At 47.6% G+C, this 141,295-nt stretch overlaps 7 protein-coding genes across 15 annotated transcripts; 3 read left to right on the top strand and 4 right to left on the bottom strand.

Moving 5' to 3' along the window:
- Positions 1-1,085: 1,085 nt before the first annotated feature.
- LOC121436417 (early nodulin-75-like) lies at positions 1,086-2,036 on the bottom strand. The gene has a single exon (XM_041636277.1). It carries the CDS (start codon positions 2,034-2,036, stop codon positions 1,086-1,088), a length of 951 nt encoding a protein of 316 aa, XP_041492211.1.
- Positions 2,037-20,822: 18,786 nt separating this feature from the next.
- On the bottom strand, positions 20,823-27,354 carry LOC121436604 (uncharacterized protein C5orf52 homolog). The gene is made up of 3 exons (XM_041636635.1): positions 27,107-27,354; positions 22,998-23,106; positions 20,823-21,494 (listed from the first exon to the last, which is right to left on the bottom strand). The coding sequence occupies exons 1-3, from the start codon at positions 27,352-27,354 to the stop codon at positions 21,336-21,338; spliced, it is 516 nt and encodes a 171-aa protein (XP_041492569.1). The 3' UTR covers positions 20,823-21,335.
- Positions 27,355-27,695: 341 nt separating this feature from the next.
- LOC121436388 (dual specificity protein phosphatase 18) lies at positions 27,696-32,807 on the top strand. The gene is made up of 2 exons (XM_041636220.1): positions 27,696-27,847; positions 29,643-32,807. The coding sequence occupies exon 2, from the start codon at positions 29,717-29,719 to the stop codon at positions 30,281-30,283; it is 567 nt and encodes a 188-aa protein (XP_041492154.1). The 5' UTR covers positions 27,696-27,847; positions 29,643-29,716; the 3' UTR covers positions 30,284-32,807.
- Positions 32,808-41,069: 8,262 nt separating this feature from the next.
- On the bottom strand, positions 41,070-48,237 carry LOC121436602 (solute carrier family 35 member E4). Its single transcript, XM_041636633.1, has 2 exons — positions 47,011-48,237; positions 41,070-42,011 (listed from the first exon to the last, which is right to left on the bottom strand). The coding sequence occupies exons 1-2, from the start codon at positions 47,627-47,629 to the stop codon at positions 41,578-41,580; spliced, it is 1,053 nt and encodes a 350-aa protein (XP_041492567.1). The 5' UTR covers positions 47,630-48,237; the 3' UTR covers positions 41,070-41,577.
- A 3,331-nt stretch (positions 48,238-51,568) lies between these two features.
- On the bottom strand, positions 51,569-65,991 carry LOC121436476 (transcobalamin-2-like). Its single transcript, XM_041636418.1, has 10 exons — positions 65,906-65,991; positions 65,393-65,570; positions 62,126-62,318; positions 60,237-60,406; positions 59,217-59,378; positions 57,402-57,574; positions 57,093-57,279; positions 55,690-55,861; positions 53,207-53,322; positions 51,569-52,027 (listed from the first exon to the last, which is right to left on the bottom strand). The coding sequence occupies exons 2-10, from the start codon at positions 65,454-65,456 to the stop codon at positions 51,966-51,968; spliced, it is 1,299 nt and encodes a 432-aa protein (XP_041492352.1). The 5' UTR covers positions 65,457-65,570; positions 65,906-65,991; the 3' UTR covers positions 51,569-51,965.
- A 12,180-nt stretch (positions 65,992-78,171) lies between these two features.
- On the top strand, positions 78,172-96,103 carry LOC121436573 (pescadillo homolog). Its single transcript, XM_041636586.1, has 15 exons — positions 78,172-78,273; positions 83,079-83,158; positions 84,056-84,209; positions 85,224-85,333; positions 87,912-88,083; positions 88,161-88,250; positions 90,694-90,810; positions 90,893-90,967; positions 91,175-91,261; positions 91,405-91,535; positions 91,884-92,009; positions 92,127-92,311; positions 92,648-92,811; positions 92,899-93,060; positions 94,078-96,103. Exons 1-15 carry the CDS (start codon positions 78,250-78,252, stop codon positions 94,159-94,161), a joined length of 1,761 nt encoding a protein of 586 aa, XP_041492520.1. The 5' UTR covers positions 78,172-78,249; the 3' UTR covers positions 94,162-96,103.
- Positions 96,104-101,496: 5,393 nt separating this feature from the next.
- On the top strand, positions 101,497-122,118 carry LOC121436520 (galactosylceramide sulfotransferase). Of its 9 annotated transcripts, none has more exons than XM_041636501.1 (4): positions 101,497-101,726; positions 111,442-111,530; positions 119,932-120,071; positions 120,768-122,118. In XM_041636501.1, the coding sequence occupies exons 3-4, from the start codon at positions 119,941-119,943 to the stop codon at positions 121,906-121,908; spliced, it is 1,272 nt and encodes a 423-aa protein (XP_041492435.1). In that variant the 5' UTR covers positions 101,497-101,726; positions 111,442-111,530; positions 119,932-119,940; the 3' UTR covers positions 121,909-122,118. The 9 variants fall into 9 exon arrangements, with proteins under 9 accessions (XP_041492435.1, XP_041492439.1, XP_041492438.1 ...); XM_041636505.1 differs by having other exon boundaries at positions 119,929-120,071; XM_041636502.1 differs by lacking the exon at positions 101,497-101,726 and adding an exon at positions 111,269-111,299.
- Positions 122,119-141,295: the final 19,177 nt, after the last annotated feature.

Here is a 141,295-nt window from a genome sequence, read left to right as displayed (position 1 = left end):
TGCTAGAAAGGCAGCAGGTCCCAGCCTGCATTCTAGCCTGACTCTGTGGGCTCTACCCTCACAGCGCTGCTGACTTCCAGAGTCAACAGCTGGACCAGGCTCTCAATGGTGAAACTGTGTAACACTTTCTTGTCGACTAAGGGCTGGGCTGGGGCTGGGGCTGGAGCTCCATTGGTGTAACTCATGCCTCGCATGCATGAAGCTTCATGTTTGATCCCCAGCCCCACATAAACTGGGTGTTGGACACACACTTGTGATCCTGTCACTCCATAGGCAGAGGTGGAGGAAGAAAGATCAAAAGTTAAAAAAAATTGGCTACTTGAGTTCAAGGCCGTCCGGGGGTCACATGAGACCTTGTCTCAAAAATAAAGGAAGAGCCATGAGATGGCTCAGTCGCTAAAGGGACTTGCTGCCAAGTCTGATAGATGACCTGAATTCGCTTCTGCGGACCCACATAGTGAAAGGAGAGGACCAGCTCCCAGAACATATCCTCTCCTCCAAACTCACACCATTTCACAAACACATTGAATAATAAAAATGTAAAAAAAAGAAAAATAATAAGAGGGGAGGAAGGCTGCCTAGGCTGCATCAGTCTCCTTTTCTTACTAGAAGACCCAGGGAATTAAGTGATTTGGCCTCCGCCTCCAGCACAGCCTAGCTTTGACTATAATGTAAACATCTGCTGCCCCCTGGTGGTCATTACAGGCTCTGTCCCAACCTGGAGCGTGGGCTCTTGGACATATCTGGGTCTGAAGTATTGTAGCTTATGACCTCTCTTTTCAAGACGCTTTGCACCATTTACTGTGTGGAGTCCTCCCTACAGTTCTGAGAGATCAAGGGAGCAGATGATCCAATTCCCACTTTACAAGTGAGTGGCAGCATCAGAATGCTCCAGCCCACCCTTATCTGAGCTTGGCAATCAACCCCCAACTGCCAGCCTCAGTTACCTTTCTGTTCAATAGGAGTGCACAAGACAACAGAATGGGCTCTTCCATGTGCCCAGATTCCAGAGTTAAGATCTCACTAGCCTGATATAAGAGTGTATCAGGACAGAGACACTCCCATGATGCATTTCCCAATGCAGATCAGAAAAGAAGTGTCACAGCAAACATGAAAACTAGTCCCTCCACCTCTGTGCTCTGTGTTGAAGGATCACATGCATGGGTGGATAGGTGTGTGAGTGCATAGACAGACTGGAAAGTGGCTAGCTGGATGAATAGGGTGGGTATGGGTGGACGGATAGGCAGATGCGTGGACAGGTGGGTGGACGGATAGGCGGATGCGTGGACAGGTGGGTGGATGGTGTAGGAGGATGCGTGGACAGGTGGGTGGATGGTGTAGGAGGATGCGTGGACAGGTGGGTGGATGGTGTAGGAGGATGCGTGGACAGGTGGGTGGATGGTGTAGGAGGATGTGTGGACAGGTGGGTGGATGGTGTAGGAGGATGCGTGGACAGGTGGGTGGATGGTGTAGGAGGATGTGTGGACAGGTGGGTGGATGGTGTAGGCGGATGTGTGGACAGGTGGGTGGATGGTGTAGGAGGATGCGTGGATAGGTGGGTGGATGGTGTAGGAGGATGCGTGGACAGGTGGGTGGATGGTGTAGGAGGATGCGTGGACAGGTGGGTGGATGGTGTAGGAGGATGCGTGGACAGGTGGGTGGATGGTGTAGGAGGATGTGTGGACAGGTGGGTGGACGGATAGGCGGATGCGTGGACAGGTGGGTGGACGGATAGGCGGATGCGTGGACAGGTGGGTGGACGGATAGGCGGATGCGTGGACAGGTGGGTGGATGGTGTAGGAGGATGCATGGATAGGTGGGTGGACGGATAGGCGGATGCGTGGACAGGTGGGTGGACGGATAGGCGGATGCGTGGACAGGTGGGTGGACGGATAGGCGGATGCGTGGACAGGTGGGTGGATGGTGTAGGAGGATGCATGGATAGGTGGGTGGACGGATAGGCGGATGCGTGGACAGGTGGGTGGACGGATAGGCGGATGCGTGGACAGGTGGGTGGATGGTGTAGGAGGATGCATGGATAGGTGGGTGGACGGATAGGCGGATGCGTGGACAGGTGGGTGGATGGTGTAGGAGGTTCTTCTGTTTATGTATTGCTTTCACTGGTTGAATAAAGAAACTGCTTTGGCCTTTTGATAGGCAGAATTTAGGTAGGCACAGAGAAGACAGAACTGAATGCTGGGAAGAAGGGCAGAGTGGAAGACGCCATGGATCTCCTGCTTGAGACGGATGTTGGTTAGAATCTTGCCGGTAAGCCACAGTCACATGGTGATACACAAATTAATAGAAATGGGTTAAATTAAGATGTAAGAATTAGGGGGCTGGAGAGATGGCTCAGTGGTTAAAAGCATTGCCTGCTCTTCCAAAGGTCCTGAGTTCAATTCCTGGCAACCACATGGTGGCTCACAACCATCTGTAATGAGATCTGGTGCACTCTTCTGGCCTGCAGGCATACACACGGACAGAATATTGTATACATAATAAATAAATATTAAAAAAAGATGTAAGAATTAGCCAATAAGAAACTAGAACTATCACAGCTCAAAGGCCCAGAAAATATTTTGAACAAAATTATGGAAGAAAACTTTCCCAACTTAAAGAAAGATATTTCTTTGAATATTCAAGAAGCATACAGAACACCAAACAGACTGGATCAAAGGAAAACATCCCCTCGCCATATAATAATCAAAACACAAAATATACAGGTTAAAGAAAGAATACTAAGAGCTGCAAAGGAAAAAGGCCAAGTAACTTATAAAGGTAAACCGATCAGACTTACACCTGATTTCTCTATGGAAACAATGAAAGCCAGAAGGTCCTGGATAGAAGTACTGCAGAAGCTAAGAGACCATGGATGCAAGCCCAGACTACTATACCCAGCCAAGCTTTCGTTCACTATAAATGGAGAAACCAAGACATTCCAGGATAAGAACAAATTTAAACAATACGTAGCCACGAATCCAGCCCTACAGAAAGTAATAGAAGGAAAACCGCAACCCAAGGAATCCAACATTGCCAACACTGCCTACAATAACTCAGGCATCTAGCGACCCTTCACTAGCACAACTCAAAGAAGGGAGACACACAAATTCTACTTCCAAAAACAGTAAGAATATCTGGCATGAACAACCACTGGTCATTAATATCACTTAATATTAATGGTCTCAATTCACCTATAAAAAGGCACAGGCTAAGAGATTGGATACAAAAACAGGATCCAACATTCTGCTGTTTGCAAGAAACACATCTCAACCACAAAGACAGGCATCTACTCAGAGTAAAGGGTTGGGAAAAGGTCTTTCAAGCAAATGGTCCTAAGAAAAAAGCAGGTGTGGCCATATTAATTTCTAACAAAACTGACTTCAAACTAAAATCAATCAGAAGAGATCGAGATGGACACTTTATACTCATAACAGGAACAATTTGTCAGGATGATGTCTCAATCCTGAATATTTACACCCCTAATATAAAAGCACCCATGTATGTAAAAGAAATATTACTAAAACTCAAGGCAGATATCAAACCACACACACTAGTAGTAGGAGACTTCAATACACCTCTCTCAGCAATGGACAGGTCAATCAGACAGAAACCTAATAGAGAAGTAAGAGAACTACTGGAGGTAATGAAGCAAACGGACTTAACAGACATCTATAGAACATTCTACCCAAATAGGAAAGAATATACCTTCTTCTCTGCAGCCCATGGAACCTTCTCGAAAATTGACCACATACTCGGAAACAAAGGAAACCTCCACAGATACAAAAAAATATCAGTGTCCACCTGCGTCTTATCAGATCACCACGGATTAAAGTTAGAATTCAACAACAATCCTACCTCCAGAAAGTCGACAAACTCATGGAAACTGAACAGTCAACTACTGAACCACACCTGGGTTAAGGAAGAAATCAAGAAAGAAATTAAAGTCTTCCTGGAATTCAATGAAAATAGAGAAACAACATACTCAAACTTATGGGACACTATGAAAGCAGTGCTAAGAGGAAAGTTCATAGCACTAAGTTGCCCACTTAAAGAAAACAGAGAAAGCATACATCGGAGACTTAACAGCACACCTGAAAGCTTTAGAAAAAAAAGAAGCAGACACGCCCAGGAGGAGCAGAAGACTGGAAATAATCAAACTGAGGGCTGAAATCAACAAAATAGAAACGCAGAAAACAGTCCAAAGAATCAATGAAACAAAAAGTTGGTTCTTGGGGAAAATCAACAAGATCGACAAACCCCTATCCAAACTAATTAAACGACAGAGAGAGAACACGCAAATAAATAAGATCAGAAATGAAAAGGGGGACATAACCACAGATACAGAGGAAATTCAGAGACTCATTAGATCTTACTACAAAAGCCTGTATGCCGCAAAACTAGAAAATGCAAAAGAAATGGACATGTTTTTAGATAAGTGCCACATACCAAAGCTAAACCAAAACCAGGTGAACGATCTAAATAGACCTGTTAGTCGCGAAGAACTAGAAACCGTTATCAAAAATCTACCTTCCAAAAAAAGCCCAGGACCAGATGGTTTCAATGCAGAATTCTACCAGAACTTCCAAGAAGAGCTAATACCTATACTCCTTAATGTATTTCACAATATAGAAACAGAAGAGTCATTGCATAATTCCTTTTATGAAGCTACAGTTACCCTGATACCAAAACCACACAAAGACCCAACCAAGAAAGAAAATTACAGGCCTATCTCACTCATGAATATCGACGCAAAAATTCTCAATAAAATACTGGCAAACCGAATCCAAGAACACATTAGAAAAATTATCCATTATGATCAAGTAGGCTTCATTCCTGAGATGCAGGGCTGGTTCAACATACGCAAATCTATCAATGTAATCCAGCATATAAATCAACTGAAAGAAAAAAACCATATGATCATTTCATTAGATGCTGAAAAAGCATTTGACAAAATTCAACACCCCTTTATGATAAAAGTCTTGGAGAGATTAGGGATACAAGGGTCATACCTAAATATAATAAAAGCTATTTACAGCAAGCCGTCAGCTAACATTAAATTAAATGGAGAAAAACTCAAAGCCATCCCACTAAAATCAGGAACACGACAAGGATGTCCACTCTCTCCATACCTCTTCAATATTGTGCTTGAAGTTCTAGCAATAGCAATAAGACAACATAAAGGGATCAAGGGGATTCATATCGGAAAAGAAGAAGTTAAGCTCTCGTTATTTGCAGATGATATAATAGTATACATAAGCGACCCCAAAAACTCTACCAAAGAACTCTTACAGCTGATAAACACCTTTAGTAATGTGGCAGGATACAAGATCAACTCCAAAAAATCAGTGGCCTTCCTATACACTAAGGATAAAGAAACAGAGAGGGAAATTAGAGAAGCATCACCTTTCACGATAGCCACAAATAGCATAAAATATCTTGGGGTAACTCTGACCAAGGATGTGAAAGATCTATTTGACAAGAACTTTAAGTCTTTGAAGAAAGAAATTGAAGAGGACACCAGAAAATGGAAAGATCTTCCTTGCTCCTGGATTGGGAGGATCAACACAGTAAAAATGGCAATTCTACCAAAAGCAATCTATAGATTCAATGCAATCCCCATCAAAATCCCATCAAAATTCTTCACAGATCTGGAGAAGACAATAATCAACTTTATATGGAAAAACAAAAAACCCAGGATAGCCAAAACAATCTTATACAACAAAGGAGCGTCTGGAGGCATTACCATCCCTGACTTCAAACTCTACTACAGAGCTACAGTATTGAAAACAGCTTGGTATTGGCATAAAAACAGAGAAGTCGACCAATGGAATCGAATAGAAGACCCTGACATTAACCCACAAACCTATGAACACCTGATTTTCGATAAAGGAGCTAAAAGTATACAATGGAAAAAAGAGAGCATCTTCAACAAATTGTGCTGGCAAAACTGGATGTCAACCTGTAGAAGAATGAAAATAGATCCATATCTATCACCATGCACAAAACTCAAGTCCAAATGGATTAAAGACCTCAATATCAGTCTGAACACACTGAACCTGATAGAAGAGAAAGTGGGAAGTACTCTACAACACATGGGCACAGGAGACCACTTCTTACATAGAACCCCAGCAGCACAGACATTAAGGACCTCACTGAATAAATGGGACCTCCTGAGACTGAGAAGCTTCTGTAAAGCAAAGGACACTGTCGCTAAGACACAAAGGCAACCCACTAACTGGGAGAAGATCTTCACCAACCACGCAACTGACAAAGGTCTGATCTCCAAAATATATAAAGAACTCAAGAAACTAGACCGTAAAAGGCTAACCAACCCAATTATAAAATGGGGCATTGGGCTGAACAGAGAATTCTCAACAGAAGAACTTCAAATGGCCAAAAGACACTTAAGGTCATGCTCAACTTCCTTAGCGATCAGGGAAATGCAAATCAAGACAACTTTAAGATACCATCTTACACCTGTCAGAATGGCGAAAATCAAAAACACCAATGATAGCCTTTGTTGGAGAGGTTGTGGAGAAAGGGGTACACTCATCCATTGCTGGTGGGAATGCAAACTTGTGCAACCACTATGGAAAGCAGTATGGCGGTTTCTCAGGAAATTCGGGATCAACTTACCCCTGGACCCCGCAATACCACTCTTGGGAATATACCCAAGAGAGGCCTTATCATACAACAAAAGTGTATGCTCTACTATGTTCATAGCAGCATTGTTTGTGATAGCCAGAACCTGGAAACAACCTAGATGCCCTTCAATGGAAGAATGGATGAAGAAAGTATGGAATATATACATATTAGAGTATTACTCAGCAGTAAGAAACAAGGACTTCTTGAATTTTGCATACAAATGGATGGAAATAGAAAACACTATCCTGAGTGAGGTAAGCCAGACACAAAAAGAGGAACATGGGATGTACTCACTCATATTTGGTTTCTAGCCATAAACCAAGGACATTGAGCCTATAATTAGTGATCCTAGAGAAGCTAAATAAGGAGAACCCAAAGAAAAACATATAGGCATCCTCCTGAATATTAACCTTCAGCAAGCGATGAAAGGAGACAGAGACAGAGACCCACATTGGAGCACAGGACTGAATTCTCAAGGTCCAAATCAGGAGCAGAAGGAGAGAGAGCACGAGCAAGGAACTCAGGTCCGTGAGGGGTGCACCCACACACTGAGACAATGGGGATGTTCTACTGGGAACTCACCAAGACCAGCTGGCCTGGGTCTGGAAAAGCCTGGGATAAAACCGGACTCTCTGAACATAGCGGACAATGAGGACTACTGAGAACTCAAGAACAATGGCAATGGGTTTCTGATCCTACTGCACGTACTGGCTTTGTGGGAGCCTAGGCAGTTTGGATGCTCAACTTACTAGACCTGGATGCAGGTGGGGGTTTCCTTGGACTTCCCACAGGACAGGGAACCCTGATTGCTTTTCGGGCTGAGGGGGGGGGACTTAATTGGGGGAGGGGGAGGCAAATGGGAGGCGGTGGCTGGGAAGAGACAGAAATCTTTAATAAATAAATAAATTTAAAAAAAAAAGAAACTAGAACTAATGGGCCAAACAGTGATTTAACGAATACAGTTTCTGTGTGGTTATTTCGGGTGTAAGCTGGCCAGGCAGCCAGGATGGAACAAAGGGCCCCTCATCTCCATGCAACAAGTGGATGCTTAGAGGACACATGCATAGGTGTGTGGATGCTTAGAGGATGCATGCATAGGTGGGTGGATGCATGGATAGGTGGGTGGATGGATAGTTAGATAGTAGGATGGATCGATGGGTGGAGGGATGGGTGGGTGGGTGGATGGATGGGATGAATAGGTGAGGAGACAGGTGAATTAGGTTGGTTGGTAGATGTATGGACCAGTGGACATATGAACATGAGGGTGGGTAGATGAAAGAGGCAGAAACCTAAGAACTTGAGATCACTGTTAGTAACTGGAAGCAGCCTCACTTCCTGTTGCACAGACCATGCTCTGATTCCAGCCACCTTGCCCCATTTCCAGGCTGCTCTGGATCCACCGAGCTGGAGTTCTGGTCTTTGGCCCTAACTGGCAGCTGTGAGGAGCAGTGATGTGACGGAAGGGGGGGCGCCCTGCCTTTGCTGTTGTCTACCACTGTGCTGCAGCCAGGGGACTTGGGTACACAAACAGGAGCTGCAACTGGGCTTTCTTCAGAGAGCAGCCTCAGCCATGGCTGAGGGCAAACTCTGCTCGAAAGGAAGTTCAGGACCCGAGGGTGTGGGCTGGCGTGTGACAGGCATGCCCTGTGCCGGTAAGCTCCTTTAGCTCTGTCTCGGTTTTCCCCCCTGTAAATGGGCGACACAAGGCAAGTGTATGAGGAATGGAGGATGTAAATATAAAACAGACTGCTTGTCAAGGGGCTCAGGAAATGGAAGGCCCCTTCCTTTTGTCCTTGATCATGGAGGAATTCTAGAGAGGGCAGGAACGTGGCCACTGCACAGATGACAAGTTGTTGGGTTGGTTGTTTTAACTGGGAACTTGTCCCAAGACCTTTGAGGTAATGAAGTACCTCTGAGGGTAGTGGGGGAAGGAGTGAGTGGATTTCTGGTAGGGGTCTTAGGCATGAGGATATTTCGCAGAGCACCCAATGCTGATGCTCAGAACACCTTTAACCGTTCCAGGACAGTAATCAGTAAGCCCATGCCCTTGACTTTGAACAAATACCTCCGTCACCCACCTCTCCCTTGCCTAACCTAACTTCTCTTAATAGCCAGTCCATACCAGAATGATTGACAAGGTCTTCAGCCACCTGCTAGAAAAGACACGTGGGTCTAGCTCGGGTCTGCTGACAATGGAGAAATCACAGAGACTAGATTAAGGATGAGCTGTGCTCGGATTCAACTCTCTGCCCTCCACCCCACCTGCAATGGCAAACCAGGGAACCACGGACTATGGTTGGTAGGTGAGCTTCCGCTCAAGACAAGTGTAGGTTTGCCTCTGATAGCTACTAAATGTGTGCCTTTGAGTGGGATTCATAGTCTCCGAGCTTCAGCTCTCGCCCACAAAGGGGGCTATAAAATCACTGTTGAAGTATTCAGGGAGGTCACGCTTGAGACAAGTGGAGCCTGGCACGTGGATATTCAGTGCTGTGTTTAGGCTACAGTGCTGGGGATGGAATCCAGGACCTTGTACATGCTTGTCAGGTGCTCTACCATGAAGCTACATCCCAGTCCAAGACATGTTGGTTTTTAGGTAATACGTCACTTGATTTGCATTCCATGTGTACACATATGCATATGTGTATCCACTGGGCTGCAGAATCTTGAGCCCTTTCTGTTTTCCCACATGTTCTTCCTGTACAATACCTCTCCAATTCTTCTGCCATCTCTTTCCTCTGATGCTTCTTCCTCCCAATACCTGCAGCCTCTCCTGAATATAACACTTCTTTTGTCCCACATAATGCAGTAACCTATGTTTGTTATTAAAAATGAAAAGATATTCAGATGTAACCTGTTAAACGCCTCAGTGGTCGACATGCAGGTTCTTTATCCTCACTCCATTTCTGGAGTCTCTCAGTCTTGAGGGCTCTTGTTGGTGTGTCACCAGGAGGAGGTGTCAAGGCTTCCAAAGACTGTGCCCTTCCCAGTGTCCGTCTTCTCATCTGTTTGACCTTGAAAATATATTATGTTTTCTATAATGACTATAATTTTGATTATAATTATTAACTACTAACTTGCATTTCTTTATATCCTAATTAGTTGATAATAATAACATTCAAGAACTAGAAATTTGTATTACATTGTTAAATGAGCTATATAGGTACAATACCTTGAACAAGATTAGAAACGTATGTTCAGTATGCTCTAACAAAAATAATCTTAAACTTGTATCAATATACAAAAATGCATTTCAAAGTAAAATATTTAAAACTAGTAGTTGCTTTTTTGGTTTAAAAATAGATTCAATAATCTACCTTTTTATCCTATTTCTATATTCCCCATTTTTCTTTTCAGAGTAGACTAATATAATACATCATATAATACATGTTATATTTTATAATACTTAGGCAATATTTACATAAAGAGTAGTAGCTTTATATTTTATCTTATCTATATCCCTCTTTTTTCTTTTCAAAACAAGAACCCTGAATCTAAACTCCTTTGTTCAGCTCTTTTCCTGAGCATTACCAATAACAACTTGTAACCAACCCCTCTAAACAATGACAAATATACATAACCCAATGAAAGACTAAGAACCACCCACCCCACCTCTTGGGAATGTGGGCATCATGTTCTTAAATTACTTCTTGCTGTCTGGGGGCGAAGTTATTTTAGGGGATCCTGAAAAGAAAAATTCGGGGTAATTGCCAAGTCCTGGGAGAGAGAGCTGTATCATTGGTTGTCCATCTCGGCATGATGGGAACGTGCAGGGCTAGAGCAGTCTGTGAGGTTGGGTCATCTCAGTTGCCACCTTGGAATTGTCCTGAGCAGTTTGTAGTCCAAAGCCAAAATGGTGTTTTGCAGTTTGGAGGTGCTATCCAGAGTCCTAGTGCAGTCATTGTTGTGGAACCCCATCTTCCTTTCGGAGACTTCAAAGACCACTGTTAGGCACCGTCACTGCAGAAAACGTAAACGTTTTAAATGTCGTATGTAGCAGATCTCAAAGAGGTTAAAGGATCAATATTTGTTATGTACATTCAGAGAATAAAAATTTAATTCCTAGTTACCTGATAGAGACTCAAACCTGAAATCATGTACAGGAAACTAGATGAAGCCTTTTTCTAGAATAAATTAGTACTCTACATGATCATTAATATCATTACAAAAAGTTGTAAATATGCATTAATCTTATACCTTAAGAAAAGCTGTTAAAGAGTCAATATAAAAATCAAAGGATTATGAGATTAGTAGCACTATAATAGTCCCTAAATATTTTCTTTTCTTCTGTCCCTATTAGGTAGCTCTTCTGACATGAGACAGAGATTTTGGATTTAACTTTAACAAGCATCTTGGGTTTAGAGAAAAGAGAGCCACACTCTAATTCCAAACCCAATTTTTCATTTTTATTAAACTGGGACTACAAAAAGAACAGTTGCATTATATGTCTGTAAAGAACAGCAGAAACAGGCATTTAGCAATATTTATAAAATTTTAACCTTTGGAAATGTGATATACTTATATCACATTTACTCTTTTTCTTGGGATATTTTCTCTAGGTGATTTGACCTTTTTCTTCAGACGTCTCATTTGTCCAGTGATCTTCAGATTCCTTAGCTGGATGACTTTTTCTCAAAAAAAGACAGAAACAAAACCCTTCCCCAATCCTAATTTTGGGGAGGATCTCTTTCAACAAGTTACATCTGATCAAAGGAAAGGCATTTATTAGTTTTATAGGTTATTTTAAATGGTCATGCTGTTTGATGAATTATAATCACTTCTAATTAGGAGGTGTCTCTTGTTCAAATCAAATCTTTATCAATTTTGATGGTATCCATAGCTTTTCTTCTCCTGTGGAAACAAAAGCAAAACGCCTTCCCCAGTGTAACACATATCCATTCTGAGATCAGCAAATCTTTATGTATATAGTTTGATTTAATTCAGTAGTTTTTTCTATTATCCAAAGTTTCACCACAGCTGTAGTTCATTTCTCATTAGCATTTAGAAAATTTAAAGTTATTAAAGCATTATGCAACCATTTCTTGGGGTCTTTATTACCCCTTTCTGTTTATTGAGCACGTCTTTTACAGTTTGATTTGATCTTTCTATGACTGCTTGCCCTATAGTATTGTGTGGTATATCTGTAATATGCTTTATATTGTAATAAGCAAAAAACATTTCATTTTACTAGAGACATGTGCTGGAGCATTGTCAGTCTTAATTTGTGCAGGTATACCCGTGATGGACATAACTTCTAGCAAATGTGTGATTACCGGATCAATCTTTTCTGAACTCAAAGCAGTCACCCAAAGTAGTCCTGAATAGGTATCAGTTGTGTGATATACATATTTTAATTTTCCATTTCTACAAAATGGAGTACATCCATCTGCCAGATTTCATTCAGTTGAGTATCCTTTGGGTTACTTCCTGCAGGTAGTAGAGTTTGGTTGTATAAAGAACAAGTAGGACATTTCTTTATAATTTCCTTGGTTTATTGACAAGTGATACAAAAATCTGTTTTCAAATCTTTGCTGCTGATATGATGTTTTTAAGAAATTCTGAGGCCTCCAGCACATCTCCAATCAATAGTTGATCAATTTCCTCATTCCCTTGTGCTAGAGGGCCTGGCAGGCTCATATGGGATCAGATGTGATATATATGTATATGTATATGTATATGTATATGTATATGTATATATATATGAGATGATTCCTATTCCTGATTATTTCTTGTAACTGAATAAATAATAAAGTCAATTCTGTATCATCTGGAATAAATTCAGCCATTTCAATATATAAAACAAATCTTTCTGCATATTGCAAATCAGTGAGTATGTTGAGAGGTTCTGTAAAATCCATTAATACCATGAAAATAGCATATAATTCTGACTTTTGGACAGAACCATAAGGGCTTTTAGTCAATCTACTTAAATTTTCTGATTTGTACCCTGCTTTTCCTGATTTGTTTGCATCAGTATAGAGTATAGAGGCTCCAGATATTGGTGTTCCCATACAATGTGAGGAAGGATCCAGTCAGTTCTCTTTATAAATTGAATTCTCTTGCTTTTGGAATGGTTGTTAATCTCTCCCAAAAAAATTACTGCACGCTCTTTGCCAAGATTCACTTTCTGCCCATAATTTGTCAATTTCATCATTAGTAAAAGGCACTACAATTTCTGATGGGTCTATTCCTGTTAATTGACAAAGTCTCAATTTCCCTTTTAGAATCAACTCAGAGACCTTTTCCACATAAGTTTCTAATTTTTACTCTGTTTGTGGTAAAAGATAGATTCTGTGATAATATCTTTCCTCTGAATTAATATTCCTGTAGAAGAATGTTTAGAGGGTAAAATAATGAAAATGCAATCAGGCTCTGCATCCAAATGATCCACATGTGCATCCTGTAATCTCTTTCCCACCAAAGTCAGTTCTCCCTCAGCTTCAGCTGGTAATTCTCCTGGACTATTTAAGTCCTTGTTACTGTCTAAGGTTTTGAAAAAAATTACTTAGTTCATCATTGTTTACCCCAACAGTAGGCTGTAGATAGGAAATGTTTCCTACCAATTTTTTAAAGTCATTAAGAGTCTGCAATCGATCTCTCCTAATTTGCACCTTTAAGGGTCTAATTTTTCTGTAGACCTATTTTAAATCCTAAATAATTAATAGAATCTCCTCTTTGTATTATTTCAGGAGCAATTTGTAATCCCCAATAAGGCAAAAAATTTCTTTACCTCTTCCAATATTCTAAAGTATCTACATTTGAATCAGCTAGTAAGATGTCATCCATGTAATGGTAAATGATAGATTGCAGAAAATGCTTACATATCATTTCCAATGACTTACACACAAAATATTGACACAGGGTAGGGCTATTTAAGATTCCCTATGGGGTATCTCTCTCAAGATAATGTTTCTTTCTGTAGCTTTGGAGCCTGCCCTGGAACTCGCTTTGTAGACAAGACTGGCCTCGAACTCACAGAGATCTGCCTGCTTCTGCCTCCTGAGTACTGGGATTAAAGGCGTGCGCCACCACTGCCCAGCTTGGTTTTTGTTTTTATTTTTTTTGTTTTGTTTTATTTTATTGTTATTGTTTTTCCACTGATATCTCTTAACAGAATGAGAATTGTTATAAGTAGGCACCATTAAAGCAAGTTTTCTTCTTTTTCTTGTAGAGGTACAGTGAAGAAACAATGTTTTAAATTAACAACTATAAGAGGCCATCCTTTAGACAATAGAGAAGGCAAAGGAATTCCAGACTGTAGTGAGCCCATTGGCTGAGACACCTTATTAACAGTTCTTATATCTGTTACCATTCTCCATTTTCCTGTTTTCTTTTTTTTATTTTTTTTTAAATTTTCTATTTATTATGTATGCAATATTCTGTCTGTATGCCTGAAGGCCAGAAGAGGGCGCCAGACCTCTTTACAGATGGTTGTGAGCCACCATGTGGTTGCCGGGAATTGAACTCAGGACCTTTGGAAGAGCAGGCAATGCTCTTAACCACTGAGCCATCTCTCCGGCCCTCCTGTTTTCTTTTTAATAACAAATACAAGAGAATTCCAAGGGCTGGTTGATTAATATGTTAAGTATTTAGTTGCTTCTGTATGCGCTGTTCTAAAGCCTGCAGTTTCTCTGTTGTTAAAGGCCATTGCTCAACCCATACAGGTTTGTCCATCAACCATTTTAAAGGTGGGGCTTTTGGTGACTTTAAAAGATCAGCAGCTGTTGTGCCCTGTTCTTGTAGAACCTGGACAGTCAATGACTGATCTTTATAATACCTTCTAATATTTTTCCCTCTAATATTTTCCCCAGAAAAATACATTAATTTCTGGCTTGTTTCTAAGATTGGAGGAATGTTGACCTGAGTTTTCCATTGCTGTAACAAATCACATCCCCATAAATTCATTACTATGTTAGACACATATGGCTTTAATTTTCCTCTTGGTCCTTCTAGCCCTAAACATTCAACCCATCTTGCTCTCTATTTTTCATGAGAGGAGGATGTCATGGGGTAGGAACACAGCCACGCAGCTAGCCATGGAGTAAGAAGGAAAAAGTAAAAGCCCAGAGGCAGAAGATAGACAGCATTATTTAAGAAAATCTGGCTAGAAATAAGCCCAGTTAAAGCCAGGCATTCATAAATAAAAATAAGTCTCCATGCATTTATTTGGGAGCTGAGTGGTGGACCCCTCAAAGAGCAAAATAAAATAAAATTTAAAATAGAAGAAAAAACCAGCAACAGCAGTGGTTCATGCCTTTAATCCCACTACTGAAATATGGTAAAAGAGCCGAAATTAAAAACACAGGGAGCTCACGCAAAAAGAGACTGCATTTAAATGGCTTCTCTCTGAGTCCTTAACCTGGAGACTTCTAGGTACATGAAGACTTCTTCTTGTCTTAATGTTTTTGCTGATGCTGACCCTGTATTGGACAAATACCCAATGTCTTCCAGAGCGATCTTCACTTTAGTAGCCTCTCTTCCTTTTGGACCAGACATCCTTTTCTGGCCACACACAGTTTTGCCTTCTGTGGACCGGGCAGGTTTTCCCACCCTCCTGGGACTCCAAATTCATACTCCCGGGAAGGTTAATGTTGTAGCTAGAGGGTGTTTCTCAGGTGGGTGGGACTTTAGGAAGAAAACACCCCTTGAGATCTAAACAGGTACATCTGTCTTTGTCGTTTCTAAACCTGGAACATGAATCCCCTTGCTGGATGGATGTGCCTGTGGATATCAAGTGTGGAGTTAGCTTTAGAAATAGGGGCAAGACAGCCCTGTGGGTGAAGGCACTTGCTGCCAAGTTCGTCAACATGGGTACAATCCAGAACCTACAGGTACAAGGAGAGAACCACTCCTGCAAGTTGTCCTCTGACATCTGCACACATGCTGTGACCTACATGCACCCACATACATACACTCACACAAACGAAGGAGGAAATGAAAACAGGAGTGGGAGGAACAAATGAACAAAGGATGGCTAGGAAGTAACCTATCACGTCCAGCACAGCAAAGCAGCAAACAGCCCAGGCCAATAAAGAAGAAAAGAGAGGGAGACTGAAGTGAGGGCTCAGCCTGTGAAAGTTTGACACACAAACATGAAGACATGAGTTTGATGCTCAAAACCCATGTTTACAAAAATGGAAAGGTAGGAGATACACAGAGGAGATGGAAACAGATAGCTGGGACCTGCTAGCTGGTAAGCCAAACCAAACCAGAAGGCACCAGGCAATGAGAGACCCAGCTCTAAAGACAAAGAAGCTGGCTGCTGAGGCATAACCAACCAGAAGCTGTCATCTGGTCTCCACATGCATGCCCAACATACATGTACACCCACCCGTAAGCATGCACATATACATGCACACACCAAAAAATAAAGAAATCCAGCCAACATTTGCAAGCCTTTCTCAATAATATATCTTAAATATATAAATATAAATGGCTTCAGCTCTTCAATTAAAAGGACTGAGACTAGTTTGACTGGATTAAATAAAACAGATCTCATGTATCTATTGTCCCCAATAAATATATCTCACAAGCAATGACATCCAATTGAGCATCAACAAAGGGTGGAAATCAACTTACCAAGCAAATGGAGCCTCCCACAGAAACACACATAGCTACTTTCAGGTCTTTTTTCACATTTATTTATCGTGTGTGTGTGTGTGTGTGTGTGTATGTGTGTGTGTGTGCAACACCATGGTACATATTTGGAAGTCAGAAGACAGCTTGTGGGAGTCACTCCACCATGCAGGGCTCAGATATCAAACTCAGGTCATCAAGTTTGGCAGCAAGCACCCTTACCCACTAACCCATTTTGCTGGCCCCAGAAGAGATAAAGGCAAATTTATACCAAAAAAAAGGAGTAATCATTATCATTCAAAATGATACAATTATTAAGCTAGGTACTAAGGTATGGTAGCATACACGGTTTCACAGAAGGGGACAGGGGCAATGGTAATCACATCACAATCGTGAGGATGCACAGAATATGTAAGATTTGGGGCTCTGAATTTTATAAAACAAACACCAAAGGGCAGAAAGGGTCATATAGGTACTGATACAATAACAACGGGTGGTTTCAATACAACACTCTCTTCTTTAGATAGGTCTTTCCAACCAAAATTAACAAAGAAACTTCAGAATAAACTATACTATAGATCAAATGGGCTTAACAGATTCCTATTAGATAGTCTATCTGAAAGATACGGGCTATGCATTCTTCTCAGCAGCCTATGGAGCCTTCTTTAAAATAGATCACATTCTAGGTTACAAAGCAAGCCTAATGAATATAAAATTATCAAAATAATTTATTTCATATTATCAAATCATATGGGAATAAAACTAGATATCAATAGCAACAGAGATCACATGAATACATGTCGACTAAGCTTACATACTTGAACGAACAGTGGTTCACTAAAGAAATCAGTGAGAAAGTATTAGTATTAAAATATTAGTAACCTCAAATGAAAATGAAAGCTTGGCTTATTAGAACCTTTGGAGACAGTTAAGGCAGTTCTAAGGGGACAGCTTATAGCTAAATTAATTAAAAATCAGAGAGATGACAAATAAATAACCTAACGAGGCAGCTGTACTACTAGAAAACGAGAACACAAGCCCTAAAGCGGGGGAGGACACAGATGGAGACTGAAGGAACACGGCACAGACAACTGTGGTGGCCGTCATAGATAGCAGTTCCCTTCTCATTGAAGCCATCTTTTCCATGAGAGAGCGGAAGGCTCATGAGACTCAGGAGGGAACAAACGTTAAGTGCTCTGGAAAGCTGAACCTTAAGAAGATTCATGAGAGCCCCAGCCCAAGGTTACAGAGACAGTAAACTGTGCCGGGCTGGGTGAGATGGTGACTCCAACCCACACAGCTGCCGGGAAGAGACTCTCGGAGCTGTCCAACTGCTCTCCAGGGTTGCAGCATCCATCGGTCACCACCCACATGGCGTCTGCTTGTGTAATAAAAGCTACTTCTGAGTCCCTGCTCCCATAAGTAACCCCTCAATCATACTTCTGTGAGACTAATAAACAGACTCATCATCATACAACACATTTGTCTGTTCATCAAGTTGGATTCTGGTGTGGCCAAAACTTTTGTCTGTCATGGGTTCCCTATCTGGGGTGGGTAGAGAAATGTAAGTTGTGCCTCCTCAGGCAGGTGCACACAACAGTGGCTCACACCTGCAATCCCAGCAAGAGGAGTGTGATTCCAGGGACAGCAAGTACGCCTCAGTGGGTAAGGTGCCACCACACCTGACAAATTCGAGTTCAGTCCCCAGAACCTACACGGTAGAAGGACAGAACCAACTCCTGAAAGTTGTCCTCTGACCTCCACGTGTGCACTGGCACACACACTCATGAGTAAGTACAATTTTAAAGATTTTAAAAAGTGATATTGACAAACCTCTAGCTAACCTAATGGAAGAGAAAGCTTAAGTGAATAGAATTGAGATATAGAAGTGGATGTTAAAACAGCCTTCAGTGAAATTCAGAGGGTCGTTAGGGACTATTTTGAAAACTTAGACTTTAGAATCTGGGAAAGGTATTATGAGAGATGGCTCAGGGGTAAAGGCACCTGCCATACAGGCCTGACAACTGAACTCCATTTCTAGGACCCATGTAAAGGGGATAGGAAAGAAGCAAATCCACAGCATTGTTCTCTATCCCCTGTATCTCTCCCTACACACACACACACACACACACACACACACACACACGAACACAAATGAGATGGCTAATCTTGATTGTCAACATGAATATCTTTGGAACCAAATAAAATCTAAGCAGCTGGGCACACCTGTGAGGGATGTTTTGTGATTGGATCATGTGTGGTGGGAAGACCCACCCTACATCTGGGCCACACCTTCTACTGGCAGCTGGCAGAAAAGGACACCTAAGAAGGAAGCTTTTGCTGCTGGCCTGCTTGCCCTCACTCTCGATGGCGAGCTCATCTACCCTGTTGCTAAGGCACTTCTCCACTGGGCTAGAACCTACTACTGGGATTCTAGTGTAGACTGAAGGCCAGTGGCCCTCTAGGAATCCTCTGGATGGAGCACATGTACCGAACAGCTACTGACTTCTTGGCTTTTCTGTTGGAAAGCACCCATGTTAGGCTACTTAGCCCACAACCTGTGAACCACCTAATAAATCCTAATAAATTCCCCCTTAATATATACCCATATTCATTCCATCAGTTCTGTCTCTCTAGAGAATCTTGACTAAAACAGTAAGATCATTTTAAACACGAAGTCTAGGGCTGTAGACAGCACAGCAGCTAGGGGCGTGCACCGCTCTGGCAGCAGACCTGGACTCAGTTCCCAGCATCCATGCCAGGAGTCTAATAACCCCTTGTAACTCTAGTTCCAGGGATCTAACGCCTTCTTCTGGCTTTCTCAGGCATTGGGCGCCCACATGGTACACACATGCACGTCTATATGCAAGCAAATACTCATACACATAAATTTTCAACAGTAATCAGGGAAATGGCACTTTTAAACTACTTTGTGATCCCAACTCACTCAAGTCAGAAAGACTATGATTAAGACACCAACAACAACAATAAATGCTGGCAAGGGCACACTGCCAGTCATATGGAAACTGTTGCCACCACTACGGAAATCACAGGTTCCTCAAAAAATATTAAAACTAGCATGCTGCCCACCCTTGAGAACTCAGGAGACAATAAGTCAGCATAACACATAGGCATCTACACATACATGTTTATTAATGCAGTATTCACAATTGCCAGGAAATGAAATTAGGCTAGATGTCCATCAACAGATGCATGGATTTTAAAAATACATAAATAAAAATAAACTTTATTCAGCTGTAAATAAAAGTGATGTATTTGCAGAAAAATGAATGTAATTAGATGTCATCTATAAAGCAGAGTAAGTGCCACGGATACAGCATGCTTTCTCTTAGGAATGTAGGAAGAGTGTGAGGATGGACTGAGTGTGTTAGCACACACCCATAGTCCCAGCACCCAGGAGACAGAGGCAGAAGGATCAGGAGTTCAAGACCATCATCAGCTACATATTGAGCTCAAGGTCAGAAAGGTATACATTAGACCCTCTCTCAAAAACCCATCATCATCATCATCATCATATGGACCAAAATAGCTTGACTGTTAAGAGCACTAGCTGTTCTTGCAGAGGAGCTGAGTTTGATTCCCAGCACCCACACGGCGATCCCAACCCTCTGAAAGTCCAGTGTCTGGGGATCCAATGCTGCCTCTGGCCTCGGCAGGCACCAGGTATACATAAGGTACACAGATAGAGATGTAGGCAAAACATAAAATAAAAAGTTACAACTGGTCAAAATGCAGACATCAACTGACCCCTAGTAATACAATTACAATACAACTCTACCCTCAAGACGCTGCAGACATCATAGAAGGGGCAACCAAAGCCAGAAGACCAGGACATCTGATTCAAAAGTCTTTCCTTAAAAAAAAGAGAGACATGAAAGCAGTGGGGATGGCTAGGGTCAAGAGACATTGTATGAAATTTTCTAGGATAAAATAAAAGCAAATACCTATTCCCTTTCCTAGATCTGTGATTAGAAACGTCAGTGTCATAGCCTGACCAGGAAGAAAAGTGTGTGAACAAGTCAGAGCCAGTCAAACACTTGGCACAGACACAGGTGTGGGTTCTGGGTACAAGAGTGGCCTATCATCAGGGCTGGTTGGAGAAGCATCCAAAACAGACCTGTATCAAATCTGAGAGGGGTCTTACTTCCAGCTCTCAAGGTAAACAATCTAATCCAGGGCCAAGGACCAAGACCTGTACTACACTGCAGGCAGAATGAAGCCCCCATAGGAACCCAAGGTCAATGAGAAAAGCAAGCATGGGACTTGAGCAGGCTCTGGGAAGGGACAGACAGGAAGCAGGATGTCTGAGATGTCTGAGGGTGCCTTGCAGAAGCACCAGGAGAGCTGGGAGCCTATGGGTATCGCCATTGTTACAGCAGTTGGAAAGGATGAGCTCCGGGCCAGCCGCTTGCCCTCTGCCAGCTCCTTGAGGCAGGTTATCTTTTCACTGCCTGCCTGATTCTTTCAGAGGAGGAAACAGGGGCCCAGAGAGGTCCCAAGGTCATACAAGCTGGTAGGTGGCAGAAACAACACCACTTGGTGCCTCACCCTGACCTCCTTACCACTGGAATGTCGCACAGTGGCATTGCTCAGTCCTTTCCCTCTAAGATGTCAACAGCCGCAGCGCAGCTGGCAGATGTGTCACCGGGGATGTGTGCACCGGGACTGGGGAGAGCATGTTCCCTGCGAATATGCAAGCCCTGAGCTGTCTCCAGACCAAAATGAGGAAGAAAAGAAGGAAGGGTAGACATGAAGGAGATGGAGGGAGTGGGGCCGGTGGAGGGAAAGAAGAAGTAGGAAAAAGAGAAAGCAAATGTGGGTGCAAAAGTTTCCCTGTTTGCACAAACCAGGAGTACTGGCCTGACTCCGCCTCTTCCACCAAGCATTGGTGGCTGCAGGTCTTTCCCTGGGAGGGAGGGGATGGTGGAGCAAAGCAGACTGGAACCAAGGACTTGCGCTCTCGTCCTATCCGCTGCTAACCCTTTATTGCTCTACAGTGGTGGAGGCCAGCAAGTTCCGGCCCCTCAGCTCTCACCAGGGTGGTTTTGTGTTCTGGGGCAGATCGTTCTGCCACTGCTACGTGACTGGCTTGCCATCTAAGTGGAGCCTCCCCGCTGCCTATTCAAGTACTGCTGGGTGCTCAGAGACTCCCGCCTCCAGCGCAGCATCTTCCTCAGCTGGTCTGTCATGAACTTCTTTTTCAGGTGGTCGTACAAATGGCTCATTTTTCTCTTGGTCTTGTCCGAAGCTTTCATCTTAGGGAAAACAGAGATGAGTTTAGGATATGAACAAGTCACTTGGTAGCAAAAGGCAAGGCTGCTGACCTGGAAGGACAAGGGGCCTAAGGGGCCTGTGAGACCTGTGAGACCCAGTGCATATTCATCCCATGAAACAGTGTGGACCACACAGGGCCTCACAGTTTCTCTATTTTAAAGTGGACATTGAGCTTGATAGAGTACCGTGGCGCCCTCTGACGGTCTGTAGCTGCGGTGTCTGCTTTACAAATGGGTATTCATAGGGGCAGGAACGCAGCCTAGTGTATGTGAAGTCCTGAGTCTAATTCCCAAGAATAAATAATAAATAAGTGAAAAGTGTAAGGGAATAATGAAATGGAGGTTTCAGTAGAAAGGAGGTCCATCTTGTTTCTTTCTTCTTCCACAAATCCTCCCACCCTGTCCTTACTAATCACTGTGACATATCTACATATCTATCTAAAACATGCCAGCTTCCCTATGACAGCCCTTCTGTCACAGGGATTCTAACTTCATCCACTCCTTAACTCCTCTCCTGTCTCAACAAGACTGCAAGGCTGGGAGGACACATCCTCTCTTACCCATTCAGCCGTGCATTTCAATGAACTGCTGCAGAGGGGTATGTGGGGAGCCGACGCAGGGGATCCCCCTAACTACAACACAATCAGGACGTGAGACGCATGCCTGGTGCAGGGGATCCCCGTAACCACAGTGTAATCAGGATGGGAGACACTTGCACAAGAATTTCTAAGTCAGGTAGAAGGGGATACACCCTTAAAGGAGGGGCAGGTGTCAAAAGGCAGATAGCGAGAGCCGCCAAGGAAGCCGGGAAGCATGGGTCGTCCTGTCCCAGCCTTCCTTGCTTATGTGGACTCAAGTTCCCTATTCTGCTTAAAGTAGTTCAAATTTACTTTACACAACCTGTAACTAAAAGAGTTTCAAATCTTATTTTAAAAATGAAGAAAGTGTGGCTCACCCAAGATCATATACAACCAGCCTATCTCTGACTGCAGCCTATTTCTACTAGACCATAGCACAGGAAGTTTAACACAGGGCCCTACTCAGTCCTTGTCCTTCTGTGGGTTTATTGCTGTTGTTGCTGGCCTCAGCTCTCTTCTGGAGATGAGATAACTTTAAAAACAAAAAAACTAGCCAGATAGTGTTGATGCCGATTCAAGCAGGAAAGCCCGAGGTTCTGCACGGGATATAATATGTTCTGAGGGAACAAAGCAAGACACCACTCAAGAGGCGAGAGCTTTCTCTCTTGTCAGATCATGAGAGCAGGTGTGACACCTTGGGGGTGACACTAACCCCAAGTATCATTTTCTCCCCCATAAAGATGGGGCCTACCTTAGAATACGTTCATGACCTCCTATTAGCTCTAGGAGCTGAGAGTCCCTCTTCCACCCTGGGCTCCACAGGCAGCTATCTTAGCAAGGAAGGAGTTATGAGAGAAGAATAGTCAGGCTGCTAACAGGCTCCAACCCAGAAATCGGGGTACTCTACCTCCATCTCGTAGATGCGCTGTGCATTGAGGTTGTCCCGAATAATCACCCGAGACAGATGGCTCTTGGGTAAAAGCTTCTTCACATTGGCATCGCTGGAATTCAATATGCTAGAGAGGGCGGGGAGAGGGAACTGGTTAGAGACAGCTGGCCAAGGGGAGAGGGAACCAGTTAGAGACAGCTGGTCAAGGGGAGAGGGAACCGGTTAGAGACAGCTAGTCAAGGGGAGAGGGAACCGGTTAGAGACAGCTGGCCAAGGCCTGTTTGACAGCTGCTCTTTGAGTTTATTTTGTTTTATTTTTGAGACAAGCTCTTGCTACGTAGCTCTGGCTGTTCTGGAAGTCGCTCTGTAGTCAAACTGGCCTGGAACTCACAGAGATCCACCTGTCTCTGCTTCCTACATGCTGGAACTAAAGGCGTGTACCACAGCACCTGGCTCCTCCGTGGCTTTCAAGATAAGTGGTTTTCTCACTTCCAGAGGAGCAAGTAAACCACTCTAAGTTTTGCCTGTAGATGAGGTCTGCTAAGAGGCTGCTTCCTGAACAGGGAGAAAGAGCATCCTGGGAGGACACAGAAAGGCCCAGAGCAGGCCTCAAGAGAGGTCAGCAGAGAATCAGAAGAGTCCTCAAGAATTGCAGTTGTAGTTGTCGTTACTGACACTCTGTGCTGGTGCTTGGCCGGAACCCAGAGCTGCACACACTAATCAAGTGCTCACCCCCTGAGATCGCCCACTGTTCTGGAGTGGTTATCTTATGAGAAACTGCAGGGTAAGAGCAAAGGTGGAGGAGGTCTTAGATGAATGTAAGTTGGAAGGTAGAGGCAAAAGATGAATCTGAGAGAGGCTGAGATGGGGAGTTCTTCCTTCATAGCCTGGATCTGAGGGGGTCTGGGAAATGGGCAGAGAACAGAACAGGATGAAGAAGGTGGGGAGGAAAGCTGGTTGTGCTGGTGGATGCCTGTGGTCTCAGCACTCGGGAAGCTGAAAGGAGGAAGATGGAGAGCTCAAGGCCAGCCTGGGCTACACAGGCAACTCTCTTTAAAAGAGAAGAAAAGAAGGAGGGAGCGATAAGGAGGAGTGTGGGTGGACACAGGGTTCATTAATAAAGGAAGTCTAATGAATGAGTTTGGGGAGGGAGGAGGTGTGGGGTGCTTTAGGACTTCTGGAGACTCTATTCGGTATGTTCCACCTTTTGACACCACAAGACAACAATGTCACTGACAGAGTTCACACTCAGAAATCACATAATTGAGTTACCAAAAAAAGATTCCCCCATCTACTCCTAATCTCCCAATGCTCTAATTTGCTACATTGTGTTGTGCTGGACATTGGCATTCACAGGAATCCTGAGCCCCTAGGCATCAATGGGCCGGAGACACCCACAGGGTGAGAAGTATGGAGCAATATGAGAATGAGGAGCTGGGGACCAGGCTCAGTTGGTGGAATGTGTGTTTAGCAAGCACACAGTTCTGGGTGGTCTCTGGCACCAATAAAAACTCACCTATTTGGGAGGCAGAAGAAGGAGATCAAGGGCATTCTTAGTTACATTGTGGTTTAAGTTAACCTTGGCTACATATCTTAACAATAAACAACATCAAAGGATGTTGCTAGCCAGTAGGTTTTCATTTTCTGATAATTTAGTTACACTATGAAGCTTTTAAAATGGTTTTTCCATTTTAAAAAAATTGTTCAGACCAGGCGATTGTGGTGCATACCTTTAATCCCAGCACTGGGAAGGCAGAAGCAGATGGATCTTTGTGAGTTTGAGGACAGCCTGGTCTTCAGAGCAAGTTCCAGGACAGGCTCCAAAGCTACAGAGAAACCCTGTCTCAAAACAACAACAAAAAAATTGTTTATACATTCTAAGTCATCAGATAAAATACATGTACTCAAGTATAACTATTTTGGTGTGATAACTAGTTAAGAGGAAAAAAGGAGATTGCTAAACAGTGATGTTTTGTGCTGTTTGTTTTTAAAACTATAACACACATACACATATATGTATTATCTTAGCCTATTAGTTGCTGTGATAAAACACTAACCAAAATCAACCTGACGGGAGAGTGTTTGTTCCAGCTTACAGGTTACAGTTGCTCATCAAGAGAAGCTGAGGCAGGACTCAGTGCAGGAGCTAAAGCAGGAAGGCCACCACTGCCTTGCTTTCCATTACTCTATACAACCCAGCCACCCGCCCAGGGGAGGCACCACCTACAGTGGCTGCATTATCCCACATCAATCACTAGGAACCCGCCCCACAGACAGGCCCACCAGTCAATCAGCTGCAGGAGATTCCCCAGCTGGGGTTCTTTTATCCCAGGTGACTCTAGCTTGTTTCAAGGTGACAGCAGCTAACCAGCACAGGACCTTACATGTACACATCAAAATGTTAACAGTGATCGCATCTGCTCATTCGTTTTGCTGGTTTGTCTTCAGTTTGTTGTTGATGATGTTCTAATCAGTATACATTACTTTTGTAATGATTGACAAACCATTTTAAAGGAAACCAGGGAAATGACCGATATGCTGGAGAAGTGTTCCCTGAATACAGATTCCCTAACAAACAAGAACAAGAAAGGAAGAACTCCATGCACACTTTCACGAATTGACTGAACAGAAACAGCTGGCTGGATGGCTGATACACACAGGGACAGAAGGAGCAACAAACAAGAAAGCTCATGTTACCTTCATAAATTCTTTTCATTAGCACACCAGAACAACATCATCAGAAAGTATACTTCTTTTATCATTAGGACCAAAACAAAAAGATATATATTTTTATTTATTTATTATGTATACAATATTCTGTGTGTATGCCTGAAGGCCAGAAGAGGGCGCCAGACCTCTTTACAGATGGTTGTGAGCCACCATGTGGTTGCTGGGAATTGAACTCAGGACCTTTGGAAGAGCAGGCAATGCTCTTAACCACTGAGCCATCTCTCCAGCCCCAAAAGATATATTTTTTGAGACAAAGTCTCATATATCCCAAGCTGGCCTAGAACGCCCTCTTAAACTGAGGATGATCTTGAATTTCCAACCCGAGTGCTGGGATAACAAGCATGGGCAACCATGTTCAGTTTAAGAAGGGCAGGGGGACAATAACCTTTCAAGGGATTATAAAATGTTTTCTAATTTACTTTTTATCGGTAGGTAACAACTGTCTTCTGAGTGTGCTTACCTTTACAAATATTACAAAGAAATCAACATCCCGGGGCTGGAGAGATGGCTCAGAGGTTAAGAGCATAGGCTGACTGCTCTTCCAGGGGACCCAAGTTCAATTCCCAGCAACCACATGGTGGCTCACAACCATCTGTAATGAGATAGGGTGCCCTCTTCTGGCGTACAGGCATACATGCAGACCGAACACTATACATAATAAATAAATTTAAAAAAAAAATCCCAAGCTTCCTATTTCCATTTTTCTGGCTTCTATGAAAGTCAATCCAACATACCCAGGTGCTGACGGGAAAACAGGTTTAAAGGTCAGGAATTCGCACACAAGACTAAAAACCCTGTTTTCGAGGGAAAGAGCCTCAATACTTAGATCCTCTCTACTCAGTGACACATCAAATTTATCAACAGTAGACATGAAAAAGGAGAAAGGTTGGAAGTACTCTTTCAAGCAATAAATAATGGTCATTTTGAACCAAATTGTTTTTCCATAATAAATCCTCTGTAGGAACTTGGGTGAGGGAAGGGTTGAGAAAGCGGGGCAGAATTAAGGCTTGTGGGGATTGGGGCCAAACAACGGGAAACTGAAGGCTTTTCCAGAATCACTGGAGAATAGGAAGGCTTGAAAGCGGGTGGTCAAGTAATTGTGGGCCTGAGACCTGAGCTTCACCGGGTGTCACCTCAAAGTGCGCTCGGACCGCACGATGTCAAGCCTACAGTAAGCTAGGGCCAGGATTCATTCGGAGGGCTGAAAATGGGACTACGACTTCACGGCCGAGTCCAGGTTTATGAGGGTCCTACAGATTAATCCGGGTCTGAAGTCTGAGGAACTCGGATGGGCGGGGGGGGGGGGGGCGGACACGACTGGGGCGGTGTGGATCTGAAAGCTCGGATTCCCTCAGAGGTCCCGGGTCTGACGACCGCTCGGCACACCAGAACCACACCTGAATAACAACTTCGGAATTGCCGGCCGCGGCCGCAGGAAGTAGATCTGTGGTTGGGCGCGGGGGCCGAGATCCGGCTGGCTGTCAAGTCTCTCGCGCCGGAAGTCCGTGCCAGAGGCAGTGGTCTCCTTGGCAACAGAGTCGAAATTCGAGCCCAGATCCCATTTGACTGAAGGCCTTTTGGGCTGTGTGGAGGAACCTAACAGGCCGGCGAAGGACTCGGGAAGGTTAGCTACACCAAAAACCATGCTGGAAGGGCGCGCGGACGCCGAGCGACTATCTCTGCTGAAGTCTAAGGCGGAGCTCTGCGCGTTGCCCTGGAGACAAGCAAGGGGCGGAGCCTATAGGCTGCAGCCCTCCAAATCTTTGTGACTCTCGGTAGGGTGTTGCCTAGGAGACGCGTGAGGGGGCGGGGCCTGAAGGCGGCCGCCCTGAGGTCGGTCCTTCCGGCTGTCTGAGACGCGCTGCCAGGCGCGTTTCCGTGGAGACGGGCCGGTATGCTGTGCTGCAGCCTTCCCGGCTTCTCCGAGAGGTCTGATGATTGCGCGAGTGCTACGACGCTACGTCCGGGTGCAGAGCAGGCCGCTGCTTCCCTCTAGGCCCAGAACTGCCCTTTGTTGCGCGAGGAGAAGCCGTTGCTACCGAGATCCAGGATCATGACGGACCCTCTCGGAGACCATCGCCCGCGGCTCTGCCCTGCGGTCGCTTCCTGAAAGACTCCCGCGGCCCTGCGGCTGAGAGGTAAGATGATCGGAGCCCTGTCTCCACGTAGAGAGCCATTCTAAGCCAATTCCCTAGGAAGCGTCCTAGACTTGAAGTGGCACCTCCTGCCCATCAACTTGTGGACTCTGGTCCAGTTTATAACCCAGAATTTAACCAAAGCCCCACCTATATTTGCCAGCTTTCTCCCGAAAGAACTTGCTGTCTGACGATGAACAAAACTATTTTTCCTCGAGTCTCACTTTCCACGAGTGACAAATTAACTAGATGTCAAAGGCCTCATTGGCCATAAAGTGCGAAAGCAGCCGCGACCAAGTTTCTCTCTCCTTCCTCCTCAATCCAAACTGTTCATTTTTGTGGGGAATGATACTGGGCCTGTTCTTTTGTTGTGGGTTGTTTTGTTTTTAAAGAATTTCAGTAGTCCAGGCTGGTCTAGAACTCCCCCGTCTTTTGCCTCAGTTTCCCCGTCTGCTCTCTGCCCCCCTGTCTGTGATGGCTTCAGACCATCTTTACAACTCTATAGCCCCTGGCCTTTACATGTCATTCCCACAAGGATCTGCATTTTAACCTCTCTACACGCCCTTGGATTGTCTCGTTTCATCACCTCTTTATAAGGTAGACATCTTGCCCCGTTGATCAACATTTTAAAAATCTTATTTGGCTCTATTTTCTAAAGTTGTACAACACTTTATTCTGTACAACAGAATGTTCCAGTGAGCCAAGCAAAGGAGGTTTGTGAGTTTGTGGATAGAAAAGGACTTGAGGACAGAAACAAAAACACTGGTCACTTCAAAGTTACACTCCTTGGAAGGCCGGAACAGGGAGACAGACCTGTAGGAACATGACTGACTGGCCTGATGTTACTTTGAATGACCCTTTGTTGTGGGAGGATTTAGATAGACGTCCCTTATGCTAGCGGAAACTGGCCTGCTTGGGAAATTTGCTTGTTCTCTCTGTAATCCCATTTTCCCAAAGGTTAATTTTAAGTAAACAGCTCTGTTTCTTTGCCAAAGGAAAAAAAACTAAAGAAACCCTGTAGCTTGTTTCCCTGGCTCTTTATTCAGTGTAGGGGGCAGGAAACAGCGCCCTTGTGTCCAGAGCCCCCCACCTTCCTCTTCTGCCTCCTGAGCGCTGTGTTCCAGGTGAGCACCCCCGGGCTTCACTTTCACTTGGTCTCAGTTGACTTAGGGTCATTAATGTTGGAAGGTGCAAAGTCGGGCGGTAGTGGTGCACGCCTTTAATCCCAGCACTCAGGAGGCAGAGCAGGCGGATCTCTGTGAGTTCAAGGCCAGCCTGGTCTACAAGAGCTAGTTCCAGGACAGGCTCCAAAAGCTACAGAGAAACCTTGTTTCGAAAAAACAAACAAAAATGTTGAAGGCACAGCTGAGCAAAATACATGACGAGTTTCTCATTAGCTTTGTGTCCAGTTGTGTGGGTACTCTCTAGGGACCAAGACCCTGCTGAGTACCACCTGTTCTCCGGAAGCTCTTTAGGACCTGACCTGAACCCATCCCAGTAAACCCAAGTTGCTCCTTCCTTTGTCCCATGGTCTCTCGGACCATGGCTGACCCCCTTCCACTCACTAGCTGAAGTCCCTTTAAAGTCTATCCCGTGCTCCTCTCGTGGTTGATTGTTCTTGTTTCCATTGTTTTCTGTGTGAAAAGACCCCCCCCCCCCAACAATCCAGTAACTTTAGTGTAACTAACGAGTTCCCTGACCGCTGCTCAGAGAAGGCCTTGGCTAGCCTTGGAGACCCAGCCGTCCACTTCTCAGAACTCTTCTCAGTTCTTACCCTTCTCCACCCTCCTTTCCACAGTGTTCAGTGGACACAGCTTGGCAGAAAGATGGACATGTAACCCAGCACCGGCTGTTGGCCTGTCTGTCACCTTGATGACTTCTCCTTTGGGTGCCTTCGCAGTCCAGTTCCCTCAGCCTTCAATCAGTGGCCTCTCACAGATCACCAAGAGCCTGTTCATCAGCAATGGTGTGGCTGCCAACAACAAGCTCCTGCTGTCCAGCAATCAGATCACCACGGTCATCAACGTCTCAGTAGAGGTAGCCAACACCTTCTACGAGGATATCCAGTACGTGCAGGTGCCTGTGATCGATGCGCCCATTGCGCGTCTCTGCGATTTCTTCGACCCCATCGCTGACCATATCCATTCCGTGGAGATGAAGCAGGGCCGCACCCTGCTGCACTGTGCTGCTGGTGTGAGCCGCTCCGCTGCCCTGTGCCTCGCCTACCTCATGAAATACCACGCCATGACCCTTCTAGATGCCCACGCGTGGACCAAATCATGCCGGCCCATCATTCGACCCAACAGTGGCTTTTGGGAGCAGCTCATCCGTTATGAGTTCCAGCTGTTCGGCAAGAATACAATGCATATGATTAACTCCCCAATGGGACTGATCCCAGACATCTACGAGAAGGAGATCCGTTTTATGATTCCACTGTAAGCCAACCCAACCAGCTCCTATATCAGGGTCAGCAGTACAGATCTGTCATTAATAGTATACCAAGGTCTAAACTTGAACACTCTACTTGTGTTGCTGCAGGAGCACACCAGATGGTGCTTTTCATAAGGGCAAGAATAGAGCATTGCCATAACTTTTCACCTCCTAATCCACAGGTTTGGGGGGTACATGCCTTAGATGGCTGAAGCAGAAATATTGCAAGGTGAGTTTGAGGCCAGCCAGGGCAACATAGTGAGACCCTGTCTCAAAAAACAAACAAACAACTCAACAATTACTGCCCTGTAGTATGTGTCTTTAGATATTAAATTCTTTGGTTAGAGCATGGTGAGGGTAACTCTTCTGTGAGTGGTAGGTCATAGCTACTGTCTGGAGGATGGGGGAGGCAAGTGGTGGCCATGCCAAAGAGACCAGTGCACAGTGCATATGGCAGCCTTGGGATCCTGCAGCTCTCCCCTAGATGACCAACCTAGAGATGACTCTGCCAAAATCCCACCTCGTTCATTCCTTAAGCATCCTGGTGCTCTCCAGTGTCTCACAGTAAGTGCCAACCTAATAGACATGGGGCCTCCCCTCCACCTTCACCACAGTGGCCCAACTCTGGTCTTCCAGGCCAGACTTGCACAGGGCGTGGATCACAGCGCTGCTCCGATCAGCAGCACTCATCCAGAAGGCCGTCCTGTCTACACACAGCCCTTTGTTTATGTGTCTCAGAAGCCTCTGTGAGAGAGAAGAAATAGCTTAATCTTTGCTAAGCCTCATCTGAGAAGTTTGCCAGAGCTCCCACTGTGCAGCCTACGATGCACGCCCAGCTTTCTCCAAAAGGCCTTATGCAGAATTGCAGACCGTGAGATCCAGTGTCCCAGGCTGCCTGACTGTTCAGGAGTTATGGGGACAGAGGTCAGGACAAGGGAGTTGACTCCAGGAGGCCCTGAAATTCAGGGTTGCTCAGAATTCCTTAGTGTCAGGACCCAACTCAAGAAGGTTGTGTTTGGTTTAAGAGGTGATCCCAGCGGGGCAGTGGTGGTGCAAGCCTTTAATCCTAGCACTCAGGAAAGCAAGTGGATCTCTGTGAGTTTGAGGCCAGCCTGGTTTACAAGAACTAGTTCCAGGACAGCTAGGACTGTTACACAGAGAAACCCTGTCTCAAAAAAAAAAAAATCTAAATAATAATAATTAAAAAAAAAAAAGGAGTCCCATGTAGCCCAGGCCATGTAGCCTTGAGCTCCTTATCTCTTGCTTGTACTTAAGGAATGCTGGGACCATTGGTGTGTGCCACCATGCCCTGCAAAGACCAGTGCTCCACTTAACTTTTGTGGTATAACACCAAAAGCAGCTTCGGGGAGGAAAGGGTTTCTTTGACTTACAGGTCCACACAGTCCATCATGAAGAGACGTCAGGACAGGAACTCAAGGCAGGAACTGAAGCAGAAGCAAGGAGGAATGCTGTTTATTGGCTTGCTCCTTCCCCATGGCTTGCTCAGCCCAGTTTGTTATACAGTGCAGGACCACCTGCCCGGGCTGGCACAGCCGAGAGCAGGCTACACCCTCTCCCGAATTATTCTTGCATTATTAGTCCAGAAGCCCCACAGACATGCTCACCTAGTGGAGGGACCCTTTCCTAGGTGACTCTAGTTTATGTCACGTTGGCAAACACTGACCAGTTGGTCTGATCTAGAGCTTTCAGATCATTTATGAGCAGACAACAGCACGGCTGCCCTGTTGGGTGGCTTGATGCGGTGCTGTGCATCTCGAGTGCTGTAGAAACTGCAGGCCTTCCCCCTGTATGAGTCTCGGGAGGCGCAGAACCGGCAGGGTGAAAAGAAAAGAATTTAACTTAGCATATGGGACGCTCAGCAGTGGAAGTAGTTCCACAGCGTCTGTCTCTCATGGGAGAGGCCACAGTCCATGAGTCTGGGACATCAGCAGTCCCAGCCTGGCCCCAAAACCTGGGGTGCTCCCAGAGAGCCTGGAAATGCTGGTTCTGATGTCAGCGGCATGTGGGAAGGCCGAGAGCAGGGTGAATGATCTTCCTGCCACCATGCCCTTTTTATCTGAGCTGCTTCTAGAAGTGCTGCCCACTCTTGGGTGGGTCTTTCCACATCCATTATAGGCAACCAAGCAATGCTCCAGGTGTGGCTCCCTATAGGTGATTTTGATTTATGGCGAACTGACATTTAAACCAACCACCATACTCCCCAACCTACCTGTGCCCTGTTTTCAGAAAGGGACTGCCCAGGAGTTTGGTATGAGGTGGTCGAAGTGGGAGGAGGCAAGCCACTGCTCTAGGACTAATCTCACCCTTCAGCAGAAGCAAACCCCCCACCAAACACACACACAGCAGGCAGGTGTGGCCAAGCCCCCGCCCTGCAACTCTCCTGGCAGAAACACAGATAGAAATTTTCTTTTAAAAGAACTTTATTTAAATCTTTTAGTCATAGGGGGCTGGAGAGATGGCTCAGTGGTTAAGAGCATTGCCTGCTCTTCCAGAGGTCCTGAGTTCAATTCCCAGCAACCACATGGTGGCTCACAACAATCTGTAATGAGGTCTGGTGCCCTCTTCTGGCCAGCAGACATACACAGAGACAGAATATTGTATGCATAATAAATAAATAGATAGATAGATAGATAGATAGATAGATAGATAAATAAATATTTTTAAAAAATCTTTTAGTCATAAAAAAAAACCAACTATCTAGGGGTGGAAAGATGGCTCAGTGGTTCTGAGCATTTACTGCTCTTGCAGAAGACTTGGGTTGGATTCCCAGCACCCACCTCGTGGCTCACAACTCTCTGTGGATTCAGTTCCAAGGAATTCGATGCCTTTTTCTGGCCTCCTAGGGCACTAGGCATGCATGTATTGCACATACATACATGTAGGGAAAACACTCATGCACAGAAAATAAATCTTTTTTAAGTTCAAATTAGCATGTCAATTTAACTTTTGAATTCACAATTTTCTGGGTCACCTCATTCCCAAATGGGACTCAACCCACGGCCTTGTGTGTGTTAGGCAAATGTCCTACCACCAAGCTAATCCCCAGCCCAGTTCTTTGAGGCTTGTTTGTTTTGAGTCAGAGTCTGGAACTCTTGTCTGGCCTATAACTCAATATGTAGTCGAGGCTAGCCTCAAATTCACAGAGATCAGGCTGCTTCTCAGCGTCTGCCTCCTGAGTGTGCTTACCACCACCACCACCCCCTGCTGGATTTTAACAGGTGCATAGAATGACGTCATCACCACAAATCAGGAGCCTGTCACGGGTCCCTTTTGTGGCCAGACCCCAACCCAAACCTTCCCCACACGCTGACAAGCACACGTGTGTTCCTACAGGTTTGCCTCTCCGGGCAGCCTGGCGCTCGCCCCTCACGCAGCCCCTTGTCTTTGTTCTATGGCATTTTTACGGCTATGTCACTCTTTACCCACTGAAGTGTATTTACTTGTCGGGTGTAAGGGTTATAGGTGAAACTGCCATACACATTGCACACAGGTTGTTAATTTCTCTAGGGTGTGTACTACAGAATTCTGGTCACATGATGATGGCCTCACCAGAACTGTATTAAAACTAATCATATTTACTTCTTATTACCCTCATCCCTTCCCACTTTTTCTGAACCCCTTTCTCTTCCCAGTAAGTTCCCTTAAATGTTCATAACTTTTCTGTGACTATATAAGGAAGTATCCATATTTTAAAATATTAAAAATTAAATTTTCTTGGTTTTCCAAGGTATGATTTTTCCATGTAGTCCTGGCTGTCCTTGAACTCACAGAGACCTGCAGCTTTGCCTCCCAAGTGCTGGGATTAAAGGTATGTGCCACCACTGTTCAGCTGTAAGTGAGGAGTTTTGTTATGGTGTATTGATAGATGTCATTACACTACTCCCTCCCTCTCCTTGTCCATATTTTTTATTTTTAAATAATATATTTTTGGAAAATATACACGTATAGGTATATTTTGATTGTCTCCATCCCCCAGGGCCTTCTCCAAGTCATCCTAGTGCCCTTCTTCTGCCTCCCTCCCAATATCATGTCCTCCTTTTGTTGCTGTTGTTGTTATTAATAACCCTGAAACCAGGTGGTGCTGCCCATATGCTCGTGGGTGTGGGATCATACCTAGGGTGTGGGCAACTTAGCCGTGGCCATGCTGCCAATGGAGAGAGGCCCTGTCTCCCTCGGCAGGCAGCCATCAACTGCCGGTAGCTCCTCCACAAGGTGAGGCTTGACTTGTGCCGGTAACAATGGGTGCTAGGAGTGGACATTACAGCGGCCACACGATATCCAGCAGCCGGCCTGTCTCCTCATCCTCTAGCTCCTACATTCATGAGAGGGAACAGGAGACTGGTTGGTGCTTCCTGCAGAAGAGAATATTCTAGCACAGTAACATTTGTTGTAAAGGGTGACAGCTAGGAGTTGCCCTTTAATTTATAGACACATTTTGTGTTAAAATAAGTGAACCTTGCTTAAGGCCTAAACCTATATGACCTTTAAGTGTGACCTTACTCCTTTCCTAGATATTTTTGAGATTCCCAAAAACAAGACTAACCCCCCCCCCTTTTTTTTACAGTAGAAATGTCTTAACTTCCCCAGCAACCCTGTGATCTAGAGTTTTACCTTAGTGGTGCCCCTGTCCAGTGCATAGAAACTAGCCATGAGCACCTTAGGCTCAAGTCTAAAGCCACCAGAAACATACAGACGGCTGCTGTGAAGACACTGAGCTGGGGCTGAGACACCCAGACACACGCTTTCGGAGATGCTGGCTTTCCTCCCCTGCTCCTCTTTTTCTAAATCTTTGTGCTTAAAATGTTTGTTTTTTTTAAATAAACTAACTCTGCTTCAGACTGGCTCTTCCTGAAATTCTTTTCTACTTGGAAGCCTAGAATCCAGCTCTACTTGAATGGAGATCCCTAAAACTAAGGGGACTCAAAAGGCTGCCACTGGGAGACACTGCCGCCCCTGACCCTTGAAAAAAGCAACAGTGGAGATTATATTCAGGGAGCCTAGACATATTCCTACAGGTGCTGGCCCATTCCTGGACATGCTCAGTTGGACTTCACAACTGAAGAGGAAAGAGTAGACACACTGGGACATGCTGAGCTGAGCTTGGGTCAGGGGCGTATGTGTACAGAAGATGGAAGGCCGGAATGCTCAGCATGCTCAGCCTGCCCAAGGAATCAGCTTTTCAGAAAGAGAACTTTGGGAGTGTGTTATACAGGATTCGGCCTGGAAAGGGACCTGCCTCAACTAGTGGTTGATTAGCAGAGGCAAAGAAGGTTTTGAGGGGTTCATGGAATGATGGCTGGGATGAGCAGTGTCCTTGTCCTCAGGCTCAGCTGCTGGGCTTTTCTCTGGACACAGCCTGGGTAGAGGAACCTCTGGGTGGTCCTGTTTAATCCCCGCCTCCTAGGTTGGTTGGTAAAACCTGTGTGGCTAGGAAAGAGACCTGCAGGTGTCTCCCTTAGACTTTCTCTTGGTGTTTTGAGACAGGATCTCAGTATGTAGCCCAGGCTGACCTGGAATTTACTTACTGGGTAGCCTAGGTTAGCCTCAGAAGCCTCCCAAGTGCTGTGATTGTAGGTATAAGACATCATGTTTCTAGGAAAGGGCCACACTTGATTGTATAAAGTAGAGGAAGTGGGGTTTTTTTTGGTTGTTGTTGTTTTTTTTTTTTGTTTTTGTTTTTTGTTTTTTTTTTTTTTGGTTTTTCGAGACAGGGTTTCTCTGTGGCTTTGGAGCCTGTCCTGGAACTAGCTCTGTAGACCAGGCTGGTCTCGAACTCACAGAGATCCGCCTGCCTCTGCCTCCTGAGTGCTAGGATTAAAGGCGTGCGCCACCATCGCCTGGCTAGAGGAAGTGTTTAACTGAGCAGAAGAATGTGGAGTTACAGAAAATGGCAGACAAAAACAGAAAGGTGTACTTGAAGACAAGACCTTGAAATAGGTAATTAAAACCAAAAGAAGCTGCTCATTTCAAAATTTGTGTGTTGGGGACTGGAGGAGTAGGGGTGTGTGTGTGTGTGTGTGTGTGTGTGTAAGGGAGGGGGCATGAGGCCAGCTCTCCACACAGCCCAGGACTAGCAATCCTCTCTACCCTCCAGAGTGCTGCCTGCCAGGCAGAGGGACAGACACTTCAGGTTACTTCAGGTTACCTTTTGGTAAAGATTAAAGGATTAAAAAACGCCCAGGCGACCTCATTGTCATGCCAGTTCCAGCTGCCTATTTGGGAACCCGGGCTATCCTTTCTTCTTCCCTTCATTTCTACTAAGTAGTAATTTAGTCTCAGTTTGCTGGGTGGAACTTGCGCAGGTTTTAGTTTTTAATCTGGCACATTAAGACCTAGTGCAAAAGCTAATTCAAAATAGTGAACTTCCAGAGTTTGTTTTTTGTTTTGTTTTTTCTCAAGACAGAGTTTCTCTGTGTAACCCTGGATGTCCTGGAACTCGCTCTGTGGACGGGGCTGGCCTCGAAATCAGAGATCACCTGCCTCTGCCTCCCGAGTGCTGGGATTAAAGGTGTGTGCCACCACACAAACTTCCAACAATTTTTAAACAACGTACTACTCTACTCTTTCCCCATTGTCATATGGCCCTGGGCCTTCTGGCTCAGCTCCTCCAGTGAACTGGCAAGATGGCTCATCAGGAAAGGAGGCTCGCGGTACCTCCTGGGAAAGGACACACACAAGAAGAGTCCTTGCTTCCTTTTGTTCCTACTGTTGATGTGATTTCCCAGCCTGGTCTCAAAATCACTATATAGCTAAAGATGACTGAATTTCTGAACCTCCTGCCTCCACCTCCTGAGTGCTTGGAATACAGACATGAGCCACCGCAGTACTGGCGGGATAAACCTAGTACTTTGTATGTGTATTCTACCAATGGAGCCATAGCCTCAATCCCCAGCCCTCTTGTAGAACTAGAAGGAAAATCTTGCCTAACAGGCACACAACCCTTGGGTTCCGTCCCTAGCACTGAAAAAAGGAGTCCTTGTTTGCCCTGACTTTCTCGAATGACAACCCAAGGGTACCAGGGCAGGATGGGAGGGGAAGCCTGGTAGCTAAAGCTGAAACAAGGCTTTGCCTGAAGTCCACAATGGCAGGATGCCCAGCACAGCTCCAACTTCCTGGCTTCCCCCAAGACCTGGCAGGAAGCCTGGGGGCCTGGGCTACACCCTGTTCTGTCCAGTAGGAGCAGGCCTGCCCTGAGGTTGTCAGTGTGCAGGTGGCCGCAGAGGAAGTGGAGAGACCAACTCCCTAGCATCTGTGACAGTGACTCAGGACACTTGGGCTAAGCACTTCCCAGGCAGCTCCCCAGAACCGCAGGGTTAGGTTTCACTGCCCCATTTATAGCACAGAGGCAGGGGAGCTGAAGGCCCTGGCTCCAAGTCACAGCATGTAAGAGCCAGGACTCAAACCCAGTTCCGACTCCAGAGCTCCGTTTGTCACTAGTGCAACAGCACACCACTGTCCCCACTTCCACTTTCCAGGATTCCTGGTACTGATCTTCATGAAGGGTAGTCTCAGTTGTCACCCTGGGGCCTCTGGGCTTGCCTGTGGTGCATTCATTATATCTTGACTAAGCTAACTGAGGTGGGAAGCTCTGCCCACTGAGAGTAGCACCATTCCCTGAGCTGGGTCCTGGGCTGTCTGAAAAAGGAGAAACTGCCCTGAACACGGCTCCATCGCTCTCTGATTCTTGACTGTGGATGTGAGGTGACCAAGTGCTTCAGTCTCCTGTGGGGGACTTGCCTGACCCAAGGGACTGTAACCTCAACCTCTGAACCAAAGCAACCCTTTCTTCCTTCAGTGTTGCTTTGGTCAGGGTGTTAGCAACAGAAAAAGTGACTAATGTCACTGTCAACTACAGTCTGAAAATATCAAATGGTAAATTCCAGACAGAAACAAATCCCTGCGCTTCTAAGGGTGCACCATTGCAATGCCACGCCTGTCCTGCTTCTGCCCACCCCGGCCATTGGTCTTCATTATGGTTATCAGATGTGGGGTCACCATGGTTGTGCTTACTAATAAGCACAAGGATAGCAGAGTGACGTCTGCATTTCGGATATGGCGAAAAGAAGCCGTAAAGCGCTTGCTTTACGTGGAAAGGTGAAAGCTGCTGCCCTACTAAGAAAGGCATCGAGCAGTCATTGCTAAGATCAAGACTCGGAAGCTCGAGTCTGTGACACTGTGACAAAAGAAAGTTATCAGTGCTGGCTTGGTGCTGTGCTTCAGACCGCAGAAGCTCAGGCCAAGTGTGTGGTAAGGGCTCAGTTAAGATAGAAATCACAAGAAACACACGCCTAAAAGAACAGGGCAGTATAGGGCTGTTTCCGCTTCACTGGATGTCTTGCAAGGAAGCTGGTCCTTACATCTGCTCCCTCCTGCCACACCCTTACTCCTCCCCCACCATGCTGGAGGCACTGGTCCTGAAGGCAGGTCTGGTGAGGAAGACAAGAAAGGCTGACCTAGCTCTCAGGTGGAGTGTGACCGTGGGATCAGGGCCCCTTCTGGAATGATCACATTCAGTTGGGGCTTCGGACTTGCTCTGGTGGAGGGAGGCAGGAAGGCAGCGGAGAGGGAGAGAAGAGCTCCCCCTCACACCCACCCGAAAGGCAACATTTGTTATCCTGAAGCCTCAGAGAGGTGAGGCACTTGCCCAGGACAACAGAGTCCCAGAAGGACAGTGCCCTTGCAATGGGATTCCTGCTGCTGTGATCATCACTAGAGGTGACTGTGGGGTCCGGCAAGACTAGCCAGATTCCCTGCTGTGAGTAGTGAGACCGTGGCTTTCTGCTGCTGGTCTTTCTGCTTCTGCTGGAAACTGATTGGAGGGTCTTGGGGACATCAATTCTGTTACTGGTGATAAGCCAGCACCTAAGCCCAGCACAGATCCATCTAACCCCTGTCCTGTCCCCACACCACCAGGCTTTGACGTGTGTGTGTGTGTGTGTGTGTGTGTGTGTGTGTGTGTGTGTGTAGGGTCGGGGAATGACTCCCCAGGCAGCAGACATCTCCTGAGGCCAAAGAGCCTCGGTGAGGCTGGGCAGGGACACTCCTAGCATGGTGTGGAGCACCTCCAATAAGGAAGACAAGAGTCACCAAGGAGGCTTTCCCCAGCCAAAGCATCTCTTCTCTCCTGCTCAGCCCAGCCTGAGAGTAGAATCCAGAGATGGGCAAGCTGCTAAGGGTGGGACAGACCAAACGAGTGGCATCTCTGAGTCATAGAGAGGTGGGTGGCAGTGACTCAGCAAGGTCCTCTATAAGGCCAGCCTGGGTGGAGGCTGAGGCTAGGAAACCCTGTCTGTCTGTGTTCCTTGCCATTCACCACCTGTCTCTCTCCCACCCAGCCTCAGGCCACCCTCCACATACCCTGGCACAGGAGTCCTTTATGAACAAATACGTAGTCCTCTCTGGATCTCAGCCCCCTGCCCCCCGCACCTGCTCTAACTCTGTCCTCACTCAGAAGGACCCTATTTCCAGGTGGATCTGCAACAGTGGTGGGGAGCAAGGTGTGAGTGACCCTGAGATGGTCACCCCTCCTTCCTCACCACTGGGCTCCCCATTCAAATCCTCCCCACAGGGACCATCACAACCCTGAGCATCATTTACTGGTGCTCAGAAAGGGGAGGGGAGGGGCTAGAGATGTAGCTCAATTGGTAGGATGCTGTTTGCCTGGCATGCTTGAAGCCCCAGTACTGCATAAGCCCAAGGGTTGTGATGAACACACCTGTAACCCCAGTACTGCATAAGCCCAAGGGTTGTGATGAACACGCCTGTAACCCCAGCCCTGTGGAGGAGAGGCAGGAGGATCAGGAGTCCGGAGTCACCCTCAGTAGTACATGGTGGCTTTCCAGCCAGACTAGGCTACATGAAACCCTATCTCAAAACAACAACAAAAAGAAGGGAGGAAGGGAGAAAGGAAGAAAGGAAAAAAACCAACAAAAAAGAAAGAAAGAAGAAAGAAGAAAGAAAAAGAAAGGAAGAAAAAAGAACAATGCAGTCTAAACAGAGAGAGCAGTTAGGCTGACAGAGCAGGGGGTCTGGTCCCAGGCCTTTGTGCCCCAGGCTAGGTTCTTATTCATTGTAATAGGTATAGGGACTTAGCTGTCTATCACCAAAGACTGAGAGATGAATAGACAAAGTTGGGGCCAACCAACAGGGGCACTCTGGCCTAGGTTCACGGCATGAAAGGCCTACTTCCTAGGCCCTAGGCTAGCCTGGGTGCTTCCTTGGTGCCTGCTCCTCCATGAAGCTGTCCTTATGACTGATCCTGTGTACCCACAACCCTAGACTCACCCCCTCATGAACAACCCCTCTCACCAGGCCTCCTTGAAGGGAGAGTAGCATGCAGGGGTCTTTCTCTTATAGGTGAGGATGTGTCCAGGAGAAGGGCGGAGGGTGGAGGGCATATAGGAAAAGGGACCAGATAGGATAGCACAAGCGAAGGTTCTGGTGGGTGAGCTGGCATTGTACTCAGCGAGATAGGCGCCTGGTAAGGACACGGAATAAGGGGAAAGCCCTGACTTTGTCCTCAGAGCAGAGTGAACTCCAGAGCACGTGTGTTTTGGGAAGATCTCTCTAAGAGGAGAGAGGACATTTGGGGGTGGGGGCAAGGGCCACTACCACCATCCTGACGCAGGACAATGGTAGCCTGGGCAGTAGAGGACCTTGTAGAGAGCGGTGTTAGGCTGGAGGCCAACAGAGAGTCAAAGGAGACAGAACCATGCGGTAGCCAGCCATTCCCTTTATGTCCCTTTGACTGTAGCCCCAAGGAATGACACAGATGTCCAAGCAAAAATAGTTTATTTGAGGATGGAAGACCCAAATCCAGGGGAGGAGGAAGCACTGGAGTGAGGCTACAGTAGCTACCTGAAGTTGGCACAGGCTACCCCAAGTTTTTAGAGGAGCCCAGCAATGAAGAAGCCTTCTGTGGTGTGCCTCACGGCCTCCCCCACCGGAGGAAAGATTGTGCAACCACTGGGCATTGTCTTCATAACACATTGAGGTGTTCTAAGTTTGCCCAGCAATTTTCATTGTAATACTTGACCCTAATCATAATGACTCATCTGGCAGGCACACATGCCAGACTTGGACCCACCATCCAGTGGCGGGCCTTGCTGTAACAGGTGAGGCTGTCAGGGGCGAGGGGGGGTGTCTCTCTGAAGGCAGCCCTTCTAGAAGGCACCTCCTCTCTTTGGCCTGGCAGACATAGTAGCTCTCCACTTAACCTCATTGTCCATGGTTAAGAGTCAGGTTAGGACTGTCCAGGTATGGCTCATGTGCTCCCCCAGGTCTCAAAGACCTTTGCCAGGCTGGTCCCTGTGCCACAATCCCCGACGGGTTGCCCAGGAGGCCACGAACTCACAGTTGTGGTAAAGAAACATTCCTGAAAGGGTGAGTGCGATGCCCAAATAGCTGAGCGCGCTGAGGTGACTGCCGAACAGGAGCCGGGACAGGATGAGGTTGCCCACAACTGTGAGGTTGCCCAGTACGTGGACGGTGAGGGCGGACGTGAGTGCCAGCAAGGAGAAGCTGGCCAGGTTGTAGACCACAGACAAGAAGCAGCTGAGCAGGACACAGGCCCAGAGGCGACAGTCAGTGGGAGCCAGAGGTGGGGCCACTCCAGCCTCCATCACCAGAGCAGCACCTGCCAGCAGGCAGAAACTGGGCACAGAGGTGGCATACAGCAGCGTCACCGCGTCCAACCTCTCTTCCTGCAGCAGAGCACCTGCAACCAGGAAAAGTGGCTGTCATCACTGGGATCGAGGCAGCACCCAGAGCCAGCCCTGAACACCCCGTCCTCATGACCCAGCCTCCTGGAAGCCGGCCCTCACTCAGCAGGGTTAGTGGCTCCTGATGTGAGGTGTCACTTGCAAGGCCAGCTGGGCTTGTGACCTGTGCCCACTCCTCCTTTATAGGTAACAGCTCACAAAGGTAACATGTACAAAAGCCTTAATGTGGAGAATGCGTAGGAGATGTAGAAAATAAAACTTATCCCTACCACTCCAGCCAGGAAGCAGGGACTGAGCACGGAGCACCCAGCTCTACCACTTACAGCTACAATGAAAGAAAGGGCGAAGGAGCTGGGGTGGGAGTGTGCAGAGGAGGAGGGGGAAGGAAGAAGGAAAGAAGTTCGATAAAATAGTTTTGAGTCAAAATGGTGAGACTAGTCATCCGCCCATTTGCTATGACCGCCGGGTGACAAAGGACCAACAAGACAGCCATTGTTGGCTCTTGGCAGTCACTCACTGTTTACGATCTCAAATCAGGGTGTTTGGTTGCCTTCTTTTTTAAAAGATGTTTTATGATTTCATGCAGCCAAGGCTGGCCACGAGCTCTCCATGTGGCTGAGGCTTGCCTTCAATTCTTCCTCCGCTTGTCTAACACTGTATTTACACCCCCACCACTTCCAAATGCTGGGATCACAGTGTGCGCCACCATGTCTCGCTTCATAATCTGCGTATAATCTAAACAAACAAAAACAAAAAAACTACCAATAGTGGGGCCTGTCAAGATGAATCCAGAAGCCTTTTAGGTTTCCAAGGAAAAGAAGGGCTTCCGCTGCCCGCGTGGTTGTATGTGCCTATGTCCATACCACTGCGACCATCAAAGGCCGACACAGGGTGAAATGGCTGTGTGTACCCAAGGACAGAGACCAGACAGAGCCTTCTCCAAGTCTTAGTAGAAGAGAGACGACAATTGGTACTGGTGTCCTCCTGGGCCCCCTAGATCTGTTTCCTGACACACACTTTCCAAAGAGCCCCACAGTGCTTACTCACACCCCATGTTTAGAACAGGAAATGGCACTTATTCCCCTCTCCATTCATCTTGCTGTCTGGGCTGGGTTCTCTAGGCAAGAGTCTCTCCAGCTCAAGCCTTTCTAGAAAGGAGTAGAGTGCCTCTGCTCATTCACTCCAAAGTTAGTACCTGAGGAGTTGTTTGAGGCTTGGGCCTGAAAGACACTAGGACAGAAAGGGTCCGGTTTCAGGTGGACTTCACCCTCCGGGGTAGCCCCTGCACCTGTCCTTCATCCTGCCAAACCTCCCCCTCCCTGCAGCCCACAGAAGGGCAGCGATTGCCGTGGCAGAAGTGACTAACTCGTAAAACGTTAGCCTGTTGTGCTGACTCCTCAGTAACCCCACCCTTGCCAGCCCATCTTCACCATCCTCTGTTTTTCCAGAGACATTCTATTGTTTCCTTCTGGTTCTGGGACCCAGCCCAGGGCTTCCCTCCCTAAGAAAGCTCTCTAGCGCTGAGCTACATAGTCCCAGCCCCCTCAAAGGCATTTTTATTTATGGGGTTTTTTGAGGGGAGAGAGATTGAAACAGGATCGAGGTTGAAATGGGGTCTTTAACACTAAAAAAATTACATCATGTGTATGTATGATGTGTGTATATGTAGATCACACACAGTTTGTGTGATGTATGTGTGTATGATGTGTGTATATATGGATCACACATACACAGTTTGTGTGATATATGTGTGTATATGATGTGTGTATATGTGGATCACACATACACAGTTTGTGTGATGTATGTGTGTGTATGATGTGTGTATATGTAGATCACACACAGTTTGTGTGATGTATGTGTGTGTATGATGTGTGTATATGTGGATCACACATACACAGTTTGTGTGATGTGTGTATATGATGTGTGTATATGTGGATCACACATAGTTTGTGTGATGTATGTGTGTGTATGATGTGTGTATATGTAGATCACACACAGTTTGTGTGATGTATGTGTGTATGATGTGTGTATATGTAGATCATACACAGTTTGTGTGATGTATGTGTGTGTCTGATGTGTGTATATGTAGACCATATACAGTTTGTGTGATGTATGTGTGTATATGATGTGTGTATATGTGGATCACACGTACACAGTTTGTGTGATGTATGTGTGTGTATGATGTGTGTATATGTGGATCACACATACACAGTTTGTGTGATGTATGTGTGTGTATATGTGGAATATGTGGAGGTCACAGAACGACTTTCAGGAGTTGGTTCTTTCCTTCCTCTGTGGGTTCTAAGCATCAAGCTCAGGTCATCTGTGCAGCAAATGCTTTCACCCACTAAAACTGCCTCACTAGCCCTGAGCCAAGGGCCTTCCATGTAACTCATGCTGGCCCAGAACACTCTACAGATCCCTGAGGCACTCCTACCTCAGTTTCTAAAGTGATGGGATTACAGGCATGTGCCACCATGCCAGGCTGAAAAGGTATTTTATTTTTCTGCTTCTAGACAGAGTTTGACTTTGTGGCCCCAGCTGGCTTTGAACTCATGATCCTCCCAGGGTACTGGGATTGTAGGCATGCTCTTCCACGCCTGCTTCAAAGGCACTTTCACGTCAGCATCTGAAAACACGTCACCCCTGCTGCAAACACACAGCAGTGACCTATGTAAACCCTCACCTCCTGTCCTGTTTCCACTTTGTCTCTTCCCTGGATGTGTGACATAGTCAGCTCCCTGTCTTGGTCTCCTCATGGATAGCATGGGGAGGAACAGCATACACACCCAGTGTACCTTACCCAGCACAGGAGCTGACCCCCCAGCTCTCCTCCTGATGACTGACAGGGCTCTGCCACAGCCTGTGTCCCATCTCAGGATGCCCTTTCCTGCTCTGTTGCCATGGCTGTGCACAGCTCCCTCCACAGCCTTCTCGAGCCCACACCATACCTGTGCCCACCTTGCTCTATAGCTTCCCTCCTGCAAAGTGTCCTCCCTCTGCGGGCTCAAAGGATGAGGACCAAGTGAGGTTATGAAACACAGGTGGGTACAGACGACAACAGGTTTGGCAGGCTGGCACCTCACTCCCTTGCCTGTCTGGGTATGAGGGTGGCATTTCTCCACTGAGCCTGTAGCTGGCCCACATAGGAGAGCAGAGACTCTCTGGCCGCCTGCGCTCACTCTCTGGATCCCTGGCCCCTGTTCTCGTGGCATCTGATCTCAGGGAGGGATCCAGCACCAGGGAACATCTGTATCCTCTAGTCTGAATCTGGCCCAAGAGTCTCTAGCAAAGAGAAACTTCCTCTTTTTAAAAATCCATTCCAAGCCCTGGATCCAGTCCACTCCCCCACCTCAGCGAGGCTCCCGTTTCTGTTGGTGGAACCGTTAGCTTTCTTTAGCACCTGGCCCAAATGCATGCAGCCTAATCTATTTACCCATCTGATGTCAACTGATATCAAAACCACCAATTAAAGACATCATTTTAATTTCTTCTCTATGCCAGACCCCAGGTCAGGTGCTGAGGATAGAAATGCCCCAAAGCCTGTCGGGTTGGGAAGCAGATGGGTGACCAATAACTCTGAATAGCCCATAGCTGGCGAAGAAGAGGGCACCCAACACACTTACTGTAAGAAACTGAGCCTTGAGAGGGAAGAAGGGAGCTGGCACAAGCCTAGGGGAGACTGGGTGTCAATAACATGCCGCTATAAACATGCCTGAATGCCCTGATGCCTGGCTAGTCACAGCCCCTCCTACCGACAGGAGCTGCCCAGAGCCCAGCATGAATAGTTCTTGGCTCTGGCAGGTGCAATGTGGGCCTAGAAGCTGGAGCCTTCTCTGCTCGGTGTCCCTGCCCAGGAAGGCCCTACAGGGTTGGATTTCCCTGAACCAACTCAAGGCCCAGCTCAGGGCTCGGCTCATGTAACCTGAGGCTAAAATAGACCGGGCTTTCACCCCGCCCATGGGGTTAGGGTGAAGATGGGGACAGGGCCTTTGGGTCCTGGCTGAAGATGCCAGGCAGGACAGAGTCCACACTTCACCGTTCCTCAGCTGGAGGCTGCCCCAACCATACTCGGCGCCCCGGAAACCCCTTACTTTCCATTCTCGACTCTCCTACTTCTTCCTTATGTTAAGGTGGAGGGAGGGTAGGGCTATGACTCAAACGCCCCTCAGCCGCCCAGACAGGAAGTCAGCCTCCACCCCAGGCATACTGGAGCTGGGCGGACAATTGCACCTTACTTCAACTCTGAGTCCTGCTGCCCACTCCCGATAGCCACCACCCAGTCACACAAACCAGACGTGGGAGTCCGGGGAGCCATGTGACCCTGGGACAACCATACACCTCTTTGGCAGAAGGCTGAGACAGGAGGATCACAAGTTTGAGGCCAGCCTGAGCTTCACAGCAGGACAGCCTCCTTTCCCCTCTCCCCTCCCACTGTAAAACACTGTCTTATCAGTACTGTCCCCTGTACCGTGAAGATGGAGATGGAAATGGCTGTGACAACTGATGATCTACACGCAGTATCAGACTGTCACACCGTGGCCACTAGTAAACGCTTCCCTGGCTTGGATAAACCAGTGTTCCCAATCAGCTCACAGCCTGGCTGCTTTCCCTTTCCTTCCCTAGGTCACACTGGCCTGCTGGGTTCATAATCTTAGGACATATAGCTTAGGCAGCATAGACTCTGAATGCCATGTTCAAATATTGCCTTTGCTGTTCACTGGCACAAGGCCCAGGCTGAGACTCCACAGCTGTCAAATGGGGATAATAAAGACCTGACTAACTCAAGGAGAGGCCGTAGGAGGACCCAGTAGGACAAAAGGCTTGCTAAGTTATAGAGCACACTTCACCAGCAACTGTTATTAACTATGCCTCTAAGGCTTAAGTTTGAGGCCTGAACTCCCTGAATTCTGTCAAAGAGGATCACTGCCACCCCCTTGACAAGAGCATACCAGCCACACACCCCACCTCCTCAGATGGAGACCAGGCACTTACTCTGTTGAACGGACTTGAAGCCTCGGAGGCAGGTGGCCACTAGCAAGAAGCCACCGCCAGCTGAGGGTGCCCGGATCTCTCCAGCTAGGCTGCATGCAGCTCCCAGGCAGAGCGGGCCCATGGCAGCAAACTGTAAGGGATGGTGTCTTCGACCAAGTAGCAGCACAGACAAGGCCAATGTGAAGAGTGGTGTGGTGGTGGTGGCCAGTTGTGCTAGGTCCAAGGGTACAGTGCTCAGGCCTACATTGCCGCAGGCCATGGAGGTACCAAAGGTGAGGCTGAGCAGTAACACTCTGCCTTGGATGCTGCGAGGCATGGGCCGCCGGGCCCCCCAGTGGCACGCCAGGGCAGCTGCCAGCATGTGCAGTGCTGAGAGAAGCAGGGGCCGTCCGAAGCCATGCACTGTGAAGATCCACTTGTTGAGACTTGACATGCTGGCTCCTGCCAACAACCACACCAGGGCTGCCACAACCACTCTGACCCGAGCAGGCTGCCCAAGGACCTGAGGCCTGTCAGGAGGCCACTTGGGGAGGCCATGCTCCCGGGCACTTCCAGCCACAGCCTCTGCTTCGGCTGAGGTCATCCTGCCTTCATGGCGCTCCAGTGGGCAGCGGCACATCCGCACCAGAAGGGCTGGGGCAGGAGGCAGGCTTTCCAGGGACTCGCTGAGCCACGTCCTGGTTCCTCAGACAAGAGAAGGCACCACACCGCTTCAAGAGCTAGATCCTAGAGCCACCCGATTATTCTAGCTCCCTGAGGGCCGAACGGAGGTCGTAGCTGCCGGGATGCCGGACTCCCTGGTACCCTCCCAGGCCTCGTAAGCCCTGGCACCTCCCGTATCAGGGGAAATTTTCACTCTCCTCCACGCCCCAAGCTCACGCGATGCTCTTACATAGAATCCTCTTGGTTTTTATCGTCTTCGGCCCCCAGATCGTCAGAGTGAAGACACTGATCCCGACCTCCGTATTTGGTGCTCAGGCCATGACCAGACAGGACAGAGGAGATCGCGCACCGAGCTTGGAAGCAAAGGTGGGCAGCCGCCGCTCCCCCAGTCCCTCTCGCCTCCGACAGCGCGAAGAATAGGAGAGAACAGGCCGGTGGTCGCGGATCTGCGAGCTCGGCCTGGCTGCAGCTGCTCTAGCTGCTCTAGCTGCTCTGGCTGCTTTGGCTGCGGCTCGGCTCGGGAGCTGGCAGCGTAGAGCGCGGAGATCCAGTCCGGCCCTGCGCGCCCGCGCCGCTCTGCACTCCCGACCCCGCCCTCTCCGCGGCTACCGTAGCGGCGCTCCACCCGGAAAGTTGGGCTCAGTCGGCCCCACCCCACGAGGCTCCGCCCCGGAGCCCAGAGGACGTCTAGCCCCTCCCACAGCCTTTGCGCCTTCTGGCTCCGCTTGAGCAGCTGCGGGCAAAGTCCCTTAGTGGGGAGTGTCGGCCGTACCCGCCACCAACGGGAATCCACCAACGTCTCCAGCACCTACAAGAGCCTCCCTTAAAGTATCCAGCGCTGGAAACCCTGGTGTGCTCTGCAGAGATGTCCCAAAGCTGTCGTCAAGAAGCAGGGCGATGAAGAGCGACTCCTGACCCCAGACCACAAATGTCTCCAGAGACCTTGGAATTTAGCCGAGCTGGACCACGTGGTCCCTTAAGACTGCCTCATCTTGTTACCTCTCCACTCCCCTCTAAATCTTTTCTCCCCTGCCAGACCAGGGCGGCGCCCCCTCTAGGCCAGCAGAAGGGGAAATGAATCACCAGGGCTAACCACAGCTACGAGAAGCAGGGTACCTCGGGCTGACATCCATCCCGGGCTAGCCGACCCCGTATGCACTCTGAGGTGACTCACAGCTGGACTTCCTGGGGCTCATACGACAGAATCCTAGGCCGAGAAGCAGAGCAGCTGTCACTAAAATCTTGTTCCTGGGTGGGTCTCAGATATCCCATCCGAAAAAGAGATGTTCTCTGAATTCAGGATAGGTTAAGTCCCTCACCCCAGAGGGCGATTCCAAACATAACTTGCTCCAGGTGATCAAGAATCAAGGCTCATCCTGGAACCTAGCTTCTTTCCAGTCATTGGATTTCTGGGGAAGCTCCTGCCCAGCTGTACAGGCATCACCTGGCTCTGTCAGCTGACTTAACAAGTCCTGGATGACAACCTGCCTAGAAAAACAAGATCCCAAAGCGGGACCAATAGCTCGGCTCGCAGCACCCTCTGGTGGTCATAATCCCGTATGGCCTTAAGTGTTTCAGATCCCTTCACAACCATCAAAGGTGAAAATAAGCCAGTCCCCACTGGAGACCTGAATCAGACCTCCGTCCCGGATGAACCAGGAATCTACATTGTCACACTTGCTTCTGATGACTCTGATGCCGTGGGAGCTCGTAGATCGCTGCTGAGCAGCCCAAGTTGAAGGACAGGGACTATAGATAGGGACTTCCAGGCAGAGGACCAAAATCCGGGACATTTAGATAGTGTCTCCAAAAAGAGTTATGGGAGGGAAATTGAGTCAAACTCTCTCTCTCTCTCTCTCTCTCTCTCCCTCTCTCTTTTAAGAGGAGGAATTTGGGCTTCTTGTGAGTTATATTCCTCTGGGATTTTTAACCCATTATCCACCAAGCTTCTTTCAATTAAAAAGTATTACTTCCGATTTTAAAATTGTTGCGGGATAATCTTTTTGTACGCTGTAAAGATATGTCTCTGCCTAAGTCACCTTCCGATTGGTTTAATAATAGCTGAAAGGCCAATAACTAGGCAGGAGAGAATAGGTGGGACTTCCAGGCAGAGAAGAGGAACTGGGAGGAGGAATCTAGGCCCATGGATCTCGCCAGCAGACTCTAAGCAAGTCAGATGTGCCATACTGAGGAAGAGTAAAGAGCCACAAGGCAGAATGTGGATTTAAAAATATGTGTTAATTAGATAAGAGCTAGTTGGGAATAAGCCTAAGCTAAAAGCCAAGTGTTCACAATAAGAAGCCTCCGTGTCGTTACTCAGGGGCTGATGGTCCTGACGAGAAAGTACTCCACAGTTTATTGTTTGTGGTGTGTGTACAGGAGCGCTGGGATTCCAAGTGTGTGCCACTGCCCACTTTTGAAGCCCGTTTTAACTTGTCTCAACCGCATAGACAACAGGGCTCTCAGTAGGAGAGTGTTTGCATGCGGGAGAATGGGGGAGGCCAAGAAGCCCAGATTCAAAGAGCACATCACTGGAGGGGAGGGCTTTCTCATTCCTTGGGGTCCGCTCACTTCCCACGGTGTCCGGTGTCCGCAAATCTGAACCCTGCTGTTTGAGGGCCCAACAGCTCTTCTATGAAGCAGGTAGTGCCAAAAACACTTCTGAGGAAGGCTGGAAAGGAAAAAGGAACTCATCCCTGGTGACTAGGCTACAGATGTGGAAGTCTGAGCTTTTTTTCTTATGGTCTCAACCCTGACCAGATCATTTCTCTACCGGGGCTTTAGTGTCCTGTATGTCACAAACACCATGAACCAGAGAGCACCACCCCACAGTGACACAGACTGGTCCCCCTAACCTGGAAAAGGGGCTTCTTAAAGCTCATGGTGAGACCCTGCACCAAATATGACTTTCTTCTCATCCCTGGCTTCTCTGGGTCCCTGCTGAGTGTGTCAGATAAGATACCCATTTTAGGACATAAACTCAAAAAGAGGAACCTGGGGGCCCTAGTGTGGAGATGAGGCAGGCAAGTCCCAACTTCAAGTTTTTGATTGTCCTTAGCTATTTCCAGGCTGGCCTCAAATTCCTTATGCAGATGAAGATGACCTTAAACTTCTGATACTTCTGCCTCTGCCTCCCAAGCACTCGGATCTCAGGTGTGCTCCACCAAGCTGACTTTATGTGATGCTAAACTCCGGGCATTGTGCATGCCCGGCAGAGCCTGTAACAAGGGAGCAATATTCATTCCTACCCCATCAAATATCGCTTAGTTCTCCTTTCATGCAGTTCTGGGATGCAGTCTCTCTCTTGACAGCTGAGATTACAGGTATACAGGTTCCTTTTAAACAAGCATTCTTTGGTATGACTGTGTGTCCCCCAAAATCCATGTGCTTAAATCTAACCTCAAAGTGATAGTATCAGAAGGTGAATGGGCAGTAATTAGGTCTTCAAAGCCAGGTATGGTGGGGACACACTGGTAATCCCAGGAGGTTGAGACATGAAGATTGTGGGTTCAAAGCCAGCCTAGGCTACATGCATACTAAGGCTTTGTGCCTGGTAAGCGAGTGCTCTACTACTCAGCTACAGCCCAGTCCACAGCAGGAGTCAGTAGCTGCCTCTGTCTCCTAAGTCCTGTCTCCTGCCCGCCACTGCCTCCTACAGTGTTACTGCCTAGCTGTGACCTTCCGTGAGTCACTTTTACTTATTTATCACTGGTTCCCTTGTCTTCCTAATGAGAGATGGGCTGTTTCGTGTGATATTTATAAAGGTGTGTGTAGTCAGCTCTGTTTGTGCCACTTCACGCCTGATACACAGGAGAGCAGTCACAAGTCCTGCTGGACACCCAGACGCCTCTGCTCCGCACCCCAGGCAATGACTATGAGACGTCAGAACACTGCGGCCAGGAAAGGGAAATCGGGCTTTAATTATGTTCGAAGGCCCCGCGGAAGGCTGGCCAGCAGCTGCCTTATGACCAGCTCTGGGAACACCACCCTGACAATATAGAGCAAAGTTATGGGGGTCAGAACCACAACCCCTGGGCTGTGGAGGCCTCCTTGCAGGACTCCATTCCCAGAGCAGTATACTCAACACCCACAGCCAGCAGTCTTCCCATGTGGAGGAAGTCAGGGGCAGCCTGTTCTTTAGACTTCTGCAGCCTTCGTGAAAAGGCCCCTGGGTTAGGCAGGGCCAGTTTAGGATTCTCTCTGCTGAGATAGTGGAAGTGATCTGAGGGACATTGCTCCAAGTGCACTTGAGGTGGCAGCAGGGTACAAGGACATCAGGAGGGAGCCCAAGGCTACCAGCTAACTAGCCTTAGCTCGATGGTTTCCCCATTCTGGGGTTTGTAGTCAGCAATGCCTGCAGAAACAAATGGAACGAAGGGAATTAGCAAGACAACGTCCCACCCCCAACCACATCAAGTGACCACTACCCTGAAGCCACATCTCTAAGACCCACTCTGGGTTTGGTGGTGAGAAGCTAGGAGCTGTGCAGAACCAGTTGGAGACTCTCATCCAGCCTTAGCAGGATCTCTCGGGCCACAGGCTCATACAGCAGAAAGGGCGTCCCCAGTGGGTAGACATGGGACTAACAAGCTCACAGCAGAGAGCGCCCCCAATGGGTAGACATGGGACTAACAGTTGAATGGCAGCATGAAAGAAATTGGGACAGGATCACCACCTTCAAAATAGAGTTGTCAGACAGAGGGACTGTCTCAGTGTAGTCCAGGGGTGTCATTAATGAATGTCCCAGAAGTGACCTTTGAGTCCAGCAGATACCTGGCTTCAAGTCCCAGCTCTGTCGTTCACTAGCATGGTGAACACCAGATTCTCATTGGAGAAAATTGGAGAATAATAAAATCAGCCTCCAGGGGGCTGGAGAGATGGCTCAGAGGTTAAGAGCACTGATTGCTCTTCCAGAGGTCCTGAGTTCAATTCCCAGCAACCACATGGTGGCTCATAGCCATCTATAATGAGATCTGGTGCCCTCTTCTGGCATACAAATATACATTGCAGGAATGTTGTATACATAATAAATAAATAAATCTTTAAAAAAAAATAAAATAAAATCAGCCTCCAGGCTGGGTGTGGCTCAGGGGAAGATCATTTGCATAGTGGAAGATCATCAGGCCTGAGGCCTAAATCATTCCTAGATCTAAATTAACCATTTAGAAATAATATCACAAACTTGGAGGAAGTAAAAGGGTCCCTTGAGAACCCAGGCGTGCAGAGACAGTTCTGTTTGTGACTCATTTTGATTTGGTAGGGCCAGTGGTTGAGACAGGGTCTGGCTATACAGACCAGGCTAGCCTCAAACTCACAGCAATCCTCCTACCCCAATATCCTGAGGGTTGTTGGGATTATAGGTGTGCATCACCAATAAAGATTTTCTTTTAAATACGCATGCTTTGGATGCATCTCTGAAGCTGCGACCCAGGAAGGCTCAGGGGAAAGGCTGGGCTGGGTTGATGCAGCCTTATCTCAAAGTGGGTGAGGATCAGGGTGGGAGGTATCCAGGGCGGCAGGCCACCAGACTCACCTTGCTGCAGGGGGGTGTCAGGGTCTCGGAGGAGTTGCCAGAATTCTCGATCCCCCACTTCTTTCCCCAGTACGGATGTCAGGTAGGGGCCTGACAAAGAGGGCTTTTTCTCATACCTAGAAAATAGAAAAAAGAGGAAGTGACTGCTGTCCCCAAGGAGGAAAGCAGGGGGCTCACCCACGCCAGCAGAAACCTGCCTGCCCTCAGGTGCCCTTCTTCTAGCCCTGCTGGGCTGGTTAGTTTAAATTTGTTTAAAACAAACTAGAGACCCCTGGGAAGAGGAAATTGACAGGTTGCTTCCATTGCATTGGCCAGTGGGTGTTCCTTGGGCCATGTTTGATTGATAATTGACCCCCCAGAACATACCCTGCCAAAGTGCTGGTAATTCTGGGTTCCTGTCTCCCATGAGTTCCTGCCTTGAGTTCCTGCCTTGCCTTTACTCAGTGATGGTCTATAACCTGCAAATCATATAAACCCTGTCCACCTCCAAGCTGCTTTTGACTGTGGGGTTTTTCACAGCAACAGAAGGCCAACCAGGCCAGCTTCCTAGGCCATCTCACTGCAGGTCGTGGCACCCCTCCCCCCACTTTCTCTACAGCTTCACTGATGCTGCCCACCTGGGTTTTATCCACCATCGTCCCTCAGCAGTTATGGGCCTCTTGGCATGGGTGTGGGTGTTTAGGGCTGATGGAACTGAGCTACCAGAGTGTGAGACCTGAGCTCAGAGATACGGGGCCAGAGGCAGAGAGCAGTGGCCCTGGGTCTCATTCCAGTTTCACTTGGTAGCGCTCCCTTCTTTGAGGGTGCATGCTGCCTACGCTGCTATCTGAGTCTTCTCTCTACTCTGCCCTTTTCTGGAGAGAATGGAGTTAGATTTGGGGTCCTGGCACAGAGAGGTGCTTTTCTCACTCACCACACAGCCTTCTCTGAGCCTCCTGCCTCCAACTTCACATTCTCCAACCCTCCTAGACACCACCACCAGTGGCCCGACCAGCACCCCATAGATCATGCACTCTGTCCCTCCAAAGGGCTTATCAGCAAATTCCATCTTAGACAGGGAGGGAGTGCCTCCATTCCAAGAAATATAAACCAGCCAGGTTTGTGACTCTGGCCTGTCATCCAAACTACTTGGGAGGTTGAGGCAGAGCACCGAGAGTTCAAGGCCTGCCTGCACTATAGAACAAGGCCAACCTGGGCAACTTATAAAACCCTGACTCAAACTTAAAAACACAATAAAACAACAAAATAGTTCTGTCTCAGATTTTTTTAAATGTGGGGACCAGAGATGTAGCTCAGTTATCCACCACGATGAACTATTTCCCCCAGAACGCTGAGCCCACACCGGTCCTTCCCCCCAGTTTGCCCGTGTACGGCCTTTTGTCATAGCAGTGAGGTTTGTGACTAGTACAGACTTTGTTTCCAAGTGAGGAGCAAAAATCTAACGGTTCAGTAGTAGATCTCGGCTTAGCCTGTCAAAGCTCCAGATTCAGTCCTCTGCGGGGATGTGGGGAGGAGATGTCACTTAAACTGAAAACTGGGACCATTTCTGTCCCTTAAAGACAGTAGTATGGTCAGGCGCACACCTTTAGCCCCAACACTCGGGCTGCAGAGGCAGGTGGATCTCTGAGTTTTAGACCAGCATGGTCTGCAGAGACAGTTCTAAGACAATCAGTGCCACACTGAGAAACCCTGTTTTGAAAAACCAGATTAATTAATTAATGAAATGTGGTGGTATTGATGCAGCTCTGGTCTCAGAGTTGCTGACCCAAATGACCAAATGGTCCCCATTGTCAGCCTTCCCTAGAACTACTGCTGGGAACAGAAAGCACGGATTTCTCAAGATGAGGCAAGAGTTCAGGGAAATGAGCAGGCCAGCAGGAAGAACTCAACCTCTCTGAGCCAGAGGTCCCCCCCGATGAGCCATGTCCACCTCCTGGTATAGCCAGGGCCCAGCAAGGAGCAGCGATTGAGATATGCTCATTCCCAGGCCCATCGAATCTCAAAGGGACAAACACATTGTCTAGCTTTTCAGGGTTATTAATGGCAAAATTCTAGCAAGATGAATTGATACTATTAGTCTTCCTAGAGTACCTACTGCTGCCGGGCATTAGACCTACTCAGAGCATGTCACCAGAGACCATCGGCTCCTCACACTGGCCTATGAGGAGGCGGGATATCTCAAGTCTGAACTGAATAACTGTCCTGGCTCGATAGCTGGGGTGGGGGTAGAAGAACTGGAATTCCTAGGCTGGGTCTCTGCTTCTAGAGTGAGCTCTCAATGACAGTGGTGGTCCACAGCTCACACCACAGGCTAAACACCACAGGTCCAAAACACTGGCCGGAAAGGAGTGTAGGCAGTAGAAGCAGAGATTAAGCCAGAACTTATCCCAAGAAACCTGTCTGTTGCCATCCTTCCCGTGATTCCATTCCAAGCATGGAGGGCTGAGCGGGGTGAGGGCTGGGAAGAGGGGAGGGAGTCTCACGTGAAGCCTCCTGTGTTTTGAGCCATCTTCAGGACATCTTCCAAGGTGGACCCAGAAAGGATAAAAAATGTTTGTTTGTATGGTGGCAGGACACTGGAGACCTTCAGTGTGACACTGATGACCTCTGGGATATGGGCCGGTGAAGGGTCCTCGACAGCGGGTACCAACATGACTGCACCAGAGAGACAGGAAGAGCAGCGGTCATGAGGATGGGGAGCCAAGTTCTCCTTTCTTCCCTGGACACTGCGGCCCATGTGGCCATGGCCTTCCCCCACAGTGGCTCAGTCAATGAACACCCACCCGGGGAAGCCTGCCTCTTAACCCAGTCCCACTGGCCCTTGCTGGTGTCTCTGCTTCTTGCCTCCCACCTATTTGCTACACCTCACCTCAGAAGACCCTCTCCGTTTGTTCCTGGTGACCTCTAACGGACGGACTCATCTTTCTGTGCAGTATTCTTCTCCTGCTCACTCTCCCAGATGAACTGCTCACTCAGTTCCAAGATGATGCCCCGACCCCTGCATCACCAGTCTCTGCGCATTTGCCTTTGCCCTCTCCTCCCGCTGCTCTGGCAAATCCCACTCACTCCTTCAAGTTCTTCACCAAGATGGTGCCCAGTGATTCAGTGCTGGGAATTAAGCTCCTTGGGTATCAAAATGAACCAAACGTGTCTGTCTACTCATTCATTCACACATCTCTGATGACCCATCTTACTGGTCAACCTGACTGGATCTAGAACCAGCTAAAATGCAAGTCTCTGGGTATTCTTTGGAGAGATTTTTCTTGATCAGATTATTCAAAATGGGGAAGACCCTCTGTAAATGTGGGCGGCACCTTCTGATGGCAGCCCAGATGGGGAACATGAAAGGAGCAGCTTCTGCTTGCCCTCACTCTCAAGTTCCTCTATGCTGCTACTGCAGCATTCTTCGCTGATAATTGGAACCACCTTCTTTAGACTTCCAGTGTAAACAGAAGGCCAGCTGCTGTCCAGAATCCTTCAGGCCTCTGCACCACGATGGGACTGCCAAGACATCCCATCATGGACTGCAACACTCTGGGATTCTCAACCTCTCCAGAGAGAGACGGATGCTGTCAAACTATCTGGACCATATGCTATATGTCAGTCTAATAGATCATTCTATAAACTTTGCTCTTTTAGAGAACCTTGGCTAATACATCTCTCCATCCATTCACTCAAACATTTCCACAATGGGTACCACTCAGAGGGCTTATTTGGTATCTGTCTCCACACCATGAGCATCAAAAAGCTGCGACCTCATTTAAGCTGCCATGTCCTGTGCAGACCCACGCACTCCTGTTGGCTCAGCAAAGCAGAACCAACCAACCGCCCATCACTGGGACCCACAGAGAGCAGATTACTCAGGAAACAGAAAGGGTTCAGCTACCTCTGGGCACCTGGCAGTCTGGGAAGATAAGATCCAGGTAGGTCTTGTGGTTCAGTACCGGGAGCAGCTGTGAAATCATCAGAGGATTCTGGAAGGCCCCGCCCTGGATACTGGTCTGCAGAGATACCCTTGCCTTGAGACATGCTGCACCCAGTCCTACCCCAGAAGCAGGGGAGGTCATCAGAAACTGTGGGGAAGAGAAGGAGGAGGTAGGTCAATCACTGGGGAAAAGCCAGGTCTTCCAGCCTCTGACCAGCCCACCCTCCATTGACTTGTTGAGTGGTCGTGGTTCCAGGATCTCTTTCCCACCTGTAGTGCCAGTGGGGTGCTGTAGACATTCCCAAAGTTGCCCTCGGGGGTCTGGGCCTTCAGGATCTTCTCTCGCACGGTCTCAATGGCCATGGTGATTCGTGGTCTCAAATCAGGATTGAAAAAGAAACGCTCCAAACAGGTGAAGGCCAAGCCAGCCATGGCTTCCGTGTCTGGGGGATAGAGCCTAGGATGAACTGGATAGCTATGGAACCAGGCTAGGTGAGTTTTGGCGTTCAGGAACATCTGGGGTACCAATCCAGGACTCCCCAATCCAAACACTGGACATACTAAGCCCCCAGAAAACCTCTCAAGTCTAGACAAATGGATTTAATTGGTCACTGAGTGTCTTGAGCAGCAGGACAGACGGACAGATTGAAGAGAGAATACAAGAGGATGGATCCTAAAGAACCTGCTCCCCAACCAGGATGCACATTGGGCTCACACAGGGAGCTTTATTTTATTGATTAATTGATTCATATTGGTTTTTTTTTTTTTTGTGGTGCTGGGTATTGGATTTGGGGCCTCAGGCATGCTTGGTGCTGTGCTACTGGGCTAAACCTCCTGCCCCGCAGAGAACTGGACAGGAACAGCTGCCTCATCTACCCTCAGGCAGTCTGGTTTAATCAATAGGAGGAGCAGCCAGGGCCTGGGAGGGAATCTTTAAGTTCTTCTCCTCCTATAGGTAATGTGTTCACTGTTTCTCTGCAAGCCTTTGAAACAGTTCAAGCCTCTTATTGACAAAGGCCCCGGCGCCCTTTTCTCTCTGGGCAATTATCTACCAAACACCACCACCACCCTCCTGTTTCCCACCCTCCCCCAAAGAGTCCCGACTGTGTGAACCTAACTTTTCAAACTCCATTTTAAAGAAAGGGACTCATCTTAAGCCATATAATGAGTGGAGGGGGGGCGGTGGGGGCGATCTCAGCTCCATAAATGTGCTGTCATAGCAGAAATTTGAACAGATACCCTGAAAATAGCCAATTAAGGAGATAGGGGGCAGGGCCATAAAATTAAATGAGGTCCAGATATTCTTGGGAGGCATCCTGTCCTTGAAGATACCTTGTCAGTAATTTATGGCTCTTTGTTAGATTTTCACACCAAAAACTGACCAATGGTTTCAAAAACTACCTTCCCCTATGCCCTCCTTACCCAATCTCAAGACGACAGGACATGACCTCCCCTGATTATGGCATTTCTCCTTTAAAAGTTCTCCCCTCCAAGGGCCCCCTGCCACACTTTCTGCACCCACCATGCTGGGGTGCTGGAAAGGTGTTGGTCCAAACTTAAGTTTGAATATTATTAAAACCCTCATGTAATTGCATTGGAAATCCAGCTCCGTGAATTCATTTGGGGACCAGAAATCTGGGCATAACACTACCCGCTCACTTCTGGAGCCCAGGCCTAGCAGAGACCTTGAAGCATGATGATAAAAACTGACTGTGGTGGCCCCAGGTCATACAACATACAACAATCAGATCAGAATCCAAGTATCAGGATCCTCAGGCTAACTGGTCTCAAGAGCACCCAGTGTGTACTCAGACCTCTGTTTGTAATGCACCCTTTAGTGAGAGGCTGCTGGGAGGCCATTTTCTAGGAAAAGTCTGACTGACAGAGTAGGGGACATCCTGCAGTGAACAGGTAATGGAGCTGAGGTCAAAGCCCGGTTCCAGAGCTGGCTCTCAGCCCCCACCACCACCACCATTTCACTTCTAGGGGTCTAATGAGGACATTCACAAGAAAGGTGAGCATAGGAGAAGGTCATAGAGGCCTTCCTTCCCTGGGGCTGGGGGGAAGCTAGGTTTGTCCACTCACCCACAGAGAGGTGGCCCTGGCGGACATGGTGGCCGTGTTCAATAGCATACAAGAGCTTGCCCACCACACTGTCATGGACCCGCTTCTGGTGGACACACAGTGCCAGGATGCTGAGGCTGTACTGGTAATAGCTGGTACGGGGGTGACCTTCATGGTTGTGCCCTGAGACAAGAAAGGCAAGGAGTAAAGAGACACGTCAGGCTTCGGGGTTTCCCTTTCAGCCTCTTCCCAGAAAGAAGCCCCATAGCTCAGGGACCCCACAGTCTGCATGCTCCAACACATCCCATGGAGACCACGGCATCATGTCCTCCTTCAGTGCCTAGCTGAGATCCCAGTGTAGCCCAGGTTCTGTGCTTGGAGGTCAGAATAGAGGATGACGGCCCAACAGATACTCATGAGACAGCACAATTATAACAGAAGTATGGCCTAAGGTCCCTGGAGCCACACAAGTCTTTAAGTGGCTGGGAAATTGAGGATTCTTCACAATAGTGACTCGGGAGTGGAGAGAAGTGAGCACAGAGCGAGGAGTGTGAAAGGGGATGGAGGAGCACACACGAACACCCAAACTTGTGAGGAGAGATCAGTGTGGCTGGAGCACACAGAGAAGTAACCAGACCAATGCCTAAAAAGTAGAAGAGGCAAGCCAGGCTGGGCCCGGGGCTGCGAATGGAGGGGCCCTGCAGGGCTTAAGCTGCATGAAGAACAGATTCATAGTGAAAAGCCTTGCTTCAGCTGTTGGGACTGGGTCCAAGGCAGGAGGCTGGACGGTTGACCGAGAGGCTAAGGGTCACTGGAAAGAAGACTGAGCACCACTGCTCTGGGAGGACTTGATGTGGACCGGGGTAGGGGTGTGGGGGTGAGAAGAGGCCTGGAAAGAAAACCAAAGCTCTGACTCTCACCCAGAACACCGTTTACTGAGAACAATTACAAATATGAGGCCTGCCTCGAAAGTACAAACAACAGAGCGAATTGATGAGCCCTCCCAGAGGTCCCTAACCACTCAGATGGCATCTTTCTCACCAATGGCATTTTTCTCATCCTCCAAGAACCACTTGAGCTGTGAGACCAGCCGGTCCCCCTTGCGGCTCCCAACGAACTCGCAGTTGGCCCTGAGGGCAAGCAGGTAGAAGGCCAGGTGGCCTGCGGAAGGCTTGGTCTGGCAACCGCTGTTGTCATCCCTGGAGACAGACCTAGGACCAGGCAAGTCAATACGCTTTTATGAGAAACTGTCCCCTTGGTAAGCCTGACTGGGATCACCTCTGAAGGGCCCAAGAAAAAGAATATAGAAATGTAGATTCCAGGAATAGGAATGTAGACATAAACAAATATAAAGTTGTAAGCCTAGGAGGATGAGAGCAGGCTGTCAACAGCTTTCTCAGCAGCTTAGGGATTAACTATTAACAGTGGGTTACTCCGCTTTGCAACCTTTAGCTCTCTTTGTGAGGCTGAAGCGGCCCTCTGTGAGCGAGGATCAGCTTTTAGATAACCCCCTGGCCACTCATGACCAGCAATTGATTTGAGCTGAGTTAACTTTTAAATGATGGGATGTACGTGACTTTTGATTTTGGTTTTATATTGTCCCCTACCCTTCCCTGCTTTGTGAAACTGGCAGTCTCAGGGGAGGTGCAGAGCCTTGGTAAACACTGTCCAAGGAATGCCAGGGAAAGCAATGGACTAAATACAAACATTAGTTTAACTGCTAATGGAAATTGCAAAGAAGGGCAGTTTGCATCTGAGTTTTACCTTGAGATTGTAAAACTCTTTTGTTATTGCCTAATGCTTGCTATAAAAGGAGTTCAGAAACTGGCCTTTGCCACAGCCTTACGAGTCCATCTCCGGCCGTGGTCTCAGATAGCTGATAAGTTTTTTGTGCCCCATGGAGATTTATTTTTTTATTTCTTTTTCCTGGAATAAAGTTTGCTTCTGGTATAAGAACCTTTGGTGGTCTGCCCCCATGTCTGTGCGACCCTCGTGGACGGAACAACCTCCACTAAGGTCACAAAGAAGAACTGGCAGTCAGCTGTGCTGGTGGGGACACATGCCACAGACACTTAGAAAGTTAAATTCCAGGAAGAACCATAAGGGTGCCCACGCCAGATCTCCTGGCTTGGCCTCCAGCCAGACCATGCACTCTCCCCTACATTTCCTCTCCCTTCCCTGCATCTCTGTCTTGAGAAGGAATGAAATCAGGAAGGTATTTCATGGTTTTTCCCCCCTTTTTCTTTTTTCTTTTTTTTTTTTGTTTTTTGTTTTTATTTTTGAAGACAGGATCTCTCTACATAGCCCTGGCAGCCCAGGAACTCACTCTGTAGACCAGGCTGACCTTGAACTCACAGAGATCTGCCTGTTTCTGCCTCCCAAGTGCTGGGATTAAATGCATGAACCACTACATCTGGTGACTCGTGGCTTTTTCTTATTCTTCACCTCACTCACACTCCAGAGCAGGCCTCTCTTTCATGGCCACTCCTTGGAGAAAGAGCACAGAAATATGTTGCTTCTAGGTTCTGCATGAAAGAACATAGCTGTGGATTAGTAGTGTCTGTCTTTAGCACATGAATAAACTACAGAATAAGTTAGATACTACTTCTTTGTACCAATATACAATTGCATATCTGGTTATGGATTAGTGATGTCTGTCTCAGGCACAAATCAGGAGCACATGAAGAATTAGGTGTTGCTTCAGGAATCAGGGGAATGCAGTTTCAGGACAAAGGACACATGTCAGCATCTCTGGCCTAGTACCACCACTTACCCCTTCACTCTGCAGATGGAGGAAGGCCCAAGGAAGACAAAATACGCCTAGAGTTTGTCAAAAAGTCACAAACACCCAGATGAGAGAACCCAGTCTCCTATCTCTTACGACATGGATCAAGTCATGGGGAAAGAGGAGAGAGAGAGAGTAGCAATACCCCAGGAGGCACTGCTGATAATCGAGCTTGAGACTGTGCAGGTAGAGGTCCTCCTTGGTCCCAGCCTGCATACTGGAAAGGCGCAGGCCAACATAGATGCTGGGGTTCAATTGCTCTGAGGAGATCCGGTCCATCCAAGGTAAGAGCTGCTGGCCCATCTTCTCTACTAGCTGGCTGTCCATCTGTGGTATTACTGAGGAAAGAAAATGGTGTGAGGGAGGACTCAGGGCTATGCCACTAGCAAGCGACTATTCTGACCTCCTTACCAGATAAAACCTTCTCCGGGAAATACATGTCCCAGTTCCCATTACCACACAGCCCACACCCACTGTGTAGACAAATGTCTGCTATGACAAAAGGCGGCGCCTACACAGGAAAGCAGGCATCCCCTAAGAGGAGTTAGTGTGGGCCAAGGAGAGGTGATGGAGTGAGATCAAAGGATGTTATTGCCAGGCAACCACCACACCTATCAGTAGGCTACCAGGCTCCCAGACCCTCACGGCAGCTCTGTGGTGTCGATAGTTCCACCATTGTTTTGCACGGAAGAGAAATCAGAAGTTCTAAGTCAGGCTGTCTTTCACGGTACTTCAGAGCCAAGCCTGTGTCAGGCTGCAATCCCTTCCCCTTGCTCTGATCGAAACTCCAACCCTCATGCTGGGAATGTTCCACAACAAATCTTCACATGCTGGACTCTGTCAGCTGATTCCCCAGCTGCCTGAGGAAACTCCTCCACTCAAACCTTGAAAGGCCACTTTTTCTGCCATTCCTATTTCAGTGGAAAGGGTCTCTGACTGGGAGACCAGTCACTAACAACCTGTCACAACTGGGGATTAGCCTGAAAATCTGTAGCCAAGATACAGAAATACCCTGGTAGCAGAAATCTCAGGGCCATGCCCGGATTCCAGTTGATGGCTGCCTTCCTTCCTTGGGAAGGGCCCAAACTCAGAGTGGGGAAGACTGGATTGTCTTGGAGGTCCTGAGGATGATAGGGGGCTGGAAACCACAACTTACTCTTTTATTTTACATTTTTATTCATTGTACATGCCAACCACAGTTCCCCCTCCCTCCCCTCCTCCTGCTCCCGCACTGCAGGCGCGCACACACCCTAAGAGGGACTCACCTGCCCAGGGAAGGGGAAATGACACAATTTACTCTCTTTAGCAGGAAAGAGACAGGCAGATTCACTCAAGCTAGAAAAAGTGGCCTTAGGCAAGGTTCCTATGATAGTTAATCTCAGTTGTCAACTTGACTGCATCTAGTATCAACAACCCCCCCCCCCAAGCTGCTGGACGCTCTATTAAGGGGTTTTCTTAGTGAGATTAGAATTTGAAGCAGGAAGATGATGCACTCAAAATCTGGGCCAAACTTCCTGGTGGCAGATAAGAGATAGGGGGAAGGGCTGGAGAGATAAGATGGCTCAGTGGTTAAGAGCACTGGCTGCTCTTCCAGAGATCCTAAGTTCAATTCCCAGCACCCACACAGTGGTTCACAACCATCTGTAATGAGATCTGGTGCCCTCTTCTGGCCTGCAGATGTACATGCAGGCAGAACACTGTGTACATAATAAATAAATAAATCTTTTAAAAAAACGAGAGAGATGGGGGGGGGGGGGCTTAGCTTTCTGCCTGCTTGCCCTCACTCTCACTGTCAAATTCATCTACTCCGTTGCTGGGGCTGGTATTAATCCACCTTCTTCATGATTCCAACAGACTCCTGAGGACCAGCAATCTCCAGGAATCCTCCAGAACTCCAGCAGAGATTAGGTCGCAAAGATCAGCACCCTCATCAACTGGACAACTACGAGATTCTCAGACTTTCCATCAAGAGACAGCCCTTGTTGGACCACCAAGACCACACCTTGCAAGCCAGTCTAAATTCTTTTAAAATACATGTTCATTCCATCAGTTCTGTTCCTCTAGAGAACCCTGACAGGTCTCCTACCCCCACACTAGGGCGTGCCGTTCACAGGACTGCCCAGCCCTCTCACCTGAGGACTGACCAGCGGGCACACAGAAGCCCAGGGGCCCTCTTTGTGTAGGTTTTAGTGAACGGTCCTTTCCACTTCATTGCATACAGAGCCTGAAGCTGAACAGGCAGGGTGTGGTGTCCTCACAGGGCACTGAGGAGGAAGGCAGGAGGGACAGCCTCTGTTCACTTTACAAGACACAGGAGGCCGGGAGTGTTGAAGGGACTGCACCCCAAACTCCCAAAGCTCTCAGGATGGTGAAGGAAGGGGCTTTGGAGATGAAGCGGGCAAGAAAGGAATCTCTGGCTTGCTGGCGGAATCCCCCGAGGACTGTCTGGACAGTAATCCGGGGCACAAGGATGAGGTGCTTTAGTAGGACATGGTCAGAGATTCCAGGTGCCTAGAAACAAGGCTGGCCTGAAATCCCAAGAATTGAGTCCAGTAAAGTTCTGCTGGAGCTGGGGCCCCGTGAGTAAGTCATTTGGTCCCTCTGCCCCTTGACTTCTTCATCTGACACCTGTAGCACAGGGTTTGCCCAAGGTCACCTGAGAATGCATTTGCAGGGTACATGGACTGAAGGGGAGAAGTGAGCCATACAGCCTTATGCTTCCTGCCTGGTCCCAGGGCATGAATGTGCCTAAACCTGGAACCTGAGGCTCACAGTCATGCTTTGAAAGTTCCCTCGAATCCACAAGAGATTTCTTGGGGACTACAGCCCTGGGACAAATAGCAGGAGCAGGCAGGGCCTCCAGGCACCGTCGTAGGCCTGGGATGCTTGCCTCTTACTTCCTCCTTTCTCGGCTTCTTGTCCTGCTTTGGGTCCAGTCTCTGCATGCCCTTTCCACCCTCTCTTTCTGAGTGATGGGCCCCTCCCTGTGGCTTTCTATTGTAGCCCCAGGTTGACTCGGCATCACTCATGGTAACCCAGTTTGGCAACCCATGCCTTTGCCAACACCTTCTCTAGAATACAAACTCTAGGAGGGCTGGGATCAGACCAATATACTCCCCATTCTTTCTCCAAATGAAATTCTGGCCTGCCCCAGAGAGGTTTCCCGTGTGTCCAGTGAGTAAATGAACGGATTGCTGGGATATGGAAGGGGAGGGGAGCATCCACTAAGCACACCCAAGCACTAACACCCAGTTAAGCCTAAACGTCTGTAGGAGACCTGAGGGACAAGTAAGCTTCCCCATGCCCACCCGGAGCTTCTGATTCCCCAAATATAGCAAGGGGACGGCAGAGGCAGCCATCCCTCCTCGAGACTCAGGAAGCAGCAGGCTCCAGTCCGTGGCTGGTTACTCACCACAGAGCTCAGCAAGAACCCCCAGAACTCCCGACAGGAGCAGCAGCACCTTCAGTGGCACCATGGCAGGCACAGGTGGGAGACCGGAGACTCCTGGGACCGGCCTTGAGGCTTGTCTGACTGCAGCTGGGCTTCCTGTCACTGATTAATTGTCTCTCCAACGCCCCGAAGCACACAGCTAAGTCAGCAGAGAGAAAAGGGGAAAGGTCTGTTGTGGGGCAAGAGGCCGAAGCTCAGAGGAAGGAAGGGCAAAGCCACTGTCCCCAGGTGGGGAACAAGAGAAGGGGAAGGACCAGTAGGACCCTGTGGGACAACTTGAAGCCAACCGTAGGTGTTCCCGCAACTTTAAGAGCCCGGAAGGGACACAGAGAGCCTGTCCCAAGTCTATCTGATAGTGCTTGCCGCTTCTCCACTTCTCACTGCTCCACCCCTCCCTCCAGTCATTTCCCCACACACACACACACCCGCACCCTACGCCGTCCTGCTGCAGACTTTCGGGATTAGGATACCTACCTGGTGCACGCCACAGGAGTCCCTGGAAGTGCCCACTCTGACTCTCGGGGACAAGGAATGGAGCAGGGAGCTGCGGTGATCACGTGAGGAACTCTCTGGCGTCAGCTGTTGTCTGCCACCAGCCTGCCAAGGAGGTGGGGCGACTGCTGGACCTGGCCCAAACCAGCTAGTCTCCTCAATCAACCGGACACAGCTGGAGCTTCCTAGAAAAAACAAAACAAGTTGAAGAATGAGGATGAACCAAGCAAGTCACAACACTGATGGGGAACAGGGCTGCGGGGCTGCTTGCCCTGAGCTAGAAAAATTGCTTAAAAACATTTCAGTAGGGAGAAGGAAAGATCCCTTATCTGCCCGCCCCCCCTAGAGACTCAAAGCACGAACCTAGCAAAGCTGTGTGACCTTGGCTAGAATGTTTAACCTCTCTGAGTTTCAAGTTGGTCCCCACATATATGAGTGTTGAACAAAATTATCCTAACCGCATTTGTTCAACTCTCCTTGTGAGGATGTTGGGGGTCATAAAATGCCCCTAATCATCTCCAGATGAGGTGTTTGTTACAATTATTTTTATGGCAAATTGCTATAGGTCACACTTTCCAGAGAACTTATTTTTGTACCAGGCTAATTATCACCAGCCACGCCATCAACAGGTATAAACATGGGTCTGTATTAATTAGCAGTATTCATTAATGTAATCTCTCTTTTGTTGCCACTGGGCTGGGCAAGGTCATGTTGTCAGGGAAAGTGAGAAAGACCAAGGATCCCATCATAACAGAGGGTTGCTATTTGAAGAGCTGCAGCCAGAGACGTGCACACCCTAGCCCCCGCCACCCAGGAGGCTGAAGGAGGACAGCTGGAGCCCAGAAATTCCAGCCAGCCTGGGCAACCATGGGAGGAAGAAATGATGGAAGAGGAGGGGGTGGGGAGCTGAGCATGGTTCTTGGTGCACATCTATATCACAGAACTGGAGAAACTGAGGCAGGAGAATCACTGCAAGTTCTAAGCCAGACTCTGGGCTACATAGAGAGACCTCAAAACCTGAGAAGTAAGATGGAGAGGAAGAAAGGAAGGAGGGAGGGAAGGAGGGAGAGGAGGAGGGAAGGGAGGAGGGAGAGGATGAGGGAAGGGAGGAGGGAGAGGAGAAAGGAGGGGAGGAGGGAGGGGAGGAGGGAAGAACGGAGAGAGGAGTGAGCAGCGAGCAAGCAGCTTGGAGTAAAGAGAATCTGCACACGCATTCATTTTGTGAGGATAAGAGGTACAATGTGAACCAGCAAACTATTTCTGCCAAGGCCGTGCATCCGGGTGTAAAGTGTCCCAATAGCCAGTAATCTTTGAGGGTCTACTACTTGTTTAATGAAGATTTCTTTTTCTTCCCCTCACATAACAAGCTCTCAAGCTTTTGCTGTTCATAAGTGTTTTTGAACACTCCCCCACTCCAGCCTGGGCCGCTAGACACTTCGACCAAGATCAGGAGCCGCAGGGAAGAAATCGCTGGACTTCACATTCCACACCTGCCTTAACTTTGCCGTTTCTAAGAAAATAGACCCCAGAGTCCCTGTGCTGTCCAGACCTGAGCTGACCCTCCCACACAGCCCTGTTGTCTTGAATGCCTATCAACAAAACCTGCTTGGTTGGCCCTTCACTCAACCCCACCTTCCCTCCGGCCTGTGGTGACCTTTGTCTGTGAAGAGTCCACAGTTCCTCTATGGGAGCCTCCCCTATAGCAAAAGGTCAGCACGTCCTGCTGCTCCTGGGTGAACAGGCTAGAACTCAGCCCATTGTTAGACATGACCCCAGAGAGGCCAGATGGCATGAGAAGAATGGACAGAACAGATATGGACCCATGTGGGTACACAGAGAACATGCATTGTGTAATAAAACACACATGTTACAATCTCTGCTTACATGGGTGAATGAGAAGACAAGGCCATGAGAGCTCCTAGGTGTGAGTGAGGGGAGGTTTTATTGTAGATATGAGGGCGAGCACAGTCAGCCCCGACTGAACCAGGCCACGAGAAGAGAGAGTTGAGGGGAAGGTGAGGGGAGAGCACTAGAAAGAGGGGACAGGGAGAGTAGTGAAAGACTCAGAGCACCAAGAGAACGGGGAGCCAGAATGGCTGGATTATATAGGAGAGGTTTAGGGTAGGGGGCGGGGCATGCCCGCCAGGAGGACTCTGCAACAGGTACTTGTGAGCCGGGAATGAGGGGGCCTAGAGGGTACATAGACCTTGATACCTGATAGGCACCATGAGCATAGGTTAATGGAGGAGCCCTGTGTCCCTTTTGCCAGAGATTGGGAGGACTCCTTTGAGCACTTAGGAACTTAAGTCCCTGAGGGAATGTTGGTGTTTGTCTAAATGCCAGACTTTGGAGAAAGGAATTTCTTGGGACCTAATAACAGAAAAGATCTGAAGGGGAGAAAGAGTGAAGGAAATCAGGAGGGGAGCTCTCGGGAGTTGGGGACCAGCAAGGAGTGGGGGGGGTAAGAGAATAATGGGGGAGGGGATGAATAAGAACAAAATATAATGGCGTACATGTATGAAAATAACAGCAAACCTCACTATTCTGTAATGCTAACTTAAATGCTAGGAGGGGCTGTGGCTTAGTAGGTAGGAGGCTTGCCTAGCAGCACACACGAGGCCCTGAGTTCAAGCCCTAGCACCTCATAAATTGGGCACGGTAATCCAAGTGCTCCAGAGGTTGAGGCAGAAGCACTGCTGAGAGCCCGAAACCATCCTGGGCTAGATAGTGAGTTCTAGGTCAGTCTGGCTATAGTTGAGAAATTGTGAGACCTTGCCCCTCAAAAAAAGAAAAAAGAAAAAGGAAGGAAGGAAGAAAGGAAGGAAGGAAGAGCAAAACATATTCTTTCTTTCTTTCTTTGTCATGGTTTGGTTTGGTTTTAGAGGCAGGATCTCACTGTGAAAGTCAGGCTAGCCCCAAACTGTTCAGCCTTCAGCCCTAGAGTGCCATTACCATCATAGCTAGCTTAGGATGTCCCGGATAAAGTGACAACAGGAACAACTGATTATATCTCAAAAAGCAAAGTTAGACTGTCTGAAGGACTCAGGTTCCAGCTGTGCACCGCACACACACGCACATGCACACATGCAAACAGACAGGCTGCACCTTCCCTGAGCTTGCTTCTCTATGAACTGGGAATGTAGCACCTTCCTGTAGAAGTTTTTGTGGTTTTTCAGCTTTATTTGGATCTATTTGACAAAAGCTGTGCATATTTAGGGTATCCAGCAGGACGGTTTGATAACCATGGGCATTGTGAAAAGCTTCTGTTATAGAAAACATTTAACGCCGGGCGGTGGTGGCGCATGCCTTTAATCCCAGCACTCGGGAGGCAGAGGCAGGCGGATCTCTGTGAGTTCGAGACCAGCCTGGTCTACAAGAGCTAGTTCCAGGACAGGCTCCAAAACCACAGAGAAACCCTGTCTCAAAAAACCAAAAAAAAAAAAAAAGAAAGAAAGAAAGAAAACATTTAACATGTTTTGGAGCCCTGTCCTCAGAGCACACTGCCGTCTGTACCAGAAGCAGCTCTCCTGAGACGGATCCTGCCAACACTCTCTTGCAGACAGAGCAGACCCTCCCTGGAGACGCCTCCTCTCAGCTAGGTTTAGAGCCGCCCTAGTTGTAGGTCACCTCTGGTCTCAGAGGTGCCATGGAGAGTGTGAGGTTTACTTAAGTCTAGACTCCACAGAGACAGCTATAGGGAAATCATCTTCCCTGCTGAGACAGACTTTTCTGGGTCACTCATGCTCTGTAAGTCCAGTAAACTCCCAGGCTTGTCAGTGTCTGTCACTGGTACCCCATCTTGGGGGAGTAGACATTTATTCTCATCTCCCTAGGAAAAGTTCACATAATATCCATCAGCTCCTTAGTCACCAATGTGTGTATGTGCGTGTGCTCATGTGTGCACATGTGTGTGTGTTTGTGTGTGGGGGGTGTAGATTGAAAACACTTTTCTGTTTACTTAACTAATTTCAAGTATACAATAGAACATTAACTCCAGTCACTGTAGTACGACTAATAAAAACACGGAGACAGATATTGGGGTTCAACCTGAAGGTCAGATAGGCAAAACAGCCAGTTACTGGCTCTTACCTCTACCTCAGTCCGAAATGGAGATCCTACCTCCAGGAATCCTCAGAATGAAACTGAGCTGAGAACTGTCTCCTCCCATCTTATTTTCTTCTCTAGTGCAATATTATAATGCTAACGGATAATGCTCTTATACACTGTACAGATTTGTCACCCATATTGGTTTAAGAAAATGTTGATTGGCCAGTAGCCAGGCAGGAAGTATAGATGGGGTGACCAGACTAAGAGAATTCGGGGAAGAGGAAAAGTAGAGACATAGTCAGTCACAAGTCAGACACAGAGGAAGCAAGATGAGAATGGCTAACTGAGAAAAGATACCAAGCCACGTGGCTAACCGTAGATAAGAAGTATGGGTTAATTTAAGTTGTAAGAGCAGTTAGTAATAAGCCTGAGCAATAGGCCAAACAGTTTATAGTTAATATAAGCCTCTGTGTGTTTATTTAGGACTGAATGGCTGCGGAACCAGGCAGGACAGAAACTTTCTTCTACAAGTCACCATGATGTACACTAACTCCTCAGAACTTTCTCACAGTTACAGGTTTGAATCTTGGCAATATCTTCTGTTTCCCCTACACTATCCTGCCCCTAGCCCCCTGGCAGCCACCCTAGTACTCTCTGCTTTTGTAATCTCACTATTTCTGGGTTCTGCTGGAAATCGAGGAAATGTTGTAAAATACCGCAGAGTTTGGCAGGTGGTTCAAGATCATCCCATGCCAGCTCTTCCCAGCAACCACCACAGTTCAGGAAAGGGTGTGAATAGAACAGTTAGTGTCCCAGACAACAAGTTTCCAGATCCTACAATTTGGAGCAGAACGGAGAAAGAAGAAATCCTAGAGCACGTGGCACAAGACTTAGAACATTCTGCCAGGCAGTGGTGGCACACTCTTTTAATCCCAGCACTTGGGAGGCAGAGGCAAGCGGATCTCTGTGAGTTTGAGGCCAGCCTGGTCTACAGAATGAGTTCCAGGACAGCAAAGACTGTTACACAGAGAAACCCTGTCTTGAAAAGCCAAAAGACTTAGAACATTCTAAGTGGTGGTGAGGAACAATGGGCGAGAATGTAGCGACTCAAGCTCTGAATTATCGTGTGTGTGTGTGTGTGTGTGTGTGTGTGTGTGTGTGTGTGTGTGATGGGCTTCATTATAGCCCCGGCACCTCGTCTCTTCGAATGGATCACCTGGCCAGAACTCTTAGAGGAGAGGCCCTGGGTTCCTGCTGACAAACCCCAGGAGAGCTTTGTGTCCCTGGCCTTGGCACTGGTTTGTATCTCCCACCAGGAACTCTGAAGGCACTGCCAAAGCAGACATGCAATCTACTTTACTTGTTTTGACCACATCTCTGGCCAAGAAGTGGGGGTCAGAGAGGGCCCAGGAAAGGGAGCTGGAGGGGGATGTGTGAGAGATGATGCCTCCAGGTCCTATGTGACTCTGGAGTCTTAGACTTAGGTAAGCTGCTCATCTCTGTGTGGACTTAACTCTGTCATCTTTTCTCTCTGCTGTGTCCCTTATTTCTAGTGGAACCAGAACAGTGCCCAAGGCTGGGATTACAGTTATGTAACCCACCATTCCTAGGTTGCTTTATTTTGATGGCTATGTGGCAGTGGCTAGCCTGGTATTTGCCAAGTTGCTAAGATTATAGATGAAGGGAACCAACCCCTACCATCCACAGGGTTTTTGTTAGATAGCTCAGGCTTTTTCTCTATGCCTGATGACCTGAGTTTGTTCTTCAGAACCTAATATGGCAAAAAGAAAGAACCAGCTCCCACAGATTTTCCTCTTATTAAATAAATAAATGAATGAGTAAATGAATAAATAAATTTAATTTTAAATATTTAAATAAATAGATATAATTTAATTTTTGAATCACCTGGGGATGGGGGAGATGTAGCTCAGAGGTAGTGTGCTAATCTAGCATACACAAGGCCCTGGCTTCAATACCTGCAAGAGAGAGAGGGAGAGGGAGAGAGAAGGAGGAGGAAAAAGAAAGGAGCAATAAACCTTAATTATCAGAAATTAATACTGACTCATCAAAACCGAAGAAAACTGTGACAGCTGGTTTTAATTGCCAACTTGACACAACCTAGGAAGAGTTCTCAATGAAGGGCTGTAAGGGCTGTCTAGATCAGGCTGGCCTGTGGGCATGTCTGTGTGGGTTGTTTTGATCACCTTAGCTGAGGTGGGAAGACCTGCCCGTTGTGGGCGGCGCCATTCCCTAGGAATGGATCCCGTTGTGTGTGAGAGCGGAGAACATGAGCTGAGCACTAGCAAGCATACATTCATTGCTCTCTGCTCTGACCATGATGTCATGTGACTAACTGCTTTAAGTCCCTTCTGCCTTGACTTCCCCAAAATGATGGACTGTACCCAGGTATTGTGAGAAAAATAAACCCTTTATCCATCAAGATGCTTTTGTTGGGGTATTTAGCCACTGCTACAGGAAACAAAACTAAAACAGAAATTAATGCTGAAGAAAAAACTCCTCCCCTGAGGGAAAAGAGTGTGCTTGAGCATGCCATAAGAAAGGTACCTTCAGTAGCAAACATCAGCACTGACCATTGCTTCACACTCACTTGTGACATACACATGAACAAGTTCCATTATGAAATCTCACCCATTTTTATTGTGTGTTCTGTTCATGGTCTCCCTGTTACAGTCTCCTGAAACTCGCCCCTGCTAGTCCCTTTCTTTCCAAATGATTCCTATTCCATTTGTTTGTCACATCTAGACAGATGGATATATAGATATAGGCTCTGCTCGTGGGTGTGTCCAAATGATTTCTATTCCACTTGCTTGTCACATCTAGACAGATGGATATATAGATATAGGTTCTGTTCGTGGGCGTGTCCAAATGATTCCTATTCTACTTGCTTGTCACATCTAGACAGATATAGGTTTTGCTCATGGCATGTGCTGCTCTGTCTCTGAGTCTGGCTCATTTCATTCACCAGGATGGTCTCTGGTTCCATCTATCCCCCTGATACACAAAGTCAATTCCATTTATATTTGGCAAATTTGGAGACAGTACTCTATTATCTATCCTATTTTGATGAGTCCAAAGTTTTGTACCTAAGTCATTTTTTATTATATCTTGTATTATCAACCTAAAAGTATAATTTTAGATTTTAAAACTTTTTTTGGATAAACAAATTAAGACTTTATGTCTCTCAACCTTTATAAACTTTAAATCTCTTTTTTGAATTTCTTTTTTGAATATGATAATAAAGAGTAAAACTATAGCTACCTAGTCTTCCACCCCATCAGAGACCTGAGAAGAATAAAATATTGCCTGAGTAAACAGAAAGGACAGAGCAAGCAACTTCCAAAACTATAGAATTGACAGACAGTTGGCTGCCTGGACAGTTAAGGTTCCTCTGTAATGTTGGAGCATCCATCTTCAGCCTACAGGCCTAGAATATCTGACAGATTTTTCTGTGAAGCAGGAATTTTGAAGGACTTGTTTACCCTCTCTTGGCAAAGTTTGACAATTGACTTCCCCTGTGTCCTATTTGCCAATCTGTACAATTTGTTCATGCTGCATTTGTTTCATTATGCAAAGATGGGTGGCAAGTTTTACCTTGTCTGCCTAAGGCACCTGATTTGTCTAATAAAAAGATGAACAGTCAGTAGCTAGGCAGTAGAGGGATAGGCAGGACAGGCAGGCAAAGAGAGGAAGGAGTAGGAGAAGGCTCAAGAGAGAAAGAGAAGAGACAATGAGGGAGAAAAAAAGGGAGATGCCCAAGGCCAGTCAGCTAGCCATCTGCCAGCCAATCAGACATGGAGTAGGACATACAGGATGAAAGAAAGGTAAAAAAGCCCCAAGACACAACTTAGATGAAAAGAAACAGGTTAAATTAAGTTATAAGAGCTAGTGGGTCAAGAATAAGATAAGGCCAAGCATTCATAACTAGTAATATGTCTTTGTGTCATGATTTGGGGGCTGGTGGTACAAGAAAGCCTGTTACATCTTTAGGGGACCCTGAGAAAATTGGGATAATGATCAAGTTCTGGGAGAATTAGCTGTCTCATTTGTTGTCTAGTCTCTGTGTGACAGAAAGGTGCAGGGTTTATCTGAAGTCCTGCCTGGGGTAGTCTGTGAGGCTGGACCTTTTTAGCCACTTTGAAGTTGTTCTAGATGGAGAGTTTTTGTTTTTTTGGGGTTTTTTTTTTTTTTTTTTTTTTTTTTTTTTTTTTGGTTTTTCAAGACAGGGTTTCTCTGTGGCTTTGGAGCCTGTCCTGGAACTAGCTCTTGTAGACCAGGCTGGTCTCGAACTCACAGAGATCCGCCTGCCTCTGCCTCCCGAGTGCTGGGATTAAAGGCATGCGCCACCACCGCCCGGCTAGATGGAGAGTTTTGAGGAGACTGCAACAGAGGCATTCTGAGATCATCTGGGCATCTTGTCTTCATTGGTGTCTGGTCCTTTTGTTCTGAAAACACACAAACTCTTAAAGGTAGCATGTATATATACATCAACAAAAGCATGGAATGTGCAGTGTGCACACATCTGTTGAAGATGATCTTCTCTATGTTTGAGGTAAATGGCATCCGTTAAGTTTTTTTTTTTGTTTTTTTTTGTTTTTTTTTTGTTTTTCGAGATAGGGTTTCTCTGTGGCTTTGGAGCCTTTCCTGGAACTAGCTCTATAGATCAGGCTGGTCTCGAACTCACAGAGATCCGCCTACCTCTGCCTCCCGAGTGCTGGGATTAAAGGCGTGCGCCACCATCGCCCGGCGCATCCGTTAAGTTTATGAGTCTATTTGGACTGCATAAGCAAACTGTCATGAGGACTCTGTAGCCAACAAGATTTATCCTGTCTCATCCAGTCTCAGAGCTGTTCCGTTGTAGAGGGGTCAGCATATACGTCATCTGACTTATAGCCTTTCTTGGTGGTTGCGAATGGCCAGCCAGCAAACAAAATTGGGACCAGTTTGATATGTTGTAGTCAAAGACGCTGAAATACTTGTGAAATTATTATTAAATAAATTTTGCCACTATGAAAAGACACAAATGGTCTATATTTCTGCATTGCACACACATAACAAGCACCTAAAGCAGGTGTGAATATATGAATCTTGCGATTGTTCCTTAAGGAAAACAACATGGAAATTGTCTTTTATTTTAATATTTATTTATTTATTTATTATGTGTACAGCATTCCTTCCATGTGTGCCCCGCATGCCAGAAGGGGGCGCCAGGTCTCATTATAGATGGCTATGAGCCACCATGTGGTTGCTGGGAATCGAACTCAGGACCTCTGGAAGATCAGTTAGTGCTCTTAACCACTGAGCCATCTCTCCAGCCCGGAAATTGTCTTTTTTTATATGTGTGTATACTGTGTATGTGTAGTGTGTGCCCTGGCATGAATGTGGAGAGCAGATGATAACTTCAGGTATCTGTTGTGTGATGTTTTGATTTTTTTGAGGGGCCCACCACCCAGCTCCCAAATAAATCACACACAGGGGCTTATTCTTAGTTATGAATAGCTGGCATTAGCTTGGTTTGTTGCTAGCCAGTTTTTCTTAATTTATATTATCCCGTCTACTTTTCCCCTCTGGGCTTTTGTCTTTCTTACTTCTGTATGTATCTTACTTTCACTCTTGCTCTGTGGCCGACTGGATGGCTGGGCGGTTGACCCCTGACCTCCATCCTCCACCCCTTGTTCTCTTCAGTTCTCCTATTTCTCCTCTCTGCCCGCTAGCCTGGCCTATCCTTGCTCCTGCCTCATTATTGGCCGTTCATCTCTTTATTAGGATCATCAGGTGTTTTAGACAGGCAAAGAATCACAGCTTCATAGTTAATCAAATGCAGTATAAACAAAAGTAACACACCTAAAAAATAATATTCCCCAACAGATTTCTGTCTTCACCTTCCACTGCTTGAGGCAAAGTTTCTTATTCACTGATGCATACTCTAGCCGTCCTGTGAGCTTTCCAGCATCTGGCTCCTGTCTATTATAGGAGGCCTGGAATTATAGTTTCGTTTACATAGCTCTGATGATCCAAATGAATCCTCATGACTGCCCTCAAGTGCTTTATCTTACAGAGCCGTGCCCTCAGTCCCAACACAGACTTCTTTGTTTAGCTTTTATTTAAGCTGTGTTAAATACGCATTTAGAAATACTCCATAAATTATCTCACTCTGCTCAACTTTAGGTGTGTGTGTGTTGTATGCCCGGGTAGTGTTTGTGAGCCCCTTGAGGTACGAGTGGCAAGGCACTACTAGACTACTCAAAGAGCCCTACAAGAGGCAAATGTCCAAGCTACACCTACAAAGAAAAACAAAAACAAGATCAAGTCACAGAATCCCACCAATCCCACCCTGGAAAGCTCTACCTCTCCTCCAAGAAACCCTGTATAAAGCCTGCCTCCTGCTCAGTGCTTTGCTGCTTCTCTTCCAAGCAGAAGCATCCACTCACTCTTGTGTCTTTCCCAATACATCTTTTCTGTGAATGTTTGTTGTGTGGTGTGACTGTGGTGTTCCTTGGCTCCCGACTGTTAGGATACCTGTTCCCCTCAGAGATGTACCATTAAGAGTGTTCATCTGGGTGTGTGCACCTATAAGTTCAGGTGTGTCTTAACGTTGAATGTTTGGGTGTTTTCTTGTTTTTTCCAGACAAGTTTTCCCTGTGCAGCTGTGGTTGTCCTGAAACTCATTCTGTAGACCATGCTGGTTTCGAATTCACAGAGATTCACCTGCCTCTGCCTACCAAGTGCTGGGATTAAAGATGTGTGCCATCACTGCCCAGCTGATGTTTTTCTTTTTTGAAAACAGAATTCAGGGGCCGGGCGGTGGTGGTGCATGCCTTTAATCCCAGCTCTTGTGAGGCAGAGGCAGGTGGGTCTCTGAGTTTGAGGCCAGCCTGGTCTACAGAGTAAGTTCCAGGACAGCTAGGGCTGTTACACAGAAACCCTGTCTCGAAAAACCAAAGAAAGAAAGAAAACAGAATTCCTCACTAAACCTAGAGCTACCAGATTTTGTTATGCTAGGCAGACTGGTCAGTAAATTTAAGGGACCTGCTTATCCCATGATCACCGAATCCTCACTCCATCCCATCAGCCCTGGGATTCCAGGCCCCACTGTCACTGCAAAGATTTGTTGCTGTTGTTTTGCCCTTTGTTTCTTGTTTTTCTGAGACAAAGTTTCTCTTTGTAGCCCTGGCTGTCCTAGAACTTGCTCATAAGTCCAGGTTGTCAGGTTGTCCTCAAACTCAAAGAGATTCACCGGCCTCTATCTCCCTGGTGCTGGGATTAAAGGTGTGCACCACCACTGCCCGGCTGTTACTGCAACTGTTATGTGTGTGTTGCAGATCTGAGCGCAGGTCTATTGCATGTCAGGAATTCTGTCCACTGGTCATCACCCTAGCCCTGCTTTATGTACTTTACTTGGTTTTGTTGTTTTGAGACAGTATCTCTAGCCCAACCTGGACTGGAACTTGTGATTTCCCAGTCTCAGACTCCTGTGTGCTGGGATTACAGGCTTCCACCACCATGTTGAGTCTCCCATTCTGCTTCTTTTTGTTGTTTTTCTGTTTTGTTTTTTAAATAAAGTCGCTCTCTGTAGCCTTCGATGTACTGGAACTCACAACATAGATCCAGCTGGCCTCGAACTCAGAGATCTACCTCTTCTGCCTTTACCCATTCCCCCAGATTTAAGTGATTCCTCAAATCTCTCTGCCGTATGTAGAAAAAAAAAAAAGTAGGCCTTTGTTCCATCTTATCCTAACATGAACAAACAAACTAGGAGCAGCTGAACTTCTTCAGGCCAACAAGGTAAAGCCTGACCAGCCAGGTTTTACAACGCCTAGCAACCGTTGCCACGACAATTCAACCCTGCTCTCACCTAAGGAATGCGGTTCCTTCAGCAGCCCAGAAGGCTCCGGGGCGGTCGCCCAGCCTTCGGTACTGCTCTATCCCGAAATGCAATGCGGCTCTCACGTTGTCAAGCAACTGTATTTAGGGTGGTCGTAAAACTGCCTACATTTCCACGCTATTTTAAAGCTTGTCTACATAGAGTTGGCAAATAAAAAAAGTACAGAAATAACTACCCCAATGATTGAGCTTTAGAAAGTTTTGTCGTAAATAAAGAGGTCGTCAGAAGCCTAACGTTCTCTGCATTCGCACAGGCATATTTTCGGGCAGCCCTAAACCGGTGGCGTGGGGTCCTTCGGGGTCCTAGGTGGGACACGTGCGCGAGGAAGTGGCTCTGCCTGTGCGCGCGGCTTTCGGGGGTCTCTCAACGTGGAGCTATGGGAGGTCTGGAGAAGAAGAAGGTGAGTGGTTCCCGGGGTGGTAGGACCTCGGACTTGTCACTCTCCCTGGCCGCTGGGGACCGAGAGGTCAGGAGACGGCGCCGGGATGGAACTGCTGCGCGCAGGCCCCTGGAGGCCGGGGAAACGTGTGCTCTGTGGAAGGAGTGAGCCACGGGCGTAAAGTTTATCATTACGACTTCGGACTTTTTCGGTTGAGCTAAGTCCGGTTCTGGACACTGGGGACTGAGAAGTAAGCAATCAGCTGGGGCCCCCCGCTTTCCCGGAGTCACTTCCCGTTGGACAAAAATACAGTGGCCAGAAATTAAGTGCGCGCTAAAGGAAGCTAACGAGGTGCTAGCAGTGAGATGGAGAGTAACAACAGACTCAGTCCGATTAGTGTTGTTTCGGAGGTTCTCTTCTGACAGCATTTCAGTGGAAATCTGGACTGTCAGAACACTTAAGGTGGGTGCGGGGCATGGAAGTGCAGGCTTGGGGTGTCCTCCTTCTTTCCCGACGAGAAGTTCTCGGCACTCAGATAAACAGCAAACTAGTCAGCGTGCAGCTGTGACACCACCCACCCACCCGTAGCTTAAAGAGGCCCTGGCTCCGGCAGAAGTGTTTCATTGTTTATAGGGTTAGGCATTGTCACGATCTCTATTTTAGGGTGACTCCTTAGACCAAACGAGACTTCAGAGCTAAGCAAGTTTACAGAAATTGAAATTTTCAGGCTTCTGGTTAATTTTACCTTTAGCAAACAGAATTTGTTGTCCGAGAGAGTATTGGTGGGAAGCAGGTGTGTGTGTGTGTGTGTATTCTTTTTGTTTGTTTCTGTTCTTGTTTTCAGAAAAGAAGGAAACGGTGAGCAGGTTTACAAAATAGTTCAGTTTTAGCTTTGTTTCAGATCAGAGATAGTTTTTTGTTTTGTTTGTTCAAGACAGGGTTTCTCTGTGTAGCTCTGGCCATCCTGGAAGTTGCTCTGTAGACCAGGCTGGAACTCACAGAGATCCGCCTGCCTCTGCCTCCCGAGCACTGGGATTAAAGGCGTGCGCCACCACTACCTAGCCGAGACAGAGTTTCTTATTTCTGTGTAACCTGTGTTTCCTAAGTAAGCTTGCCAATGATAATGCCAAAGCCTGCTATTTCCCTTTTCTCCTTCAGACATACTTAGTGAAGGAAGCCACAGTGGAAACTAAATGCCAAGGCCGGTAGGCAGGAAAGGCTGGCTGTGTGCAGGGTTTTGGAAAGACATCAACATGGCTGTGAGACAGTGAATAAGTGAGTTCCCATCTAGGTGATGTTGGGGGCTGTGTCGTGTGTGGCTTAGGGTTATTCTGAGCAGAGAAGACAACTAAAGAAAGTGACTTGATCTGAGTATTCTTGCTTCTGTGTGGAGAATACCTGGGCGTGAAGGGACTCCAGGATGGGGAAGGGAAAGATGAGGTGGGCTCAAGTCTTTCCTTTGGATTGCAAGTTTCTGATACCAATCTGTTTTGTTGTGATTTTTAATCATTCTTGAGGCTGTAATATAATTACATTATTTCTCCCTTCCCATGTACTTGCACTTACTCTTTCAAAATCATGCCCCCTCCCTTTTTTAGTAACTATTTGTACGTACATATGTGTCTCTGTGTGTATATTTTCAGGACTGACCATTTGGTATTGGTAGCTAACTGGTGTGTTCTTCCTACTCAGCATTCCTTGGTTGCCTGCAGTTCTTTGTGTAGGGCTGGGGTCTCTTGGGTTGTCTTCTATCCATATTGGCAAGTCTGCTGTCTGTGTTCTGCTCATTTGGGCATGTTGGTGAGGCTTATGGGTATAGCTTCTGACATTCCTAGAAGACACAGGCTCAACAAATGCACTGATCCTCTAGCTCTTAGAATTTTTCCATCCCTTCTTCCGCAATGATCCCTGAGCCTTAGGTGTGGGAGTTGTTTTGTAGTTGTAGTTAGGGACTATGCTGGTTTAGGAAATCAACTTTAGTATTGCAGTTGTAGGTTATCCTTCAGGATCGGTGCTTTACTAGCTCCAAGCAGCTGGCGAGGTTTCCAGTACCGGGCAGGATTTCCCTGTGTTAGAGGGTCTGAGGTCCAGTTAGAAAACTGTTGATTACGCTGTGGTGTTCATACCACTGCACCCTTCAGGTTGTCATGCCATGCTGATTGCTGTTGTGGTTCCTGGGTAGCACAGCTGGGTAGGACTGCTGGTTGCTTCCCTCCTGTAGAAGCTTGCATAGCTCCTGGTACTCGGGGAGTAAGAGGGTCAGGTCAGTTTCAGCTGAGTGATGTCTGATCCCTGCATCTGAAGTGGGCGGTGTTTTCAGCAGTGAGGACTTATTTCCATCTCATGTATGTAACCAAGGGCAACAGCAAAAGCCTGTCATGTTTTGGAAGTCACTTGAACAATGTGACCAACAACTCCCAAAAAGGCTTCTCATGCCTGGGGTTGGTTTTTTTTTTTTTGGGGTGGTCTTTGACTCTTAGAGGGAGAATTGTCAGCCCAGATGAGAGAATTTCACTTAAATGATATGTGTATATTTATGCACAGGCTTAATCTGTATTATTGCTTTGTGCTGTTTGTAAAGAGTCCCTCAGGACTTTATCAGACATCCTTACTGTTATTTTACCCTCCTCTCCTGCGTCTATCTCCCGACTCCCTAATTTAGAACCCCCTCCCCATTTGTCCCATTTACCTTTATCTGATCACTTATTCCCTGATAGTCCCTTCTCTGTTGTGCACCCCCAACCCCCACCCACTGGCCTCTTTTTACTTTCCTGGTTTCCACAGTTACTCCAGGATATGTACTCACATCTGAAGGTGTAGGGCCAGCAGCCTCCAATGAGAGAGAACATGTGATGTTTGTCTGTCTGGGTCTGGTTTACCTCCCTTAAGTATGTTTGGGTTTTTTGTTTTTGTTTTTTAAGTTTCATCCATTTCCCAGGCTAGACCCTGAAGAAAGATCCAAATTTGTTTTAACCTAACACTTTCTTAAACATCCAGCAAGTGCTAGCCATTTATAAACTATAAGAAGGAAAACTTGGTCTGGAGGCAGAGGCAGCCAAATCTCCATGAGTTGGAGGCTAGCCTGGTCTACATGCAAATTTTAGACCAGCCAGGCCTACATAGTGAGACCTTGTCCCAAAATAAATAGGGAAACCTGTACTTCAGATGCAAGTAGAGATGTCTCAGCGAGCTGTAACATCCGACACTGGGTTCCAGAACAGTTTCGACTCTTGAGGCCAAAGTATCTGTTGTGGGAATGGTTTGTCTTACTCATTGTAAGGTGTTTAGAAAAATGTTGTACTGTCCAACACACACACCCTAATCCAAAAAGTTAACTCACCATGTGAACCAGGTTTAATGTTTACAATGGCAGTGCACAGTAACGAGAGATCCATGTGGCACGGGAAAATGGGAAACATCTTGTTTTCTAGCACTGGAGTTAGTAGTGAGACAGACTCTCACTGTATACCACAGGCTGGCCGGAAACTCATTTTCGTCCTGTTTCTTCTTTCTGAGTACTGGAATTTAGGTGTTCACCACCATGGCTGGCTCAGTGGAAATACTTTTCCTTTTTACATATACTTTGTGTTATGTATGTGTGTGCCCCCAAGAAACACGGTGCACATATGGAAGTCAGAGAACAACTTGTAGGAGACCGTTCTCTTCTTCCACTGTGTGTGCTCATCGGGATTTGTGGAAGTGCTTGTACCTCTGAGCCATCTCACAGGCCTCCGTGGAAAACATTGAATGAAGACTGTGGACCTTATCTTCGGCTCCTCCAAGGCTTATCATAGGCCTTTTCCCAATAGTCAGTGTCTGGAGGAAAGGATGAATAGTGTTTCATGTCTGTGGTGTTGTTTATAATATAGGTAGTTCAGGGGACACTGACTCCTTAGATCCAGACCTAGGTTCAGAAGTTCCTGCTGTCTCCCTGCAGAGGAAGGTTTTTTGTTTTTTTTTTTTTTGTTTTTTTTGTTTTTTTTTTTGGAGTGGACACAGGTGGTTAGTGCTTCAGGCTGTTTGGAATAGGGTGCTGCTTCTCTTTAGCACTGATGTGTATGAGATAATCCAGATGATTTGACAAGACCACCTGCTGTTTGGAGGCAAGTAGAAGCCAAGCCTGTTGTCTTCCTTACCCTCATAGCATCTAGCTTAATGCTTTGAACTTGGTTGCTTTCTGGTGAATGAAGCGGGTGAGGGTGCTGGGCAATGGTGTGTGGCTTAAGACAAGCATTTCCAGTTAGAGTAGTGTCACCCCTGAGGGAGGGGGAAATGGCTAGGGGATATCTTAGATGTTGCAGTGGTTTTCGTCTCCCTCCTGAGGAACATACTCTGTTAGTCTGTATTAGTAACATTTTATGTGCCTGTGGTCCGTATGAAAAGGCTGGTGATTAAAAAGGGACAAATAAGATTATGAACAGAGGTTTAGTTAGGTATGCAGGCTCTGGACTCAGACCTGGGTTTGGAGACCTAACCCAAGCTTGTAAACTGTGTGGCTTGAATGGGCAAGCTGGAAATGGACATTCCGATGGCTCTTATCCCACAGGCTTGTGGAGACTGAGTGATATAAACTGTGGAATCACCGTATGTTAGACAGGATATAGAACTGTGCTGGGTAGGTCAAGACCCCAGCATCGCGTGGGTGCGGTGTCCAAGGACAGCATAGAGCTCCTTTGGGCGGGCCATTTCACTCCCTTCAGCAGTCCTCATCCTGGAAATCTGTCTCTGTCACCTACCCACTTAGCTGTCTTTAGAATTCCCTTTTCCCAGAGTTGGATGTCACTCACTGCTGTTGTTCTAACAGAATTTTTTTTTTCCTCCCTAAGTATGAACGAGGCTCTGCCACCAACTATATCACCCGAAATAAAGCCCGGAAGAAGCTGCAGCTGAGCCTGCCTGATTTCAGGTGAGGTTGGAAGGGAGCATACTAGGGTCTGGGAGCCTGGGTAATGGCATAAATGCACAGGGAAAACTCCTGGCCTTGCTTGAGCCATCCCAGCCGTCCTGTGATGTTTCTCCTCTTCCTCACCTCGCTTTGTCAGCTGCGGTCTGAGAACTGGCTCTTCAGATCCAGCTGCCTGGTCATTGCCCTTTATCGTTTCCCTTCTGACAGAAGGCTTCCTGAGTCCTACACGGGGGACTCTCCTTGTAGAATCAAGTCCAGATGTCTCTGCAGTGTGTGGGTCCTCCCATCAGGCTAATCTTGACCACTGCAGCCTCCACTCTGTGTGCGATCTGTTGTGGGGAGGGGTGTGATGGTTACAGGCTTTTGTTACTGATTTGAAGAGATTTTTTTGTTTTGGCTTTGGTTTTGTTTGTTTTCTGCAGGACTGGTCACTGAACATGCTACTCACATGCCTCACACATGCTACTCACACACTCTGCCACTGAGCTATATCCCCAAGCCAGTTTTTTCCTCTTGTTTGAGACAAACGCCCACAGTCCGGACTAGCCTCAAACGTATGCTCCTCCTGCCTCGGTCTCCTGGGTGCCAGGAGAACAAGTGTTCTTACTTGGCTGTCTCTCTTAGAGTGCGCAGCCTTCTGCCTTCTATATGTTTGAAATGTTGATTTCTCAGTATGGCATCCTGGTTTAGGTGCCTGCCAGCCTTTGTGGCTGTTCTGTCTGCTCCCACTGACACACCTCTCACAGTCTTCTTGCACTGTGTGTTTAGGAACTTGTGACCACCAGACTCACTTGAGAGGTGAAACACCAACTCCTTTGCTTCCTGGTCACGCTTGCTTTCTAGCACGCTGTGGCCAGTGTTGTGCCTTTGCTGGTTTAACGGTGGCTTGTCTTCCAGGCGGCTGTGTATCCTGAAAGGCATTTATCCCCATGAGCCCAAGCATAAGAAGAAAGTAAATAAGGGCTCCACAGCAGCCCGAACATTTTACCTCATCAAAGATATTAAATTCCTCCTCCATGAGCCCATCGTCAACAAGTTCCGAGAATACAAGGTGAGGCCTTGGTTCTTTCTTGTGTTTGCAGCTTTCTAACTCACTGAACTTGGACAGGTTGCTGATGCACTCAGGGCCAGTCCTGTAGAGAAGGGGAGGTCTTTCTACCTCAAAAGGATGTCTCAGACGGCCTGCCTAAAAATCATTTGCACCGGACTTGCACATAATTGTTAACCAATTCTGCTCCCCCCACAAGACTATGACTATTTGCCCTCAAGGCAGAAATGGTACCGTGTCAGGGCTTTTGGTGCCTTTTCTGCTCCCAAGCCCTCCTGTTCTTTGTGGGGTTGCTCCCAGGGCACCTGGGCTTCAGTTCCATACATAGAGAAACATTAATGCTAAATGCCACAGGACAGGGACAGCAGAAACCTATTTCCATCATGTGCAGAGGGTGGAAAGACTAATTGAAGTTAAACTGCTGCCTCTGGCTGGAAACAGGGTTTTTTGAGGAGTGGGCGCCACCTAGTGGCCAGCAGGAGACTGGGCAGCAGCTACATCAAACAATGCTAGAAGTGGGCAAGAGGTGGGAAGTGTGTCCAGACCTGCTGTTTATAATCCCACATACTGTTTGGGCTTCTCAGGAGCCCTGGGTCTGGTTTTGAGCATCTGTTGGTTTGGAAGATGTGGCCTTAAAGTTTATCTCAGTTGGTTTTATTCTGGGTAGCTTGTTTTCATAGAGGTCAACAACTAGCTTTGTGTGCTGTCTAAAAGCGAGCCCTTCCAGCCATGATCTACCTCCGTGCTAAACAGGGCTCTTCCTAGGTGGGCATGTGGTGTCAGCATACCTGTGCATCATCAGAGGGGCCCTGGGCTGCCTCTGGTCATTATCATGGATCTGGAGCTCCATGAACTTGGCTATTTGGCAGAGCTTGGCCTTAGGGGCCTGATGGCATGGGCAGTAGCTGTGGCTGGTTTCAGAAGACACTGAGACAGCCTGTCTGGTGTATTCACTCTCCATGGAGGAGCTGCTCAGAAGCCCATGCCACAGCATCATGGCTCCTGCTCCCCTTCCAGGTGTTTGTTCGGAAGCTGCGCAAAGCCTATGGAAAGAGCGAGTGGAATGCTGTGGAGCGCCTGAAGGACAACAAACCCAACTACAAACTTGACCACATCGTCAAGGAGCGGTGAGTCATGCTCCTCAGCGTGCTGCAGTTGCTGCTGAGTGCTGTCCTAGTGCTGGGGATGCAGTGGGGCAAGGAAAGACTTGACTGGCAGAGTGCGTGTCCTTTCAGAGGCGCTAGACCGAAAACCAAGCTGGCACATGAGTGTTGTGATTATAAGTTGCACTGGGTACAGTAAAGGCTGTACGGCAGTGTGCAGAGAACTGGGTACATTGATTACATGCCCAGAGAGACCTCTGGAAAAAGACCTGTTTGAGCCAGCCAGGAGAGCACATTATGAGCAGAGACAGCAGCAAGTTCAGAGCCATGAGTTCCCACACTACAGACTTAGAAGGCATGGTAACATACTTCTGGTTCCTCACTCAACCTTCTCAAAAAGTCCCTCCCCTTCACTGGCTAATCAGTGAATCTTTCCTCTTCAGGAGAATTGGCAAATGCCTGAAGACCCTTGTAGCTTCTACAGTTTGGATGGAATGTGTTTGGTATCTAATGACTAGAAGCCAGCATTGCTGCTGAGTAGTCTTCAGTGTTCATAATAGTTACTGTATCGCAGGACACTTTTGCCTGGAATTGATCAGGTGTAGAACCCTATGCTAGTGTCCGTTTTATAGAGTGAAGGCCTACGCATGCTCCGTTCCAAAATGGTGATGGGTCATAACTTCCTGGGATGTGGAAGAGCCTTGACCTTGGTTTCATTCATAAAAGAAATAACATCTGGTTTCCTCAGCCAGAACCAAGGCGCATAGAAAACCTAATAGTCTAGAAAGGGTGTGTGCTTGTCCTCCAGATTAGAAAGTTAGGAAACTGAGGCACCAAGGAGACTGGGGGAAGTTCCTGACTTCTGTCTCAGGAACCTAGACAGCTGTCCCATCACTTGCTAAGTTCATGCTAGGCTTCCCTTCATCTTAGCCTGCTTTTGCTGACCTGAGACCTCTCAACTCAGTTGCAGTAAACAGTTCTGTCTGGGGCGTGGGACCTCAACCATTTGTAGTCGTGTGCCCTTCAGAGCTCTTTATGACAAGGCGGATCATCATCATTGTCATCCTTTTTGTTTTGTGTTTGTGTGGGACAGGTTTTCTCTGTGTAGCCCTGGCTGTTCCGGAACTCGCTCTGTAGACCATGCTGGCCTCAAAGTCACTGAGATCTACCTGCCTCTGCTTCCTGAGTGTTGGGATTAAAGGCGTGTGCCACCACTGCTCAGATTTTTTTTATAGTTTTTGGAGACAAGCTCTCCCATAGCTCTGGCTGTCCTGGAATTCACTATGTAGACCAGGCTAGCCTCAGACTTGCAGAGATCCTTCTTCTGTCTCCCAAATGCTGGGATTAAAGGTGTGCACCACCACTCCTGGCAGACCCTTTTCTTCAAATGAAGCTTCCTGGAATGTGGTTCAGATATCCTGCAGCTCTAGGGCAACCTGGCTGGAGGAGGGGAACTGAAACCTCTGCAGATGCAGCCATACTCAGGGTTTGTTTAGAGCCACAAGAAGTAGATGGATGGGTGGCTTGGTTTGGTTGATTTTAGTTTGATTTTTTGGAGATAAAGTCAGCCTCCCAAGTGCTGGCTAGGATTACAGGTATGTACCACGCACCACTAGATCTGGTTAAAGATAACCTTTTTTTTTTTTTTTTTTATAAACCTCGAGACAGGGTTTCTCTGTGTAGCGTTGGAGCCTGTCCTAGAACTCACTTTGTAGACCAGGCTGGCCTTGAACTCAAGAGATCTACCTGTGTCTGCCTCCCAAGTGCTGGGATTAAAGGCGTGCGCCACCACTGCCCATCTAAAGATACACTATTTTAAGTTAGCATTTTGTCCAGCAGTGTCATTTTCTAGATAAAGTTGGAGCTAGAAGAGGCCTAGTGACCCAGTTAGGGTCGCAGCTCAGAACGGGACTAGAGTCCACGTGTCAAGACTTGTGGCTCAGTGTCTTCACTTTGTACTACAATTCTGTCCCTCTGTTTGGAAACTGTCAAAGGCAGTGGTGACTCTTACCCAAGTGACACTTTGACCGCTTCCTCATTTACCATGGTGTTCCTGGAAATTATTCTAACTGGACATAGTCCCTGTGCCAGCATTTTACATTGGTTCTGTCAATTACACGGATCTGGGTGCTGAGGAATAGGAAGACAAAGCCCACTCAGGTGACCTGTAGCCTTGCCCAGGTGCAGGTTGCTGCTGGGAAAGCAGCCCTACTCTTCCTGGCCCACTAGTCCAGCTTCCCATTTTTCCCTTTTTCTCGTGGGTCTTTGAAGATTGCACTTTCAAAGAGAGTCAGAGAACCACAGTTTGGTGTCCCCTCATTCACAAAAAGGTAACAAGTGGTCAAGGGTTCTGTGCTATGTCCTGAGATGATCAGAGTTCCCTGGGAGTACCCTAGTTGTTCAGTCACTATAGAGTTGTTTCCATGTGCTGGTCAACTTGGGGAAGTTGTTGCTACCACTGGGGCAGGGAAGAGCTGTGGCAGTGCCTGCCTGGCTTGGGTGTCAGGGCCTCTGGGGTCACTGCTGGGATGAGGCAGAGTGGGTAGAGACCCTTGGAGCCCAACAGAATGGGCTCATGCGCACTGTTCTCACCACCTTACAGGTACCCCACTTTTATCGATGCTCTGAGGGATCTTGATGATGCCCTGTCAATGTGCTTCCTCTTCTCCACCTTCCCACGGACAGGGAAGTGCCATGTGCAGACCATTCAACTGTGTCGCCGACTCACTGTGGAGTTCCTGCACTATGTCATTGCTGCCCGAGCCCTGCGCAAGGTGAACTAAGGTTCTCCTGGGATCCCTGGTCCTCCCGTTAGCCCTTGGTTTTCATACTGTCTCTCCCCACTCCCCAGGTCTTCCTGTCCATCAAAGGCATTTACTATCAGGCTGAGGTGCTGGGCCAACCCATCATATGGATTGCACCCTATGCTTTCTCCCATGATGTAAGTGTGCCTTGGGTGGGGGGTGCCTTGTGCTTATTCCTAAAAGATGTGGGTGGGTGCTGTCTTTGGAGTCCAGCCTTGCTGGGTTCTTGATTGTTGACTGCTGTGTAGGGGTGGGGGATTTGGGGTGGGGGCAGGGTAGGATATGTGCTTTACAGCCCAGTCAGTCAGTAGTGCTGGATCAGCCATAGGATTCTCAGTGTCAGGTGCACACTCCGACCCACAGGCTAATTCTAAATAGGCTTACCTCCTCCAGCACTTCTGTTAGAGTGTGGTTCTCAGCCTTCCTAATGCTGCAGCCCCTTAATACAGTTCCTCATGTTGTGTGGCTCCCAGCCATAAAGTTATTTTTGTTGTGACTTCATGAATAATGTTGCTACTCTTATGAATCATAATGTAAATATCTGATGTGCAGCTGGCCTTAGGCGAGTCAGATTGAGAACCACTGTGCTAGGTGATCTTGAGCATGGTCCTTCACCCTTCTGTCTCAGTTAATAGCGTTCTCATCTTCTCAGGGGAAAGAAGTCTTGAAAGGACCTGGCACTGAATGGATAGCTGCCTTTGTGATTGAATAGGCAGTGAGGATAGCTCTGGGGGCTGTGTATACTCAGAGTTTTGTACAGTTGCCACCTGAGTCAGATGGCAGAGCCCAGCCCTCCTCTCAGACCCACTGGGGTCTTTGTTCCCACTCGGCCTTTGACACACCACAACAAAAATGCTTTGCTCCTGTGTCCTCTGCCCATCCCCCCACAGCCTGGAGCCCTGCTGACTCCAGGGAAGGGAGCACAAGAGAGGCACTTAGCACATGGCACTGACTTTTACTGGCTTATCTGTAAGTGCTTAGGATTGTTCCTAGGCCTCTGCTAAGAGGAGTCTGGTTTTGCTTTCCATGGAAGCCTTGCTAACTCCCAATCCCCCAGAAGGTCAGTCCTAGCTGGACTTGCCCCCTGAATTGTCGGTCTGTGGGCTGTACTTGATCTCCTTTCCCTCATTCCCTCCTGTTCACTAAGCAGGGATTGGTACCTTGCATAGAGAACAACTGTCAGAGAGAGCTGAGGCTCTGTGCTCGGTGGGCTGCAGGGGTGCCTGAGACTGGAACCTGCCGTGTCTGGGTGAACTGGTAGTGGGGCTTCTGTCTGTGAACAAGAGGTGGCCTTGGAGTTCATCCGTCCCTTTTCCAGTTCCTTGAGGCAGGCTTGGGGAGCCAGTGTGCATGGCCCTTCCTTCCCTGCTCCTCCTCCTTCCTGCCTAACTTCTTTGGCCCTTTCTGTCTTTCCTTCCTTCTGATGTCAAACCCCCATGCTTCTCAGACTGCTCTTTGTGTGTTCTTGGGGTGGTGAATAGGACCCTGTGAGGGCCATCCTCCACACAGCTGGCCCTGGGGGAAGGGCATGGTCTGCCCATGCCTCCTTCCTCCCAGCTTGCAGCCAACTGCTTCCTCTCAGCAAAGGGCCCTCATATGCCCCTCCCCTGGGCAGCCAATGCTGGGCATACAGCAGTGGGTCTTGGGGTAATGGCGGTGGTGAGGGCAGAATGTACCTACCCTGCTCAGTACTATGGAAAATGAAGTTTGTGCCTATCAGGAAAAGCCTGGTGGCATAGACTGCTGCCTGGTAGCAAGATGGAAAGCTAGCTCAGAGTTGTGGGTGCCCCAGGCTGAGGGGATGTTGTGATTATTATCAATTTTGACATGTCTTATAAGTGTTTCGTGGTGGTTAGCAGGGCTTGGTGGGCTCTTGGGTAGGCCTTTCTGACTTTAGAGGATGGGACCATTCCAGAGTTGAGACACTTGATCCATTCTGTAGATCAGCTCCTTGTGGTAATGGCAGAGGGAAGCCATTCACTTCTGCCTGCCGGGTGGCAGCTGGGAAAGGTGTTCTACCTCTGCTTCAACATAGTGTTAGGCCTAGGCTGGGTCTGAGACAGAAATGCTAAACTCTGAGCTTCATCACACACTCTGCAGGGTGTGGGTGGTCTGAGTCCTGTTAGCCACACCTGGCTTTCCGAGGCACCTCGGCCAGTAGAAGTCATCACCTCTTCTGGGCTGTGGACCATGAGCTGCACACATAGGCCTTTCTGGGCCCTGGGAAGGCTGCCTCAGTGCTCCCAGTTGCCCTGAAGCAGATCTTAGGCTCATGCTGGGATGGGTGATGGACAAGGTGTGTCCTCTGTCTAGGTCCCACTGATAATTGAAGGAGGAGTGGGAGAGCCGGGGCCAGAAAGAGGCAGGGCCAAGTGCAGTGGAGCACTGCAGACCACTTCCTGTCTTTGTCCTGGCTCTCCTTTACCACATGGGAACCTGGCACTGGTCTCCATGGACCCAGAGCCTTTGGGGCCTCTGTCCAGAGCCTCCCTTGTGCTTAAGATGCCCGTGGGTTTGTGGGCATAATACCTATCTCCACCCCTGTGCTAACACTGCTGATGTGTCTCCTTATTCTCCCAGCATCCTACGGACGTGGACTACAGGGTCATGGCCACCTTCACTGAGTTCTACACCACTCTCCTGGGCTTTGTCAACTTCCGCCTCTACCAGTCACTTAACCTTCACTACCCACCCAAGGTAGAGTCTAACACCTTCTCACCTAGCCCTCCTGTCCTACACTGAGGCAAGGGGCTGTAGGTGTACTCTTCCCTCTTCCCAGCTTGAAGGTCAGGCCCAGGCAGAGACAAAGGTCAGCGAGGACACATATGCTCTGGACTCTGAGAGCTCTATGGAGGTAAGATGGGCTTCAGGAGCACTGGCCCTACGCCATTCTATCCCGTGAATAGTGAGCGATTTGGCTAGGTAGGTGGTTCTAGGATTTACTTTTATGACTGACCCAGATGTGGCCTGGAGCTGTTTTTGCTCTCCAGCCTATCCCACGCCCAGATGAAGTTCCCCACCTGCAAGCAGGCCACCTTGCAGCTCTGCTTCCCACCTACAGAAACTAGCAGCCCTCAGTGCCAGCCTGGCCCGAGTGGTGGTGCCTACTACAGAGGAGGCTGAGGCCGATGAGTTTCCTATTGATGGGGTGAGTAAGCACAGTGCTACCTTCCAGGAATACATGGGATGAGACTGGGTGGGGGCATCACCTAGAATCTGGGATCTGCCAGTCCCTTCCTTCTGGTAGAGCTGGATGGCCTGGTGGTGTGACACTTGGCCCCTTCCCTGCAGGAGATGACAGCACAGGAGGAAGGTCGCAGGAAAGAGCTGGAGGCACAGGAAAAGCACAAGAAACTCTTCGAAGGCCTAAAGTTCTTCCTGAACCGAGAGGTGCCCCGTGAAGCATTGGCCTTCATCATCAGGTGGGGAGGCCTTTAATTAGCCCATAGTTGTGACTGTACAGTAGTCCGGTCTCCATCCTAGCCTAGTGGTGTATTGGTAACATCATGAGGGTGTCTCCACTCCTCACAAAGCAGTGTGTGCAGAGCCTACAGGCAGACACCTCCAGAGCACTCAGCTAAGGGGAGAGCTGTTCTGTCACTAGCTGAGTTCTTTCTGGACCAGGACTGTAGATGTCATCCCAGATAGGAGGCTCTGGGGTGGGTAAGGCACTTCCTGGAAGGGTGGGTTTGTGGCTAGTAGGTTCAGGGATGCTTCCAGGGCAGGCAGCTCATGCCTAAAAGGCTTACGGGTTTTCTGCCTACCTGTAGGAGTTTTGGTGGGGATGTATCCTGGGACAAGTCTTTGTGCATTGGAGCCACCTATGACGTCACAGACTCCTGCATCACCCACCAGATTGTTGATCGGCCTGGGCAGCAAACCCCCGTCATTGGCAGGTAGACTCTCAAAGCCCTCAAATGCCCTCTGGGGGTGGGGGTTCCTAGGCCCTGGTGATGCAGTGGTACCTCTGATTGTTCCCTTGTGACCTGACTTTGCTGGCTACTCTCCATCAGGTACTACGTACAGCCCCAATGGGTGTTTGACTGTGTGAATGCCCGGCTCCTCCTCCCTGTGGCAGAGTACTTCCCTGGGGTGCAGCTGCCACCACACCTTTCACCCTTCGTATCTGAAAAGGAAGGAGATTACATTCCCCCTGAGAAGCTGAAGCTGCTGGCTCTGCAGCGGGGAGAGGACCCAGGTGAGCTGGGCAAGGATGGGTAGCAGTATGGACAGGCTCCTCTGGTGGCCCTGGCTCCTGTGCCCAAGCTGGCCATTTCCCTTGGCTACAGAGTTGGCAGGCTCCAGAGAAAAGGACAGCGGGAACAGAAAGCCCTCAGCCTTTCAAGCATTTGCAATGTTAGTCTGCTATTGATATTTGGAGTAGCTGAGCAGAATGAACCAGTGTTGTCAGTGTTTGCACGGGTAGCAAGGGTGTTTTATTTGAAGGCCGCTCAGCTGGGGCTGTGAAAGCTGTTGGGGGCCATTGCGGGAGCATCCTTGAGCTGCCTTGGAATGCAGAAGTTACTGTCTGTAGGAGACTTGAAAGAGGAAGATGAGGATGAGGACGATGAAGATGATGACAATGAAGGTGATGGTGATGCGGGGGAAAATGAGGAGGAGGAAGATGTAGAAGCTGATTCAGAGAAGGAGGAGGAGGCGCACCTGTCAGCCTTGGAGCAGCAGCGTCTGGAAGGGAAGGTAGGGAAGCACTGGACAAAGCTCTGCCTGGGAAGCAGCCAGTTACCCACAAGGCCAAGTGCTCATGCAGCTGCGTTGTTTCCCCAGAAGCCCCAGGTGGTGGCCGGTACCGTGAAACTGGAAGACAAGCAGCGACTGGCCCAGGAGGAGGAAAGTGAGGCCAAGCGCCTGGCCATCATGATGATGAAAAAGCGGGAGAAGTACCTCTACCAAAAGATCATGTTTGGCAAACGGCGCAAAATCCGAGAGGTAGGTTTCTGCTCTCTGACGAGGCCCCCACACATCTGCACGGTTGAGCTAACCTGGCCCATTTGGCCAAGGCCTGTTTTCTTTGGAGTTTTGTGTGTTTGGTTTGGTTTTACACAGCTGGGAATAGAAGCCAAGGCCTCACTCTTCTTAGAGAGTCCCCACCACTAAGCAGCATAGCTAATTCCCATGCTTACTCAGAGCTGTCCTGAGGATGGGCCTAGCCCAGCAGACTCAGGAAGTCTTTCTTAAGCTCCTGTGTGCTTGTTCAGTGTGTGTTAGCTGGGGGTTTATTTGGTGCTTGAGCACTTGCTTTGATCACAGAGTTGAGGGGGGCAGGCAGGAGAAGAAAACAAAGCAATTGTGTACCGAGGCCTCCAGAGTGGCTGGCAGCCTTGCCTTAGGGTGTGTGTGGGGGGCACCAGGTTCATCTTAAAAACAGCATAGCCAGGTGATGGTGGTGCACACCTTTAATCCCAACACTAGGGAGGCAGAGGCAGGTGGATCTCTGTGAGTTCCAGGACAGCTAGGAGTGTTTCACAGAGAAACCCTGTCTTAAAACACATACACAAACACACAGAAATCACAGTAGTTTATCAGGTCTTTCCATGCCATTGTACAGTGTGACCTGTTCCCTGCTGATAGTCATGCTCAGGAAATAGAGAGCAGACCCTGGCCCCCTCTGAATGGTTCTTAGGAGCATCACCTGTGGTCCTGGAAAGAGTCTCCTCCTTGTGCCCTCTCTGCTAGCTTTCAATAAAGGTTTGAGTGGTATTCTTCTTTCCCTCAGAGCTAGTGCAAGAGTCGATTTAGAATCTCCAAGCCGGAGATTTGTGGGCTGTAAAATATAGGCAATGGTAGGGCTTCTGTTCTTTCACCCCGAGGTACAAGTCGGGGTCTCTGGTTATTTGCTTGTTAGCTTTTCTAGAAACTCTGCTAAGGGAAGCCCCCATAAGAGAAGAGATCCATCCCTCTTTGCTTGCTCTTTATCCTATCCTGAGTTCTCCTTCCTTCTCACAGGCCAACAAGCTGGCGGAGAAAAGGAAAGCCCATGATGACGCTGTGAGGTCTGAGAAAAAGGCCAAGAGGACAAGGCCTGTGTGAGCTCCAGCCGTTCCTCCCTGGGAGCTGGACATCGTCACTGGGAGCTGGACATGGCAGCAGCTAGTGGGATGCACACGCACCTGAGCACCAGCCCAGCACCCTCATACTCTGGTTGTGTGTGGCCAGTCCTAGCTTCCATGAAGTTCATGCCGGTGTCTGGACAAAGCCCAGTTCTTCCTCCAGGAGTCTGACTGATATCCTCATTCTTTTCAGCTTTCCACAGCCTCCTACACAGCTGTGCCCATAATTCTCAGGGTGCTGTTGTGGAATAAGGGTGGGGAGCTCTTGTTATTAAATGGCTGAACTTTTGCAGCCAGTTAGATTCTGTGTTCAGAAGCCTCCCTGGGTTGGAAAGGAGTCACCTGGACAAACCCAGATGGGTCCAGGCACACTCAGAACTATGGGTCCAGGGATCCGAGGAGGGACACAGACTCTGCGTTTGGGTTTCATAGTCGCACTGGCCTGATTCCTGTTTCAGCTAATGTTCTGAAACCTTCCCACAAGCAGTGTGCTGAGGGTTCACTCGTCTAGTCATGGTCTATAAACATCAGCTGGTTTGTACTTCCTGCTGGAGCTCATCAGAAGGTGAAAGGTGTCTTAGGGATTCTATTGCTGTGATAAAACATGATCAAAAGCAAGTTGAGAGCTTGTTTGGAGGTTCTAGCAGGGGAGCACAGCTACTCGTATACCCTTGATCGAATACAGGTCCTCCTCTATTCGGGCTGGAGAGATGGCTCAGCGATTAAGAGCACTGCCTGCTCTTCCAGAGGTCCTGAGTTCAATTCCCAGCACCCACATGGTGGCTCACAACCATCTACAATGGGATCTGATGCTCTCTTCTGGCACACAGGTGTACATGCAGAGAGCACTCATACATAAAATTAAATAAAGTTTTAAAAAAAAGTTGAGGAGGAAAGGGTTTATTTGACATATACTTCCATATTCCTGTTCATTACTGAAGTCAAGACAGGAACTCAAAATAGGAAGGATCCTGGAGGCAGGAGCCTCGATGCAGAGGCCATGGAGGGTGCTGCTTACTGACTTCCCATGACTTGCTCAACTCACTTTATCTCACATTAGAAATATAAATAACTTTAAGTTTCCCACAGTCTTTACAAATTTAAATACCTTAAAATTTCAGTCCCTTTAAAAATAGCCTCTCTTTTAAAAGTCTCTCAACTGTGGGTTCCAGTAAAGTACTTTCTTCAAGAGAGAAAAAAAATAAGAGCACAATTAATTCAAAGCAAATCCAAATTCCAACCGCCCAATATCTGGGATCCACTCGATCTGATCTTTTGGACTCATCCAGAGGACTGGAGTCTTTCTCAGCTCCACCCTCTGTAGCACGGTTTGTCTTCTAGGCTCTAGCTGCTGCTGGCGGTTTTCCCCTTGCTACTGGCATCTCTCACCAATAGCCTCTCATAGTAGGCTGTCTTCATGGTGCCAAAATTCAACTTCTTTGCATGACCCCTTTAGCCTGGGCCTTTAATTACTAGTGAGACCTCACCTTCACCAGTGGCCTCTCACAGTGCCAAGCTTCAGCTGCTTTCCATGACCCTCATGCCTTCAAGTCCAGCTGCCAACATGAGGTACAACCATGGGCACCCCTGGAACAGCTTCTCTGTGCCATCAGGAAACACTTTGAGAAGCTTTCATGAGAGATGCTGGTCTCTCTCTGTGTATATGTGTGTATGTTTTCAAGATAGGGTTTCTCTAGCCCTGGCTGCCCTGAAACTCAGAGATTTACCTATCTTTGCCTCCTAAATGCTGGAATTAAAGGCATGCGCCACAACCACCTGACTTTGGTCTCTTAATCACTGCTAATTCCTTAGCTCCGGCTAACCAGCATTCTTTTTTCAAACTGTCAGATTCCACTTCCTGGCCCCTAAAGGCTTGTAGCCATATCATAATGCAAAAATGCATTCAGTCCAACTTCAAAAGTTCCCATAGTTTTGTATAAGTTTTTATTATTTAAAAGTCTAAAGTCTTCGGAGATTCATGCAATCTCTTAACTGTAATCCCTTGTAAAGTCAAAAAGCAGATCACATACATCCAACATATAATGGCACAGGATAGACATTACCATTCCAAAACACGAGGAAGGAGCATAGTAAGGAAATACTGGACAAAAGACCGAAAACAAGCTGGACAAACTCCAAACTGCGTGCATTTTGCATGTCTGATGTCAAAAATGTTCTTCAAATCTCCAACTCCTTTCAGCTTTGTTAACTGCAACACACTTCTCTCTTGGGCTGGTTCCACTCCCTGTTAGCAGCTCTCCTCGGCATGTATCCCACAGCTCTGATAACTCCAAAATCTTGGGGTCTCTAAGGTAATCTAGACTTCACAGCTTCACACAATGTCTTCATGCAATGAGTGACCTCTGCTGTGGTCATGGTCTCTCTTCATTTTGATTCAGGGACACCCCTGACACATACTTGACCTCAGCGGTTTTCCTTAGTCTCTGATGCAAATTCCATAGCCCCTTTCTGAAGCACAATTAATAAAAACTCAGGGTCAGATTGGGATTAAACCTGAAGATCTGAAAAGCAAAACAGCCAGTCACTGGCTCCTTACCTGGACCTCAGTCTGAAATGGTGATCCTGCCTCCCAGAGTCTCAGAAGGAGACTATGAGAACTGTCTTGCCCTGTTTTATATTCCTCTCTAGGGTTGGGATTAAAGGCATGCACCACTGGGATTGAAGGTGTGTGTCACCATAATCTGGCTGTGAGGCTGACTAATGGGCCTGTTTTAACTCTCAGATCTTCAGGTAGTCTTTATTAAAATGCATTTGGAATGCCACTACACCTTTCTTCTTAACTTCAGAACCACGTGACTGAAGCTACCAAATTCTGCTGCTTACTGGGCTTGGAACATGGCCCCCTCATTCAATTACATTTTCACCAGCTTTCTGTTTTTGGTAGTTTCCTCCACTGCCAAAGCTTGGCTGTCTTGAAACTGGATCTATAAACCAGGCTGGCCTCAATCTCAGAGATCAGCCAGCCTCTCCCTGAGTGTTGGGATTAAAGCTATCTACCACCATGCCCTGCTTCAGGTTTGTTGTTTTTTTTTTTTTAATGAGTTCCTTTTTGCAAATTGGAAACAGCTGGGTGGGATCTTCCCCTAACATCACCATTCCCTTCACTCTTAATCTGTTTATTTCCTTGAACACAGAATTTAGCTCTGTTCCACTTCCTGGTGCCCCTTTTCTCCTCAATCTATACATTTTGTATTTTTTCTTGCTCAGCTTGTTCCTTTTTCATTATAAATCTTTATAAGCATGAATGTTGTAGGAATTTAGCAGAATCACTGTATGGGGCAGATATGAACAACTGTTTTCTAGAAGTACTTTGACCTTGAAGAATCCTTGAGGAAGCAGTGATTATTTTGCTGAAGGGGTTTTGCAACCATCCCACGACTTTGGTCACAAGATGCCTCAGGCACACCTGAGGTTCTTGTATTATTGTGTATTGCAAATGATACATAATGAAGGACTAGAGTTGGGGCGTGTGATGTTCCCCTTCAGTAAGACGTGATGATCTCCTTCGGTAATATTGGGGACCTTGGTATGTGTAACTTCCAATAAATACACCTTTGTATAGCTATTTGAGGTTCAGTCCGTCTGAAGAGGCCAGACCTTCCTACTGCCACGTAGGCCTTAAAATTTCATCTTAGAGTCCCTTCTTCAACTGACTCGTCCTACATGGTGCACCCTGACATGTGAACACTAACCACCACATGACAGTCTATGCTTGGTGGTTTTGAGATTTCCTTTGCCAATGGAATTAATCTAAATCTCTTCACTTTAGCCTCAGGCAGACTCTTTATCAAAATGTCACAAGAACAGTCTCTAGGCAACATATTAACATTCCTCTCCTCTTGAAACCTCTTGATCCAGGCATCCACAGTTCAAATCACACTCAGTACCACTGCCTTCCATGCTCCTACTAGGATGGCCCATTAAGCAACACTTAAAGTGTTCAACTGCTTTGCTAAACCACAGTCCCAAGGTCCATATTACTTCAAACAAAAACACACTAAGGCCTAATGCAACAATACCCAAGCCCCTGGTACCAACTTCTGTCTTAGTGTTTTGATTGCTTTAAGAGATACCACAACCACAGCAACTTTTGTAAAGGAAAACATTTAATTGGGGCAGGCTTACAGTTTCAGAGGTTTGTTATGTTACCATTGTAATGGTTTAAGTAAAATGCTGCAGGTCCCTGAGTGGTGGCAATGGGCAGTGGGCCATGAGGCCACACCACAGGTTGCTGAGTGGTGGCAGGCAGCAGGCAGTGGGTCCTGAGACCAAGGCGGGCCATGAAGGCAGCTGGGTCCCAGGCAGGGAGCTGCGTAGCAGGTGAGAGATGGATAGGCACACCATGCAGAGTGAAGTTGGATATTTATTTAGTGGAAGGAAGGGGGAAGAAGAGAGAGAAACGGGGAAAGGGGAGGAGTGGGGAAAAGGGAGAGACAGAAAGGGAAAGGACTCAGGATGGTGGAAGCTGAAGATCAGCTTGCCTAGGCAGACAGGAGAGGGAATGGGTATGGTTTGTCTCTTAAAGGGTCAGGACAGACCATTACAACCATCATGGTGGGACATGGCAGAGGCAAACATAGTGCTGGAGAGGGAACTGAGAATGGAGAATCCTGCAGGCAACAGAGTGGTCTGTCTCACTGGGCGTTCCTTGAGCATATATGAGACCTCAAAGCACACTGTCACAATGATACACTTCCTCCAGCAAGGCCATACCCCCTAATAGTGCTGCCCCCTTTAGGGGCATTTTCTTTCAAGTCACCAGAGTCTTTAAATTTCCCTCTAAAACTTCATAAGGGCAAGCCTCCATATGTACTGCTCTCAACATTTTTCTCCTTTAAGCTCCTCAAGAACTTCCAACTGAGCTCTCAATGCAAAATGGCTTTTGTAGCCCAAAATTCCAAAGTCCATAATCCTCCTCAAAACATGGTCGGCCAAAAAGCTACGGAGAAACCCTGTCTCGAAAAATCAAAAAAAAAAAAAAAAAAAAAAAAAAAAACATGGTCGGATCTCTCATAGCAACACCCCACTCCTGGTATCAACTTGTCTTAGGGTTTCTATTGCTGCGATGAAACACCAGACCAAAAAGCTAGTTAGGAAGTAAGGAGTTTATTTGTCTTATGCTTCCATATTGCTATTCATCACTGAGGGAAGTCAGGACAGGAACTCAAGCAGGGCAGGATCCTGGAGGCAAGAGGTGATGCAGAAGCCATGGAAGATTCCTGCTTACTGGCTTGTTCCTCATAGCTTACTCAGCCTGCTTTCTTGTAGAATTCAGGACTACTCAAGACCACCCAGGTAGTGTCTAGGGATGGTGGCACCCACCATGGGCTGGACCCTCCCCATTGATCACTAAATGAGAAAATGCCTTCTAGCTGGATTTCATGAAGGCATTTCCTCACCTGAGGCTCCTTCTCTAGATTGTGTCAAGTTGACACACAAAACCAATACAGAAGGCTAACGGTGAGAAATGAGGCCTAAGGGCAGGTAAAGCCTAACTTTGTTGGGGACCAGCCTCGACAAAATACCTCTTGCCAGGGTAGAGGCATGGGGATTTAGAAATATTGTAAAGAATATGAAGAAGCTAATGAAAATAATAAAACAGAGAAACATATAGGATAGTTATCTGGAGGAAGTTCCAGTGAGTACTGGAATTCACTCGTGTTTAATTTCCAATTGCTTTAAATACCCCTGACCCCAAAAGGTAAGAGTAAGACAAAAAAACTGCATTAACATGATACAAGGAAATGAACATACCAATTGAAGGTTGCAGGCTACATCCATAATTAAACATTCTGTTGCTAGAACAAAACACGCTCACACCCTAGACCAAAACATTCTGTAGGCAAATTCCCTGAGTGGAATCCAAAGTTATTTTTGTAAAGGAACTGGACCCTTAGTTGGATCCTTAGACTTTTGTTTCAGGTAGAAACATATCTACTTCTCTATTCCTGAAGTATAAGGTCTGGCTTTTAGCCACACCTGTTGACAATAACTTTGAGAGAGCAGAACTCTGATCTAAATCTAGGTGGAACCTTTGTTTGAGGTAGAAGCACAATAACTCTGAAGGAACTAGAGATGAGTCCCAGCTCTCTGACCTTTGGTCAACATGGAAATAGGCTCACATTTTTGGGCCTCTACAACTTTCCATTCAGGTGTGCTGGTATCCCAGCTGGTAACCTGTTGGGGAATATTATGTTAAGGTGTGTTACTTTTATGTTGCATTTATTTAACTCTGTGAAGCTGTGATACTTTACCTGTCTAGAACACCTGATGGTCTGATACAGCTTTAAACGTCCAATAGTGAGGCAGGAGAAAGGAGAGGTGGGGCCAGCAGGTAGAGAGAATATATAGCAGAAAGTTGAGAGGAGAAGTGTGGCTTGTGAACTCGAGAATCCAGTTTAAGGCCGCCCCCAAACTGATGGTCTCACTATAGATGTGGGATGAGAGGATTCTGTCTGAAGCCAGCTCTGACGTGGCAGTTGGGGGAGGCAAGAACCAAAGGGTTGGGACTTTTGGAGCCCAGGAGATGACTCAGGCCTGCATGGGTATATGTGTATCTAGGGTTCACATGGACAAAGGAAAGCCCATCAGATATGGAAGAATGCCTGGCAGCCAGGCTGATGTGGAATTTTCCCCATTCCAGAGTTGCCTAGAAATGTCGGGGGCAGTGGGGCTCTGACGTGGCCCATGCTCAACTGGATGGTCAGCTGGTTTTGTACTGCCCAAACTGGGTCTAACTCCAGACTAGTTCCCGTCCTTGGTTCTGCTTTGGAACGAAGGACAGCCTGAACCTAGACAGTCACCCACTTCCTATTTGCACAGCGCTCTTGAGGATGGGCATTCTTAAAAGGGAAGTTAGCAGAACCGGAACCGTTGAAGTGACAGCCTTTGGAGCCAAGCTCCTTCCCTGGGTAGGCCCAGGGATCCTGGCTCTTCTGCCTGTTTTCCTTGGGTACCAAAATGTGTTTCTGGCCTCCCCAGGGGGAGCTAGGAAGGCCTATGTTCCACTGGATCCCGAGGAGTTTCAGCACTCTCAATAAAAGGCTGGCAACTAGTTCTGCCGCCTTTTCCCTGAGCCCAGGCACCCCTCCCCAACACTACCACCAAGCCCCAGGCACCCTCTATTCCCTTCTGGGACTGGCGGCAGGACAATGGTCTCCTTGGCCCTTGGGAGACAAATGGGCCTTGTTGGGCCGGCGGCGGGGGCGCGATATTGAGCCCCAGGGAGTTGAATACAGCTTCTGTGCCTCTCGGGCAGGCGCGCAGGGGACAGGATGGGGGAAGGGGCCGTGTCGCCCATTGGCCGTGAAGCCAGGGGCCGGGCCAGGCTGCTGGCCTCACCTGGCCGTGAGTGGCGAGAGCGGGTGCGGCAGCCGCTGCGGCGGCGGGGCGGGGGCATGGACCAGGCCTGGCAGAGCACGGGGCCCCGGCGAGTGCGCCCCGCCGCCCAGTGAGCGCCCCGGCGGCGGCGGCGCGGGCCGGGGCGACCCCTGCCACCCCGAGCCCAAGGAGAACCGGGCCAAGGTATGTCGGGAGGTCCAGCACTCAGGCTGGCTGTGTCCTGCCTCATTCTCCTACCTGAGCACCCCGCCTGCACTGCCTCCTTAGCCAAAATGGGATCGCATGCTCGCCCAGCGAGGGGTACAGGAGTGTTGCAGGGCATACTTCACCGGCACTGTGTCCTGCAGGCTCAGGCTGGTTGCTTGCCTGGGTGCCCCTCCCCATCAGACCCCGGGAATCCTAAAAGTGGGGTGGGTGGGGTTTGAGTGCCCGCTGCTGCACTCTGCTGAAACTGTGAATCCGTCAATGATTAATCCTCTCGGACCTCGTGGCCTGGGCCCTAGTGGAGAAGGAGGGGCCGGCCGGCCGGAATCTCCCTTTACCTGCCTTTCCCAGGAGGGGCTCTCAAAACCGAGACTGGGGACCGTGGGCAGTGACAGACTCTTGTGCTTGGGGAAGGTCCCTTGGATACGGGCTCCTGAGGAGATGAGGCCACCAAGGAGAGACTCTTCAGCTAGGACAGAAAAGCTCCTATATACAGTTGCAGTTCCGGAGTCCTGAGCCAGTGCTCCATGAAGGGTTCTGCAGGTTGGTCTACTCCCTTAGCAGAAGGGCAGCACAGAGCATAATCGTTGCTTCCCAATGGAGCCCCTCCTTGTTCCCTAGCTGTCTATAGTGACAGGCACACATCTGGCTGCAGCCATCCACGTTAGGATGGGCAGCAGGCCTGATACCTGACACCTGAGGTTTCTGTGGTGATGGTGCCATGGAAATCGTCCAGAGGAAAAAGGTGTGGAGGGAGATCCAATCAGAAGAACTCAACCTCTTCTGAGGAGGTGACCAGTGGGTCCTGTGGTCAGTGCAGCCACCCCAGCCTTCCCTGCACTGTGCCTGTGCCCTGCGAGGCACCATTGCTATTTATCTAGAGGAAATTCAGGAATCAAGCAGGTCGGTTGCTCGGGAAAATTAGAGACTAAGGTCACACAGTTCAGAAGTGGCAGAGTTCACTCCAAGTCACAGGAATTTTTGTCGTCCTCATTTCAGGACCCTAACCCTGCCCAAACTAGGGTCCTACTTGTTTGATCTTCCTAGGCTTCACCAACCCTCCCCCTTGCCTGACATTGGTGAGTGAGCAGGTACACAAAAGCAGAAACAGTTGCTCCCAGCCCTTAGCTCTGCCCAAAGGAAGCTCCCCACAGACATGGAGTGCCTGCTTCCTCTGCTTCTCCCTTAATGGGTTCTGTGCCCACATGTCATCCAGCAACAGATAGGTCTGTTTACTACACTGTCTCCAGGCAAGAGTAAGCTGTCCTGCGCAGAAGGGCAGTGAGTCACCTGGGAGAGTGGCCCACAAACAGTGGGACTCTGGCCCCAGTGTTATCATTTATAAAGACATGGTGGACCAGAGGCCAGTCCCATGAGGGGCAGCCGTCCCACAAGGGGCAGTGGCGGGCCACCCAGGGCCTCAGTAGGTCCCCTTGGTGGGTGGGAGACCATGGCAGGTGAGAGACAGACAGATACATCATGCGGAGAGAGAGTGTGGGTATAGAGTTTATGTAGTGGGTTATGGAGGGGGAAGGGAAGGGGAGAAGGGGAAGGGGAGAAGGGGATGAGGCAGAAGCTGCCTCTCTAGAAAAAGGGCAGAGAGAGAGAGGGTGAGAGAGAGGGTCCTCTTGCCTCAGCAGGAAGGGGGGTTGGGGGGGGGGTGGGAGTGGGCAGGACTTGTCTCTTAAAGGGACAGGGTACCTAGGTGACAGACCAGGCCAGTAGATTATAACAGTCCCATCTTTTTCTTAAAATAAAAAGGCTGGAAGTGGGCTGGAGAGATGGCTCAGAGGTTAAGAGCATTGCCTGCTCTTCCAAAGGTCCTGAGTTCAATTCCCAGCAACCACATGGTGGCTTACAACCATCTGTAATGAGATCTGGTGCCCTCTTCTGGCCTGCAGGCATACATACAGACAGAATATTGTATACATAATAAATAAATATTTAAAAAAAAAAGGCTGGAAGTTAGGCATAGCAGGTTGAGGGAATTGGGATGGCGGAATGTCAGAATGACTGTGACAGATGTTTTTGCATGATGAAAAATATCTTTAACACTATGAAAGGCAGTGTGAGAGAGAAATTTGGTAACTTGTATTTGTCTTCATACCTTTATAACTTGCAGATACACACTTTAATAATTGCATTTGTATACGTTAAAACACCTTTTATTAAGAACATGTTAAGAAGTTGTACTGAAATTTGTTCTTTTTAAACTGACAAAACCTCTCAGCTGTCAAATTGTATCAGAGTTCTTGGAGAAGGATAAAATTTTACTTGAGTTATTGATTAAAAACGATAGAAAACTTACTTGGTTGGTTACCTAGAGCTACTCCTCAGGGTCCTCCATAATTGTTGAGGGCAGGGGTATCAGGGCTGTGTTTGCCTTCTGATGTTAGAAGCAGGGCCTGCCAGACTCCAGAAGATGCCGTGGGCTAAGAAATCTGTAGAAGACACGCCTACCTTGACCTGAGCAGCGAGGCTGTCAATTCCAGTGATTCTTCGGTTTAGATGAAAGGCAGTTTCGTCCAGTAGTTAGCGCTTTCGTTTGATGAAGCGAATTGTAGATGGACATTGTTCCGTCTTCTTTCGAGGAAGTAGGGTGCTGCTGCTAGGAGCCAACCTGTCTCTCTGTTATGAAAAGCCTTTTAATAATTAAACATTTAAATGCCATATTCCCCAGATCTCTGAGCAGCTGTTTATCAGGTATAAATAAGTTATAATTACAGCGTAGGATCTGCCTGGAGAACTGAGTCCAAGTTTAACTGTCCTGGCTCTCAACTTAACAGGTGAGACTTGTACTTTTGAAAGACAAGGAAGAAAGAACTGTTTGTAATAGAAGCTTAACGGTGGGACTGACACTAGTGGAGAGCAACTTAATGTATTTTACAGCAGGGTTGGATTACATATACAGCATTTTTGTCAAAGACAAATTTTGTCAAAGACCAATTTAAAATATGTGACTTATTGCTTTCTTAGTCTGGAATAAAATATAATGAACTTAAAACATTTAACAGTAAGAATGCATACATTTACACACAGTTGAATTTAAGTTCCGCATAAAGTTAAATAAAAAGTGAGAGGAAGCTGGCTAGGAGCGGGACCATGATCACATGGAGAGCCTGCTGCTCGCATTCTTTGGCTAGGGGCGGAACCTCCGACTCCTCCCTTTGTTAAGCTCAAAGAAAATGGCAGCAGCCATGGCTGTCCATGTGGTGTAACTCTTTACATTTAGCCGTGCGCTGGTAGAAGTTAGAAGTGTCAGCCCGTTTCCCATGGGTGAGGCAGAAAAATAAACAACTGACTCAGGTCGTTATCCATTGTCCACAAGATAACAGGGACGAGAAAGGGCAGTGTCCTGAGAGGCCCTAGGCCAGAAGGGAAGGAACGGTATCCCTGAAAGGATCCATAGGTCCCAGGGGCTGTGGACCCGAATAATGAAGGCACTCACTGATCAGCGAGGCTGTGCTAGGGCAGAGCCCGAGAAAGGGCAGTCGTGCGTGCGAGAGGCTCTAGGCCTAAAAGGGAGCAGTCTCACCAATTGTCCCGGCGGACTGACAAAGTTGGGAAGTGAGCTGCTAGAAGGGCTGCGTGAATGAAAGAGAGACAGATTCCGCCACTGAGGTGGGAGGCAGCATGAGGTAGGGGGCCGATGGTGGACCAAATAGGTAACCAGAGCCCAGCCCACAAGCTGAGAGTGACAGTTTAGCATGGGTGTGATTACACGCTGGGAATAGAAAGCAGATAGAAAAACATAAAAAAGCAGGCTGCATTTCCAACTAGCAATCACTGGCAGAATATAAGCTGATAATAGGCAGATAAGTAGCTTGATTATCTGAGGATGGGTTGGCACAGCCTCCATGAGTAAAGTGAGAAGATTCAGAGACCAAACTCCAGTGTCCCAGAAGTTCAGCATGGACCCTGGCTCAAGCTGAACTTTGGGTCATCACTCAAAGTCCAGGCCATGAGAATGGGTGGGCACAAACTGAACCCCTACATTGTCACGTAGAGCCAAAGGCCCGAGTGAGGGGCTTTAAGCTCAATGGGCCAGTGGTTGACCAATACTGGGCTGTTTTTACGTAGAGGAACCTCTGCTGAGTGGTTGCATACTCATGGAGGCATGACCAGATATATGCAAGGAACCTACCGTTTGATGCTGAGTGTAGAATTCCAGCAATTTTGCAGGGCGGTGGTGGCACACGCCTTTAATCCCAGCACAGGCAGAGGCAGGCGGATCTCTGAATTTGAGGATAGCCTGGTCTACAAGAGCTAGTTCCAGGACAGGCTCCAAAGCCACAGAGAAACCTTGTCTCGAAAAACGAAGAGAGGGAGAGAGAGAGAGAGAGAGAGAGAGAAGATAAAAAGAACTCCAGCAATTTTTAAGTTGGAAAAAAGACCATATAGAAAAAGAGTTAGAAGATTATAGGATCCCTAGTAGTCCTCAGCTGCAAAGGACAGCCTGACAAGTGTTGGAAAATGGTCCTGAATCCAGGGTCCCCCACATGTCCTCAGCTGGCTCACCCACAGATTGGAGAGAATGTGGAGAGAGTCTGGCTGAGTCACAGCACCAATGTTATCATTAACAAACATATGGTAGTGAGGGACTGGTCCCACGGGGGGCAGTGGCGGGCCACCCGAAGCCTCAGAGAGTTCCCTTGGTGGGTAGGAGACCACAGCAGGTGAGAGACAGATATATAACGCAGAGAGAGAGTTTGGGTATAGAGTTTATTTAGTGGGTTGTGGAGGGGAGGGGGAAGGAAAGGGGAGAAGGGGGAAGGAGAGAAAGTGGAAAGAAGGGAGAGGCAGAAGAAGGGCAGAGAGAGAGAGAGAGAGAGAGAGAAAGGGTGAGAGTAAGAGGGTCCATTTGCCTCAGCAGAAAAGGGGGGGGGGTTGGGAGTAGGCAGGGATTGTCTCTTAAAGGGACAGGGTACCCAGGTGACAAACAAGGCCAGCAGATTATAACATCCAGTCTGTGGCTTGTGACAAATTTGTTTTTGTTTTGGGGGATAGGTTTTCTCTGTATAGCCCTGGTGGTTCTGAAATTCACTCTGTAGATCAGGCTGGGTCTCAAGAGCAGAGATCCACCTACCTCCCAAGTGCCGGGATCAAAGGTGTGTGCCACCACCGCCCAGTCTGACAAGCTTCCTGCTTTGCTTTGACTCCATAAGAAATGTGAATGACTGTAGAGAGGACGAGGCAGGATGGAATGGAAGTGTCCCCAAGAATCACCTGACAGGAGACCTCTGGAGTCATGAGGTGGGAACTAAAAGAATTTTCCAGGAGTTATCTGCCTTCCCACACGCTATCCTCTGGGGCAGAGAGATTCGGCCCTCCATAATACATTGGCTGGGACACTGGGTAAGCCCTCCCTGTCTGCCTTAATTTTGCCAGGCATGGAATGTGAGTGTTGAGGGAAGCTGGGTATAAAACATGGGAAAGCATAGGTCATTGGAAGGGTAGGGTGGTATGAATATTGATCCAGAATGATCTAAGGCACATTGCAGTGTGCCAGGCACTGAGCAGAGGACCCTGCATGCCTCACAGTTTTTGATCTTCCCAACAAGAGACAGCATGGCTGCACCTCTGTCAGGAAAAAGGGAGCCTCTTGACAGAGACCACCCTACTGGGGAACTCTGGAGCAGGCTGTACTGAGGCCTGAATGCAGGAATGGAGCAGTGGGTGTGCTTATCCTGGGCATGGTGTGTGGCATCAACAATGCCTCTGTAAGACTTTTTCTCCATGCCATGTGTTTATGCAAGCAAGTGTATCTTCAGACTGTAAACAATATGGCAGGAATATTATAACGTACTGATATTTATTGCTAACTCTTCCATGCTCAGTCCTGGGTATCTATGTGTTTAGAGAACTAAGGTAGTGGCTTGACTTTTAACTGGCACCTGTGACTAGCCACTTCCTGCCAGAGCTGTTTTGTGCTTGGATCTGCTATCAGGAAAGGTGGTGATTTTGCATGGACAGGGGAGTGTCTCAAAAAGAACTGTGAATGTGTTCTGTTGTTGCCATGGTTACTGGACTTGTTTCTCCACCTGATACATGGGGCTGCCTATAATACTGAGAGGTTCTGGTGTGTGGTGTGCGTACTGCAATTGTGTGTTTGCCTATTGAAACAATAGGTTGCTAGACATGGTGACACATGTCTGTATTTCTAGCATCAGGAAATCAAGGCATGAGGATAGCCAGTTTGAAGTCAATCAGGAACATAGTGAGACCAGACCAAAACAGACCAGACCAGTCACAAACACACACGCGCGTGCACATGCGCTCACATACACACACACACAGGCACATATGCACACACGCACACACACACAAAAGAAACGAAGAAAGGAAAAGAAAAAGGAGGAGGAGACCTGAGGGGAAAAGAAGGAAGGTGCAGGTGATATTGATACTCTGACATTAAGAATTGCATCTGACAATGGGTAATGGTGGTCCACGCCTTTAATCCCAGCACTTGGAAGGCAGAGGCAGGCAGATTTCTGTGAGTTTAAGACCAGTTCGGTCTACAAATCAAGTTCCGAAACAGCCAGGGTTATACAGAGAAACTCTGTCTTGAAAAACAAAGAAAAAGGAACTGCATCTGAATCATGAAAGACCACCCCATGTCAGCTGCCAGGCCTAGAAACCATTGGCACCGTGACTCCAGCCAAGGGCCAGTAAGGCTGTTAAGATGCCAGGGCTGCCAGCTCGGAGGGATCCTGTGAGCCAGCAAACTAGGGTGCAGACAAAACACCCCATTGGATGATAAACTCCAGAGAGCCTCACGGTGAAGAAGTTTCTGGATCCTTGCAGGTCCAGGAGGTCTAACCTCTCCCAATCAAACCGTCCATGAGTACCCCACGCTTGCTGGTCTATCATTGGCTATGCCTTCCAATTCAGAATGCTCAGGTTTGGAAAGAGCAGTATGCCTGCCTCCAAACCAAGGTGTGGCCTGGCTTCTACTATGGCAATAAACCTATTTTTAGTCTTTATTTGTTGGGTGTGTGTGTGTGTGATGTGTATGTCAGAGGGCAACTTTCAGGAATTGCCTCCCCCTCCACCATATGGGTTCTGGGGATCAAGCTCAAGGGCAAACACCTTTATCTGCTGAGCTATCTTACTGTCCCATTATTTATAAATTTTTACTTTTCCCCAAAGTAATACAGACTATGATAAAATGTGAATGCTATATAGTCACATTGTATTTACCAAGTCAAAAGTGTTATTGATGGCAAGTGACCCCATTCCTTGAGGAAATACATTTTACATTTGGTATCATTTCAGACCCCTTAACCTAAGTACAAATTACAGTTTTGCCCTTATGAATGCATTCATTCTTTACAGTGTGTACTAAGCACCTCTTTTAATCTCTGGACCTAAGTTTTTTTGTCCGTGAAATGGACATAAAAGGTCTATTCTAGTTTGCTTTCTTCCTAGGGATGGTACTGCCCAGAGTGGGCTGAGTCCTCTTATATGATAAAAAAAAAATACCCCACAGATAATTGGCTATCAGCTTGAGATGCAATATTGACCTCACTGGACCACAGCTTCTGTGTGCTGACCCTGAGGAAGTACTTTCAGAAGAGTTTGCCTCAATGTCCCTTCTTAATCACACCTAATTTCTCAACCCTGGTTAACAAGCATCAACTGTCCCAGTAAAGCAAAGACTTTGCTTCCACAGATCCTTAATCTGAAACATTACATGACCAGCCATGATGAACCGTCATAACTCAGGCCTCCACTGTCTGCATTTCTCTCAGCATTGCCTTCCAGCTTCCCACAAACCAGCCCGTCAATCTCTGAGCGCTCCTTGACTTTTCCAGCTCAAAGTTCCAAACCCTTCCACAATTCTTCCTGCCAAAAATGCCACGGTCAGATCTGTCATAGCAACAGTCCTGTTTTCCGGCACCAATTTCTGTTCTAGTTAGGTTTCTGTTGCTGTGGTAAACACCAGGATCAAAAGCAATGTGTGGAGGAAAGGGTTTATTTTAGCTTACGGGTTACAGTCCATCGCTGGGAGAGCTGAGGAAGGAACGCGCTCAGGCAGGAGCAGTGAAGCAGAGACCACTGTTTGGCCTCATTCCCAGGCCAAGCTCAGCAACCTTCCCAAGCCCACCCACTTAAGCACGCTATTTCCCACTTTGGGCGGGACCTTCTACATCAATTAGCAAGGAAGAAAATGCCAGCCCTCTGCACCCAGACATGACCACAGATCAGTCAGGTGGAGAGTTCTTCAATTGAGGGTCCCTCCCCCCAGGTGTGTCTAGGTTTGTGTCAGACTGACAATAAAAGCTACCCAACCATGGCTTTAGTTCCAGTGGAAGGCAGAGGCTATGATCTCTATGAGTTCAAGGCCAGCTTGGTCTAAACAGTGAGTTCTAGACCAGCAAGGGTTTCACAATGAGACCCTGTCAAAGACACAACAACAACAACAACAACAACAAAGGTAGCTTGTACAGGATCTGGGAGCCTCTGGAGAGAAATCACCTTTACCAAAGACCCGCCCCCAACCTCATTTGCTGTCTTAATGCTCGTATTTCATTGGCTCTGATTCAGTACATGGGAATCAACTGTAAGGGAGGATGGGATTTATAGGCTGTGTTACCATGGAGAAAAGAAACTGTCTTTGGAAACTGGAGAGCCTCCTGAGGGCGCCCCTTTTTAACCCCTTCCCCTACTGGATCAGATGTCCTCGCTGCTGCTGTTTTCTCTACCACCCCTGTCTGCTTTCTCCCCCAGGAGCCCCCCCCTCTGGGCAGGACATGCACCCTCTGTAATATCTGTGGGCACAACAGCTTAAAGTCTATGGTGATCACAAGAAGATGGTCACGATTTGTCAGTAGAGAATGGGAAAGCGAGTTAAAACAAAAGTATGCTGGCTAGTGAGATGGCTTCCACACGTGACCCCTTATTTTAAGTTTTGGACAAGGTTTCAGTATGTGGTCCAGGCTGGCCTCAATCTCATGACCCTCCCCACCTGCAACAATGGGTGCTGATAGTATCTGTTGTTCTCTCTCTCTCTCTCTCTCTCTCTCTCTCGATGTATATTATATAATAATATATATTATCTCCAGGTCTAAGCTCCTGGCAAGTGTGTATTTGGCCTGTGATTTTGTTGTTCCCTATTCTGCCTAACTTTCTTTTTTTGTGATGAACCCATAGAGCAGCCAAGAGGCTTGAATGAGCTGCCCTCAGGTGGATCAGTTCATCTTCCAGTCCGGCGCCCCCAACCACTAGCCTTCAAGCACGCAACAGCTGTGCCCTTGGCTCAAGGGCATCTAGAATTGAACTAGTAGCTGAGCCCTTGGGTAAATGAACTACCTGGCTGTTGGGGTCTAGAGAGGGGCGGGGCCAGTCGGAGGACAATAAGAAGACAAGGGCACCACCTGGGCATTCGTTCATTATCCCCAGGGAGGACGCTCATAAATATTCATAGGCACTGGAGGGGGATGGAAGGAGCCAACCAGCCGCCGGCTGGGTATCATTAGAGCATTCTTGTCTCTGACTGCAGAGGCAGCCTGGGTGTTGGAAGAGGAAAGGGGCGGCTAGTCGCAGCCCAAGGTGAGTGTGTCCCCTCCGTCCCAGCACAGAGAGCAGGGGATCTGCGCAGTGGTAACTCCCTCCAGCAGCCTTACCATCTCGGGCAAGTTTTACAGTGTGCAGGTTGTAGTGGGTGAGTCCTGCTTCTCCTTCTGTCCTGCAGGGTCCTAGCTGAACTGGAGGATGTGGAGTCTGGCTTGCTACCAGTTATCGCGCAGCTGTGGCTGGGGTCACCCACGAGAACAGGGATAGGTGAGGAAAATGACAAGAGAACCATATGTCCTAGTACCCTGGTCTGTCACCAGCATGGGCAGAGGAGGTAGGGAACCCAGATTCTAGTCATGCTTCCTACTTCCCCTGGGCTGTGTGACCTTGAGGATACTCTTGCCTTCTCTGAGGTTTGACCTCCCTGCTTCTCTGGAAACCTAGTTCTAAGGTCCACTGTAAGACTCTGTTTCGGACTGGCGGGTACACAGCTGGATGGGACCAGGCCAGGACCCTGGGGGGTCATGATAACTCAGTTCAGCAAATGTCTGCCCAGTGCCAGCCCCGTGCCTGCATGTTCCATCTGAAACATAGGGACAGAACATTAGTATTATTTTGGAGGAGAAATTTAAGACCCAGAGAAGGAAACAGCCTTGCTTAGGGCATACAGCAAGCTGGAGTGTGTGTGTGTGTGTGTGTGTGTGTGTGTGTGTGAGAGAGAGAGAGAGAGAGAGAGAGAGAGAGAGAGAGAGAGTAGTTATTATGGGGAAGAGGAGATCAGAAGACAACTTCTGGACCTGGGAATCAAGCTTCGATTGTCAGTCTTGGGAGCAAGCACCTTTGCCTGCTGAGCCATCCTGCTTGCCTCGTATTTAATTTCTTGAAACAGGGTCTCCCTGTTTAGCCCAGTTTGTCCTCAATCTGGCCATCCTCCTGCCTCTGCCTCCTGAGTTGTTGGGATTACAGGTGTATGCCGCTATGCCTGGCTCCAGAGCTGGGCTTTAAATAAAACTAGATTCCTAGCCTGGTTGCTGGCTCTTTCCAGCTCTCTTGTGTGGCTCTCACATGCATGTTCATGATCCTCACATATGACTTCCGTGTGTGGCTCACTCATGGCAGGACACGGGAAGTTTATTCATTTGGCTCTTTGAGACAAGGTCTTGATCAGAAGCCCACTCTCTCTGGCCTTCAACTCAAAATCCTCAGCTTTCTGAGTCCTTGGATCATAGGCATGCACCACCTCACCCAGTGAAGGAACAATATAAATATATACATATATAGTCATTATCATTGCCATTCCTGGTACTGGAGACAGAACCCAGGGGCTTGTGCGTGCCAAGCAAACTCTTTACCACAGAGATACGCAACTAAACAAACCTTCATGGGCCCTCTGACATGCATGTCATGTATGACCCTCACAGAAAGTCTGTCTCACCATGAGCTGTCTCCCCGTGTGGCTCTCACTGAGGTGATAGCTGCCCGACCAAGGGTCTTATCCATGTTCTCCCCCGAGATGCCCAGGCCACGGGGCATCTTCTATTAAACATCTACCAAGTGCTAGGCTCAGGCATCTCTGGGATGACTCACCTGTTCCTGATTATGGGCGCAGGTACCTCTCCTGGGAGGCAGGACTGGGCCCTTGTCAACAGTGATGACAATGGCTAATCGGCAATGCTATTAATAATTAATACTCTGATTAATCACCTGGCTTTGGAGCGGGGTGGCTTTGGGGTTGTTCTAGCCAACCCATTTGTTTCCCCCAGTTTGGGCAGAGAAGGGCCTGCCTTCCCTGCCTTGGCCACTGGGGACCCACCATCGGCAGCAGCAGACAGTCTCAGGAGGTTCGTTGCTCAGTTCACAGAGACTAGACAACTAGGGGGTGAGGAACCTTGAACACCTCAGGAAAGGCTGGCCCAGGAGAACCAGCCACCAGGGTCCCTTCTACTTCCCATGCCTGCATATTGACTGTCAGCTAGCTCTGCCCACCAGCGTCAGACACCTCCTAGGACAGAGGCCCCGGTGTTGCCTTGATCTGCCTTGCAAGGCAGACACTTCCTTTGCCCCAGGCTTCATAGACCTCAGACAAATAGCCGCTATTTATAAAGCAGGATGCTGCATGTAGGAGATCCACAGACATGGGCTCAAAATCCTGCCTTGCTTATACCTGCTGTGTGACCCTGAGCAAGCCCTGTCAACTCTTGAAGCCTCATTCCCCCCCCCCCCACGTCTACAAAACGGGGTGATGGTACAACGTGATGGTACCCACTGAGTGGCATCAGTTGCTGGCAGAGATACTAGTGGTCCCATCAGGGCTCAGTATACGCAGGGAGCTGGTGAGGTTTGGGAAAACACAAACAGGAGAATGAGTGAATGAGTGACGTTTTGTGTGGGGGGGAAACACACTGTCCTGGGTGGGCCAGAAAGCCCCTGCCTGGCAGTTTAGGATGCTGGTCTGCCCCCTACTGCCAGTCCTCCACCACTGCAGCTTCTCGGAGTTCCGGAGGAGTACCCTGGTGAGTGGGGCTGCCGAGGCAGGGTGGGCCCTCAGGCTTACGAGAGCCAACTAAGAGAATCTTGATCCCTCCCGCTAGAGAAACTAAGCTCCTGTGCTCGCTGTCTGTTCTGGGCCCGAGCCTTGGTCTGTGAGCCGGCTTTCTCCGGAGCCCCGTGAAGCAGAGAGCTGGTGGCAGTTTCTTGGTTCGTGGGCAGCTCCCCCAAACCCCGCATCGCCACTCGGTGCCCAGAACTCAGGAGGGTTCAGCTAGTGATACCAGTATATCGACCGCTCAGGAGGTTCCTCAACTAGACTCCTCTCCTCAGCTTCTCTCCAGTTTATAACCGAGAAAGCATCTCCGGCTAGTTCGCAGTCCTTGTTAAAGCCCAGCCCTGCCCAGCCTTGAGGGATCCTGATGCCGAGGTCCAGCCTGGCGGTGGTGGCGCCACCTGTAGCCTCAGTACTCGGGAGGCAGAGGCAGACAGATCTCAGTGACTTCGAGGCCAGCCTGGTCCACATAATGAGTTTCAGGACAGCCAGAACTACGTAGTGAGATCTTGTCTCTAAATAAACAAAGCAGTTGTTGAGGTCCACACCTTCCCCTCCTGACTGGGTTTTGGTTTAGCTTGTTTTTGTGGTACTGTCTTACATTGTAGCCTAGGCTGGCCTGAACTTTTGATCCACGGCTTTCCCCCGGGATTACTGTCATGTGTCATCACATCTGGTTTGCGTTTTGTAAACTTTAAAGTGTGAGCACATGCCTAGCTCAGTGGTAGAGTTCTTGCCTGGAATGCTGGAGACCTAGGTTAACTCCACACTGCTTAGGGAAAAAAAAGAACAAAACCTCCAAACCTCCTCATTATTATTATTATTTTATTTTTGGTTTTTGGAGATGGGTTTCTCTGTGTAACAGCCCTGGCTGTCCTGGAACCAGCTCTTTTTTTTTTTAATTTATTTATTTATTAAGGATTTCTGCCTCCTCCCCGCCACCGCCTCCCACTTCCCTCCCCCTCCCCCGATCAAGTCCCCCTCCCTCATCAGCTCGAAGAGCAATCAGGGTTCCTTGACCTGTGGGAAGTCCAAGGACCGCCCACCTCCATCCAGGTTTAGTAAGGTGAGCATCCAAACTGCCTAGGCTCCCCCAAAGCCAGTACGTGCAGTAGGATCAAAAACCCATTGCCATTGTTCTTGAGTTCTCAGTAGTCCTCATTGTCCACTATGTTCAGCAAGTCCAGTTTTATCCCATGCTTTTTCAGACCCAGGCCAGCTGGCCTTGGTGAATTCCCGATAGAACATCCCCATTGTCTCAGTGTGTGGGTGTACTCCTCGCGGTCCTGAGTTCCTTGCTCGTGCTCCCTCTCCTTCTGCTCCTGATTTGGACCTTGAGATTTCTGTCCGGTGCTCCAATGTGAGTCTCTGTCTCTGTCTTTAATTCAGGAGGATGCCTATATGTTTGTCTTTGGATTCACCTTCTTATTTAGCTTCTCTAGGATCGCGAATTATAAGCTCAATGTCCTTTATTTATGGCTAGAAACCAAATATGAGTGAGTACATCCCATGTTCCTCTTTTTGGGTCTGGCTTACCTCACTCAGGATGGTGTTTTCTATTTCCATCCATTTGTACGCAAAATTCAAGAAGTCCTTGTTTTTTACTGCTGAGTAATACTCTAATATGTATATATTCCATACTTTCTTCATCCATTCTTCCATTGAAGGGCATCTAGGTTGTTTCCAGGTTCTGGCTATTACAAACAATGCTGCTATGAACATAGTTGAGCATATACTTTTGTTGTATGATAGGGCCTCTCTTGGGTATATTCCCAAGAGTGGTATTGCTGGGTTCAGGGGTAGGTTGATCCCGAATTTCCTGAGAAACCGCCACACTGCTTTCCATAGTGGTTGCACAAGTTTGCATTCCCACCAGCAATGGATGAGTGTACCCCTTTCTCCACAACCTCTCCAGCCAAGGCTATCATTGGTGTTTTTTTATTTTAGCCATTCTGACAGGTGTAAGATGGTATCTTAAAGTTGTCTTGATTGGCATTTCCCTGATCGCTAAGGAAGTTGAGCATGACCTTAAGTGTCTTTTGGCCATTTGAAGTTCTTCTGTTGAGAATTCTCTGTTCAGCTCAGTGCCCCATTTTATAATTGGGTTGATTAGCCTTTTACGGTCTAGTTTCTTGAGTTCTTTATATATTTTGGAGATCAGACCTTTGTCAGTTGCGTGGTTGGTGAAGATCTTCTCCCAGTCAGTGGGTTGCCTTTTTGTCTTAGTGACAGTGTCCTTTGCTTTACAGAAGCTTCTCAGTCTCAGGAGGTCCCATTTATTCAATGAGGCCCTTAATGTCTGTGCTGCTGGGGTTATACGTAGGAAGTGGTCTCCTGTGCCCATGTGTTGTAGAGTACTTCCCACTTTCTCTTCTATCAGGTTCAGTGTGTTCGGACTGATATTGAGGTCTTTAATCCATTTGGACTTGAGTTTTGTGCATGGTGATAGATATGGATCTATTTTCATTCTTCTACAGATTGACATCCAGTTTTGCCAGCACAATTTGTTGAAGATGCTCTCTTTTTTCCATTGTATACTTTTAGCTCCTTTATCGAAAATCAGGTTGGAACCAGCTCTTGTAGAGCAGGCTGGCCTCAAACTCACGAAGATCCACCTGCCTCTGCCTCCTGAGTGCTGGGATTTAAGGCATGCACCACCACCGCCTGGCATGTTTCCTTTTTTATTAAATTGTCTGTGATCCTTTTTAAAAGGCAACCATTGTAAAAATGAGTAATGTAGAGAAATATCTGTACCCCTCCCAGCTAGGTTCAGAGGATTAGACTGTGGAAATGTAGAACGCAGGCTGCGTGTCCTCAGCCCAAAATCTGATACTGAAGATGATCTAAAATCTGAAACGTTTTGAATATCAACATGATGCCACAAGTGGAAAATCCCATATCTCACCTCATGTGATAAGTCACAATCAATCAGAATTTTCAAGTACCATAAAATTCTTTCTGGCTATGCATTCTAGGCAGATAGCAAATGAATCTCATGCTCACGTTTTGGCTGTTACCAAGGTCTCTCTCATGCGTATATACATGCTCATGTGCATATGTGCATGTGTTTATGTATGCACATGGAGTCAGAGGCCAGCATGAAGTCTCTTCCCTGATAATGCTCCACCTTACATGTTTTTGTTTGTTTCTCAAGACAGGGTTTCTCTGTGTAGCCTGGGCTGTCCTAGAACTCGCTCTGTAGACCAGGCTGGCCTCAAACTCAGAGACCCGCCTGCCTCTGCCTCCTGAGTGCTGGATTAAAGGCACGTGCCACACTGCCAAACTTCATCCGCCTTACTTTTTGAGGCGAGGACTCTCACCAAACCTTCTAAGCAGTCACTGAGCCCCAGGGTCCCCTGTCTCTGCCTCCCCAACACTAAGATAACAAGAGTCCTGGCTTTTGTTTTTTAGTGTGGGTGGTAGAGAAATTGAGTTCATCTTCATGTTTGATTGGCAAGCACTTTGCCAGCTATACCATCGCCTCAGCCCCATCAAGAGAGTTCTTTAAGCATACGCAGATATTCCAAAATAAAAGGTACAAAATCAGAAACATTTCTGGTTCTAAGCAATTTTGGTAACAAACACTCACATTCCACGCCCATCACTGCATTTTGCTTTTGTCCAGACTTTCACATATATTTACCTAGGGACATATGTGGACCAGGAGGAGTAGTGTGTATCACTCTAGGATTTTCTTTCTTTTTTAAAAATTATTTATTTATTTATTTAATGTGCACTTCTGTTTTGCCTGTGTGAAAGAGGAACTGGAACAAGAGTTACAGACAGTTGTGAACCACCATGTGGGTGCTGGGAATTGAACCCTGGTCCTCTGGAAGAGCAGTCAGTGCTCTTAACCGTTGAGCTATCTCTCTAGCCCCCACTCTAGAATTTTCTATAGCTTTTTGTTTGTTTGTTTTGCTTTTGATTTTTAGGATTTTGGTTTTTAAGTCAGGGTGTCACTATGCAGGCCAGGTTGGCCTGGAACTAGTTATATAGATCAGGCTGCCTTGAACTCAGAAATCCACCTGCCTCTGCCTCCCAAGTGCTGGGATTAAAGGTGTGAGCCACTTTATCTGGCTAAGATTTATTTATTGTAAAGTGTGTGTGTGTGTGTGTGTGTGTGTGTGTGTGCACGCGCGCGCGCGCGCGCGCGCGCGCGAGAGAGAGAGAGAGAGAGAGAGAGAGAGAGAGAGAGACCACAATGTCTAGAAGGGGACACTGGATCCCCTGGAAGCTGGAGTTACAGGCAGTCGTGAGCCACCCAATATGGGTGCTGGGAACTGAACTCCAGCCCATCAAGTACTCATATAGGTTTAGTTATGAGCCTAGAGGTTAATGGCCGAGCCATCTCTCCAACCTTCTGTTGATGTGTTGAGTGAGACAGGACCTCATGTCGTTCAGGTTGCTCTCAAACTGGACATGTAGCTAAGACTGGCCCAGTCTCCCAGATGCCAGGCTTTTTCTTTCTTTTTCTCCTTTTTTCTTTGCTGGGGAATTGGCCAAGGGCCTTGAGCATGTTAGCGAGCAACTAGCTCGTGTTGCTCTTTGGTTAACTCACTTCCCTTTTCATCATGACTTCTGGGACGGGCCTGGTAGACATGATGTCCCTTTTGTCCTTTGCTGATGCTCACGGAAGTTCTCTCTCTTTCTAATCAAGTTGCTATTGGCACAATGCCTTTTTACACTTGACACACTTATCCATAGTGACAGGTGGGTGACCCTCGTTTGACATCCCTGCCCTCTGGAAACACTCTCCCCAGCCTTTACCAGCTTCACAGAGTGAGCGATGCTTCTCCATTGTTGCAGGAGGAAACATTCCCTCCTGTGTGGTTTCTTCCTCTGGCAATTGCTTCTCTCTGTCCTTTTCTGGAAGGCAAACTTCCTAGTTGATGAGCCACAGGCTCAGCAAGTGCTACCACCTTTTCTGGGGGTGGGCCCGGAGGGTTCCCCTCAGCAAGCAGCCGTGGGCACCTTAGGTAACTTTCCCATGGAGGCTGCCTGGCGGTGCTGCCTCTAGATGCGTTTGGTAGCGTGCCATGCATGCGGGCACAGGGCAGCGTGTATGACCTCCTGCCGCCTTGGGGGCTTGGGAGCATCAGCTGGGAGAGAAGTGGAAAGTTCCAGACCTTGGCTTTACACCTGTGGGAAAGTGGAAAAGTCCCCCTACTCGAGCCTCCACTCTCTCCTGGATTCCAGTTCTGAAGCCTCCCTCATTACCACTCACATCTCTGTCTGCTGTGGGCAAGGCCACTGCATCCAGGTCAAATTGCTCTCCAAACAAGCATACTACAGCAAAAACTCACTAAGACACCCGTTACAGTGAGTTAGCGGTTTTGTCTGTTTGTTTCTCTGTGTAGCTCTGGTTGTCCTGGAACTCACTCTGTAGACCAGGCTGGCCTCAAACTCAGAAACATCCACCTGCCTCTGACTCCCAAGGGCTGGGATTAAAGAAGGGCCTAGGACACCACCGCCCAGCTGAGTTAGCAGGTTTTTTTTTTTTTCAAGACAGGGTTTCTTTGTAGCTTTGGAGCCTGTCCTGGAACTAGCTCCTGTAGACCAGGCTGGCCTCGAACTCACAGAGATCCGCCTGCCTCTGCCTCCCGAGTGCTGGGATTAAAGGCGTGCGCTACCACCACCCGGCTGAGTTAGCAGTTTTTAATATAACTACTTTCCATGCAGTATTTTGAACATAGCTATAAACTAGATATCTTTTTTTTTCTTTTCTTTTTTTTTCACCAGGGAGGGTGGTACAGGAGACAGGAAGGCTGGCTATGCCTTCTGAAACAGTAAAGATTCTAAACTTCCCTATGAGCGGGCCTGGGGCACAGGACTAAGAGGGTTCTTCTTTTGTCCCTCGGAATGCATTCATTATAAAGCCCAAAAGGCCTACTCCCATGACCTTGCCAGTCAGTCAGGAGTTAGCACCGTGCTCAGCAGGATTTTCTCTCTGCCCCTTTGCCTCCTCTCCTCGAGCCTGCTATCTTCTATCTCTCTACCCTGTCAGGATCCTGCCAGGGAGTCCGCAGAGCTGGCAAAAGCAGGCCCCTACTGTGAGCCCTGGCAGCTGTGGAGACTCCATGAGACTAACCTCTTGACCCTTCTGCTCTTCTGTACTGTCCCTAGCAGTTCTCTGAGATGCCTCTGCTGTCGAAGAAGCCCTGGGAGTCCAAGGCCAAGGGGCTGGTGCTGGGCGCTCTCTTTACCAGCTTCCTGTTGCTGCTCTACTCCTATGTGGTACCGCCTCTCCACCCCAACGTGGCCTTCACGTGAGTGCCATCCAACAGAGGGAGCAGGGCAGGGTACCGGTCATGGTCCACCTGCACCGTGCTGCGTGGGGCAGACATTCTGGCAGAACTCTTCGGTGCCACCCAGGCCTCACTATGTACCTCAGCGAAGTGGAGATAAGGGCAGATCCCGCCCCACAGAGCGGGAGTGCCGCCTAACACTGTGTCCAATCTGAGGCTCCCACAAGGCCACAGTGGGGGCCAGGATAGAGATGGAGTGTGATTTGTCCCCAAACACTCATCTGGCCTAGGGCCCTGATTCAAACTTTTCAAATTTGGGCTTATGTGACTGTGTTCCTCTTCCTAAGCAGCCCCATCTCCCCATGCGGCTGCTCAGCATATATCTGGGGCAGCCTGTACCACAGTTAATGGTATTAAGGTAACCTGAAAAATATTGGTAATAACCAACTAACCCCCTCCCCCGCCGCCATACACACACACACACACACACACACACACACACACACACACACGAAAAACCCAGCAATCTCGGGCAGGGGGAATTTCAGCTCGGTAGAGTGCTTACCCAGCACCCACAAAGCAAAGTGTTCAAACCTGCAGGCTTGCATTAGTAGATCGTGGCCCTCAGGCTGATCTAGATCAAGCTCCTACCAGACCCTCCCATGGGACTGTCACCTGCAAGCCCCTGACTGCTTTTCATCGCTCTGTCTCCCCCAGGACCTCGGAGCCCGCAGCGCCCTGCTCCCCTGCTCCCAGTGAGTCAGAGGTGGCCACTCCCGGCAACGGCTCTGCCGGAAGGTGCCAACCTCGGCAAGACATCGTGTTCATGAAGACGCACAAGACCGCCAGCAGCACGCTGCTCAACATCCTCTTCCGCTTCGGCCAGAAGCATGGGCTCAAGTTCGCCTTCCCCAATGGCCGCAACGACTTCCACTACCCGTCCTACTTCACACGCAGCCTGGTGCAGGACTACCGACCCGGGGCCTGCTTCAACATCATCTGCAACCACATGCGCTTCCACTACGAAGAGGTGCGCGGGCTGGTGCGGCCCGGCGCTGCCTTCATCACCGTCATCCGCGACCCTGCGCGTCTCTTCGAGTCTTCCTTCCATTATTTTGGGTCCCTGGTGCCGCTCACCTGGAAGCTGTCTAGCCACGACAAGCTGGCAGAGTTCCTGCAGGACCCCGATCGCTACTACGACCCGAGCGGCTACAACGCGCACTACCTCCGCAACCTACTCTTCTTCGACCTAGGCTACGACAGCGGCCTGGACCCGGGCAGCCCACGCGTGCAGGAGCACATCCTGGAGGTGGAGCGCCGCTTCCACCTGGTGCTGCTGCAGGAGTACTTCGACGAGTCCCTGGTGCTGCTCCGGGAGCTGCTCTGCTGGGATCTGGAGGACGTGCTGTACTTCAAGCTCAACGCGCGGCGCGACTCGCCGGTGCCGCGGCTCTCGGGCGAGCTGTACCGCCGTGCCACCGCCTGGAACCTGCTGGATGTGCACCTCTACCGCCACTTCAATGCCAGCTTCTGGCGAAAGGTGGAGGCCTTCGGGCGCGAGCGCATGGTGCGCGAGGTGGCCGAGCTACGCCAAGCCAACGAGCGCATGCGTCGCATCTGCATCGATGGCGGCCAAGCGGTGGATGCCGAGGCCATCCAGGACTCGGCTATGCAGCCCTGGCAGCCCCTGGGCGTCAAGTCCATCCTAGGTTACAACCTCAAGAAGAGCATCGGGCCGCATCACGAGCAGCTCTGCCGGCGCATGCTCACGCCCGAGATCCAGTACCTGTCCGACCTCGGCGCCAATCTCTGGGTCACCAAGCTCTGGAAGTTCCTTAGGGACTTCTTAAGGTGGTGACATACCCTGCCCACTTTCCGGTCTGGCTCCCTGCTGCAGAAGGGCTTGCCAGGGTGCCTCTGGCCCCTAGCCTTCCCCAGTCATGCCTGGTGCCACCCTGGGGTCCCCTGGGGTTATTAGCTGGCCGGGACTAGTCTCTCTGCACAAGAGAGAGAGCCTAACCGAGAAGTATTTGACTAATTATGTAATTTTGTATTAAATCTCCTTTATTTCCAGACCTCTCTTACAAGGGGAGACTCAGAAATAAAGGAATTTTATGTGTTTTTGTTAATCGGCCTCACTGTGCTCTGGAATGGGACCCTTGGGAGGGTGTCTGTAGACGGGAATACAGCAGCGGGCAGGGGTCTAGTGTGTCTGTTACTTGCTGAAGTCGTGTGTGGTTCAAGGACTTCCACAAGCTGCCAAAACATGGGGAAATCACATGTGTGACCGATCACTGGCTAAGTCCCTGGTACTAGTGGATGGGCGCTTTCTGGGCACTATCCCAACACAGAAACTTAGTGACCTGGGATTATAATCATTCTCCTGTGACACACCAAGGAGGAGGGGGTATCACTGCCAGCGTTATACTGCAAATAATGACTGACCTGGTAGGCAGAAGTGGTGAGCATATTAGAGCAGAGATTAAGAACGAATGTGTGCATGCAGTGTGTGCATGCGTTTCCATGTGACAGGGATGCTGGGAGCATTCCGCAGGGCATGGGGCAGCATGCCCTGAGTCACGTCGGCACTCACAGTGACTCTCTGAGCAACACAATTACTGTCCCTTTACAGATGTGGGGACTGATATCCCAAGAGGGGAAGGGACCACGTGCCAAGGACCCCCCCCCCCAATACTTTTCCATTTTCAGTACCCATTCACTCTGTACTCATTGGCTTCTTCCTGGCCTCCAAATGTCAGCCTCTATCTCCAATGCCCCTTTCACACACTGCCACCCCAGACTGCCTCACAGGCTGCTCTTCAATCTCTGAGACACCGGATCCACGCGGTAGCCCCCATTTCTCTGAAACCGCTTACGTCCAGAGATAAAGATGCACCTGAGCATGGTGAAGTGTCACCAGGATAAAAAGTCCCATGCTTTCAGGCAGCTCCAGCTAGGAGCTGAGTAGCCTAAGTCACAGCAATTGTGGACTCTCTTGTGCCAAGTTCAATCTAAGTGTTGACATACCAAACCTAAATGTCCAACAACTTCCTGGTTTTATAAAACAAGGTTCAGAAAGGTGAACTTTGCTCCAGCTTCAGGGGATTCCCCACACCCTCTCCTGACCTCTGCAGACACACACACACAGACACACACACACACAGAGGTACATACACACACACACAAAATGTTTTTAAAAATTGATGAAAGAGAAACTATTCCTAAGAAAATGTATTTTACTCCAAATCTATATAGTGGAGATACGATGGTGTGATATGATAGTATTTTTGGATTGAGAAACCTCATAATTACATTTCTTTAGGCCTCAAAGAGCCCAGAAATGCCAATTAATTATTAGCGTATGTTATTAACTATTATTATGACTGACATAGCTGGGCCCTTGAAGATCCAAGGAGAACAACTTGGGCACATAGCAGGTTCAAGAAGTATAATTTATATGCACTTACTGTTCTCTGGTCCTCAGAGCTTTGCAGTCAGTCACACACTTATTAATATAATTAATATTTGAATGAGTGGTTGCTGGGTAGTAAGCAGTGTGGGAACATGGGTATCCTCACTGCTTCCCTAAGGCAGGGATGGAGACTCGGGCTGAGAAACCATCTCAGGGTCACAGAGCAAGGCTGCCAGAGAGGAAACAGTCTGGAAACCTAGATTCATTTGACGCTAAAGCAGTGATGTCCACGGCCTGAGAACTGGTGTCTCAACACAGCTGGGGAGGTTCAGCCCCCAAGCATTTGAATAATGGATCTGTGGACTCCAGTGTGCTTTTCCCACCCATGGACAGCAGAGGGCAGGAGGTGTTGAGTTTGTTCAGGACGGAGCACACTTAAGAAAACCAGGTATCTGCTGACATGATATGTATGTGGTCTCAAAGCAGGGCCACAGTTGCTCAACTCAGAAGTGCCCACAAACCCACCTTTTTTTTTTTTTGATTAGTGCAGTTGTATCCTGCCCAGATATATGTTGAGTTCCCTTTTGACCAGGACCTTACTTGGGAAAAAGGTCTTTATATATCAAATTACCTCATCAAATTAGGATGAGGTAATTCTGTGGTAATATCTCTGTTGTCCTTATTAAAAGTTTAGAAGGGAGACAGGCATGGCAGTGTGTGCCTGTAACCCCAGCACTCAGGAGCCTGAGGCAGGGGCTGGAGAGAAGGATCAGCAGTTAAGAGTACTGGTTGCTTTTCCAGAGAGCCCGGATTTTAGTTTCCAGAACACACAGGATGGCTCATAACCACCTCTAACTCTAACTCAAGGGGTTACAACACCCTCTCCTGTACTCCACGTGCATCCGGCATGCATGCAGGCAAAATATTCACACACAGAAAATTAAAATAAATAAATATTTAAAACAATAAGATATAAATAAATAAACCAGAAAGGAATGTAGCTTAGTTGCTACAGTGCCCATCTGGCATGCAGGAAACGCTGGGCTCAATTGCTAGGCCCACATAAACCATTCATGGTGATGCATACGCTCCCGTAATTTTAGCAAGTAGAGCGTGAAGGAGAGAGGACTGCGAGTTTGAGACCAACCTGGATACACAGGGAGTTTGAGGCCCTCCTAGCTTACTTGAGACTCTCAGAAACAGAAAACAGGAGAAGAGGACATGCCATATGACTACAGGCAGGGGTCAGAGGGGTGCCGAATGACAAGGGACCTGGAGGAGCACGGGGAAATGGCAGCAGGTAGAAAGAGGCAAGGAAAGTTCTACCCCTCATCTCAGGAGGAACATAGTTCACAACCTGACTTCAGACTTCCGTTATCCAGGGCTTGTGACATCCAGAAAGGAAGGCTCTCTCCATGGGCTAGCACTGACTGTATGAGACCCACACCCCCTCCTCCCCTCCTCTCCAGTGCACCAGCCTCATAGAACTCAAGGCCATGTTTGGGGAGAAGCCGGCGCAGTCGCAGCCGTGCTGTGGCATGGAACACGTTCCCTCTTCCCTATGCAGACTGCTATAGGCTGGTTTCTGTTGCTATGACACTGGGACTGGGAAATTTACATGTCTGTGAGTTTACACCTGTGAGGGCCTCATGCTCTCATCACTTGGTGGAAAGCAGAAAGGCACGAGGCAGGTCATGCCTACCAACAGTCTACTCTGGCAAGAGCTAACCCCATCTCATGAAAACTGTACCGATCCAAGCGTGGAGCGGGCTCCTACAATCTCCTCACCCACACAGACCCCAGCCCCTCTCAGAATTCTTACACGGGGTACTAAATTCCCACATAAGCTTCAGGGGACAAGCCACGGCGACACAGAGCTCAGCTTCAGGATTACCAGGCTTTCAGAACTATCTCTGCTTCCTGCGAGCTCCCCGACACCCAGCCTGCAGGTTACCGCAGTCTCCATGTTCATACGTCTGCCAGGGCTCCCGCGGCCAAGCTCTGCTCTCCCAGGGTACGACTGTTGATGTGCCTGTCTGGAAAGTTCCATCTGTGGACTCCCACAGGACAGGGACCCAGGCTGATAGTCACAGTTGATTTCCATGTCTAGACCAGTGCCTGCACACAGTAGGGTTGTTTTGTATTTTTTGCTCTTGTTGTGTTATTGTTTTGTTTAGTCTTTTTTGTTTGTGACAGGCTGTTGTTATGTAGCTCAGGCTTGCCTTAAACACACGGCAGTGCTCCTGTCTCGGGCTCCCGAGTACTGGTATTGTGGGTATGTGCTACCCAGGTTATTTTTAAAGTTTTGTTTGTTTATTAATTATTTATTTTTTAATTTTTATTTTATGTGCATTGGTGTTTTGTCTACACACACACACACAGACACACACACACATATGTGTGTGTATGAAGGTGTCAGATCTGGAGTGACAGACAATTGTGAGCTGCCATATGGGTACTGGGACTTGAACCCAGGTCCTCTGGAAGAGCAGCCAGTGTTCTTAATCACTGAGCCATCCCTCCAACCCAACTATTTATTATTTTAAATTATGTGTATTGTGCTTGTGTGTGACTATGTACATATGAGATGTCAGACCCACACCCCCCGGAAGCTGTCATGTGTGGTTGCTGGGAAGCAATTTATGGTCCTCTACAAGAGCAGTGCTCTTTCTTAACCCCTGAGCTCCTTCTCCAGCCCCTCTTGGTTTCTTTTGTTTTTATGTATGGCGGTTTACCTGCAGGTCTGTGCGCCAGTGCCTGTAGAGGTCAGAAGAGGGCGCCAGAGCCCATGGAACGAGAGTGAGAGTCTGCGGCAAGCTGCCATGTGAGCATTAGAAATTCAACCCAGGTTCTCTGGATGAGCAACTTAACTGCAAGCCATCTCTCTATCCATGGATGAGCAACTTAACTGCAAGCCATCTCTCTAGCCATGGATGAGCAACTTAACTGCAAGCCATCTCTCTAGCCATGGCACATAGTTTTTAATAACAGATGAAAGACAGAAAAAAGAAAGAAGCAGGGAGGAAGAGACGTGTAGGCAAAGACGAAAGAGTTTACTCTTTTTCCAGGTATAGCAAGGAATCACAGGAGATGTTGGAGTAGAGACAGATTTCAAGACGGGTCACCATGAAGTTGTTAAGATAATGGAGTTGGTGGGTGTGCTCAGTCGAGATAATGGGGTGGTCTGGGAAGAGTGCTGGGGTTTCCTGCAGAGTTCTGTGCACAGCGGAGCAAACAGCCTCTGGGGGTCCCCAGACTATCCAAGTTGGTGCATCAACACTCCAGCTGCCTCCTCTGGGCTCCCCTGCAGTCAGCAGGTTACCTGACCTGGCTTGGACAGAGTCCTGTTACCTGCCTTCCCAGCCCAGAGAGGAGATAGGCTTAGGGACCCCCCACCCACCTTGAGCCCTCCCTTATCCTTCTCCAAGGCTTGTGCCGCTGGTTCATTATCATCCCATTTCCCAGAGGGAGAAAAGGAGTCAGTACAGCCTTGGGGCGCCCAGCGGTAGTGGATCATCTTCCCTTGGACAGCCCCCTCTCTAGGGAGGCCTGAGCCATCAAAGGCACTTAGGGAGCCCCTCTGACTCCAGCTTGTCCCTGCCTTGTCCTCAGTTCTGCCTACTCTGTCAAATCCTGGGGCCATTTTCTACTGACCTAGGTCTTAGGTAAGGCTAGGGATGGGTTGGGATGAGAGTCAGACACAAACAAGAGTCTTAGCTAGCTGCTGCTCTGTGAAAAATAATACTCAGCAAGACTGCTCGGTGGGCAAAGGTGTTTGATGAATTGCGTTAGATCCCCATATCCCTGTACTGGAGGAGGGGGGACTGCACAAAGCTGCTCTCTGGCTTCCATGTACAAACCATGGCATACACATGCCCAAACACACAACACACTGTTGTGATGACTGAATGTCCTCCAAGCCAAGCAACTGCCATCTTGGGGCATTCAACTGTGTGTCCTATTACCCAGCTATCCCGGTTGTGCTTGTCGACTATTTAAACACCGACCCAGTATTCAAGTGCTTTCCGCTAACCGACAGCTCTTCCTGTAACACACAAACACACAACAACTAGAGTAGGAGATCTACCCATGAAGTTATTGGAAGCTCTTATCCCAGCTGCATAAGGCTTTCCAGGTGCGGCCTTTTGTGGGGAACACCCACACCTCTGTCAGTATGCCTCACCTCTGCTCTGTAAGGAAATCCCTACACAGCTGTTGGCACCCCAGAGTGAACTGTGGCAGAACTGAGTCTAGGTGTGTTGTCGGGACCAAAGAGAAGGGGTAAACATTGTTTACTCTTCCCCTGGGAAGGAATTTTAACAACATGAAATAATAATAATGATGATATAATAATAATAAATTAAAATATCCATCTTTTGGTATTCCCGGTGGGTTGATTTTAGGACATTCCTCAGAAAATATCAAAATCTGTGGTGCTCAAGTGTCTCACTTTCTAATGCAGCCTAATACACCCTCTCTGGCCATTTGAGAGCATGTATGGTTACTCATAAGACACTTAAAATGCCCTGTAAGTAACTGTCACACTACTGTCTTCAGAACAGTCCAAGAAGAATGTCTGTGCATGCCCCACAGATACAGTCTTTTTGTTGTTGTTTTATTTTGTTTTTCAAGACAGGGTTTCTCTGTGTAACAGTCCTGGCTGACCTGGAACTTGCTCTGTAGACCAGGCTGGCCTCGAACTCACAGAGATCCTCCTGCTTCTGCCTCCTGAGTGCTGGGATTAAGGCGTGCAGCAGGCGTGAGGTACTGTGCCTAGATCTAGGGAATCTTTTTATTGTTATTTTTTGTGTATGATGTAATGCCTGAATGTGCACCATGTGTGTGATGGTGTCTGAGGAAGTCAAAAGTTGGCATCAGATCCCCTGGGTCTGAAGTTACAGGTGGTCATGAGTTGCTCTGTGTGCATTGGAAATTGAACCCAGGTCCTCTGCAAGAACAAATGCTCTTAGCCTCTCAGCCATGTCTCCACACCCCCACCAGACGTAATCTTTAAAGAATTATGATCCAGTCCATTGCACCCTGGAATCCAAGTATACAGGGACTAAGTATACGCCAAAGCACAGCTGATGTTTCTGTTTTGTATTGTATTTGAAGTAGGGTCTTGCTATCTTTTCCAGATTGATTTTGAACTTCTGGTCTCAAACAATCCTTCTGCCTCCACCTCCCAGGTAGCTTGCACCCAGCCCAGCCTTGAGTGAGCGTTCTGGGCACACATGCCATAGTATTGTGGGGTTCAGTGCACAGCCCATGTCTTGGTCTTCATTGTTTGAGGCAGGGTCTCTCACAGTTCTTTAGTAACTACACAGTAGGCCCATGTGCTCCTGGGAACGCTCCCATCTCTACTTCCCATTTCCCTACAAGAGTCCTGGCACTACCGATGCTGCCACCATGAGTTCTGTGGCTCCATCTTCAGGTTCTCCACTTGTGTAGTAAGCAAGCAAGCACCTCATCGTCGAGTCAATTCCTCCAGCCTGTGCTGTGTGCTTTTATAAAACCCTGTGCATATATAAATAAAACAGGTAAATCAAATGCTACCTGGTTATAAATCCTGAAGATTTAAAGACTGAGCCCTGTGTAGTGGTACATGCATTTAATTCCAGCACTCAAGAGGCAAGAGGATCTCTGAGTTTGAAGCCAGCCTGGTCTACATATGGAGTTCCAGTCCAGCCAGAGTTGATGATGAGAGCTTGTCCCAAACAAACAACAGAACATGTTGTATGCACAGTAAAAACACTGCATGTCATAGGACTCCAACCTGAGTAGCGCGGTTCAAGAAGCATCCGTTGGCACTGTAGCGGACGGCAGGCAAACTGCAATGTGTCTGAATTGTATGGTCAGAACCAAGACCACAGTGAAGTTTTGAGACGCGTAACCAGTGTTCCGGATGAACACTGCCGGAAATACTTCGGATTCATTACACACCTGACAGTGGGGATTGATGTTACTGGCTTATTTTAGACAACAATGTCTCCAATCAACCAGACTAGCCTTCTACTTGCTATGTAGAAGAGGCTGGCCTCCATTTTCTGATCCACCTGATGTCACTACCCAAGTGCTAGGATTACAGGCATGAACCACACAGCCAGTTTGCGAATTTGATTTTTAATTAATTTCATCATTGTGAATTCAGAAACTATTAGCAAATAGCTCAAGGCCCTGACAGACATCTGTGACAGCTGCCCCCATGTTGGTTTGCCCAACCAGCACCAGAAGCTAGGACTCAAAGAAGCAAGGCTCATTGTTTTGGAAGGTGAGTCTGTGGTTGCTTAGCCCTGCTGCCTTAGAGCCCATGCTGAGGAGACCACAGTGGAGTGAAGGCATGACAGACAGAGCATCTCACTCCGTGGTGGGCAGGACCCCAGTAAGATGAGTATTGTTGTCAGCTTCATTTGTGCCTTGGAAGGGTGGAGAGACTCTGATTTCTTCCCGCCAGGTCCCACCTCCTGCCAATAGCACCAGAGACTGGGAGCAAGTCTTCAGTATTCGGGTCTCAGGGGGCACACTTACAAAATGAACCATAGCGTCTCACAAGGTGTATCCATCCCTTATTCTACTAACCGTACCACCCAGGTATTCTCAGTGTGAGAGGGAACTCAACAGGTGTGCGCATACCAGGGGGGAGGGCTCTGGAGGCCATCTTAAAAGTGGCTACTACAGAGGGCCGTGGTGGAAGCAGCTGGAATTTGAACACTGATTGTGATCCAGCAGTATGTAGAGAGAAAGCTGGTCATTTCAGTCCCTCGCCCCTCTTCACTTCTCCCCCTCTTTTGCCTTCTCTTTCCATAATAACCCAATCAGGTTAGTGCTGTCCAATGTCTCAGGTAAAGTGTTGAGGCACCAGGAGAGGGAAGAGGAGGGTTTTGAAGATGTTGACATCTCGAGATGCCAATGTGAAAAAGCATGCGTGTGTGTGTGTGTGTGTGTGCGTGTAGATTTGGAGCAGAGCCCCTCACATCGTGGTGGTTCAGAGGCAGAGCGAGAACACCTGTGATGGGCTCCTCCTTCCCCGACTTACTCTAGTCATGCTCCCAGCCTGTGAGAGAGAGCCAAAATTTCACAGCAGGTCTTCCTGCCTTGGTGTGTGTTTTACTAATCTAGGTGCTTCTAGATTCTGTCAAAAACACACAGAGTTAACTTCAGAACTAACCAGATGCTCTCCTTGCAAATGGATAAGGAAATTGGGTCTGGAACATGGTAGGGTGGGGACCCCATGGAGCCTAGGGGAGTTCTTGGTAAATGTGTTGGCTGCTTTTCCTTGTAGTTGTGACGAAATGCCTGATGGCAAGAACTTATGGGAAAAGAGGTTAATTTGGGCTGTGTGTTCGGGGCCCTGTCCATCAGGGTAGGGAAGGCACAGCATCTGGGGTTCCATCATGGCATCAGGAGCTTGTTGAGTCCCTTGGGAGGTCCATCTGATCAGACAAAGAGCCAGACAAGACAAGAGGCAGATAGCACATGTAAGGTGACCCTAGCATCAAATTTCAGCTAGCGAGACCTTCAAAGAGGGCCACCAGCTGGGTACCAAGTGTTCAAAAACGTGAGCCTAGGGCGATGTTTCACATTCAAACCATAACACAGGGACTGTTGTTTTGGTCATTTTTCTCTTTCATTCTTGTTATGATGAAAGGTTTGCCCAGCACCTGCTCTGCTGTGGTGGGCAGCCTGCTCACAAAAGGTATAAAGATGTAAAGCCACAGGTCCATGCAGATCACGAACTTGTGTGTGTGTGTGTGTGTGTGTGTGTGTGTACACCAGTGTGGAGGCCAGAGACGATACTGAGTGTCTTCCTCAATTGCACACCTTATTTTCGAAGCAATGCCTCTCACTGTTTTGACCATACATACGACTGGACAGCCAGTCCCGGGGACCCTCCTGTCTCCATGTCCTAGCACTGGACTTACAGATGGGGAGTCGAGAATTCAAACCCAGGTTTTCATGTTTGCACAGGATGCACTTCACTAACCAAGCTAGTCCCTATCCCCAGAATCCTTCTCCTCTTGCAAAACAGAATCTCTGTCTCCAGTAAGATCTAACCCAAGGCAGCTTATAAAAGAAAGTGTTTAATTAGGGGCTTACATTTCCAGAGGGCTGGAGAATCTATACCATTGTGGCAGGGACCATGGCAGCCAGCGGGCAACTGTGGTGCTGGAGCAGTGAAGAGCTTACATCTGATCTACAAGCAGGAGGCAGGGAGAGAAAGAGGGGAAGGGGAGGGGAGGGAGGGGAACGGCAGCCAGCCGGCTGTAGCTTTTTGAAATCTCAAGGTCCAAACCAGTGACACACCTCTTCCAACATGATCACACCTCCTAATCCTTCCCAGTTTGTCCAACTAGGGTCCAAGCATTCAAATGTGTTAGCCTATGAGGGACATTCTCCTCCAAACCACTACAAGGTGCAAATGTTGACAGTGTGTGCAGAAAATGGCCACCATAGCTTTCTTCCCCCAGAAGTTTACCACGTGGAGTCTGTTCTCCAAAAGAGCCGACTGCTGCTGAGATTATCTAAACCTGCCTCCTTGTTCAGCTGTGTATAATAACCCCACCTGCCTGTATATAACACACACACTGAGTTTCCAGGGTGCTGTGGCTTCTCCACCAGAGAGGCCAATCCACACGACCCCAGCTTTTCTGTGTATATGTCTGTTACCATTCCTTCATTCCCTCACAGCCTCACTTAGGTCAGTCCTCAAGCCATGCAGAGGGAGGCATGCGACAAAATGTCATTCTTTACCGGGAGTGGCAAACTTGGAAAAAACTCAGCACTTGGAAAAAAGAAACAGAAGGGTTGCATATATAGATGGGGGTTCAACCTCAGCTATGTATGTCAGGCCAGTCAAGACTACATAGTGAGACCCTATCTCAAAAATATAAATAAATAAATAGTAATAGCCACAACCATCTTTTTCATGCTGAATAATATTCTACTGTGTGTATATGTCACAGTTTGTATAACCACTCACCTGAGAACAGACAGGTGGGTGGCTTCTGCATACTCCTTATGAATAATGCCACTGGGTGTACAAGTATTGCTTCCAGACTTACCTTGCAAACTTTTAGGGAGAAGACAAGAGAGTAATGACACAGTCTTAGAATGTACCTAAGGGTGGCCTTGACTCTGAGTCTTTGCATCTCCACTTCCTGAATCCTGGGATTACAGGTATGTGCCATCAAACCTGCCTACCTCATTGAGTCTTTCCAATGAGTTTTCATGTACACACAGTGAAACATAATGAGCATATGTAATATGTGTAAATATACTACAATATGTAAATATACTTCATATTATATAACACATATTCCTATTAAAAGTCTGATTAAAATAAATGTCAGCCTTCAGCATTCAGTGCACTGCAGTGTGATCTGCAACCCTTCTGTTCTTTACACAGTGTGTGTGTCTTGGAGAGCTCTCTGTCCAATCAGGATGTAGTCCGTCCCACCCTTGAGAAAGTTTGCATAGTATTTCACAGAATAGAATAGAATAGTCTTATCACTTTTTGAACCAGTCACCTCAGGAAATATTTTTGGGGGGATCTTAAGAGATAATTCTGTGGGATGGTCTTAATTAGAACTAAGGAGACAGTACCCCAAGGCTCCAAAAGAGAAGAGATTGACCCCAAATCACACGCTGATGACAATGCTTGGGAATGATTTTCATTTTGCTTTATTTTAACTAATATTTGCATGTGTGTGGATGCAAGTGTGCCAGGGGGCACATGTGGAAGTCAGAGGACAGCTTGGTTCTCTCCTTTCACCAGTGGGTTCTGAGGAGTACACTCAGGTCTTCAGGTTTGGTGAACAAGCACCTTTACCAAAATCATCTTCACTAACCTGCGTTTTGGTCTTTGAGGCAGGATCTCATGTAGCCCAGGCTGGCCTAAAACTCACTTGATGTTTTTCTATCAGCTTAGTGACTGCAATGGATCTACTGATATTTTAATTATTTTTTTTTCAGCCCTATTTCCCCCTGAGTCAGCACCCTACTGGCCACTCAGTCCATATCCTGAAGGACCTTCTGATTCCACAATCCCAGCAACATGTAAGTTTAAATTAAGTCTCTATTTTTCTATTTACCAATAAAAACTCAGAAGTCAGATGTTGGGGTAAAAACCTGCTAGATCAGAGAAACTGAGAAGCAACCAGCTGACCTTTCTTTTTGGCCAGAGACACAAAGGACACATCTCTTCATTTGTCCCCGAACCAAAAGAAGCACCAAACTCTAGTCCCACCCTTTTTATCTTCTTTATCAGAATTCCTGGCTTCTCTATGACTAATTCTGGTCGGCTAGTCACTGGTTCTGCCCCATGATTGAAGATTAACTTTATTAAAAGTCTTGGAGTGTTGCAGTGTGATCGAATGTTCTGCAACATTTCCCCCTTTTTGTCTAAATAAAAAAGGAAAGGTTTTAACTCTAATGCCATATCTTGTGTCTGGCCAACAACATCAGCTGGGTCCCTCCTGGCTTATTTGTCCGTGCTTGGAGGGAAGTGTGATGATTAAGAAATAGTAGGTAGAAAAAACAGAGAAATAGACAGAATTACAGGATAGAGTCAGGAAGGCAACTCAGTGAATGCTGAATCCACCCATGTTTAATTTTTATATGCTTTATATACTCTAATCCAAAACAGAGGAAGAAGGCAAAAGACTGCTTTACCAGGATACAAAGAACAAACAGAGTAATTACCTCTTCAATACCCAAAACATCAAGTAACTACATTCTGAGCTTAGTATTCTGTTGTTTAGGTAGGACATGCAGCAACCACACCTTAGGCCAAGTATCCTGTAGGCAGCCACACCCTGGGACAAACCTCCTGTCATAACCTTGAAGGAGCAAGAATAGGCCTGAACTCTCTGACCTTTGATAGGGTGAAAGGGAACCATTTTTTGGGGGGGGCTCCAACACTCTATCACAGTAAAAACTTTATACAACAAGAACAATTATCAGGCAAGAATTATATTCACACTGGGCAGTGATGGTGCATGCTTTTAATCCTAGCACTCGGGAAGCAGAGGCATGTGAATCTCTGTGAGTTTGAAGCCAGCCTGGTCTACAAGAGCTAGTTCTAGGACTGCTAGGACTGTTACACAGAGAAACCCTACTTGAAAAACAAAACAAAGAGTTACATTCACAATGTCCAGTCCATTTGTATTTGGCAAATTTAGAGAAAATACTCTCATATCTATTTTATGTTGATGAATCCAAATTTTCTATTTAAACCACTTTCTATCATATCTTCTATTACCAGCCTAAAATATCATTTTAGACCTTAAAATATTTTATTAAATAAACAACTTAAACTTTTATGCCTCTCAACCTCTATAAACTTTACATCTCTTTTGTAAGTTTCTTTTTTTTAGTTTGGTAACAAAGAAAATGGTAAAACTCAAATAGCTAGTCTACAATTTCATCAGAGACCTGAGAAGGATAAAGGACTACCTGAGTAACCAGGAAAGGCAGAGCAAACAGCTTCCAAAACTATAGAAATAATGGAGACATCTGGCTGCCTGGACAGTCACCCAGTGTTCCTCTGCAATGTTGGAGCATCCATCTTCTGTTTATAGACCTAGCATAGCTGAAGGGCTTTCCTATGAAGCAGGAATTTTCGAAGGATTGTTTGGCAGTTGCCTTCGGTGTCTTGTTTGTCCAGTTTGGACAGCATACTGTCAGCAGTTGAGGCAAGGGCAGTTTCTTGCCCAGTGGCTAACTTTGCCATAATGAAAGAAAACTCCATGTGAAAGTTCTTCAAGGCCCATCATCTTCTCTGAAGTAGATATACTGCCAAGAGCAGACATGTCTCTCTGTCATGAAAAGTCTTATGTTATTAAAACATCTTACATGCCATATTCTGTAGGTCTCTGAAGTATTTGAAGATCATCTACCTATCTAAAATATATCTCTGTTTGACTTTGAAAACATACTTAATATGATCTCAAGTTTGATTGCTATATATAACTAACTACTAACCTGTATTTCTTAATTATCCTAAATAATTTATAATAATAGCTTTCAAGGACTAGAACTTTACATTACATTTTAAAATGAGCTACATAGTTCCAATACCTTACAGACTATTATAACAAAAATAATCTTATATCTGTGTCAATATACAAAAATTCATACCAATGCAAAATATTTGAGATTAATAGTTGTTTTTAGTTTAAAAGTAGATCAATAACGTACCCCTTTATTCTATCATTTCTTTATCTCGCTTTTTTTTCTTTTCAGAAAGAGATCCTTGAATCCAACCTCCCTTACTATGACCAATTTGCAATTAACTCCTCTAAATGATGATAAACATCCATAACCCACCAAATAATCAAAAACCACCAACCCCACATCTTGGGAATGTGGGCATCATGTTCTTAAACTTACTTCCTGATGCCTGAGGGTGACAGCATTTTTAGGGGACCCTGAGAAAATTGAGAAAATGATCAAGTCCTGGGAGAGTTAGCTGTATTTGTTGTCCAGTCTCTGTGTAATGGGAAAGGGCAGGGCTTGTCTTAAAAGAGTAGTCTGTGAGGCAGGACCCTCTCAGCTAGCAGCTTTGAAGTTGTCCTGAACAGTTTGTAGTTTGAAACTGATCTTTGGATGGTGTTTGTCACAGTCCAGGTGAATCTGTCATTGCAGGGCCCCATCATCTTTTTGGAGATCACAAAGGTCTCTGTTAGGAATAGTCACTGTTGACTACAGAAAACTGAAACATTTTAAATGCCATAGACAGCTGCCAGAAACAAAGACCTGTATTTTGAGGCCTGTATTTTGTTTATGCCATCTTAAACTCACAAGTTAAGTAAAATATTCACCTCCATCACCTCTGCAGGGTAAATTCCAGGCCTAGGAAATTAATCTGGTATCTTATCTCCTAGTGAGACAACAGGCTCCAGGCTTTAGAAGCAATTAGCACCTCCTTTGTTAGTTAATATCTCTTTCTCTCAGCCAGAGACCTTTCAGACCTGAATTCCAGCAGACCAGACTTTCCTGAAACCCTCCCCTCCCTGCTGCCTGTTTGCTATATAACACCTTCTGAGAAAAAAATAAAATTTGCAGCTTGATCAGAAAACCTGATTTGCTGTCATTTCTCATGTCTCTTACCCTTCCATTCCTCCTCTCCAAGTTTATCAGGGACCCTTCGTTCATGTCCCGCTGGACAGGATAGACAGCAGATCTCTGAAAGCCTATAGGGCCACAATCTACTAAGGAATCTGGGGTACACAAACTTAGTTCCTAGATATCTACTTCAGACTCAAACCTAAAAACACACACAAAAAGCTAAATGAAACTTATTTATAAAATTAGTTAGTATTCTGTATGAATACTAATATCTCAGCAGAATGTTTTATATATATTTATATATATATGTAAATAGTCTTATCAATTTTGAGATAATATTTATTTATTGAGGAAGGTGTTAAAGAGTCAAAATAAAACTAAAGGGTTATGAGATTAGTAGCAATAGTTAGCCCTTAACTTTGGTCTTCTTCTGATCCATACCAGGAGGCTCTTCTGACATGAGACAGAGCTTTTGGATTGTCCTTTAACAAGAATGCTTGGGTTTAGAGAAGGAGAGAGCTGCATTTCAACATTAAATCCAGCTTTGATTTTTAACTAAATTAGGACTAAAAAGAAATCTGCCTTTATTATTTTAGAGAGCATCAAAAACAGTGTTTGGGAAGGTTTGTGAAATTCAACCCTGTTGGGGTGTGCTATGCCACTAGGCCAATTTACTCTTTTTCTTGGGACATTTTCTCTTAACAGTTTGTCCTTCTCCTTTAGATGTCTCATTTGTCCAGTGGTCTCAGATTCCTTAGGTGGATGTTTTTAGTATCCTGTAAAAACAAAAACAAAACAAAAACAAAAACAAAAACCCTGCTGAAATGGTTTAAGTAAAATGCTGCAGGTCCCCAAGTGGCTGCAGTGGGCAGCGGGCCACGAGACCACACCGCAGGTCCCCAAGTGGCAGGCAGCAAGCAGTGGGTCTCAAGAGAAGCCAGTCCCAGGCAGGGACAGTACAGTTCCCCAAGTTACTGTAGTGAGCCTAGAGGGGCACCAAGTTCCAGGCAGGGAGCTGTGGTGGGTGAGAGACCTCAACGGTGCAGTCAGTCCCACAAGGAAAGACAGACAGATCGGCATGCCACAAGACCACACCACAGGTCTCTGAAGGTGGCTGGTCCTGGGCAGGAAGCCATGCAGTGGGCAAGAGACAGACAATAGGCACATCATGCAGAGTGAGGTTGGATATTTATTTAGTGGGTTATGGAGGGGAAAGCAGAGAAGGGGAGAAGAGCAGAGAGAGAAAGGCAGAGGGGGGAGGGGGAAAAGAGCCTCAGCAGCAACCTCTCTGGGAGAGAGAGAGAAAAGGGAGGGACTCAGACTGAAAGCTGAAAATCAGTTTGCCTTGGTGGAAGGGGCAAGGGAGTGGGTGTGGCTTGTCTCTTAAAGGGACAGGACAGATTATTACACCTGCCCCAACCTTAACTTTGAGTAGTTTCTTTTTTAGTAGGTTATATTTTTATTAAGGCAAACTATGTTTTTTTTGCCAACAGAAAAAGTATTTTATTTTAATTAAATTTTTTTAAAAAATTAAATGTACCTTGATATGTGTGGATAAATATATTTTTCCTCCCTATCTATCTATCTATCTATCTGTATGTATGTATGTATGTATATATTCAAGATTAAGGTGTATTTAATTTTAGATCTCAAAGAACCATAATTTTGAATTTTAGCCTGTCTTTTTTAGTAAACTTTTCAATTTACTTAAAACATTTTAAATCCTTTAACTGGGCTTTTAATATCATACAGCAAAAATGCCCTTTTTATTTGAGAAGAAAACTTACAAGCTGGTGTGTCCAAGATGGTATAGGCCACATGGCAATGTGTAGTTTAACATTCTAATGTGGAATTAAGACATGTGGTTTAAGAAGTCCCATTTTTCCTTTTATGCCAGTAAGGCAATTGTGCCTTTGGTAAATTATCATTCATATATATATATATATATATATATATATATATATATATATATTTCATACCTGTTCAAGTGAAAGGCATTCCTTAGACTTACACCTCAGCTTAGATTGAATGATGAAGCTGTTTGATGAAATATCACCCCTCCTTAATCAAGAGGTCTCTCCTATTCGAATCTAATCTTTATCAATCTTGATGGGCTCCATCACTTTTATTCTATGTAAATGAAAGCAGAACCTCTTCCTCAATGTAACACATATCCTGGTTTCCATTCTGAGGGTAGCACATCTTTACAATATATAGGCTGATTTAATCCACTGTTTCTCTCTCCACAGCCACTGTTCCTTTTTCATTAGCATTTTAAAAGTTTAAAGTTAATAAAGCACTGTGCACTCTAGCTCTGGGGTCTTTGTTACCCTTTCTGTTTATTAAGCATAGCTTTTAAAGTATGATTAGATCTTTCTATAACTGCTTGTCTTGTAAGACTGGGAGTGATAGGCCTATAATATCCTTCATGTTGTAATATGCAAAAAATAGTTTCATTTTACTGCAGACATGCTGAAGCACTATCAGTCTTAATATGTATAGGTATCCCCATAATGGCCATGACTTCTAATAAATGTGTAATTACAGAATCAGCCTTTTCAGAACGTAAGGCAGTTGCCCATTGAAATCCTGAATGTGTATCTATGGTAAGGTGCACATAGCTTAAATTTCCAAATTTTGCAAGATAGAACATATTATCCATTTGCTAAATTTTATCTCTTTGTATTCCCTGTGGGTTATTTCCTGCAGGGAATGGAGTCTGATTATACAAAGAACAAGCAGGACATTTCCTTCTACTTTCCTTGGTTTGTTGCCAAGAGATAGAAAAATCTTTTTTCAAACCTTTGCTATTAATAGTCTTGGAGTATCACCGTGTGATCAAAAATCCCATGGCGCTCACTGCATAGCCAAGAATGACCTCCATCATGATCCCCCTGCCTCTAGTTACCAAGAGCAGGAATTACAGGCGTGCAACATGCACAGTGGGAAGACCTTTTTATTATCCTCCTATGTATTCGCAATCAAGACTAGTGTGCCCAGTACTGGGGAGATGACTCAATGGGCAAAGTACCTGCTGCACAAGCATGAGGACCTGAGTTCAAATCCTAGTGCCCACATAAAAGCCAAACACTGTGTAAACCAGGCAGAAACAGGAGGATTCTTCAGGCTGGCTGGCCAGTCAGTCTGGTGGAATTGGAGAGCGCCAGGGTCATCCAGTGAGAGGCCCTGTCTCAAATAATAAGGTGGAGTGATTGAGGAAGACACAATACTAATCTCTGGCCTCCCCACGGGCATACAATACACTTGGACTGATGGACACACACACAGGTGTGGTATCTCAGTGATTCCAAATCCGGTCAAGTTGGCAGTGGGGGTGTGGGATTTCTGCTGACAAGACAGGCTCACCCTGAGAAATGCATCCTTGGGTGACTCCAGCACAGTAGTCACTGTGGTGTCATCAATGGCACTGTCCTTGTATATGTAATAAATTGAATTTTTAGACAAAGTCTCCCTATGCTGAAGCACAATTAATAAAAACTCAGGGTCAGAAATTGGGGTTCAACCTGAAGATCCGAAAAGCAAAACAGCCAGCCACTGGCTCTTACCTCAACCTCAGTCTGAAAATGGAGATCCTGCCTCCAGGAATCTCAGGATGAGACTGTGTGTTGAGAACTGTTTCCTCCCATTTTATAATCCTCCCTAGGGCTGGGATTAAAGGCATGCACCACCCAGTTTCTGTGGCAACTAGTGTGGTTACTGGTATTAAAGGTGTGTGTCATTGTGGCTACTGGGATTAAAGGTGTGTGCTACCATAACCTGGTCTGTAAGGCTGAGCAGCGGGACTGTTTTCCTCTCAGATCTTCAGGCAGTCTTTATTTATTAAAATACAATGGAAATGCCACTGCACTATGTAGCACAGCTCATCATAGGTCTCACAATCCTCTGGCTTTGAAGTATTACACACTTGTATTTGACATTGTGTTGGGTAGTTTTATGTCAAATTGACACAAGCTGGAGTGATCTGAGAGGAGGGAGCCTCAGTTAAGAAAACGCCTCCGTAAGATCAGCTGTAGGCATTTTTTTTTAAATATTTATTTATTTATTATGTATACAATATTCTGTCTGTATGCCTGAAGGCCAGTTGAGGGCGCCAGACGTCTTTACAGATGGTTGTGAGCCACCATGTGGTTGCTGGGAATTGAACTCAGGACCTTTGGAAGAGCAGGCAATGCTCTTAACCACTGAGCCATCTCTCCAGCCCCTGTAGGCATTTTCTTAATTAGTGGTTAATGGGGAAGGCGCAATCCGTGGTGAGTGGGGTCATCCCTGGGCCTGTGGTCCTGGTTCTATAAAAAAGCAGGCTGAGCAAGCCATGGAGAGCAAGCCATAAGCAGCACTCCTCCATGGCCTCTGCATCAGCTCCTGCCTCCAGGTTTCTGCCCTGTGTGAGTTCCTGTCCTGACTTCCTTCAATGATGAACAGCGATGTGGAAGTGTTAGCCAAATAAACCCTTTCCTCCCCGGCTTGCTTTTTGGTCATGGTGTTTCATCACAGCAATAGAAACTCTAAGACAGACATCCTCAAAAGAATCGTCTAGAATGAGTCAATAATTAAATATATCACTCCCTTTGATCAGATACAAGCAATCCCTGGCTTTGTTAGTCCATAATTAAACTTGCCACCAACAGAATTCCAGTGTGGGGTGGAAGTGAGGTGCAATGTCTCTCTGATTCCTGATGGTTCCTCTGAGGTTCTTTCCCACACCCCCACCATGAATTTTCACAACAGCCTCATGACTTGATTC

This window comes from Microtus oregoni, unplaced genomic scaffold (assembly GCF_018167655.1).
Source record: "Microtus oregoni isolate MIOR12 unplaced genomic scaffold, Mior012 000049F_ref0000343, whole genome shotgun sequence".
Classification (NCBI taxonomy): Eukaryota; Metazoa; Chordata; class Mammalia; order Rodentia; family Cricetidae; genus Microtus; species Microtus oregoni.
The sequence above is the reverse complement of the archived record's forward strand: the minus strand, read 5'-3'. Positions and strand labels throughout refer to the sequence as shown.

Excerpts from the sequence above, each read along its gene's own strand:
- LOC121436417 (XM_041636277.1), bottom strand. The coding sequence starts at position 2,036 with ATGCATCCTCCTACACCATCCACCCACCTGTCCACGCATCCGCCTATC.
- LOC121436604 (XM_041636635.1), bottom strand. The coding sequence starts at position 27,354 with ATGGTTTTTGGTGTAGCTAACCTTCCCGAGTCCTTCGCCGGCCTGTTA. Across the intron at positions 23,107-27,106 it reads ATTCCGAAGTTGTTATTCAG|CATATTGAATTCCAGCGATG; the intron begins GTGTGGTTCTGG and ends CGCCCTCTCTAG. Across the intron at positions 21,495-22,997 it reads AGCGCATCTACGAGATGGAG|ATGAAAGCTTCGGACAAGAC; the intron begins GTAGAGTACCCC and ends GTTTTCCCTAAG.
- LOC121436388 (XM_041636220.1), top strand. The coding sequence starts at position 29,717 with ATGACTTCTCCTTTGGGTGCCTTCGCAGTCCAGTTCCCTCAGCCTTCA.
- LOC121436602 (XM_041636633.1), bottom strand. The coding sequence starts at position 47,629 with ATGTGCCGCTGCCCACTGGAGCGCCATGAAGGCAGGATGACCTCAGCC. Across the intron at positions 42,012-47,010 it reads CTTCAAGTCCGTTCAACAGA|GTGCTCTGCTGCAGGAAGAG; the intron begins GTAAGTGCCTGG and ends TCCTGGTTGCAG.
- LOC121436476 (XM_041636418.1), bottom strand. The coding sequence starts at position 65,456 with ATGGTGCCACTGAAGGTGCTGCTGCTCCTGTCGGGAGTTCTGGGGGTT. Across the intron at positions 57,280-57,401 it reads GCACCCCACTGGCACTACAG|TTTCTGATGACCTCCCCTGC; the intron begins GTGGGAAAGAGA and ends TCTTCCCCACAG. Across the intron at positions 52,028-53,206 it reads TGACACCCCCCTGCAGCAAG|GCATTGCTGACTACAAACCC; the intron begins GTGAGTCTGGTG and ends TTGTTTCTGCAG.
- LOC121436573 (XM_041636586.1), top strand. The coding sequence starts at position 78,250 with ATGGGAGGTCTGGAGAAGAAGAAG. Across the intron at positions 88,251-90,693 it reads CCTATGCTTTCTCCCATGAT|CATCCTACGGACGTGGACTA; the intron begins GTAAGTGTGCCT and ends TTATTCTCCCAG. Across the intron at positions 93,061-94,077 it reads AACGGCGCAAAATCCGAGAG|GCCAACAAGCTGGCGGAGAA; the intron begins GTAGGTTTCTGC and ends TCCTTCTCACAG.
- LOC121436520 (XM_041636504.1), top strand. The coding sequence starts at position 119,941 with ATGCCTCTGCTGTCGAAGAAGCCCTGGGAGTCCAAGGCCAAGGGGCTG. Across the intron at positions 120,072-120,767 it reads CACCCCAACGTGGCCTTCAC|GACCTCGGAGCCCGCAGCGC; the intron begins GTGAGTGCCATC and ends TGTCTCCCCCAG.